This window comes from Orcinus orca, chromosome X (assembly GCF_937001465.1).
Source record: "Orcinus orca chromosome X, mOrcOrc1.1, whole genome shotgun sequence".
Lineage (NCBI taxonomy): Eukaryota > Metazoa > Chordata > Mammalia > Artiodactyla > Delphinidae > Orcinus > Orcinus orca.
The window spans coordinates 131,082,544-131,187,490 of NC_064580.1; the positions used below are offsets into that span (position 1 = coordinate 131,082,544).

Consider the following 104,947-nt stretch of genomic DNA (forward strand, 5'->3'; position numbering starts at 1 on the left):
GCATGTAAATAAATAAATATATATATATAGATGTATAACTGAGTCACTTTGCCATACAGCAGAAATTAACACAACATTGTAAATCAACTATACTTCAATTTAATAAATAACTTATTTAATAAATAAATAATTGTAAATAAAGAAAGAAATACTTGACTGACTAAAAAGAGGAAAATAGATAAGAAATGGACTGATTCTTGCACATCATGCCCACATTTATGCGTGCACACCCACACATACACACACAGGGAATTTTCTTTCTTTACCCTTAGATGCTCACTACAAGAAAAGTATCTAGGAACAGAAAGGAATAGACTCGTCAGAGTGAAGAGAATGTGGTGAGGATGGGAGGTTATCCTCAGTTGACACATTTCAACAATTTTTTGGAAAGCAGATGGGAATTAGTTGAATAATAAAGTAAGAAGGAAAAATCCAGCCTAGAATATTTGACAAAGGAACTACAGAGGAGGTGGAGCCAGATATAACACCAGAGAGTAGGCTCAGAATCAGCAGGCACGTGGTGGAAGCAACAGAATTAAATGGGTCTGAACACATGGGGATTAATTGAAGGCCCCAATACAGAATGACTGCATCATTTGAGACTTCCTCTCCTCCACCAGACAGCTGAGCTAGCAGCTGGTGCAGGCCTGCAGGGAACATACCTGACAGTTCTCTAAAGAAATTAAATGAAATGTCTGTAGAGAACTAGGGCTTCCAGCAGGGATGCGGGCAACTCTGTTCCTCAGCTCCCTGTTTTACACAGAGGAGTCAGAGCAGGAGAATTGACCCATTGCCCTAAAGCCGATTAAATCTGCAAAAGCTATCCAGCCCTTCTAAACCACAAAGCATCATCAGAAATTTGAAGAAAGACTTCAACATGAAAAATAGTCAAGTATAAACTATAGGGGAAAAATGATCTTGGAAGAATCCCAGAAAATGCAGAGGAAAATATAGGAAATTTTAAAAATTTAATTAGCATATTCAGAGAACCAAGAAAAGACTGTATCCACAGAACAAGAACAGAATATTATGTAAAAGGAGTAGAGGACAAGAAATAATTCTTGGAAATTAAATGTGATTACTGAAGTTAAAATTCCAATAGAAATATTTTTTAAAATATTTAATTAATTAATTTATTTATTTAGGCTGCTCTGGCCAGGTCTCAGTTGCAGCATTCAGGATCTTCACTGCGGCATGTGGACTTCTTAGTTGTGGCATGCAGACTTAGCTGCAGCATGCATGTGGGATCTAGTTCCCCGACCAAGGACTGAACCTGGGCCCCCTGCATTGGGAGCTCTGAGTCTTACCCACTGGACCACCAGGGAAGTCCCTCCAATAGAAATATTGAAAGATAAAACTGAAGAAGTCTCCTAGAAAATAGAACAAAGCAACACAGACAAAAAATAGAGAAAATATAAGGACTTTGCAAGAGATCTAGGAAGTTCAGCAAGCAATTAACAATAGTTTTCACAAGATAAAACCAAGAAAAAGGAATAGGAATCGGACCTCATAATAACACTGGATGATAAAAGATAATAGGGCAACATGGACATATATACACTACCAAACGTAAGGTAGATAGCTAGTGGGAAGCAGCCGTATAGCGCAGGGAGATCAGCTCCGTGCTTTGTGACCGCCTGGACGGGTGGGATAGGGAGGGTGGGAGGGAAGGAGACGCAAGAGGGAAGAGATATGGGAACACATGTATATGTATAACTGATTCACTTTGTTATGAAGCAGAAACTAACACACCACTGTAAAGCAATTATACTCCAATAAAGATGTAAAAAAAAGAAAAAAAAAGAAAAGATAATAGGGCAACAATTAAAAAGTGATAATAGGGAAATGCTTTCAAACTTCCAAGAGAAAATGATTTTCAGTTTAGAATTCTACACCAGCCAAGATATCCATCAAGTGTGAAATGAAATAAAAACATTTAAAAATATGCAATACCTAAGAAAATTTACCTCTCAAATATATTTTCTTAGGAAGCTACTTAAGGATGTTCTCCAGCAAAACAAGGGTGTAAGCCGAGAAAAAGGAAGATGTGGGATCCACAAGACAGTGGATCTAATCTAGGGGAGCAGTGACAGGAAATACCAGGGATGCCAACTGGGCAGAAGGCCTGACTGGCAATCTGTCCAGATTGGAATATGAGAATGGCAGGCTCTGGGAGAGAGGAAAAGTTATTTTATTTTTATTTTTTTTAAGTGTATGTATGTGAACTCAACATATTAGATAGTGTGATTGGGAGTTTGAAGAAAATTAAATATGATGACGGTAATTAGTTCAAGAAAATAAGGAAACCAATTAGAAACAGCAGGGAAAAAAGAACTGTATCAGGAAGTTATGATCAGAATAAGAAGGAAAGTAAAATATAAATCTACCAGTTGATCATGTTTAAGAAAAGAGAATCCACTGGCCCTTGTTGCTAAGAAACTTCTCTTTTCAAACGGGGGTCATCAAATTAGATTTGATGTAATCCTAGTTATACGTCTTCTTGATCTGGCATTTTAAAATATTTACAGAAACATCATAATGTGAATTTTTGCCTTCGGCTTTTCAACTTTTAGAGTCAACCTGTGCACGAAACATGGAGGCAGGTTTTGTTACAGGTGGGACACAGCCCTCTTCCCCTCGGGTGTAGTGAAGGGTTAACTCGGCAGGCCTGGGTGTTCCTGAGGGTGGTCTTGGGGACTCCTGACACACCATATTTGATATTCACACTGTTATCTTTAGTTCCTTGTAAGCTTGACTAATACACTCAGATCTCTTGTTCCCTTAACTTTCAATAGCCATGTATCTTTGACCACTTGGTATCAGCTACACTTTACTTGTATACTGTCAGAGTTAACATTTACATACCAGCCTGATAAAGATGAAAAGATAATCACTAAGGGGGAGGTAGGAGACTGGAGGAAGTTCGGGAAACAAAAGCATATTGGGGTTTGAAGGTGCCCAAGAAATGATACCCATTTTTTCCTACCTGAGTGTCATAGAACGTGACAATATGATTCTAAGGTTCATCAGAGTAAATGCACAAGATGGGTAAAGAAAATGTTGACTCGGGGGAAGACTTGCCTTACCAGCTACCCAAACACACGGGGAAATGACATTGAGGGAAATAGTGCAGCTTTCGTGCTGAAAGAGACAAACGATCAACGGGACTGAGCAGAGCCCTTTCTGCCTCGTTGGTAGAGCTCTGCTTAGATTCTGCATTGGCAGCCGGAGTCTTAACCACTGGACCCCTGGAGAAATCCCTCTGCTTAGATTCTGAATCCCACTCTTTTCTTGTGTAAATCAGGAAGAAATCCTGCTGCAAGGAACTGTGGTGGCCCGTAACCTAGTTCCGGCCAATGAGAAGTTCAGGCAAACCCTTCAGGGGCTTCTGGGAGGCCTCAGCCCCTCTGCTCCGCTTGGACTGGGTTGAGCCTGAAGGTGACAACTGAAATGGTGGCGGTAGCTCAGTCAGGCCTCAGAGGTCTCTTTACGAGAACTTTTTCTGTAGTTAAGGGTTCCCCTGCCATAACTACTTTTTCTGTTGCCTTGATCACAAGGTGCTTGTGGCCCTCGGGTGGATTATAGCCACTTCTGTGGGGTTTTGGGAGATTAAAGATTCCATCAGTATGTGTTGTTATTTCCTAGTTTGGGTTTTTTAACTTTGCTTTGTTTTTTGACCTTGCTTAGGTTGGCTACTGTTTTATCTTTTTGTCTTGTTTTTGCATTCTCAAAAAACCAGTTTTGGGATTGATTTATTAGTTCTCTGATTTCTCTGTGTTCCAACTCAGTACTTTCTGTTCTCATAATTCCTGTTTTTTAGATATTCTGCAATTTTTTTTTGGCTTTTTTTTTTTTTTAACCAAAGATGTTTTTTAAGGGTTCTAAATTCTATAGGTAGGTTTTTGTTCTCTTTTCTTTTCCGCTTTTGTTGTTAACGTTGTTAACGTTCTATGCCAAGAATGTGTTCTGGTTACTTTCTTTTCTATTTTGGAAATTTCTTCAGGATCCTTTCTGGCTTAATATTTGGTCACTGGTTTGTCTGTCATTCCCCTCTGCCGTAGTACCCAGCAGAGGCATGGATGTGAGGCCAAAAAGGCCTGGGGCAGGCCCATCAATGAATTCTCTACTTTATAAGACTAGGAAATTAACACACGCATCTTCCTTGCCACCTCCCTCCCTCCCTGCCCTCTGCTCCTCCAAACTTTCCGTTTATATTATTACTTTTAGATTTTCTCGTGGTTTCACTTATACCTTTAAATAATATAGTCAAACCTTTACTCCTTGATTGAACAACACTGAGCAATCGCTGTTATCAAAAAATAAGGAAGTCAGCCCACTGGAACTTTGTCCTACCTCTTCTCCCTGCAGCCCTGATTGCATTCTCTGAACTATTATTTCTGTAAACTCACGCTTCCAGACGTGTATGTTGTGTTTGGGGACAGCAGCTCCACAGTTCCCAATCTTCATGGATTTCATGCTCACCGTCATTCTTCAGAATGTTTCCTTTCAGATAATCACTCATTTCCAAAATGGGATGATTACCCCTGAACCAGTTACCAAAGATGCCCCCCAGCCTCCCTCCACCCTGTGGACCCAGCACTCCAAGCCAAGGTGCGCTGGTTTGTCCCTTAGATGTGCCTCCTTCGTAAATTAACGGGAAAAGCAATATTAGTGTCTGACAAAGGAGAATTCAAAGAATATGAAATGGTACCCCAAAAGTATCATTTTATGTCAATAAGGAGAGCACTTCACCATAAAGAAGCCACTGTAATGAATCTTTATGAGCAGCATTTCACGGAAGCACAGAAAGCATGATTTGCTGGAAATACGCGAAGAAGAAATGGGCAGAAATATAACAGTCTTATACTTGGGGCAAAACAAAGAGAAGGCTCTGAGTGGTGTTTCGTATTCTTTTAAAGGGTGATCCATCAGGTGCGACCGCAAGAGGAGACAGAAGAGAGTCTCAGGAAGACAAAGTGCCTTCCCTTCCCGGGTCCTAGAGACAGGATGCTTCCCCTGCAGAGCCACATGGGGAAGCCCCGGGATGGTCAGGAGTCAGAGAACAGGACTGAGGGGAAGCTTTAGGCTAAGGCCTTTATTGGGGTTTCCGAGGGAAAGGCCAGGTGGGACAGGGTGAACACTCTCGCGGGCTTTGGGCTATGGGGGTGTCTCTAGTCGCCTGGCACCTGGCCTTTGGACGATGAAGGTGGAGGAGTATTGCCTCCCAGGCTGTCAGGGAAGATGGAGGAGGCCTGGCACTGGATTGCTCTTCACATCCAAGACATACTCCCGGCTGGGCCCTTTGCTATCTCGAAGAATTGGCTAGCCCTGGGAAGGGCAGTCTCTCCGGAGCCAGAATGTCAAAACGTCATAATATACAGAGACATTTAAAATATTTACAGTACAGTACAGTTGGCCAAAACTATAATCCATGACATTGGTTTTCTATGTATCAAGCTGTGTATACTACAGGAATACATGTTTTCTGGTTCCAATGAGAAATTTACAAAAAGTGGTCACAGGATATGCTTCAAAGGAAATCGGAAGCAATTGCTCAAGTGTCCCGGCTCCGAGAAGCCCTCTGCACCACAACACGTGAAATCGCAGCTGCACACCTTGTTCTCCACCCGTCCTTGGCACTCAAATGTCAGTTGACCTAACAGAGACATTCTCAAGACACACCTGCATCTCTGTCGCCTTTATTATCAGTGTCAAGAGGAACTAGAATCTTTGTCAGATCATCACTGCAGGGTCCAGGCTCCCCAGAGACGGGAGGCTGCACAGAGTTTCCGGGTTGTGGTCTGGCCTCTGCTTCTCAGGGAGCTCCCTTCTGGAGATGCCAGCGGGCAAGGTCATGAGTGACCGCTGGGAGACAGGGCTCCCTGGTCGGGCGTGTGGCAGGGCCGGGACGGAGACCGGGGACCACCTGCGTCTGTCTTTTGCATAACGTTTTTTCCAATCCAGGCTGGCTCCTCCTGGATGGAACTCCTCCCCGTCTCTCTCCTCTGTTGGAGCTTGTTTCCCTGTGGCTCTTGCTTTCCTCTGTTGTGCTTACCTTCAGTTCCCTGAGAAAAGTGAGCAGGAGAGACACTTGTGGGAACCCAGTGATAATTTGGCTACTCACAGAATGCTGGGCTGGAAACGATTCTCCTCCAGCGTCTAGAAGAAATTGGTGCATTAGCTCTGGTTTCAGGGGTTGCCCTTCTGAATCCTGACTCTTTCTCCTAAATTCTGGCCCCTCTCTCTGGAAACTTGTTGACTCTTCCCTTCGTCCTCAGTGCTCTAAAGAAAGCATCAGGCTCTGTTTTCCTCCAAGCACTGGGCCTTCTCTCAATCTGGCAGCTCCCGTCCTGCAATCCTGGGCGAGTGACTGGAAGCTCAGTCCCACCTGGACTCCCCAGAGAAGACACTTGTAACACCCTGCCTGGAGGCCCCCATCTGGGTGCAGAGGGAAGGGCTCTCTGCCCTGTCCAGGTAGAATTTCACGGCCCATTGACTCCTTGTTTTGTCCTCTGACTTTCTGGTCGGCTAAGTCAGTTTCCACACACCTACCTGTTTTCTCAGCTCCCAAAACATTGTTGCTGTGGTCTCAGCCTCTGCCCTCCCCTTTCAGAGATTTCTGTTGTTTTTTCTCTCGAAAGTCTCTCGACTGTAGCTTTACTGAAGGGCAGAATTAGATACAGATGTTCAATCTTAAACTCTCTGCATCTTTATGTTCAGAGCGGCTTTATTTGTAATAGTTCCAACTGGAAACAACTCAAATGCCCTTCAGAGTATGAATGGGGACCAGTCTGTGGTCCACCCACGCAAGGGAATACTGCTCAACAACAAAAAAGAAGGAAATATCGAAACATGCAGCCACCTGGATGAACCTCGAAGTAATCGTGCTGAGAGAAAGAAGCTGACAGAACAAGTGTATATACTGTGAGTCCATTGATATAAGACTCTAGAAAATGCAAGCTAACATATGGTGATAGAAAGTAGATCGGAGTTGCCCAGGGATTGGTCTATGAGGAGAGCTGCGGGGAGAGGATTTACAGGGGGTGCAAGGAACTTTCTGGAGTGATGGCTATGCTCATCATTTTGATTGTGGTGGTTTTTCAGGTGTATATATGTGTCAAAACGTGCCACATTGTACACTTTAAACAATATACTTTGTCGTATGTAAGTTATACCTCAATAAATCTGTTTGAAATAAAGCGCATGAAATATACTGTACAGTTTAGAGAACAATTCCGAAGCGAACACCTGTGTCACCACTTCTCAGCCACGGTTCTCTTCCCACAGCCAGCTGGCACTCCTGTCTTCACTTTTGCAATAATCACGTCCTCATTTTTCTTTAGAGTGTTGCCCCCTAAAGGAGCTTCCCCAAACAGGAGTTTCCTTTGGCCTATTTTGGGACTTTATGTGAATGGAGTAACGCAGTATAGGTCAGTGGGTGCCTGTGTTCTTTCACTCACTATTATGAGATTTACGTGTGTTATTCAATACAGCTATACTTAACTGTCACTCCTGCATGATCTTCCGACGTGTGACGATAGCACAGTTTATTTCTCTGTTCTACTGCTGATGGGCATTTATGTGGTTACCGGTGTTTGCTCATGACAAAGAGTCAAACATTCCGCTATGAAAGTTCGTCTTGGAGCCCGTGCGTAGCATGCCTCTCTGCTGGGCACAGATACACACCTGGGAGTGACTGCTTGGGGCCAAGGGCATGTGCCTGGTCATGCTGAGCAGACTTTCTCCCAGCACGTGCGCCAGGTTGCGGTCCCAGCCGCAATGCCCGAGGGCTCCTGAGACTTCGTGTCCCTTGCCGACTTGGTGCTGTCAGAGTTGGGACTGTTAATTCTTGCCAATCTGGTGCATGTGTCATGGTGTTTTATTGTCGGCTTTCTGTCTTTCTTCCCCTCTGAAGAAGCAGAGGAATCCCAGGAACAGACCCACGTGGCAGGACGGCAGGAGAAGTTGTGGGAAAGTTCCAGGAAATGTGGGCGCTCCACTCCACCTGCCAATTCGCACCCAGGAGCTCCTGACCCTATCGACCCCGCACCCAACGAGGACCCCCAGTTGGGGCACAGTTGCAGTGGGGGGGACTCCTTGACAGTCTCCAGCATACCAGTGAGTTCAAGAAGATGCTTCTGCTGGGCGACAGCGAGGCCTTTTCCTCCGTATGCGTATCAGTGGGAGGAGTTTCCTTGGAAAGCTACTTTTGCCCACTTCCGGAAGAAATGAACAAGCAAAGATACTGAGGTTCTCAAAGCCCAGAGAACTCCTGTTCTCATTGGTCTCAAAGACTCCCAGGAGGAAAACCTTTGGAAGTGTTAAGCCCGCACCTCTGATGCTGTAAAAGTCCTGGTCCCTCAAGGTGAGGACACAGAAGAAACCACAGGCTGGCTTGGAACACCGGCAGGGTCTGGGCCACGCTCACACCCACAGCTCAGCTCAGCCCCAAGGGCTGGGCCTCTGAGCAAAAAACCTCAGAGGAAGCTCTGAGGTTGCTTTCCTGACAAGGACCAGCGAAACGGAAACAGACTCTTCTAAACCATCCACAGTAAGCCGTTTCCATCATGCAGGCTGGGAGGAAGACAGCTTTACTTACTGTGCTATTCCCTTAAAAGAAAATCCTGTTTCACAATCATTGTCCTGTAAAGATGTGATCAGAGCATACAGGCAAAACGAAGGGAGAAAAAGATGATACAGTCAGCTGAAGTTGAAATTATAATACAATAGTAGAACTTTGCTTTGCTTTGCTTTTCCTAAATAAATATACACTTTTGGAACTAAATGTGTATCTTTTTCTTAAAGAAGGATCCAGATTGTTTAAACTTCAGAACCCACACAATGTGGACCTGCCCTCCGGTCAGTATACCTATTCAGATATTTAAATAAATTAAAGAAATTGATCTTGTGGGGACAATATCACATCACGGGTTTCTTTCTGTGCACAAAGGTCATTTCTAAATGCTCAAAAAGGAAAAGAGAAAAATTAATCAATAAAATCATAGAACTTGAGGTTATTATACTCTAATAAGTTTTTAAAAATGTATAAATAACCATATAAAACCAACTAGGCTATTATAGTAAAAGTCTAAGCAGTAGCCCTCTTTCCTCAATACATTCTTTCACTCTCTAAAAAAAGTTTTTGGAGGAGAGAAAATGGAAAACTGGATTTTTTTTTCTGTAATTGTCGCAATATCCTGGTTGCTAAGTTACAGAATAAGGGAAAGGAAACATATATTGCTATCAGGCCAAACGTTAGCAGTTATAAAGAAGCTTCAGGAACCCCTTCCGTATTAAACACTCTCACCAATACGTCAAGGGCCTTAACAACATAAGAGAGATAAATGGGGCAGTGGCCTGCAAGCCCGACGGGAACGCGAAAGCCAAGAGGAAGGCCCTGAGCCTTGAAGTTTGTCTGCCCCACACACCTCCAGGACCGAGGCATGGGTGCCAACACTTGGGCGGCTTCTCAAGTCCCCACCAGTCACCGGATTCCAGGGCCACTTAAGCTGGAAACTGGGGGGCCTTGGGTTGCAAAGGCCCTGGTCACTGCATTCATCTCCAAATGACACAACCCTGCATTTTTTGTGATTAAAATTTTTGAACCCCACTCATCAAGTCGTGACCTTAGTTGTACTCCATTTGATGAAATAAAGCCAAGGTAGTAATCTAAAACTCCAAGTTCCTTCAATATTTCTATGCAAGGTAAACCCTTCAATAAATTATTTTGTTAATTTTCATTTAAAAGATAGCTCTGTCTTCTCCCCAGTTTTATCACAATATAAAATATCATGCAAACACTATATTTGGGTTTTTGCAAGATTTGAGATGTATTTATTATTAATTTTTTACAAGAAACTTTATTGAATGTAACTTCCTAAACTCATGATAGTTATAGATCAGATATGTTATCACTTCTTACATTAAATATCTATGGTTATGTAAATGTAAACACGTGAGTTGAACTAAATTGAGTTAAAATAATGCATTTTCTTAAATTAATTAATTAATTAATTTTTGGCTGCGTTGGGTCTTCGTTGCTGCACGTGGGCTTTCTCTAGTTGCGGCGAGCGGGGGCTACTCTTCGTTGCGGTGTGTGGGCTTCTCATTGCGGCGGCTTCTCTTGTTGTGGAGCACGGGCCCTAGGCACGCAGGCTTCAGTAGTTGTAGCACATGGGCTTCAGTAGTTGTGGTGCACAGGCTTAGTTGCTCCATGACATGTGGGATCTTCCTGACCAGGGCTCGAACCTGTGTCCCCTGCATTGGCAGGTGGGTTCTTAACCACTGCACCACCAGGGAAGTCCCATAATTAATGTTTTTGTTTTAAAAATTGATCCTTTTAAATTTCCAACAATAGCAGTAATTATGTAGCTCTACAAAGCTACTCCACTTTGTAAAGTGAGTAATTCTCATTCATCAACTGTGATTGTACTTTTCTTCTATCTCGACCCACTATAATTTCTAAGATTCCCTAATCCATTGACTTTGAGACCTTGGGTGAATAATAAATTGAGGTAATTAGCAAATAATCTTTACCTGGACAATCTCCAAAAGAATTAAAATTCATAGAGACAGAGAATACAGAAGTACATGATCACATTTTTTTTTGGCTGTGCAGGGTCTTAGCTGCGGCATGCGGGATCTTCGTTGCCGCGTGTGGGATCTTTTCTTTGTGCCATGTGGGATCTAGTTCCCTGATTAAGGATCGAACCTGGGCCCCCTGAATTGGGAGTGTAGAGTCTTAACCACTGGACCACCAGGGAAGTCCCCAGAAGTACATGATCAGTTTTTGCTGATACATTCTTGTCTGTGAAAAAACGAAATTGCTTCTCATAACACTCAAATTCAGAAAATTACTGTAGCATAAGCATTGCTTTGTGCTCTGCCTGGTGGTTTTGGTTGTGTTTGAAAACTTAAAATCTTAACGCTTTAAATAACATTGCCACCTGAACATCTTTCACTGTCACTGTATGTAAGTGTAAATTTGCATAATATACGTAAAGGTGTATTAAGTCAATAAATGTTTAAAAAACTTATGTATAATACAGTAGAGAGGCCTGGGCGCTCAGAAGAAAGGCGTCTTTAAGTAATCAGTATCTTTTCAGCACAGGTATTCTACCCAGAGGGCAGAGGTTTTTTTCTCACCCTAGTAGGAACTGACAGCTCAAAATTCCGTTAACACAGGTGCTTCCCTGCTGCCCCTTGGTACGGTTATTTCACAACTGAGGCCAATTGTAGGAAAATAAACAAGCAAACAAAACAAGTAGCAAAGGACCTTCCTTAACGGAGGAGCTAAAATTCTTACTGATTATTGTGTTACTTTCTCCTGTGGGTTGTTATCAAATATTGTGACTCTTGTTACACTGTCAAGGCCACAGGCATTTCTTGTTCTAGGGCATCTCTGCTCTTATCAAGCCGTTGACAACTCTCCTTTCACAATGCTCTTTGGTACTGGTCTTCTCCAAGGTCAGTCCTCAAATGAATAACAGTGCTGACGAGGGTCTTCTCCACGCCACCATCCTTGGTAGATGGCTGCCTAATAACAGCAAGGTTTGCCCCTTTGTCTGGCTTGGGTGACCCACTGTACAGTGCATGTGAACGAGGCGGGGTCAGGAATAACGAGGCATGATCAGAACGCACCATGTGTATGTTCCCATTGCCATTTTGTTAATTGTTTTGGATTTCTTTTTGTAGGTCTCTCTTCCCTCTTCTTTTGTTCTCTTGTCTTGTGATTTGATGACTATCTTTAGTGTTATGTTTGGATTCCTTTTTCTTTTTTGTGTGTATATCTATTATAGATTTTTTTTTGCTGCTACTGTGAGGTTTTTGTATAGCACTCTCTCTATATATGTGATTGTTTTAAGTTGCTGATCTCTTAATTTCAAATGTATTTGTACTCTCCTCCCCTCATGATGACTGTTTTTTTTAAAATTAATTAATTAATTAATTTATTTTCAGCTGCAGTGGGTCTCTGTTGCTGCACGCAGGCTTTCTCTAGTTGCCGTGAGCAGGGGTTACTCTTGGTTGTGGTGTGTGGGCTTCTCATTGCAGCGGCTTCTCTTGTTGCAGAGCATGGGCTCTAGGCACACAGGCTTCAGTGGTTGTGGCACATGGGCTCATTAGTTGTGGCTCATGGGCTCTAGAGTGTGGGCTCAGTAGTTGTGGCTCACGGGCTCTAGAGCGCAGGCTCAGTAGTTGTGGCGCACAGCCTTAGCTGCTCCGCGGCATGTGGGATCTTTCTGGACCAGGGCTTGAACCCGTGACCCCTGCATTGGCAGGAGGATTCTTAACCACTGCCCCACCAGGGAAGTCCCCATGATGATTGTTTTTGATATCACATTGCACATCTAGTTGTTTTGTGTATCGCTTAACTGCGTATTGGGGATACGCAATAGGTATCGATCCTTAATCAGGGAACTAGATCCCACATGGCACAAAGAAAAGATCCCACACGCGGCAACGAAGATCCCGCATGCCGCAGCTAAGACCCTGCACAGCCAAAAAAAGATCATTTTACTACTTTTGTCTTCTAATCTCCCGACTAGCTTTGTGTGTGGATGACTTCCTACCTTTTACTGTATGTTTGACTTTACCAGTGAGCTTTTCCATTTCATAATTTTCTTGTTTCTGGTTGTGGTCTTTTCTTTTTCACCTAGAGAAGTTCCTTTAACATCTGCCATAAAGCTGGTTTGGTGGTGCTGAATTCTTTTAGCTTTTGCTTGTCTGTAAAGCTTTTGATTTCTCCATCAAATCTGAACAAGAGCCTGGCAGGGTACAGTATTCTTGGTTGTAGGTTTTTCCCATTCTTCACTTTAACTATATCATGTCACTCCCTTCTGGCCTGCAGAGTTTCTGCTGAGAAATCAGCTGATAGCCTTTTAGGAGTTCCCTTGTACGTTATTGGTTTCTTTTCCCTTGCTGCTTTTTAAAAAAATATTTATTTATTTGGTTGCACCGGGTCTTGGTTGTGGCACGTGGGCTCCTTAGTTGCAGAACATGGGCTCCTTAGTTGTGGCATGTGAGCTCTTAGTTGTGGCATGCATGTGAGATCCAGTTCCTTGATCAGGGATCGAACTCAGGCCCTCTGCATTGGGAGCACAGAGTCTTAACCACTGCGCCACCAGGGAAGTCCCTCCCTTGCTGCTTTTTTTTTTTTTTTTTTCCTGTACGCCGGCCTCTCATCGTTGTGGCCCCTCCCATTGCGGAGCACAGGCTCCGGACACGCAGGCTCAGCGGCCATGGCTCACGGGCCCAGCCACTCCACGGCATGTGGGATCTTCCCAGACTGGGGCACGAACCCGTGTTCCCTGCATTGGCAGGTGGACTCTCAACCACTGCGCCACCAGGGAAGCCCCCCTTGCTGCTTTTAATATTCTCTCTTTATCTTTAATTTTCATCATTTTGATTACAATGTGTTTTGGTGTGTTCCTTTTTGGGTTAATCCTGTATAGGACTCTCTGCACTTCCTGAACTTGGGTGACTACTTCCTTTCCCAGTTTAGGGAATTTTTCAACTATAATGTCTTCAAATATTTTCTCAGGCCCTTTTCCTCTCTCTTCTTCTTCTGGGACCCCATAATGTGAATATTAGTGTACTTGATGTTCTGCCAGAGGTCTCTTAAACTGTCCTCATTTCTTTTCATTCTCTTTTCTGTTTGGCGGCAGTGATTTCCACTACATTACCTTAAATGTAAATGGACTAAATGCTCCAACCAAAACACATAGACTGGCTGAATGGATACAAAAACAGGACCCATATATATGCTGCCTACAAGAGACTCACTTCAAATCTAGAAACACATACAGACTGAAAGTGAGGGAATGGAAGAAGGTATTCTATGCAAATGGAAATCAAAAGAAAGCCAGAGTAGCAATACTTATATCAGACAAAATAGACTTTAAAATAAAGACGGTCACAAGAGACAAAGAAGGACACTACATAATGATTAAGGGATCAATCCAAGAAGAAGATATAACAACTGTAAATATATATGTACTGAACATAGGAGCACCTCAGTATATAAGTCAAATGTTAACAGACATAAAAGGAGAAATCATCAGTAACACAATAATAGTGGGGGATTTTCGGGCTTCCCTGGTGGCGCAGTGGTTGAGAGTCCGCCTGCCGATGCAGGGGACGCGGGTTCGTGCCCCGGTCCGGGAAGATCCCACATGCCGCGGAGCGGCTGGGCCCATGAGCCATGGCCGCTGAGCCTGCGCATCCAGAGCCTGTGCTCCGCAACGGGAGAGGCCACAGCAGTGAGAGGCCCGCGTACCGAAAAAAAAAAAGAAACAAAAAAACAGAGCTGCTTTTAATGTGACTGGGCCACTTAGTAGCTATGTGAACTTGGGCATTATTTCAAGAAGGAGAGAGTGCCTAACTTGTGTCAAATGCTGCTGAGAGGGATTCCCTGGTGGCGCAGTGGTTGAGGGTCCGCCTGCCAATGCAGGGGACACGGGTTCGTGCCCCGGTCCGGGAAGATACCACGTGCCGCAGAGCGGCTGGGCCTGTGAGCCATGGCCGCTGAGCCTGCACATCCGGAGCCTGTGCTCCGCAACGGGAGAGGCCACAACAGTGAGAGGCCCGCGTACCGCAAAAAATAAAAAAATTTAAAAAAATAAAATAGTGGGAGACTTTAACACCCCACTTTCATCAATGGACAGATCATCCAGACAGAAAATCAATAAGGAAACACAGGCCTTTGATGACACATTAGATCAGATGGACTTAATTGATATCTATAGGACATTCCATCTGAAAGCAGCAGAATACACATTCTTTTCAAGTGCACATGGAACGTTCTCCAGCATAGATCACATGCTGGGCCACAAAGCAAGCCTCTGTAAATTTAAGAAAACTGAAATCATATCAAGCATCTTTTCTGGCCACAACACTATGAAGCTAGAAATCAACTAAAAGAAAAAAACTGCAAAAAACACAAACACGTGGAGGCTAAATAATATGCTACTAAACAACCAATGGATCACTGAAGAAATCAAAGAGGAAATCACAAAATACCTAGAAACAAATGACAACAAAAACATGACAATCTAAAACCTGTGGGACACAGCAAAAGCAGTTCTAAGAGGAGTTTATAGTGATACCAGTTTACCTCAGGAAACAAGAGAAGTCTCAAATAAACGACCTAACCTTATGTGTAAAGCACCTAGAGAAAGAAGAGCAAACAAAACCCAAAGTTAGTAGTAGGAAATAAATCATACAGATCAGAGCAGAAAATAAATGAAATAGAGACTAAGAAAAACAGTAGAAAAGATCAATGAAACTAAAAGCTGGTTATTCTACTCAATATTCTGTAACAACCTGTATGGGTAAAGAATTTGAAAAAGAATGGATACATGTATATGTATAACTGAATCACTTTGCTGTGTACCTGAAACTAACACAACATTGCAAATAAACTGTACTCCAATAAAATTTTTAAAAAAACCCTAAAAACTGGTTCAACAAACATGGTTACCAAAGGCAATAGCGACGGGGGGGGGGATAAATTAGGAGTTTGGGATTAACAGATACACACTACTTTATATAAAATAGATAAACAACAGAGTCCTACTCTACAGCCCAGGGAACTATATTCAATGACTTATAATAACCAATAATGGAAAAGAATCTGAAAAGGAATATATGTATATGTATATATATATATAGGTGAATCACTTTGCTGTACACCTGAAGCGAACACAACGTTGTAAATTAACCACAGTTCAACAAAAAAGGGTTAGTTTGGACTTCCCTGGTGGCACAGTGGTTAAGAATCTGCCTGCCAATGCAGGGGACATGAGTTCGATCCCTGGTCCAAGAAGACCCCACATGCCTCAGAGCAACTAAGCCTGTGTGCCACAACTACTGAGCCTGTGCTCTAGAGTCTGTGAGCCACAACTACTGAAGCCTGTGTGCCACAACTACTGAAGCCCGCACACCTAGAGCCCGTGCTCTGCAACAAGAGAAGCCACCGCAATGAGAAGCCTGCTCGCCGCACCTAGAGAAAGCCCACGCACAGCAACGAAGACCCAACGGAACCATAAATAAATAAATAAATAAGTAAATTTATCTAAAAAAAGGGTTCATTTAAAAACGAATGCAACATAGTTATTAAAAATCACTCAGTGGGATTATAAAAGCTACCCTGTACATTTACTTAGATGTTATTAATTTAAATATGTTTTGATAAAATGGAATAAAGTACTGATCCATGTTATATTTTGGATGAATCTCAAAAACACGATGCTCCATGAAAGAAGCTAGACACAAAAGGCTACATATTGCATTACTCCAGTTATATGAAACGTCCAGAACAGGCAAATCCACAGGGACGGAAAGCAGATTGGGGGGTTGCCAAGGCTAGGGGAGCAGGGAATGGCGAGCGACTGCTAATGGGCGCAGGGTTTCTGTTTGGGATGATGAAAGTGTTCTGGAATTAGACAGCAGTGATAGTTGTACAACATTGTGACGGTACTAAATGCCACTGAATTGTACATTTTAAGATGGTTAATTTTATGTTATATGAATTTCACTTCAATAAAAACAGTTAAAATATGTTTTGGCACAATGACTTTTATACCTACTGCAAGATCATATTGCAAGGTTTAAAATCCCCTTGTTTATTAATAGCTTTAGGGACACACAAAATGGACAGATTGTCAGGCCCAAGGTGGCTGGAAACACATGGCCCCGCAGGACAGTATCATGGTGGGCAGCCTGGCACCGATACTTAGGAAGGGGCAGTGCTGCTGTCGCCTACCCACATGTTCCCCTATCAGAGACCTCAGTGCCAACTTTTTTTTTTTTTTTTTTTTTTTTGGTACGCGGGCCTCTCACTGCTGTGGCCTCTCCCGTTGCGGAGCACAGGCTCCGGACGCGCAGGCTCAGCGGCCATGGCTCACGGGCCCAGCCGCTCCGCGGCATGTGGAATCCTCCCGGACCGTGCACGAACCCGTGTCCCCTGCATTGGCAGGCGGACTCTCAACCACTGCGCTACCGGGGAAGCCTCAGTGCCAACTTTTAACAACGTCTTCCTGTCTCTTGGGTTTTCTCTCAGATGTGGGGGCTGGCAGCACTTCTCACCGATGGGCGGACTGTTTCCACAGATGGCCACTGCAGTGGCTCCCATTCTGCACGTCCTTCTGCAATATGCCTGGGCCACCCCTCCTCCCAACAAGAGGTGGAGTCTCTTTCCCCTTCTCTTGACCAGGTCTGGCCCTGCAACTTGCTTTGGCTAATCAACTGTGGCAGAAGTGACACTGGGTGACTTCCAGGTCTAAGCAGAAGGGGCTTTGCAGTTTCTGTGCTTGCCCTCTTGGAATCCGGTCCCATGGAAACAAAGTTTGAGCTGTTTTGCTTGAGAGGCCCTGCAGGGAGAAAGACCCTGGAGGATGAGATGCCATGTGGGAGAGAATAATAGAACCTCGCCAACAGCCAGCACCAACTGCGAGACACGGGATTGAGGCCGTCTAGAACGCTCCAGCCTCCTCAGCTATGCGCCCAGTTGAATGAAGTCACAAGAGGGACCGCAACCAATACCAGGTGGAGCGAAGACCCCCCCAGAGCTTAGCCAACACATCAACTCATAAGAAGTAACAAACCACTGTGCTTTTAGGGTGGCTGGCTAAAAGCAGCACTGGATAACAGATGCAGAGATCCAGACCAAATCGCAGAATGTATGTAACTCCTGAGAACAGCCTGATCTACCTGAAGAACCCACGTCAACCTGTACCGGACGAAGGCTCAAGATTCCTAGGATCAACCCTGACCAGAAGCAGGTGACTTCCTGGGGTGGGCTGCTGGCCAAAGACCAGTGAGCAAGGCATAATTACCAGAAACGTTCAGGGAACAAGTGAAATGGTTGAGGGAGAGCCAGCTATCATGATCTGTCCTGGCATTTTGCGGGCATTGTCCTTCGTGTCCCATTTTCTAATAGTCACACAATGAAACCTTTTCTTCAGGGGCTTCCCTGGTGGCGCAGTGGTTAAGAATCCACCTGCCAATGCAGGGGACACGGGTTCGATCCCTGGTCCGGGAAGATCCCACATGCCGCGGAATGGCTAGGCCCATGCAGCACAACTACTGAAGCCCACATGCCACAACTACTGAAGCCTGTGCGCCTAGAGCCCATGCTCCGCAACAAGAGAAGCCACTGCAATGAGAAGCCCGCGCACTGCAACAAAGAGTAGCCCTCGCTCGTCGCAACTAGAGAAAGCCCACGCGCAGCAACAAAGGCCCAATGCAACCAAAAGTAAATAAATTAATTTAAAAAAAGAAACCTTTTCTTCTTGCTCTTTCGCTAGCTCTCCATTTAACAGGTCACACCTGTGCAGACTGTACTACGCAGCCCACCGACACCAGGGTCACGTTAGATTTTCCTGATGCCACCATGCAAATGGGAAGCACTGCAATGCAGAAAATGCTCCAGAAAACCCGAGGACGATGAGTACAGAGCGAGATGCAGATCCGCTGTATCGCAAATGGATTCGAAAGCCCACAGCTGTCTTTTGATGGAGGAATTTGGGTTGCCAGGACATTAACCTTGACTTTTATTCATTCACATTTGTCTTAGCCTTCTGCCCCTGGACCCCCCCCCCCCCCCCGCAACAAAGTGACGTCCTTCTCACATGCAAAATACATTCATTCCATCCCAACAGCCCTCAAAGTCTTAAGCTGTCCCAGCATTGACTCAAAAGTCTAGAGTCCAAAGTCTCATCTAAATATCATCTCAATCAGATACGGGTCAGACTTGACGTCCAATCCATCCTGAGGCAAAGTCCTCTCCAGCTGTAAACCTGTAAATCAAACAAGTGCTGTGCTTCCAATATACAACAGCGGGACAGGCAGAGGGTGAATGCTCCCATTTCAAAAGGGAGAAATCAGAAAGAAAGTCCCAAGCAAGTGCGAAACATCAAACACAAAGGCTTGAGTATCAGCTTCTTTAGCCCGATGCTCTGCCCACCAGACCCAGGGGAACAGGAGTCCTGCCTTCCAGACAACTGGGGCGTCCCTGTCCCCAGGGCTTTGCTGGGCACCGCCCACGCAGCAGGTCTCACGGACTGGAGTTGGGCGCCCGCAGCCCACCCAGGCTCCAGTCACATGCCCGTGGTTTGACCAGTCTTGGGCTCCGGGGGCAGTGCCAGCCCCACGGCTCCGCTGGGTGTTGCCCAAGCCGAGGCTGTCTGCCTGGGTCTCACGCCTGCAGCACCAGGTGCCCTCCATCCTTCAAAACCCAGGTGGAGGGATGAAACCCAGACCTCTTTTTGAAAAAGAGAAGGCGGCGCTGATGATCTCTGAAGAGCCTCCCTTCACTCCTTCCTGTCTCCGTCCCCTTCGGTTCCAGTTGGCAGCTTTCCGCTGAGGTGGCTGATGAAATCCTCAGCTCACAGCCACGCTAGTCTGCTCATCAAAGGCTCCTCGGCCACACCCTTAGTGTTCTCTTCCGAACACGCTTTCTCATTTTTTGCAAGACGGACAGGCTGAGAATTTTCCAAACTTTTAAGCTCTGCTTCCCTTCTGATTAATCGTTCCATCTTTAAGTCATTTCTCTGTTCTTGAATTTTACTGTGAACATTCAAGAGAAGCCAAGCCACACCTTGACCACTTTACTTAGGTATTTCCTCAACCAAATAGCCAATTTCAGTGCTCACAAATTCTACCTTCTACAAAACACTAGAAGAACATGAACACAATTTAGACAAGTTCTTTGCCATTTTACAGCAAAGATGGCCTTTCTTCCTCATTTCCATCTGCAACCTCATCAGAATGGCCTTTACCGTCCACACTTCTACCAACATTCTGCTCGCGACCACTTAGGCTTTCTCTGAGAAGACTGAGGCTCTCCTCTTTACCTTCTGGGTCCACATCAAACTTGCTTCTAAACTCTTTCAGCCTCTACTCATGACGGGCTTCCAAAGCTGCTTCCACATTTTTCCGTACTCGTTACAGCAACACTCCCGCTATTCGGTACCAAGTTCCTGTCTTGGTCGGTTCGGGCCACTGTGACAAAATACCAGAGACTGGAGCAGCTTGTAAACCACAAACAGTGATTTTGCACAGGGCTGGGAGCTGGAAGTTGGAGATGAGAGTGTGAGCATGGTCAGATGGGGGCCCTCTTCGGGGTCTCAGACTTCTCGTTGTATCCTCACATGGCAGAAGCGGAGGGAGTCTCTCTCAGGCCTCTTTTACGAGGACACACATTCACAAGGGTTCCGCCCTTGTGATTTTATCACCGTTCAGAGGCCTCACCTCCTAATACCAGCACATTGGCCATTTGGATTTCCATATATAAATTTGGGGAGGACACAGACATTCAGGTCATAGCAAGATCATAGTACATTGATAAGTAACCTCAGGTGAAGTTTATAACAAGTCAATGGAGACCTTGACCGAAGGCAGTTGGCGCATCCCTGAGCACTGTGCGGCCACGCTGGGCTTCAGAGCAAAGCAGTCATTTGCATCGGTCCACCCGCGTCGGGCTTGTGGGTAAATTGAATTTCTAATCACAACCTCACCAGAAATGTCACTTATAAAGGTAAAGCGCATCTTATCGGATTCAGACACCCAGCCTTAGAGAAGAAAGCCCGAGTCGACCTTGCAGAAAACGGCCTGGGGAGTCCCCTAAAGACGTGGAGGGTCACAGCTTTACAGAGAAGCAAGCAGGTCACTCCCCTAGAGAAAGAGGGGCGCCCTGCAATTGGACCCGGTGCGGATGAGCCTCTGTCCTTGGCTCCCTGAATCAAGACAGTAAAAAAACCTTTCTCGAACAATGGAAACAAAGCAGCATATCTCTTGTTGAACTGTGTATAAAAGGCAGGACAGACAAAAGGAACACACACAGTAACAGATAATGTGAATACACACAATAAAAACACGGAGCCCTGAGCTACAGCAAATACTACTGTTAAAACACGGATTCTCCCTAGGCTTCTGTTTGGAATTTCTTCCCTAACCATGGTGGACAATTAAAGGGAGTCATAGGGCTTCCCTGGTGGCACAGTGGTTGAGAGTCCGCCTGCCGATGCAAGGGACATGGGTTCGTGCCCTGGTTCGGGAAGATCCCACATGCCACGGAGTGGCTGGGCCCATGAGCCATGGCCGCTGAGCCTGCGCGTCCGGAGCCTGTGCTCCGCAACGGGGGAGGCCACGGCAGTGAGAGGCCCGCGTACCGCAAAAAAAAAAAAAAAAAAAAAAGGGAGTCATAGTGTATATGCACATCTTGTTGGTAATTTAATTGCGTATACATTGGGTAAGTTTTGTCTGATTTCCACTGTTTGTGATAGTGAAAATTTAAAAAATAATAATTAACTGGACCACAAACTGAATTAATGATCTTAATACAAGACTTTCCCGGTGGCACAGTGGTTAAGAATCCGACTGCCAATGCAGGGCACACGGGTTCGAGCCCTGGTCCGGGAAGATCCCACATGCCGCGGAGCAACAGCCCTTGCGCCACAACTACTGAGCCTGTCTGCTGCAACTACTGAAGCCCGTGCGCCTAGAGCCGGTGCTCTGCAACAAGAGAAGCCACCGCAATGAGAAGCTCCTGCTCTCCACAACTAGAGAAAGCCCACGCGCAGCGACGAAGACCCAACGCAGCCAAAAATAAAATTTTAAAAATTTTTAAATGATCTTAATACAAAAATGACAATGAAGACAGTGCTAATGTACTAATGCCACTGAATTGTACACTTAGAAACGGTTACGATGGTTAATTTTGTTATGGGTGTTTTACCACAATTTAAAACCTAATTTTTTAAAAAGGATAATGAAGAGATTTCTGGGTTCAGGTAGGAGTAGGGAGCAGCAAAAAATCCGAACTCCCCCACTTCTAAAAGCACAGAAACATAAAAACGCATGAAACTCCCTCCACCCCCAATTCACGTGTTTCGGGGAACCAGAAAGCACAGACAACTGGCAACCAGAAGAATCTGTACGACCAGAAGCCACTAGGGTGTGGCGGGGCAGCAGGGCGGCAGGAAGGGTCCCAGGCGTCCCCAGGACGCACCGGCTGGGATCCAGCCCATCGGGACACGGCCCACTGCCGCGCGGGGACAGCGGTGGGCAGATCTGAGGGGGCTCACGACCGAGGCGGTGCGGGTGGAGGGATGGAGGAGGCTCAGAGAGCGGCACGGCCGCGCGGCGAGGTCTAGCTGGGCGCGCGGCACGACGAAGCCAGGAGAGGGCGCCCGAGAGCCGGCGGGCGGGCCCAGCGGAGTCCCTTCCGTCCCCCGCCCGCTCAGGGTCCCCGCGCCGAGAGCTGCCGGTTAGGAAAACCCGAGTCGTTTCACTCGCAGCGAAACATTTTGCGCGCCAGCATGGACTCAGAGGCTTGCACACACTCCACTGCTCTCAGAAATTCTGTTCGATGCTCAATGTGTCGCGAGTATGGCCGGGGGCAGCCCCTCAAGCTGGCTCCCGCGTCCTTTAGCCGGTCCCCTCCCAGCGGAGCCTAGCCCGGCTCAGCGCCCCATCGCCCACGTGCTGCAGTGTGGATCCCCCTCCCACGGGAGGTTCCTACAGACCAGATGGTGCCTCAGGTGTGCAGGGGCAGCTCCCAGAAACCCCAGGCGCTTAAGAAGTGACTGGCCCTGGCCCAATGCAGCGTCAAGCTCAAAGCCAAACGCGTGGTTGGCCTGTTTGGAGTGGACACCAATACCTGCAAAGGGACAACACCGCTGTCGTAGACCCACACGTTCCCCTATCAGAGACTTCAGTGCCAACCGTTTAACAACTTCGTGTATTTTTAGTCGCAGGGGCCGATGGGGTACACTGTTGCCAAAGGTGACTTTTGCCATTTTAATTTTGTCCTGCAGGAACATACATTCACCATGGATGTGATGTCGCTGACAGTGTCATGGGAAATATAAATATATTTTTTAATTGTATTTGCATCACACACTTCAACTCAATCATTTCTAGATGTACAGTTCAGTAGTGTTACACTCTGTGCAGCCAGGCTCCAGAAAGTTTTCATGAGGCAAAACCGAAACTCGGTCTCCATGAAACACTGACTCTACATCTCCCTTCCCCCGGCCCCTGGCCCCTACCCCGCTACTTTCTCTGTCCTTTCGTAACTGGCTTTGGAGAATATCTCTCTTTGAAGGCTCTTTCTATTCCAAAACAGATAGTTTAATTACAGTGGAAATTCTGTGCAAGTAAAAAGAAGAAAAATAAAATTTAAAATGCAAGGAAGGAGAAACAAAGAAAGAAAAAGCAACAAAAGCCCAACAGGTTTTTCTAGAGTAAAATTTCATAATATTGCAAACGAACAAAACTGTGTTTCTTCTCAGTGGTGATCATATGGGGGGGTGGAGGCGTGACAACTTTTAGTTCATTCAAATTTCGGATATTTGCAGCAAACGTTTTAAGCTATCACTTGTTAATTCTGATGTTGGGGCAGGACATAAAGACTTCTGGGGATGAGCTGCAAAGATGTGGGAATTACTGATGAAGATGATACAAAAAAGTCACAGTCTGGCCCAAAATTATCTGAAGCTTTGTGGGGAGGAGAAACAGAACAGAGGCAGTCCTTGTGGGCAGCTTTGAAGCTAGGGCTTCAATGTCTTCATAGATACAGAGCCCTTCAGATTTTCTATTTCTTCTCGGGCTCATTTGGTTACTTTGTGTCTCTCTAGGAGCTTGTCCATTTCATCCAAATGTTCACATTGATTTGAATCAAGTGATCAGCACATCCTCTTTGGAATAACTTGGGTTGAGGTGCCGGCCCCTTCTCATTCCTCACACTGGACATCTATGCTTGGATTCCTGACAGTCACACCTTCCCTCCACCAGCCGCACCCCCATTGCCCTGACTTCTGGGCTGCAGACAACTCCATCCCTCTAGTTGCTCAGCTCCCAAGCTATCCCCCAATCCACACCATTGCCAGGCCTGGGGCCCCTCCCTGCTGGGAGCCTTTACCCTCTTTCACCTGGATGCCCAAAGGGCCTGCCACCCGATACAATACCGCTGCTTCCTGCCTGGCCCCCACCACTCTCAGAACAGCAACCAGAGGGACTTTGTTAGCATCTAAATCACACCGTGTCACTTTGCACTCCAAATCGTAAAATGTTCTCCATTTCATTCACAGTGAAAGGTAATGCTGAAAACAGGCTCCGGACACACAGTCTCTGGCCCTCATCCCCTCTCTGACCTTCCCTTTCTTAGTCTCCACTGGCTCACTCTGCTTCGGCTTCCCTGGTCTCCTTACTGCTCCCCTAACACGCCAGGCACGCTCCTGCCCCAGGGCCTTTGCACTTGCTGGGCCCTCTCCTGGGATGCCCTCCTCAGTTCTCCGCATGGCTCCCTCCCTCCTTTGAGTCTTTGCTCGCATGTCCCTGTCTCGGAGAGGCCCAACAGGCTGCCCTATGAAAACGGGCATCCATTCCCTCCCCGACCTCCACAACCCGTTCTCTTTCTCTCATTCTCCATCCTACTTATCACAGCTTATTTATTATGTCTAGTGTTCGTGTTGTATTCTCCCCGCCCCCAACTAGAATGGCAGCTGCAAGAAGGCAGGGATCTCCATCTGTTTGTTCACCTGGAGCCTAGAACATGGCCTGGCCACCATAGGTGCTTGCTGGGTCGCTGTGGAATGAATCGCTAGAACTTTTCAAGGATGACCTCATTCAAGCTTTCCAGCAAGTAAATGTTATCCCCATCTTCCCGACGAGGACACACACCCCCGAGATGGTGGCTGATGTGCTCAAGGTCACAGAGCGCGGCAGGGGCAGCACTTCGGGAGGCCCGCAGCAGATGGACGGGGTGAAAGTGTGGGCCTGAGGTGAGTGTCTGCAGACTAGACTGAGGAGGACCTCTCGGCCAGTTTGGGGGATCAGCCACCTGGACGGGTGAGGGAAATCTGATGCATGTCGGTTCTGAGGTGAGCGATCGGGGACTTGGTGGGACCACCACAGAAACGGGGAAACAGCCCACCCCTTGTCTTTGGACTTCATATCTGTGGTGCCTGTTTGCAGATCTCTGAGGAGCTTAAGCTGGGAGAACTTTCCCAACAGAAACCAAAAGGGAAATGGAGTCATATTTGACCACATAAAAATGAAAATTCAGTGTATATAAATCTTTTCCAAACACAAAGGCAATGGATGATCCTTGAAACTACTGTGCTAAGTGAGATAAGCCAGACACAAAGGACGGATACTGTATGACTCCACTGTATGAGCTGCTAGAGCCGTCAGATTCCTAGGGACAGAAAGTAGGATGGGGGCGGGGCACGGGCTGGGGGAGGGGGAGGGGGGCTAGTGTCTAATGGGGACAGGGTTTCCCTTGGGGAAGATGAACGGTTCTAGAGATGGATGGTGGGGATGGCTGCACACCAACCTGAATGTACTTAATGCCGCCCAGCTGGGCGCCGAAAAATGGTTAACGTGGTAAACTTGATGTTATGTATATTTTGTTACATTAAAAAAAGAAGGTCAGGGCTTCCCTGGTGGCACAGTGGTTGAGAGTCCGCCTGCCGATGCAGGGGACACGGGTTCGTGCCCCGGTCCGGGAAGATCCCACATGCCGTGGAGCGGCTGCGCCTGTGAGCCGTGGCCGCTGAGCCTGCGCATCCGGAGCCTGTGCTCCGCAACGGGAGAGGCCACAAGCTCCGCATCAAAAAAAAAAAAAGGTCAAAGGCAAATGGCCAAAGGATTCCTTGCCCTGTAGCTGTAGCAGCCACCGGCTATTAAAGACAAAGCCCCTGGTCTGCTGGCCACAGCCAAGAGTTGAAGGAAGGTGACAGCCAGCTCCCAGGGCCCCTAATCAGCACCTCCATGTCGAGTAACTTCGCAGTAGTTGGATTAGAGACAAGGCTGACATCTCATCTTCCAGCCTGGGCGGGGCGCCCCAGCTGGAGCGAGGGCGGGTGACCCAGGGCCGAGTGGAGGGCCTGGCCTCTGCCCAGGGGGCCGCTGCCTGAAGCACGCTAGCCTCCGGGCTGCGCCCTTTCTCCCCCGCCCCCCTCCTATCTCTCCTCACTCACATTTTGGCCCCACTCACTTTTCTTCATCTCCCTCTCGAGAGCCCCTCCCTTTTTCTCCACGCTTTGCCGGAGTGCAGGACCCAGTGAGCTTTCGCTGGGCCTCGGGAAGCACACGTGTGCGCCCAGGTGCCAGGGGACTTTCCAGGGCAGTAATCTGCTTTTGGCTAAAACTGGACCTGATCTTCTGTTAGCCCTAATCATCAATTAGCACCCGACTCTGCAGACGGTCCAGGGGAGGGTCCAGGACTCACTGCCATCGCCACCTCCTCCCTTTGCCCTGTCCCGTCGTTCCCCAGGGTCTTGGGGCAGCCCTGCCGCTGAGCTCAGTCATTGGTGCCATGCTGGACAGGGGCAGGCTGGGCAAGCGGTGGGCCAGCTCCGGCTGGAGGCTTCACAGAGGGCTTCCACAGGGCCCGCGGCAGCCCCGTGAGGGAGGGGGGTAGGCAGGGGCAGGCAGGATGGGTCCTCTCCTTTTAGACAGAAGGTGAACCTGGCCTGAGAGGGAGGGGTCACCCCACTCAAGGCCACCTGGCCAGTCCATGGCAGTGCTGGGAAGCCAGTGCTCAGAAGGGACCAGGTTGAGCAGGTGATCTCAGAGGGGGCCCACCTCCGGCTCTCACATTCTCAGATGCGCTGATTCTTTGCCTCTGGTGGTGGGGGGACAGGCAGAGCCCCCGGGGATCCAGGAAGAGGGAAAAGCATGGCCTTGGAAGTCAGAAGAACCTGGGGTTGAGCTCTAGGCATCTGACCTTGTACCATCAAACATGCCATGTTCGCATCGTAAGCCCCTCAAAACCCCTTTCAGTTCTTTTGGTTACGTACCCAGAAGGAGAATTGCTGAATCACGTGGTAATTCTATTTTTCAATCTTTGGAATTGCCAAACTGTTTTCCACAGTGGCTGCACCATCACCATCTAATTTTAGAATAGTTTCATCACCACCAAAGGCATCCCCATCCCCGTTAGCAGTCACTTTCCATCACCCCCAGCCCAGCCCCTGGCACCACCAGGCTGCTTTCTGTCTCTGTGGATTTATCTATTCTGGACATTTCATATACACAGAATCATACAGTGTGAGGTCTTCTGTGTCTGGCTCCTTGCACCTAGCATCATGTTTCCAAGGTTCACTCATGTTGGAACATGTGTCAGAATTCCACTCCTTGTTATGGCTGAATAATATTCCATTGCATGGATAGAGGGCACTTTGTTTATCCATTCAGCTGTCGACTCCCTTTTGACCTTTTGTGAATAATGCTGCTCTGAGCATTCCTATTCGCCGCCTTGTGTGGAAACACGCAAGGCTGCGGAGTTGGGCAATTAGCAGGTAAGTGATGCCAGCAGCCAGGCTGCAGTGGGACCGTGAAGGCAGCCTGCCTGCAACGCTCTGTTGAGAGCTTTGCTTTTGAAGGCAAGTCTAGAGCGAGGCTGTAGTCACGGGCAGGCCAAGGAAAGGTTGTCAACTCAGGGGAGGGAGAGTTGAGGTGGGGTCTGAGGGCTTCTGGGCACCCTCAGCTGCTTCGGGAGGGCTGTTGGGAGGGCCTGGCTGAGCTCCCTGGTGACGGAACGAGCTGCAGCCCACGGGGAGCAAGGCGGTGGGGTGAGGGAGAAGCAAGATGCGCGGCGGAGTCTCTCCCACCCCAGGCCTGTCCATCCCTTCCCAGGGAAGGGGCCCCACTGGCACGACTTGCATCCATCTGGGCCCCCGAGATGGTCTGACCCACAGGGAGGTTCCAGTTCCAGGCCTCAGCCCCGCGACGTCACTCGGGGGGCAGCCGCTGGGAAAGGTGGGTCTGGGCTTCGGGCTGAAAAGCCCGACACTCGTGCCTGCCCGGCCTAGGAGCAGACGCTGGACGGTAGAAGGGAAGAGAGGACAGGGAAACAGCAGCGAGGGCCCCCGGCAGCCTCCACAGCCACCCTGGCTCTGAGCCCGGCTCCCAGCAAATCCCTCTGAGCCGCCCTCGTGGGCTCGCCTGAGGAGCCAGGAGGCCCAAGGGTGGGGAAGCAGGAGGTCTAAGTCCCAGGCCCAATTAAGAGATCAGATGGCGAAAGGCTTGGGAGCGTTTAAGGTGAGGAGAGCTGGGCTGGTATAAAGCACCGTGACCGCCGGGCAGCGCCAGGTCCGCAGGCATCGGGGACGGGCTTCTCCAGAGCCATGGCCCAGCAGTGGGGCCCTCAGAGGTTTGCAGGTGGGCAGCCGCAGACCAGCTTCGAGGACAGCACCCAGGGGAGCGTCTTCACCTACACCAACAGCAACTCCACCAGAGGTGAGCGAGTAGGGGCCAAGGCTGGGTCACGCTGGCTACAGCGGCCCTCCTGGGACACAGGCCCGAGCGGCCGTCTCTCTTAGCCTTCATGATAACATGAATGGGGGGGTCCTCTCTGAATGTGAAAGGACACCGTAATATCGAATACACATTTTCAAACCACATGGGCTTCCCAGACCCTCTGAGAATTCCTGTCCCAGGAAAGTTCATGGACTCTTCCCGTGTGGCCCCAGGCTGCTAGTGAGCGCTCAATACACTCATCCCTGAGCTTCCAGGGAGGGAACTGGGCCTGACTCGTCTTTGCATCTCCCAAAGCCAAATGGAGGCCACCAGCAGGAGTGACAGGCTGGGTTGGCCCGCAGGAGGGTGAGTGACTTCGAGAGCCTAAGGGGAGAAGAGACCGTGGTGGTGGTGGCCATCTTGTCCCAGTTCACGCCCAGAGCCCTCGGCCTCTGGCGGTACATGCTAGGGAAGAGGCTAGCTCGGCTCCCAGGGCAGCTGTTCTGCTCCGAGCTGTCCCAGTAGAGAGGGCTTTGGCCCAAAAGAAAGCCGAAAACTCCATCGAGGCAGCCCGAGTTCTGCCCTGGGCATGCCAGCCCATCAGAGACCTGAGGACTGTAATGACCCAATGACCCTCAGCCCCTGGCCCCCCTCCCCGGGTCCCTTCTTCAAACCAAAGACCTTCCGTTCCTTTAAGAATGTCTCACGTGCTGCAGTTTCCAGAAGCCACACCAGCTCCTTGACAGCCGTGAAGTTCACCTTGACCTGACTGCACCCCAGAATGTCCTCGATGTAGACACAGCAATGCTCTCCCCGGAGGCCCATGGGGCTTCATCGATGCACAAGATTCCTTATTGTAAAATGTTTTCAAAAGTTCAAGTGTCTACCAAAGTAGAGGGGAGAGTATAGTGGCCCCCGGGTATCCATCACTTGTCTTATTTCATCTCTAACCCCCTCCGCTAACCACTCCTGCCGATTTCTGCAAGCACATCCAAGACATCACATCATTTCCTCTGTAAATCTTCGGGTACCTGTAAGAAGAGAGGACTCTTTAAAAACACTACCACAAGGTCATACTTTTAGAGGTTCCCCCTCAACCTCCTTGCAATTTATTTGTTGAAGAAAGCGAGTCTGTTGTCCCCAGACTCACCCACTTCAGACTTTGCTGAAGGCTCCCCACACCCTTCTGCCACGCCTGTTTCCGTCAGCGAGCTGTCGAGCTGAAGGTCTGCCGGGCAGCCAGGCGGATGTGTCCGATGTTGGGGCGAGCCTGCTCCATTAGGAGGGGGTCCCTTTTTCCACAGTGCTGGCAGCTGCTCACACTCAATGCCAGGACCCATTAAACCACTGGGGATTTCGAAATGGTGACATTGGGATTCTTGTGACCCTGTCTTCATTTATTAGCTTCACTACTTTGATAAAGAGAAACAGGCTCTCACGTGCCATCGGGTTGCCCAGGGATACGGTGTGCGTGGGAAAGGCAGAAGAGATGCTTGAGTCTCCTTCTATTTCGCCCAGTTCCAAATAGTGACTTGGTTCCCCAATGGAGCCAGTTGGGTTTGACCTCTGCGTCTCCTTTCTCTCCCACTAAGAATCGTGTTCTTAAGGGCTGTGGGTAGAGTTGGAATCAGAATATCATTTCGTCACTCATTTGCTTTATCTCAAACACACTCAAAACGGTCTCAGAATGATGACGCCAACACTATCGCCAACAACATCACTACCCAAAGCTTAACCTTTGGACGGGTCTTTTCATCCTTTGGGAACGTGCCACCAGGCTCGAATAGGCAGACTAGCGTCTTTTGGAGTCCCTCCGAGTAGCCCCTCTCTATGTGGCCACGCCACCGAGAGCAACCAGCCAACCACACTCCAGGAGGCCGACGTGGCATATGGCGGGGCGCAGATCAGACGGGGGCGCGGCACCCGGCAGCGATGATGAAGGGTGCTGCCTTGTTAAGTTCAAGGATGCCCGTGCAGGCATCTAGCAGGCCGTGGCCTCGAGCCTGAGAGACGGGATGGAGGGAAGGTTGTCTGCAGGTGGGCAAAGCTAGAGGGGAAGACCAGTCGCAAAGGTGAGTGTGGCGGGCGGAAGGCAGGAGGGCTGAGGGGAGATTCTGATGGGGTGAGGGGGGCGGCACAGATGTAGCTGTGCCCTCTGTGTCTCCTGCCTCCAGACCCCTTCGACGGCCCCAATTACCACATCGCCCCCAGATGGGTGTACCACCTGACCAGCGTCTGGATGGTCTTCGTGCTCATCGCCTCCATCTTCACGAACGGGCCCGTGCTGGCAGCCACCATGAAGTTCAAGAAGCTGCGCCACCCTCTGAACTGGATGCTGGTGAACTTGGCCGTCGCTGACCTGGCGGAGACGGTCATTGCCAGCACCATCAGCGTTGTGAACCAGATGTACGGCTACTTTGTGCTGGGCCACCCCTTGTGCATTGTGGAGGGCTTCACAGTCTCCTTGTGTGGTAAGCCAGCCGGGGCCTGGGCACAGCCTCCCGTGCGTAAAGGAAACACTCATGCGGCAAAATCCGCAGGTGTGCCTCTGGGGCGTGTTCGAGGCACACCTCTGAACGGGGACAGACAGATCCACATAATCTCAGAACAGTGTGGGAGGGGAGGCCTCCGAGATATTGAAACTAGATCCTGCCAGCCCCATTGCTAATATCTCCGGGGGTTGTGACCCTGTTCCCGTCAACTTTGGCCATAAGCACCTGCGCTCCCGGCTCCGTGCAGGGACAGAACCAAGGGCTGTGGGGTTGCAGCTTGGCGTCCACCTGAGATGACAGGGAGCCCAAGGGCCACAGCACTCACCACGTGCAGCCTGTCTCCAGGCCCCCGGCCATCAAAGCAGTGAAGGCTTGCAGCTGCCTTCCCATTTTTCAAGTTTCCCAGGGCCACCTGGTCACAATGCCTGGGTCCTTAGCTTCCACATCTAACTTGGGTTTGTCTTGTTACCGCCTGAAGTGATCTCCAATTCAGATTCTGAGGAGACGAATGACAGAAAGACACTAGGACTAGAGGGACAGGGGAGCGGGGACCTGGTCAATGACTTGAATTACTAGTGGTGTCAGCTCCACCAAGTTACTTTACCAGGGAAGGTTAGGCAGAGAAAGTCCATCCCAAGTTCCAACACTCCATGCACCTCGGTAGCTGGTGCCTGGCGCCCCTGGGTGGCTCCTCGCTTACGCCTGTCTTGCCTTTGTAACTGCTCGAGGTCTGCTCTCGGGTCGCCAGTTTTGGGGCCCTCTGGGGAAGCCCGTGGACCCCTTCTTAGAAGAACGTTGGCAAATGTGCACAGTGAGATCCATAGCATTACAAAGGAAGCCAATGATACTGAAATACAGCTATCAAAGTGTTAAACACTAGTGACAGACTCCTTCATTAGAAGCATTAGCATTGGGCTTCCCTGGTGGCGCAGTGGTTGAGAGTCCGCCTGCCGATGCGGGGGACGCGGGTTCGTGCCCCGGTCCGGGAAGATCCCACATGCCGCGGAGCGGCTGGGCCCGTGAGCCATGGCCGCTGAGCCTGCGCGTCTGGAGCCTGTGCTCCACAACGGGAGAGACCACAGCAGTGAGAGGCCCGCATACCACACACACACAAAAAGTATTAGTATTAACAGTATTTTTAGAAGTATTCGTGACGCCATTCTTTATTAAGGTATCAAATAACTGTATCTGGCCAGACAGTCACTGAAATGTCAAAGTAGTAATGAATGTAGTCATATTGGGAAACGTCTGCCACCCCTGTAAAGTGACCAAGTCACGGGCACTGCTAATGCTACCACACTCGCAATGGAAGTAAAGAAGGCCAAGCGTCCAGTAGAGCTTAGTGGAAACAAAGACATCATTTTCCCCACCCCAGCTCATGGAGCCCCGGATTCCATCCACAGGCCGCTGCATGGTGGGCGGTGCTGAGAGGCCCGGGCTGAGGGGAGGCCTGCCCTCCGGCAGGGGGGCACGGCTTTCTGCACACGTCCTGTTTCCTTGCTCTGGGCTGGGACTGCAGTACCTCAGTGTGGCCTCACGTGTGTACATGGCCGTCAGGAGTTGCACTGACAGCATCACAAGAAAGGCTGGTGGCTGAGTAAAAGAGAGATGGGAAGCGAGGTGGGCCATGAGGCCAAATCAGAGAAGGCAAGGGGAGGCGGGTGCAGGCCCAGTGGGGAAGGAGCCGGGAAAGCAGGGGTTAGAGAAAGAAACTGACCAAGAGACCCGCTGCTCCCCGGACCGGAAAACACTTTTTGGAGAATTAGCTTTTGCAGGTAGCTGGGGGGTGTCCTCTTGATCTTGAAAAGCGTTGCCTCAAAGCCCTCCTCTGTCTGCTTCTACCCCTGCAGGGATCACCGGTCTCTGGTCCTTGGCCATCATTTCCTGGGAGAGGTGGATGGTGGTCTGCAAGCCCTTCGGCAACGTGAGATTTGATGCCAAGCTGGCCATTGCGGGCATTGCCTTCTCCTGGATCTGGGCTGCTGTGTGGACAGCTCCACCCATCTTTGGCTGGAGCAGGTAAGGGTGCCAGGGTGCCAGGAAGGCGATTCGTTTAGAGCAGAGCAGGGAGGGTCAAACTCGTGATTCCCTTTGTGACCTTGGGGCAAATCATTTCCAGTCCCTGGGCCTGAGGATGGACCTGACTCGCGCTGAGGCCCCTTGGAGCGCGCACTGTCTGTGAGCGCGTGACTCTGCCTGGCTGCAATGTGGAAATGGGCCCTGTGGTCCCCAAGCCTCTGGAAAAGTCTGTTTCTCCCAAACAGGAGCAGCTCATGAGAACACATAGAGAAACGCTGCCGGCTGAGGCCACAGGCACGTTTGGATTCCAGAGCCCTCTTGCCTACTCTGCCCCAGGCCTCTTTCTTGCACCTGCTGAGGGGCCCCCTTTCCGAGGCTCCTTGGGTCGTAGGTACACCTGGGCTGTCGGTTACAGTGTCCCCTCCAGGTGGCTCCTTTGGGGGAAGTCCCGCATTTCCAAGGAAACGGCTCAGGTGTTTGAGGGGCTGGACGGGACGAGGCCGTTGCATTTGTATCTTGCACTGCAGGCTGGTGAACAAGTTCTTGTGGTGTCTGGAGAGGGTGTGGTCTTTCTTTGGGAAGCTGCCATCAGTGCGAGGAACCAGGCCCTGTCAGTCCCCTCCTCATGCTCCCGTGCCCACAGTGGCTGTGACTGTTGGACACGTCCTCATTGAATCCTCAGGGGTTCACAGGTGTTAAGACGAGGGTGCCTCGCCTTCCCTTCGTAAAGAGGGCATGTGATTGGGGCTATGAAGATGTTGTGGAACCAGATAGCGGTGACGGATGCACAACACTGTGAATGTACCAAACCTCATCATTATGTTATGTGTATCTTACCTCAGTAAAAAAAGAAGGGAACGTGAGACCAGAGACGGACAAGGATTTCCTAAGGTCCTTCTGAAGGGCTTCCTTTGGGGGTGATGAAAACGTTCCGGAGCTACAGACGGAGGTGGCGGTTGCACAACATTGCGAACGCACTAAATGCCTCCGAACTGTTCACTTCAAAAATGGTTAATTCGTGTAACGTGAATTTCACCTCACTAAAAAGCCCAGCAACCCTACCCGAGTCAGTGGTGCGCTGGGGCGGGCAGGGGCTCGGGTCCCTGCCCACCTCAGGACGGGCTGCCGGCCCTTCTCCCCAGGTACTGGCCCCACGGCCTGAAGACGTCGTGCGGCCCGGATGTGTTCAGCGGCAGCTCTTACCCCGGGGTGCAGTCTTACATGATCACGCTCATGATCACCTGCTGCTTCATCCCGCTCAGCGTTATCGTGCTCTGCTACCTGCAAGTGTGGCTGGCCATCCGAGCGGTGAGCCCCACACACCCCCCCAGCTTCACCCCTGCAGGCAGGCTCATGAACGCCAGGGAGGTCTAGGCTGGCACAGAGGACCGCCCAGTCCGCTCTCCAGCCCCAAAGCCAGATACCTGGAATTGCCAGGATCTGCCAATGCCTTCGAGGTGGCAGGTGCAGCCCTGGCTCCCTCGGCCTCGCCCCTACAGGGTGGGAAGGGACTGCCCGCCTCCTCGTGGAGGGACCCAATAAGGGACCACAGCTGCGTTTCCTCCTGATCCCGGGGGTGGTAAGCCAGCCTCTGCCACGGAGTGGAGCACAGCCGGCCAGATCCAGAGGCTACACTTGCCAGTCAAGGGGTGTTTTGCAAAGGCTGCTGCCGGAGCGCTCGCGTCCCGTTCACGTGCCATCTGCCCCCCAGACCTGTACTCCCCCCTCCCCCTGGGAAGGGGATCCCCTGGTGTGGTAAATCAGAGCGAAGCAGGAGAATGAGATCGGGGTCCTGAGCACCGTGGGTACGTTGTTCCTTTGTCAATCAGCTTACCTACAACCCGCCATCTGTCCCTGTTGGGCTCCTGCCTGGCACAGGGAATAAGAGGCCTCTGGGGCGGCACCTTTCCTCTACGAAGCGGCTTGTGCCCACAATCGGATCAGCATGTGCTTATGAGCTCTTTGTGGAGCGGAGGCCACGGGCTGGAGCTAAGCTCCCCCGACCTCACTGCCTTCAGTGTGTGACCTGTTCCCTCCTCGCTCCCCTCACCGCGCTGGCGGTCAGGGATCGGAAGCTGCTTAGCCGACTCCCACAGGTATCCGCACACAGCTGGGTCCGAGTGAGCTCTGGGCTGCGCAGCCCAGGCTCCAGAACGCGCTCCAGCCCTCAGTCACCCCTCGTCCCCATTCAGCTGTCTGCCGCCAGTCCCTGCCCGCAGCAGGTGGCGGCCGCCCCTGTGTCTTCTCCTGCCCGGCCCCTCAGACCTGACCATGGGAGGGGACACTGGTAAGGGACCAGGTGAGGCTAGGCACAGCCTCCTTACCTCCTTCACAGACTCCTAACGGCAAGCCAGCTAAGCCAAGAACTCAGCGAGCGCAGCTCGGGGCTGTCTTAGCCGAGCCCGGCTGTACCACCTCCAAGCCTGGAAGAGCTCCCGCAAGGCTGGCCCCACTCGGGTGGCCCGGGTACTGCACAGCTGGGCCCGTCTGCTTCTCCCCGCTACCCTCCCTGACCAGCTACCCAAGCAGCAGCAACATGGAGTCCCCTGGGGTACGGAGCCCTGAGGGGTCCTCCCACTCAATGTCCCCAGGGCCACTCTCTGTCCCCCCCAGGTGGCGAAGCAGCAGAAAGAATCCGAATCCACCCGGAAGGCGGAGAAGGAGGTAACCCGCATGGTGATGGTGATGATCTTTGCGTACTGCCTCTGCTGGGGGCCCTACACATTCTTTGCATGCTTCGCCGCTGCCCACCCTGGCTACGCCTTCCACCCTCTGGTGGCCGCCCTGCCATCCTACTTCGCCAAAAGTGCCACCATCTACAACCCCATTATCTATGTCTTTATGAACCGGCAGGTGAGTCACGCGGTGCACACAGCAAACCGGAAATGGACCCCGGAAGAGCCCAGGGATGGCCCCCACCTGGAAGCGTGTCTGTGGGAGGACTGACAATGACCCCCAGGACAATAACCGGGGAAGGCCGAGCATGCGACCCAGCCCCAGCCAGCCCTCCCTCTGGATCCCTTTATGATCTGGGGCTGAGGGTGGGCATTTCCTCCAGTGCACTGTGTGCTGCGTGCCCCTCCCCTCTGCTGGCCTTTGGGCGAGCCCGGAGCTCAGACAGCCTAGGATTGCCAGATCGTGTCTATATGTCCCCTAGGCATGCCCTTCTTGATTTCATAGACACAACTCTTCTCTTGAACTTAATCTTTCCATCTTCAAACGCTAACAGTGACCAGGACACAAAGAGGCCCTTCTTGCCTGGGCTGATCTTTGGCTGCTGTGACTTTATGGGTTAGTTCAGGCAGGACATGCTGTGGTCTTGCTAGATGGCAGCCCACAAGTCCTAGGCCTCTTAGTAGGTTACGGGTGATCCAGGCTCATCATCTTCCAAGTGCAATTTGCCTTATTCGTCCTTGAATCCATCGTATCCACTTCACTAAGGTGCAGCTGTGATGGGACTTGATGATGACCAGCAAGGTCTGTGGGTCAGAAATACCACCCCCTCAGGGGCGTCCCATCTCACCATGGTAACGTCTAAGTATCAAGTAGGACCGGCACCACAAAGGAGTCCCCGGGACTCCACTGTTGGCACCTCAACACCCAGAGCACAGCTCTGCACCTGACCACTGTTTCCTGTCTTTCACATGGGTCTCTTTTTAGGTCTGGCTTTTGGTTGTGGAATCCTAGGCCATCTTGCCAAGTATTGTCTTTACTTGAGCCTTTCCATTCTCTCCTTCTGGAACTCCCCCTCCTCTACAATCATCTGCACTTCCAGACTCTCCAGACTTTCGAACTTTGCTTTCACCCTTTCCACACTGTTATCCCTTCCTATTGCATTCAAGAGAGAATGTTCTGGAATTGAGCTCCACAAAGACGTGGAATTTTGCTCTTTTTGGTTTGCTGCTGATGCCCCGAGGACACAGTCTAGTACAGAGTGGGTGCCCGGTATGTAGATTATATCTCCTATCATCACTGAGTTAAGAACAATGCTTTGAGAATTCAAAGCAGAGGCATTTGCTGTATATTTCGGGCCTCTTCTCGACTACGTCCAGCTACTCCAACATCAAAACTCTTACAAAAACCCATAATTGCTGAAATCAATAACAAGAATGGGGCTGGACAGCAGAACTGACTCAGCTGAAGAGCTGAACTCCTCAGCCTCATCTGCCAGCTCTTCAGCTGAGTCAGTTCTGCTGTCCAGCCCAATGTTATGGATTTCAGCAATTATGGGGTTTTTTTTTTAAAGAGTTTTGATGTTGGAGTAGCTGGATGTAGTCGAGAAGAGGCCCAAAATATACAGCAATGCTTTGTATCCTCAAAGCATTGTTCTTAACTCAGTGACGACAGGAGATACCATCTGAGAAGTGAATAGAGCCCACATGCCTTTAGGGGTGGAGCAGCAAAGAGCAGAGCGCTCCTGACGCCAGAAGACTCTCTTTGCTGAAGAGATGATCGTTCTGGTGGCAAGAGATCTGAGATCAAGGTGTGGGCAGTGTTGGCGGTTTCTTAGAAAGAGTCTGTTCCAGGCCCCTCTCCTAGGTCCTGACAGGTACCCATAACCTCTGGTGTTCCCTGGCTTGTAGACGAGTCTCCCCAGTCTCTGCCTTTACCTTCCCTCTGGGTCTGATTCCAAATTCCCTTGTTTTCATGAGGACACCAGTCATTGGATTAGCGCCCACCCTACTCCAGCATGACCTCATGATAATATGCATCTTAATCACATCTGCAGAGACTATTTCCAAATAAGGTCACAGTCACAGGCTCCAGGGGTCAGGACTTGAACATATCTCTGGGGGGCACAATTGGGCCCACAGTAGTCACCGTCAACTGCTAAACTAGATGACTTAGATAATCGAATACTCAGGAATAGACCATCGCCATGTGCAAGGAGTAACTGGAGGCTGCCCCCATTCTCCCTGTAAATTGTGAGTGTGTAAGCCATCAAGGTGACACTGAGTGAACGCTCTCCTCGGAGTGCCCCAGCATTACATTTAGCCTAGCATGTTGGCCCTGCCTGCTCTGCTCAGTAACACTTTCTGTCCTGCAGTTTCGAAACTGCATCTTGCAGCTTTTTGGGAAGAAGGTGGATGACAGCTCTGAACTCTCCAGCGTTTCCAAAACAGAGGCCTCATCTGTCTCTTCGGTGTCACCTGCCTGAGTCGCCTGTCTCCCACTGGAAAACGTAACCGGTCCCACCCTCCGGGGCTTTGGCCACCCCGCCCCTGCCCCTTTTCTCCATCCCTGTGAAATAAATGTAGTTTCTCTTTGCCAAAAGCAACCGAGTCATAGAGGCTGCCACTGCAGTTTTGGGGCACTCGAGCCTCTGAGCGCTGGGTCACTGGGTCGTGAGAGAGCACGTGGGGGAGAGAGGGGCACAGCACCGTACTCTGGAGTTGCTCATCTTTTCTAAGCCTCGTGTCTACAGACGGGATAGAAAGATCGCAAGAAAGGCGAGCGCGAGGCGGGCGGGCGTCCACGTACCTCTCATTGGGCTGCTGGTGATGGAACAAGAAAGGGAGAGCCGAGAAGCAGCTGTCTGGGGAGGCGGGAGGAGCTAGCGAAGCCAGGCCCTTTAAGGCCCCTCTGGAAGAGGCTTGGAATCCCCGGAACACAGTCTCCATCTGGAGGGGACCCGGGCCTGCCAGTCTGCGGCGGGGACGGCACGCTGCTTCTCCGCCAGGCCAGGGCACCCAGCCCGACGAGCAGGAGCGCGGTGCCCGTGCGCAGGCGCGAGCTCAGCAGCGGCACTGGGCAGGCGCACGCGCTGGAGACCAGGACCCGGAGGACGGTGGCCAGCGTGAGCAGCGGCGCGCCCAGCGGCACAGGCAGCCCCGGGGCCGGCTACGCACGCTCTCCGTCACCTCCAGTTGGGTCACCTGCTGCAGAGCCTCCAACTTGGCTACACGGCTCTTGAACGTGTCCATAACCTCCTGCAGGAGGAAGAGAGTGACGCTGTCACGCCGACCTCCCGCCCGCCGGGGGCACCGGAGCCTCAGCGTGCGAGTTCCCAGATCGGCTAAGCCGGAGCCGGGGAAAGGGCGGCATGAGCGGGAACACGGGATGCTGTGGGGCACAGCTTGAGGACCTGCCTCTTCCCTCGGTTCAGGGGTGTCAGAGCGGATTCACTCATCTGCTTCTCTCGTCCCCACGGCCTTCTCACTGGCCGCTTCTCACAAGGTCCCCCTGTGAGGTTCTCACCCGTATGTCCTTGGCTCTCTCGTAGGACAGATAGGCCATTCTCTCCTCGGTGCAGGCCAGACTCTGTTTGAGGTGGTAAATGTTGTCCAGGTGCCCCTGTAGGTGCTCATTCACCTGTCCTTCCAGCTGCACTTGTCTTGGGAGCAAAAGAGAAAGTAACACTCCCTGAGCGCCCGGCCCCAAGCTTGTTCTGGGGCTGAGCGGTCCTCCCTCAGGACTAGACTTGGGTTCAGAATCCACCTTCCTCCTCCTCCTCCAGGGCTGCCTCAGAACACCCCAGGTGCACGTCAGCCACACACACACCCACACCGATATTCATGTATCTTTTATATATAGTCACTCTTTTGTAACGGCTTTACAAAAATAGCAATAAACTAGAAGTTGCACAAATCGAGATCTAAACTGTCCGTGAGTGCTGTTAAATTCCATACAGAGTCCCGCACCAGTGTTTGGTTTGCAGTAGTTCTTCCATAAAAGTCTGTGGATTATAGTGATGGAGCAGTCACAAAAGACCACATGTTGTATGATTCCTTTTAGAAGAAATGTCCCGAATAGGCCAGTCCACAAAGACAGAAATAAAGCTGTGATCTCCGGGGGCTGGACGGGGTAGGAGGTGGGGACTGACTGCTAGTGGGGATGGAATTTCTTTTGGAAGCGACGACAATGTTCTGGACTGAGACTGCTCTGTGAATATTTTGCTAAAAACCCTGAACTTTACACTTAAGTGGCTGAATTGTATGGGATGTGAATTGTAGCTCAATAAAGCTGTTTAAAACAAAAACCAAAATCGGACTGTGGTAACGACTGCACGACTCAGTAAATTTACTAAAGATCATTGAAACAGTTAAAATGGTGCGTTTTATGGCAAGTAAATTATATCTCAGTAGACCTGTTAAAAAAAACACAAATAAAACATCACGACCTGTCGTTTATGGCCACGTATGTAAGTAGCAAAAGTCTAAAAACATGCCTGGAAAAGCGCCTAGTGAGGATAGCGAGGTGGGCAGAAAGGGGGACGGGGAATGTGAGAGTTTCAGGCGAATCATCTTTTAAACTTTTATTTCTTAAAAAAAAATTTGAAGCAAATATATTAAGACTTGAGAAAGCTGGGGGCGGTCATATAACCTTCATCATGTTCTTCTCTGTTTTTCCCTGGGTTTGGAATATTTCCAAACAGCAGCTCCTAGGTCTTTAGGGAAGAGCCACGGAAGGCCTGACCTGAGCCAGGGGTGGTGAGGCTGGAGAACGGCTGGGGCCCGGGGCCCTGCAGAGAAGCACAGGCACCGACAGGGAATGGGAGGTGAGCGGGTCAACTAGGTCCTACTTCAGGGACTTGAATGGCACCACGTGGAGATGGCCCCCAGGCAGCTGAGAAGCTGAACACGCATTTGCTGAAGCCAATTAATTAAGAGCCAGTTCGTGATGGTATTTCAAGGACTATTCCATCAGTCTCTGCCTTGTTCCCTGTTGAGAAGAGATTGGTCTGACAATGTGGCTGAGGCTACCACCCACAAAGACAGGGAGATGGTGGGGTGTCCACCCCGAAAGCAGATTCCCCATTTACATGAAGGATGGAGCTGCAAGGACATTTAAGATACTAACCACGTCCAAGTGTAAATTCATGAATATGTTCTTCACAAGTACGAAGTCAACACGTAGATTCTTCATTAATATATATTTATAAGAATGTTTGACTATACTCTTTTTAAAAATTTTATGATTTTTTAAAAATTTATTTATTATTTATTTCGCTGTGTCGGGGCTTAGTTGTGGCACGCGGGATCTTTGTTGTGGCACGCGGGCTACTCTCTAGTTGTGGCACGTGGGCTCCAGGGCTCCAGAGCACATGGGCTCTGTAGTTTGCAGCACACAGTCTCTCTAGTTGAGGCGCACAAGCTCAGTAGTTGCAGCCCACGGGCTTAGTTGCTACGCGTCGTGTGGGATCTGTTTCCCGACCAGAGCTCGAACCCACATCCCCTGCATTGAAAGGCAGATTCTCAACCACTGGACCACCAGGGAAGTCCCATGACTATACTCTTTTTTTTTTTTTTTTTTGCAGTATGCAGGCCTCTCACTGTTGTGGCCTCTCCCGTTGCGGAGCGCACGCTCCGGACACGCAGGCTCAGCGGTCATGGCTCACAGGCCCACCCGCTCCGTGGCATGTGGGATCTTCCCGGACCGGGGCACAAACACTTGTCCCCTGCATTGGCAGGCGGACTCTCAACCACTGCGCCACCAGGGAAGCCCCCATGACTATACTCTTAAACACATTCTTGAAGGGATTCCTAAATAAGAAGATGTTAATTTATAAGGCTATTCCCTCCATCTCCCCTTCTCTCCAGCGCCCAGCCTCCTCGCCCTCTGCAAGGCAGCAGCACCGTCCTGGCTTGTGACACGGCTGACTCTCCTCTCTTGTCCCTCCCTTGGTCAAGGACTCCTCTCTGTCCATCTCCTACAGCCGTGGAGGCAAATGCACCACTGTGGAAAATGCTCTTACAAAGACAAAATCATGGTCAGTCAACCAAAATGGCCCCCAAATCTTCCAAAGCTGTTAAGGCCACCCTCTCCAATACAAGTGGTCTCAGACATTATTGTTGTTGCAGAAGAGTATATTCTTGTTCACATCTGAGCATGGGCTTTGACAAACTGAGCTAGAACCTAACAGCCTGAAACTTGGAGGAGAAGTCTGAGGTGGAGAAAGAGGTACGAGGGGTGAGGCAGCACGGGTCAGATGGGGTAACATGGCAGGGACAGAGCAGCTCCTCCTGAGCACGTGTGCTATCACACGCATCCTCAGAAGACGGAACAGGCACGTGAAGACCGAGCAGAGGGAGAGGGGAAGATGCTGCCCTTGAAGACTGGCGTGACAAGGCCACAGGCTAAGGAAGCCAGCAGCCCCTAGAAGCTGCAAGAGGCCAGGAACAGATTGTCCCCTAGAGCTTCCACAGGGATACAGCCCTGCTGACACGCTTTGCCCAAGGAAAACTGATTTCAGACTGCTCAACTCCAGAACCATGAGAGAATAAATTTCTGTTGTTTACAGCCACCAAGTTTGGCATACCTTGTTAGGACAGTCAGACGAAATCCCTCCGGGGTGCTACTGGCATCTAGTGTGTAGAGACCAGGGACACTGCTAAATATCCTGCAATGCACAGGACGGCCTCCTACAACAGAGAATCATCTGGTCAAAAATGTCAGTGGTGTTCAGGTTGAGAAAATCTGGGCTATGCTGACACAATCTGGAGCTTAGGGTCACCAAGTGACACCTGAATTTAAGGGGCTAAAGTTGCAAAGACTGACCATACCAAGTGTTGGCAAGAACGTGGAGCAACCAGAACTCTCACACACTCCTGGTGGGAACATAAAATGGTACAACAATGTTGGAAAACAGCTTCTTTAAAAGTTGACCAGGGCTTCCCTGGTGGCACAGTGGTTGAAAGTTCGCCTGCTGATGCAGGGCACATGGGTTCGTGCCCCAGTCCGGGAGGATCCCACGTGCTGAGGAGCAACTAAGCCCGCGCGCCACAACTACTGAGCCTGCGCTCTAGAGCCTGCGAGCCACAACTACTGAGTCTGTGTGCCGGAACTACTGAAGCCCGTGTGCCTAGATCCTGTGCTCTGCAATAAGAGAAGCCACCACAGTGAGAAGCCCATGCACCACAATGAAGAGTAGCCCCTGCTTGCCACAACTAGAGAAAGCCCACGTGTAGCAAATGAAGACCCAACACAGCCAAAAATAAATAAATAAAATTTTAAAAATTTAAAAAAAAGTTGACTATACGTCTACCCTATTATCCAACAATTCCACATATGAAAGCATATGTTCACAAAAAGATGTGTAGAACAATGTTCATAGCAGCTCTATTCATAACAGCCCCAACTGGCAGCAGATGAATGGGTAACGCACTGCATTCACAGCACAGAGCACTGCTGAGCAAGAAGGAATGAATTGTTTCTGTGTGCAACGTGGATGAATCTCAAAATCGTTACACTGGGTTGAAGAAGTAAGACACAAAGGCCTATATAACATATGCTTCCATTTACATGAAATGTCCCAGTATAGACAAATCCAGAGAGACAGAAAACAGATTGCTGGTTACCAGGGGCTGAGGGAAGGCGAATGGGGAGTGGCGGGGTCTCCTTCTAGAGTGATGAAAATGTTCTAGAACTAGATAGGGTGGTGGTTGCACAGCACTGTGAATGCACTAAATTCCACTGTAGACTTTAAAATGAATAATTTTATGTTTTGTGAATTTTGTCTCAATTGAAAAATTCAAAAGCCCTCTTGAAAGCAAACAGATATAACGTGTAAGAAGTGTCACAGAACTTTTCATTTTGAAACGTCAAATGTGACGCACCAGAGAAGACATGACAATTGCAGGGGCCTGGGTAGTGACCACACATTTGTGGACACTGGGTGACACTTCATTGAGCTGAAACTCTGTTTCCCTGTTTGTAAAGTGGGCGTTGAACGCTACAGGTGATCAATGCTACACGCTCCCTGTTGTCACTGTTACTACATTAAGTCTTCTTCAGCCCATTCTCCATTTCTCCTGGTAAATCCGAATCGTACAGACCTGCTCTTTTGTTTCTAATGTATATTAATCAGGGTAGGCTAACTGCTGTAGCCAATGACCAGAAAATGTCTGTGGCTAAAGACGATGAAAGCTTATTTCACACTCCCACCACAGTCCAATGCTGCTGGTGGTGGTGATGTGTGAGGAGGGTGGTGGCTTAGAAGTGCACGCTTGCAGAATTCATGCAGAGTCTTGCAGGGAGGTAGGTCTCTCTGCTCCCCTGCATGGCTGGCAGCTTCTGATTTGCTACGGGTTAAAAACTTACTAGAGCACAACAGTCCCATTGGCCTAGGCAGTATAGAAACGTATGAGGATATTCGTAACAGCCATCGAGCTCTGGTCTTGCTTTATATAAATCCGACCTTGGAAATCTTATTTGGACAAAGGGGCTTTTAGGAATCCCAAGATTTCCAATTTGGTTGTAGTGTCCTATGAAAATCACCTCCACAGATCCTGAAGAGATTGGAAAGGAAGGGCAGGGGCTGCAGAAGAGGCCACACATGAGGAGGAATTTCACAGTGAATGGACTGCTCCAGCTCCCGAGGTTACTGCTCCTCAATCTGAGGCCACAGACGCTGATAAAAGGTGCTCAGGAGCCCCCAGTGCCCATCCTGACACTCCCTGCTGAGAACCAACTGGGCCTCAGGCCTCTGCTGGAGTCAGGGCTGCAGCTCCCACTGCTCAGGGCTCTGAATGAATTCACATGTTGACCAGAGGGCAGACAGCAGAAGCAAGAACTACTACAGTCCTGCAGCTTGTGGGACAAAAACCACATTCACAGAAAGACAGACAAGATGAAAAGGCAGAGGGCTATGTACCAGATGAAGGAACAAGATAAAACCCCAGAAAAACAACTAAATGAAGTGGAGATAGGCAACCTTCCAGAAAAAGAATTCAGAATAATGACAGTGAAGATGATCCAGGACCTCGGGAAAAGAATGGAGGCAAAGATCGAGAAGATGCAAGAAATGTTTAACAAAGACCTAGAAGAATTAAAGAACAAACAGAGATGAACAATACAATAACTGAGATGAAAACCACACTAGAAGGAATCAATAGCAGAATAACTGAGGCAGAAGAACAGATAAGTGACCTGGAAGACAGAATGGTGGAATTCACTGCTGTGGAACAGAATAAAGAAAAAAGAATGAAAAGAAATGAAGACAGCCTAAGAGACCTCTGGGACAACATTAAACGCAACAACATTCGCATTATAGGGGTCCCAGAAGGAGAAGAGAGAGAGAAAGGCCCCGAGAAAACACTTGAAGAGATTATAGTCGAGAACTTCCCTAACATGGGAAGGGAAACAGCCACACAAGTCCAGGAAGTGCAGAGAGTCCCATGCAGGATAAACCCAAGGAGAAACACGCCGACACACACAGTAATCAAATTGGCAAAAATTAAAGACAAAGAAAGTTTATTACTGAAAGCAGCAAGGGAAAAACGAAAAATAACATACAAGAGAACTCCCATATGGTTAACAGCTGATTTCTCAGCAGAAACACTACAAGCCAGAAGGGAGTGGCATAACATATTTAAAGTGATGAAAGGGAAGAACCTACAACCAAGATTACTCTACCCGGCAAGGATCTCATTCAGATTCGAAGGAGAAATCAAAAGCTTTTCAGACAAGCAAAAGCTAAGACAATTCAGCACCACCAAACCAGCTCTACAACGAATGCTAAAGGAACTTCTCTAAGTGGGAAACACAAGAGAAGAAAAGGACCTACAAAAACAAACCCAAAACAATTAAGAAAATGGTAATAGGAACGTACATATCGATAATTACCTTAAACGTGAATGGATTAAATGCTCCAACCAAAAGACACAGGCTCGCTGAATGGATACAAAAACAAGACCCATATATATGCTGTCCACAAGAGACCCACTTCACACCTAGGGACACATACAGACTGAAAGTGACGGGATGGAAAAAGATATTCCATGCAAATGGAAACCAAAGAAAGCTGGACTAGCAATAGTGGGGGATTTTAATACCTCACTTACACCAATGGACAGATCATCTAAACAGGAAATTAATACGGAAACACAAGCTTTAAATGACACAATAGACCAGATAGATTTAATTGATACTTATAGGACATTCAATCCAAAAACCGCAGATTACACTTTCTTCTCAAGTGCGCACGGAACATTCTCCAGGATAGATCACAGCTTGGGTCACAAATCAAGCCTCAGTAAATTTAAGAAAATTGAAATCATATCAAGCATCTTTTCTGACCACAACACTATGAGATTAGAAATCAATTACAGAGAAAAAAAAGTAAAAAACACAAACACATGGAGGCTAAACAATATGTTACTAAATAACCAAGAGATCACTGAAGAAGTCAAAGAGGAAATCAAAAGATACCTAGAGAAAAATGACAACAAAAACATGACAATCCAAAACCTATGGGACACAGCAAAAGCAGTTCTAAGAGGGAAATTTACAGCAATATAATCTTACCTCAGGAAACAAGAAAAATCTCAAATAAACAACCTAACCTTACACCTAAAGCAACTAGAGAAAAAAAAACCCAAAGTTTGTAGAAGGAAAGAAATCAGAAAGATCAGAGCAGAAATAAATGAAATAGAGACTAAAATAAAATAAAAAGATCAATGAAACTAAAAGCTGGTTCTTTGAAAAGATAAAATTGATAAACCTTTAGCCAGACTCATCAAGAAAAAGAGGGAGAGGACTCAAATCAATAAAATTAGAAATGAAAAAGGAGAAGTTACAAGAGACACTGCAGAAATGCAAAGCATCCTAAGAGACTACTACAAGCAACTCTATGCCAATAAAATGGACAACCTGGAAGAAATGGACAAATTCTTAGAAAGGTATAACCTTCCAAGACTGAACCAGGAAGAAATAGAAAGTATGAACAGACCAATCACAAGTAATGAAATTGAAACTGTGATTAAAAATCTTCCAACAAGCAAAAGTCCAGGACCAGATGGCTTCACAGGTGAATTCTATCAAACATTTAGAGAAGAGCTAACACCCATCCTTCTCAAACTCTTCCAAAAAAATTGCAGAGAAAGGAACACTCCCAAACTCATTCTATGAGGCCACCATCACCCTGATACCAAAACCAGACAAAGATACTACAAAAAAAGAAAAGTACAGACCAATATCACTCATGAATATAGTTGTAAAAATCCTCAACAAAATACTAGCAAACAGAATCCAACAACATATTAAAAGCGTCATACACCATGATCAAGTGGGATTTATCCCAGGGATGCAAGGATTCTTCAATATATGCAAAACAATCGATGTGATACACCATATTAACAAATTGAAGAAAAACAACATATGACCATCTCAATAGAGGCAGGAAAAGCTTTTGACAAAATTCAACACCCATTTATGATAAAAAAAAATCTCCAGAAAGTGGGCATAGAGGGAACCTACCTCAACATAATAAAGGCCATATACGACAAACCCACAGCAAACATCATTCTAAATGGAGAAAAACTGAAGGCATTTCCTCGAAGATCAGGAGCAAGACAAGGAAGTCCACTCTCACCACTGTTATTCAACATAGTTTTGGAAGTCCTAGCCACGGCAATCAGAGAAGAAAAAGAAATAAAAGGAATCCAAATTGGAAAAGAAGAAGTAAAACTGTCACTGTTTGTAGCTGACATGATACTATACATAGAGAATCCTAAAGATGCCACCAGAAAACTACTAGAGCTAATCAATTAACTTGGTAAAGTAGCAGGATACAAAATTAATGCACAGAAATCTCTGGCATTCCTATACACTAATGATGAAAAATCTGAAAGAGAAATGAAGGAAACACTCCCATTTACCATTGCAACAAAAAGAATAAAAAGTCTAGGAATAAACCTACCTAGGGAGACAAAAGACCTGTATGCAGAAAAGTATAAGACACTGATGAAAGAAATTAAAGATGATACAAACAGATGGAGAGATATGCCATGTTCCTGGATTGGAAGAATCAATTTTGTAAAAATGACTATACTACCCAAAGCAATCTACAGATTCAAAGCAATCCCTATCAAATTACCAATGGCATTTTTTACAGAACTAGAACAAAAAATCTTAAAATTTGTACAGAGAAACAGAAAACCCTGAATAGCCAAAGCAGTCTTGAGGGAAAAAAATGGAGCTGGAGGAATCAGACTCCCTGACTTCACACTATACTGCAAAGCTACAGTTATCAAGACAATACGGTACTGGCAAAAAAACAGAAATATAGATCAATGGAACAGGATAGAAAGCCCAGAGCTAAACCCATGACCTATGGTCAACTAATCTATGACAAAGGAGGCAAGGATATACAATGGAGAAAAGACAGCCTCTTCAATAAGTGGTGCTGGGAAAACTGGACAGCTACATGTAAAAGAATGAAATTAGAACACTCCCTAACACCATACACAAAAATAAACTCAAAATGGATTAAAAACCTAAAAGTAAGACCAGACACTATAAAACTCTCAGAGGAAAACATAGGAAGAACACACTTTGACATAAATCACAGCAGATCTTTTTGATCCACCTCTTAGAGTAATGGAAATAAAAACAAAAATAAACAAATGGGACCTAAGGTAATTTAAAAGCATTTGCAAAGCAAAGGAAACTACAAACAAGACAAAAAGACAACCCTCAGAATGGGAGAAAATATTTGCAAATGAATCAACGGACATATGATTTATCTCCAAAATATATAAACAGCCCATGCAGCTCAATATTAAAAAAAAAAAACACCCCAATCCAAAAATAGGCAGAAGACCTAAATAGACATTTCTCCAAAGAAGATATACAGATTGCCAGCAAACACTTGAAAGAATGCTCAACGTCATTAATCATTAGAGAATTGCAAAACAAAACTGGAATGAGGTATCACCTCACACCAGTCAGAACGGCCATCATCAAAAAATCTAGAAACAATAAATGCTGGAGAGGGTGTGGAGAAAAGGGAACCCTCTTGCACTGTTGGTGGGAATGTAAATTGATACAACCACTATGGAGAACAGTATGAGGTTTCCTTAAAAAACTAAAAATAGAGCTAGCACACAACCCAGCAATCCCACGACTGGGCATATACCCTGAAAAGACCATAATTCAAAAAGACACACATACCCCAGTGTTCATTGCAGCACTATTTACAAGGGCCAGGACATGGAAAAAACCTAAGTGTCCATTGACAGACAAATGGATAAAGAAGACGTGGTACATATATACAATGAAATATAACTCAGCCATAAAAAGGACTGAAATTGGATCATTTGTAGAGACGTGGGTGGATCTAGAAACCGTCACACAGAGTGAGGGAAGTCAGAAAGAGAGAAACAAATATCGTATATTAATGCATATATGTGGAACTTAGAAAAATGGAACAGATGAACTGGTTTGCAGGGCAGAATTAGAGACACAGATGTAGAGCACAAACATATGGGCACCAAGGTGAGAAAATGGTGGGGGCAGGGGTGTGGTGGTGTGATGAATTGGGAGATTGGGATTGACAAATGTACACTAATATGTATAAAATGGGTAACTCATAAGAACCTGCTGTATAAAAAAATACATAAAATAAAATTCAAAAATTAAAACAAACCAAAGAAATAAGAATAGGTTTATGACATTATCAATCACAGTAGAAAACCACCTGTAAAGACAAATGGACGTACTTGCCACAACGGGCTCTGCATCGCCAAGTTTGCTCCCCAAACTCCGCAGCCTCGCAGGAGGCCTTCCTATTGGTGGAAGGCCAATGGGCGTGTCTTTTGCTTCCGGAGGCGCCAAGCCTTGGGACCTCAGGCCCTCAGTGCGCATGGCTACTGCTGCTTCCGTAGCAGAGCGCCTCCTCACGTGCTCTTCTGATCCAACCAGTTTCTCGGTAAAGAGACGTCTAGAACTTTCTCCCTCATCTTCCTGGGGCTTCCGGGAGCACCCGGAAGCCCACGTGGCGTTCGCACAGAGTGCCTGGGACAGTCGGCGGCACCGTTCCTGGCTGCTCTGCTGAGACGAGCTCTTCAGCCCGTCGTGAGCGGGACTCCGGAGCCAGCCACAGAGTCAGAGCGAGTCAGGAGACAGGCGGGGGCTTTGCCGGGGGCTGGACTCCGCAGGTACCGGGGGCCCCGGGAAGAAGTGGAGGTCGGGGGAGGGCTACGGGCTGCTCGGTTGGGAGTGGGGGAGCGGCGGCGGAGGGTAGCGGGCTGAAGGGGGGCTGAGGGAAGGGTCCCCCAGTGAGCGGGTCAGAGGGGAGGACCGCTGGCTTCCGGGGTGGCTGGTGGGGGGCGTTCTGGAGTCGGGGTGCAGAGGGTGGGGCTAATGGCTAAGCGTGGGGGGGGCCTGAGCGGAGGGCTTCCTGCTGGTCGGGTGGGGCCGGCTTTGGGGGCCAGAGGAGAGGACGACTGGCTGCGGGGGTGGGGAGGACGGGACGGGCGGGGAGGGCTAACGGCTGCTGCGTGTGGCGGGAGGAAGGCTGAGGCGGGGGTCGATGGGGAGGACTCCCGGGCGCGGGTGCGGTAGGCGTTAGGGGAGCTCCCGCCGGGGCGGGGCGTGGGGTGGGGGGGGGAGGACGCTCGTGGCAGTTAGGGGGCTCCGGCTCCCGGGTGGGCGGGGGCAAGACGGGTGGGCTCTGCGTCTGGGGTACGAGAAGCGAGAGCCCCTGGCGCTGAGTGTGCTCGGGGGAGGACTCCCCGGTGTGGGGAGGTGAGAGAGGCAGTCTGACCTCTACGCATGGCGGGGCGCCCGGCTTCCAGGGCCCAGAGCGGAGCGCCACCAGCTGGTGGGTGGGGGAGGGTGTATGGAGGGGATGTAGTGCGAGGGGTCGGGGAGGAGCCGCCTGGCCACGGGGGGGGGGGGGGGGGGCGTAAGTGAAGCTGAGAGGGGGAGGCGCTGGGGCTGCTGTGATCTGGTGGAGGCTGTTGGCCATGGCAGATGGATTTGTGGGGGTCCAGGGAGGGGCTCTGGCCCACTGCATGAGGCATCGAGAGCTTCAGGTCGCCTCTGTCCGGGTGGCACAGGAATTGCAGAGGTGGGTGGGCAGGGCAAGGCCCTGGCCTCCACACACAGTACACAGATTCTTTACGAGGGTGCTTTGCACATTCACCCGGACACGCCATACCAGAGTTGTAAAACAGTCTCCATAAATTTAGCAGTATTGCAAGTTTACATGATAAGTTTTCTCATCACGGGGGAATTTTATTTGATGGTACTAATGATAATATATCTTCAAATATTGGGAAACCCATGGATCAAAGAGAAAAATCACAGAGGGACTTAGAAAATATTTCCAAGTGAATACTAAAAAAGCACAACTTACCAAAATTAGTGGGAGGCAGCAAAAAGCAACAGGAGGAAACTGTATTCCTCTAAATGCTTCTGTTAGAAAAGAGTCAGGACATAAAATCAGTGAGCTAACAGTCCATTGAGAGATGCTAGAAGAAGAAGAGCAAAGGAAACATAAAATGAAGTAATAAGAGAGCTAAGAGAGGAAATCAGTGATAGAAAGCAAATTATGGACACGGTGGGCAAAGCCACGCGCTTCTTTCAAAAGAGCAAGGAAACCGAGCAAGTCCTAGAACGATGAATCACGGAAACATAGAAAGAACGCTGATCCCCAATATGAGGAATGAAAGAGGGCCAACGTTACGGATCAGATGTACATTAACAAAGAGGATATAGGGGAATATTATGGGACATTATGGAAATGTTTATGCTAACAAATTGGAAGACTTGAAAAATTCCTTGGAAAAAAGGCAGCTTCCTAAAACTGAGGCCAGAAATGTAGAAAAGGTGACGGCCTTCTATCTGTCTTTTTTTAAAAATTATTTTATTTTATTTTATTATTGTTTCTTGAGTCGTACGCAACAAGTGCTCTTTTGTTATTATTTTCAAATTTTATTTTTACTTTTGGCTGCGTTGGGTCTTTGTTGCTGCGCGCGGGCTTTCTCTAGGTGCAGCGAGCGGGGGCTACTCTTCGTTGCGGTGCGCAGGCCTCTCATTACGGTGGCTTCTCTTGTTGCAGAGCACGGGCTCCAGGCATGTGGGCTTCAGTAGTTGTGGCTCGTGGGCTCTAGAGCGCTGGGTCAGTGGTTGCGGCGCGTGGGGTTAGTTGCTCCGCGGCTTGTGGGATCTTCCCGGACCAGGGATCGAACCTGTGTCCCCTGCACTGGCCGGTGGATTCTTAACCACTGCGCCACCAGGGAAGTCCCTAGCCTTCTATCTTGTAAATAACTGTAATTTATAAAAAAAGTGTCCTAAAGTCAAACAAACCAAACAGGGCAGGGAGGTGCTCCAGGCTGCTGCTGTGAGGGGCACTAGGGTGGGCTGTGTGGCACAAACATGATTCTCTCCTCTTTGCACCCACAGGCCGGTTCCCACACTTCCAACAGCCTGTGCACTCCTGCTTGATCGCTTCCCGCCACCCTCAGGTCCTCGGAGATGGCGATGGCTCTGGCGGTATTGCGGGACTGGTGCAGGTCGATGGGCGTGAACGCTCAGCGATCTCTGCTCATCCTGGGAATCCCAGATGACTGCAAAGACCAGGAATTCCAGGAGGCTGTGCAGGCTGCCCTGCGTTCCCTGGGCAGATACCGAGTGCTGGGCAAGGTCTACAGAAAGGAGCTGGGGTCGAGTGTTGCCCTGGTCGAGTTTGCTGAGTGTTTAAATCGAAGCTTGCTCCCCCGCCAAATACCAGGCAAGGGAGGGCCCTGGACTGTGGTCTGCCTGCCCCAGGCCCCTGATGCTGATTCACAGGATAGACCCAATTTCCCTGCGCAGCCCCAGGGACAAGCAGTGGTTGGCAGGGCGGGTGAGGCAGGAACTGCAGGGGAGGAGGAAGCTGCAGGGGAGGAGGAAGCTGCAGGGGAGGCGGGAGTCGCAGGTATGGAGGGAGACACAGGTGAGGAGGAAGCCTTAGGTGAGGAGGGAGCTGAAGGTGAGAAGGGAGCTGCAGGTGAGGAGGGAGCTGAAGGTGAGAAGGGAGGTGCAGGTGAGGAGGGAGCTGAAGGTGAGGAAGGAGCTGCAGGTCCGGAAGGAGCTGAGGGTCAAGCAGGAGCTGAAGGTGAGGAGGGAGGTGCAGGTGAGGAGGGAGCTGAAGGTGAGGAGGGAGCTGCAGGTGAGGAGGGAGCTGAAGGTGAGGAGGGAGCTGAAGGTGAGGAGGGAGCTGAAGGTGAGGCGGGAGCTTCAGGTGAGGAGGGAGCTGAAGGTGAGGAGGGAGGTGCAGGTGAGAAGGGAGCTGCAGGTGAGGAGGGAGCTGCAGGTGAGGAGGGAGCTGCAGGTGAGGCAGGAACTGCAGGTCACTCAGGAACTGCAGGGGAGGAGGAAGCTGCAGGGGAGGCGGGAGTCGCAGGTATGGAGGGAGACACAGGTGAGGAGGAAGCCTTAGGTGAGGAGGGAGCTGCAGGTGAGGAGGGAGCTGAAGGTGAGGAAGGAGCTGCAGGTCCGGAAGGAGCTGAGGGTCAAGCAGGAGCTGAGTCAGATGAGGAAGGAGCTGCAGGTGCGGAAGGAGCTGCAGGTGAAGCAGGAGCTGAAGGTGAAGCAGGAGCTGAGTCAGATGAGGAAGGAGCTGCAGGTTACAGAAATGTTGCAGGCGTGGCAGGACTTCTGAGTGTGGCAGGACCCACGGGCGGGGCAATGGCTGCGCCTGAGGAAGCAGTTGTGACAGCGGCAGGCGCCATGGGTGAGGCAGGGCCCGGGACCCAGCAGTGGAGGCAGGCCTTGCAGCCCGTGCTGGACAGCATGGGCTACCAGGAGCTGGGAACCTTCTCTGGGATGGAAGAGCCGGGCCACGGGGAAGGGTCCTCTGAGAGCTGGCTGGAGCAGGCCAGCCACACGCTGCACCTGTGGCGCCACGTGTCTGAGAGGGAGAGGAGGAGGAGGCTGGTGGAGAGCTTGCGCGGCCCCGCGCTGGACCTCCTGCGCGGCCTCCTGGCGGAAGATCCCGAGCTGGCTGCCCAGGACTGCCTGGCCGCGCTGGTGCAGGTGTTTGGGAACAAGGACCCCCGGGGGAGTGCTCGGCTGAAGTTCGTGACCTGTGCCCAGCGGCCCCAGGAGACTCTCTCTGCGTACGTGATGCGCCTGGAAGGCCTGCTGCAGTCGGCCCTGGAGAAGGGGGCCATCCACCCGGCCATGGCGGACCAGGCGCGCGCCCGGCAGGTGCTGACGCGGGCCCGGCTGAACGACACGCTCCGGGACACACTGAGGAGGAGGCGGCTGATGAGGAGGCCTCCCGGCTTTGCGGGGATGCTGCGGCTCATCCAGAAGACCGAGGCCTGGGACGCCGACCCGGCTAGCAGGGAGCACTTCCCAGGGCAGGAAGAGGCCCGTGTGGACGTTGCAGTCCTGGCAGCAGCCGCCCAGGCCGCCCCGGCCCATGAGGCCATCACCGCAGGCACCACTGCACATGGTGAAGATACCACCGCCCAGGCCGCCCGTTCCAAGGAAGGGAGCGCCGAGGACCACCCGGCACGTGAGGAGGCCAGTGCGGCAGTTGCCGGCACTGCCAAGGCTGGCGAGGCGGCCCCTGAAGACCATGGTGCCGCCGGGGCAGCCCCTGAAGACCATGGTGCCGCCAGGGCAGCCCCTGGCCCTGGGGAGACCAGCAAGGCGTCCGCGGCCACTCAGGAAGATGGAAGTGCTGCCGCCCCTGCGGGCCTAGGTCAGGCAGGACCCTCAGATGCCCCCGGGGTCCCCATGCCTGGCCGGATGGGCAGTGCTTCCCCGGTGGCCCCAGGAGGTCCTGGCTGGGAGCCAGAGGGCCTCGCCCAGGCAGGAGGCCAGGAGGCCGAGGAGACCCCCGAGGAGGGGCTCAAGCCCATCCCAGAAGAGCCGGGAAATGAGGACGGGGCTGCAGAGATGAGCCCCCCGGGGTCCACCTCGGGCCACTAGGCTCAGCAGGCCGTGGGGCTGCCAGGCTTGGAGGCAGGGGGAGGCCAGGCCTGGCAGCCTACTGGCCCCATATTAGGGGCCACTCCAGGTGCCTGGGCCTCCCTCCTGAGAGGGGACCCCTATTCATCATCCCCTGGGGCAGGTTGCTCCCTGTACTGGCAAGCCCAAATGTGTCCCTGTAGGCCCCAGAAGGACCCAGGTGTCAAGGAAACCCCCAGCCCCCGCTCCCCTCCCCCCAAAACACACACCCTAGCCATCGTCCCCTCGCAGAGCCCTGAGGTGCGCCGCGAGCCAGCCAAGGTTCTGGTCTCTGTGGGCCAGTGTCGTGAGCTCAACGTGTGCTTTCTGGGCATAGATTCAGGCCCAGCGCTGCTTCTTGTTGTGGAAATGTGCATGTGTTCTCCTCTGAGCAGTTCCCCCAACCCCTGCGCGGCGTGGAGACCCCGAGCCCAGTCCCAGGAGCCGGCGGGAAGGACGGGATGGACGAGGTCACAGCCAGCGCCCACCCCAGGACCTGGGATCCCACCTGGGACCTTGGGAAGGAAGACCTTGACCGGGGCTGCAGGAGGTCTGCGGGAGGCCCCCCAGGGCTTGTGTTCTGCTGGGCCACCCCGTTGTTCCTCGGGACTCCACGTCCCCGGCTCGGTGGCATGCGCCCTGCTGTGGGACTGTCCTGTGCCCGCCATAGGGCAGGGCCAGGCCCCGGGCATGTGGGCCAGAAATGGAGGGTCTGCCCTGGGGGGAGCGGGCATGGCCGACGCCCATCTTCCTGGCGAGAGGCCACCCGCGGGGCCCTCAGGAAAGGAGACTGGGGGGGGATGGAGGGCCGCCGGGTGGGGTGTAGCGGAGGCACCTTTTTGAGGACCCTGGGTGGGGCCGGGACCCGTGAGCTCCGGTGGCCGTTAGAAGTTCCTCTGTGTGTTGTTATGCCCTGTGTTCAATGGTTTCAGTCAATGTTTCTGTTTAATAAATTTCCCTGAACGTTTCATCTAAGTCTGGCCTCTGCTGTGGGCAATGGAGGGAAAGGGCTGCTGCGGGTGAGGGCGGGGGTCCAGAGTCCGATTCCTGCTCAGCACCCATGGGACACCTCTCCAGGGAGAGGGTAAGGTAGGCACTTTGCAGACCCAGGCATCGTGAGGGTTTTTCTTCCAGTTCATGGGTGAATTGTAAAGTTTTAGCGCCCTTGACCGTGGGCCGCGTCTCGGGCGATGCTCGTGCTTGAAATCATGGGTGCTGTGCACGGCCCGGAAGGCCAGGGGACACACAGGAGGACTTCTGACCTCGTGGGTCACACGTGGGTCCGTGCACGTCTGCCTGGCCCGGGGGCTCCGGGACCAGAAGGCCGTGGCCGGTTTGCACGAGCGCGCGGCCTGTGGCTCTGCACCCGTGCACGAGTGTCTTCGTGCCCCCTGTGATGACGGGCGTGAAGCAGGAGGCTGACATGCTGACGGGCCTGCCCTTTATGATGTCACTTCCTGGCTGGGCTGTGCTGTCACCCCCGAGCAACCGGAGCACTTCTGTGAGGGGCTGAGCGGGAGTGTGAGCCCAGGGTGCTGCCGGCCGCGCTGCACTGTCCCGTTTACGTGGCGGAGGGGCACGCCGCGCTCCGCATGGCTGCGGACGAGAAGGGCCCCGCCGCGGGCAGGGCGCCCGGCTTCGGCGAGGCGCCTCTTCCTCCCGACACAGCGGCTCCGGCCCTCGGCTCAGGGAGCTGCACCCCCCAGTCCCTCGCCCTGGACCAGCCCGTGCCCGCGGGGCACCCCGACCTCAGGCTGCTGCCTGGAGAAGCCGCTTTCCAGGATTTGACGGAAGAGCCTTTGTTGAAAAGGCCTCGCACCGCCTGCGAGGCCGTGTGGGAAGGCAGCCTGCTCTTCCACCCCTTTCCCAGGAAGCTGTGGACGATCGTCCACAGCAGTCGCTTTGCATCCATTGGGTGGAATGAAGACGGGACTTGCATAGGCGTCAACAGGCCGCTGTTTCAAAAGGAGGTTTTGGACAGGGACGGCCTAGACAAGGTGTTCAAGACAGAACGTGTGGAGAGCTTCATCGGCCAGCTTAACCGCTATGGATTCGGCAAAGTGTGCCAGGACATGCACACGTCCCTCTGCGTGACCAACCTGTCCACGAAGGAGCGGCCCGCCCACGTCCTGAGCGAGGTAAGGAGGGCGGGGGATGGCGGGGGAGGAGCCCTCTCCAGGGGCTGAGCCGCTGGGCCCGGGGGTGGGGGGCGGGTGCCAACCCCGGGGCCGCCTGGGACGGCGGCAGGCGTGTCGGGAGAGCTTCCTTTAAAGGTGGTACTTGGGCACCAGCGTGACGGCCGGAGCTGGCAGTGCCGCGCGCTGTGTTGGGACGTTGTTATGGGGGGACCCGAAGCGTTCTCAGCACAAGGACGTCACTTCTCTCCCTCCTCCTTTTCCCTTTGCTGTGTCTGTGTGAGGTGATGCGTGTGAACTGGACCCCCTGTGGTGATCATTTCACAGCACACGCGGGCAAGGCGTCATCCTGTACTCCTGACACGTGGGCAGTGCCGCTCGTGCCTGACACGCAGTCACAGCGGGGGACAAGAGGACACTGCTGCAACGCTGGCCCTTCCCGTCCTCCTGCTCGGGGACAGTGGCCCGCCGGGGGGAGGGGGGAGGTCTGTGTGCCCCCTTGACTCCCATAGCTCCAGAGCATCACTTGAGTGGGGGCGCAGGTCCTTTCCTGGGAAGCAGTCAGCGTCCCCGGTCTGGCCCCTGGAGGTGCTGGCCAGGGGGCTATTCGGACACTTCCTTAGAAAGCTACCGAACCTTGTTGCAGTCTCGTACCTGCAAACGCCAAGTCCCCTTTCGTGGGCCTTGTACTCATACTAAGGGGCCATTTTCAGTCATTTTCCAAGGGCGAAAGGTGATGGTGAGTGAGCGAGTCTCGGGGATGTCAAAGCTGGGGCACAGCGTCCTGCTGGGACCGGGTCCCACTTTCTCCAAAGAGGCCTTGGGTCGGCTGGGGGAGGGCGCCCAGGGGCCCAGCCAGGCGGCTGCTGCTTGCGAGCAACTCTTTTGTGACTTGGGGTTTCCTTTTCTCTCTCAACTGCGACCTCAGTTACACTTCTACCACAGTCCCCTGTTTCAGAGAGAATGCCCGCACCTCCTGGTGAGGATGAAGCCGAGAGTGCACACTAAACCAGCATCCGGGCAGGTGGACGGCGAGCCGGCAGCCCCGGGGCACCTCCCGGCGCCCAGCGCCGCGGAGCCGCAGGACGGCCTCCCACCGTATCCTGAGCACATCCAGGGGACCCCGAGCTACCCGCAACTCGACCATGCCTCCGCCCTGGCCAGGACTGACTCTGTCGCTCCGGCCCCTCCTCAGACAGCAGCCGAGCCCCCAGCGCCGGATCCCAACGTGCAGGTTCTGGTCCCTCTAGTCCCTGTCCTGGCAGGGGTGGCCCAGCCAGCCGAGGTCCCCTGGCTCTGCTGCGCCTGGCCTCCCGCCCAGATGAGTCCTCCCTGGCCCGTGCCGGGCCTGGCCGCCGCACCCCCCCAAGCCCTCAGCCTTCCCCCCCCCCCGCGCAGCTCCCGGGGGCCGCGCTGCTGCCTCTTGGGCACCCTGGATGCCTGAGGTGGCCGCCAGGCCTGCCGCCTCCCTGACCTTGATCCATCGGCCGCTGAGCCACTTCTGCCATCGCTGCGTGGGCTCCCGCTCTTTCCTGGAATACCCGGCCCCTCCAGGCAGGCCCACAGAGGACCCTGACCAGGCAGACCCTGCAGACACACGGAGGTGGTAACGCGGCCAGAACCTTGCAGGGCAGTAAAGAGCACGGGGACATGAGAGCGATGTTCCACCCAACACGTGTTTGGCGCCTCCGTCCTGGGCGTGGCTGAGCAGTTGAGTCCCCTCAGCAGGAAACGATGACAGGTGACAGCCCACCCCCGGCACAGTGCGAGCACCTAGCAGACACCTGGAGAAGCCCCTCAGACGCCCTGTGTCCACCCACTAGAAAGACCCTTGAAGGGCTGGACAAGCACAAGGAAGGCCCTGGCACCCGCGGCTTCACAGTTGCGGGGGCATCGTGTCCAGCAGGGTCTCGATTTGACAGATGAGAAGAGCTCAGGCCTCCCCTGGTCAGAGGCCTGAAAAGAGCCCTTACTGTCCTGAGACGCACAGGTGTGGAGGTGACGGTCCCTGGCAGGGGCCTGCGGGTGTTCAGTTTGGGGGTGCTCTCTGGTGTCTGGACAGCAGGATTGAGGTTTGCTTTTCACTGCGGGTCCTGCGTCTGGAGACATTTTCCTGGTTCTCTTTTCCTTGCCTTTCGAGCTAAACACTTCAAGGGCGCCATGCTCCACCACCCTCTGGGGGCTGGGGTGTCGCGCTTATACCGCGAGTCCTTGTGGTCAGCGCCCAGTGATGTGTACAGAGCACTGAAGGCCAGGGCGCACCCCCAGCTCACAGTTGCTGCCTCCACGTGTGGGGGATGGGCTGGGGGACCTGGCCAGGACTCTGTGGCTGTCACAGCGATAGGGCGACATCCCCTCCCAAACACTGCTAAGGAGGGGACGGGGAGCGGGAATTGCCTGGAGTTCCAGGGGTTAGGACTCTATGCTTTCACTGCGGTGGCCCGGGTTCAATCCCTGGTCGGGGATCTAAGATCCCCCAAGACTTGTGGGGTGGCCAGAAACACAGAAAAGAAAAAATAGGTGGGTTGGGGGAGGAGGGGAAGTAGACCCAAGGTACCAGGAATGATCCAAGCACCAGCAGCCAGAGGAGCCCCGGGTCTGCCCGGGTGAGGGGTGGTCCCATCTGCCGCTCCCGTCTGTCACAATGCAACAGCTAGTGCACGTCAGGGGGGTCTCTTGAGCAGCCCAACAACAGCGCCCTAAATGAACGATGCAAAAATGGACAGAAGGGACGGAAGAAACCGGTCTACAGTAGAAGTGGGAGACTTCGGTCCCCCCTGTGATGGATTCAAATGGATCCCCCAGCTCCCACCCCAACCATTAAGTCCACCTGTTGCAGTGCTAATCCCAAGGTGCATGTATTTGGAGATAGCACCCTTGGGGAAGTCAGTAAGGTTAAATGAGGTCACAAGGGTGGGACCCTAGTCCGACAAGAGCGGTGTCCTTTGGCAAAGAGGAAGAGACACCGAAGATCTCCCTCCCTCCCTCAGCCTCTCTTCCACCCTCCCAACTTCCCTCCCTCTCTCTCCCTCCATTTCTCTCCCCCCCCACTCTCTCTCCCTGCCTCCCTTCTCCCCCACAACCTGTTCAGAGAAGCAGCCAAGTGAGGGACCAAGAGAAAACCAGCTGTCTGCGAGCCAGGAAGAGACGCCTTCCCTCACCTGAAACTGCACTTTCCAGCAAGTTGAGGTTGGACTTCTAGCCACCAGGACTGGGACCCAGTACATTTCTGTAGTTTTAGCCACCTCCTCTGTGGGACTTTGCTATGGCAGCTCTAAGCAGACTAACATAGCCTGCTTTCATTATGGGTACAGCGACCAGACAGCACCGCAGTAAGGGAATCACAGATTTGAACAGCACTGTACAAAGACTAGGTCTCATGACATGTGTAGACTATTAGCCCCAAGAACAGAGTAGACACGTGCTCGTCAAGCGTACCTAGAACGTTCTCCAGGGTACTCCACGCGTCAGGCCACACAGCATCCCTCAGTAAACTTAAGGGGATACAAACAAAAGGGCTGAAATCATACAAAGTATGTCCTCTGGCCAAAATAGAGTGAAATTAGACCTCAATAACAGAAGGAAATGTGGGAAATCTGCAAAGAGAGGGAAATTGAGCCGTGCGTCCCCAAATAATCACATTAGTCTGGGACGATGCCAAATCCCACAGCACAGGATGAGGGGCTGAAACAGCAGACACAGATTCTCACGGTGGTTCCGACCAGGAGGCCGAGAGGGAGGGTCCAGCAGGGGTGGCTTGTACTGCGGCCAGTCTCCTTGGTTGCAGGTGGCCGTGCTCTTACCGCCCCTCACGTGGTCACCCTCTGTGCACGCACCCCCAGCCCCTGCCTTCTCTCCTTGCGTGTGCTGATCCGCTCTTCCCTCAAGGGCACCAGCCATCTTGGATTAGACCTCATCCTAATGGCCTCATTTCAACCTAAGAACCACTAACTCCAGCCACAGTGACATTCTGAGGTTCTAGGGCATTGGGGCTTCAACATGCAAATTTTGGGGGGACGCAGTTCAGTCCATAACAATAGCCCAGGGAACGTACAAGACATCACAAGGGAAACTAGAAAATACTTTGAAATGAAGAAAACACATACCAAAGGCCCCAGGACTTACGGCACGCGGCCAAAGAGGCACTTGGGACCTAAAGCTGCAAACACCCGTGTTCCAATGGAGGTGACACCTCAGATCAACCGCCTCATCTTGAACGGGGACAAGCGAGAAGATGAGGAAGGCGAGCCCAAGCATTCTGACAACAAATGTTCACGAGAAAAGAAAAACTGCGCTAATCCACGTACGCGGGGATCCCAAGACGTGCACTGGTCGGGAATCCTCACAACATGGGGGAGGGCGCATCTTTCTTACACACTCAGTAACAAGAGCTACAGCCACCGACCACTTCATTTGCACAGGCTTTTTACAAGCAGGTCACATCATGGGGAAACCCACACCAATGCTTTTGCCTGGTACTATTAGGAGGCCCATTTCACAGATGGAGAAATCGAGGCATAGGGAGTCTCCATGATTTGATCAGCTTGTCACTAGAAGGACTCTTATTCAAGCTAAGCATCATATGCGTGCAAAGACCCATCCCCGCACTGGCCTGACCTGTCTCCCCAACAGTCAAGGGGGATTCAGCTGTCCTCCACGGGGTCCTACTACCTGACGCCTCAGGCCACATAATGGAGAAAACACAGGGAAGCCAGGCATTAGTGCCCATGAGAGCCTGACACTGGATTCTGCCCACGTGGCCTCCCCAGCCCCATCAGGTCACCATCTCTCGTGAAATGGACACGAGGGCCAGGGAGGAGGGTGAGGGTCTAGGACTGAGGGCGTGAGGATGGAGAAGGGTCCCGGACGTGGGGGTCCGAGGCACGGCCCTCTGAAGGCGGCTCCTATGCTCAGGCTTGGGCCCTGCTCTCTCCTTCCACTGCCCACTCTGCTCCCTTCTGTCCCAGCGGCGTGGTGGCCCCACGTTCTCCTGCAGGCTCACTTCCCCGGGCACACTGGCTGTCAGGCAGGCGGCAAGCCTGCATTCAAAGCACGGGGACCGCCGGGCTGGAGGGCTCTCCGCATTCCCACGGGGCGTGAGTGTCTGTGCCCTTCAGGGCCCTGCGGATGCCCCTCCTCCTGGATGCTTGCTCACACGTGGCTTTACACCCTGCTGCTGTCTTGTGAATGTCACTTGGCTTCACACCCTGCATCCCGCCACCAACCCAGCCCTATCCCTGTGCCCAGCCCCAGCTCAGGGACCACGGACAGGCACAGGCCCGGGCCCCGCACTTGCTCACAAAGGCCCCTAAAGCAGCAGCCGGCGATATTTGCCACAGAGGAGGGTAGGCGAGAGCCAGGCGGGAGGTCAGCCCTTTGCCAAGGAGGCTGGAGCTCAGAGCAGACGTTAGCTGGGGCTGGGGAATGGGGGCTTCTCGGGAAACAGGGCCACGGCTGAGACAACTCACACCAGCCCCTCAGGGGGCAGGCTCAGCGCACGCAGAGAACGTCAGAGCTTCCCGCTGATGGGCAGCAGCTCCCGTGTGCCCTGCGCCGCCCTGCTCAGGACTGGCTGTGTGCCGGGGTGGTGTGTGCTCGTCCAGAGTCTACTGGGGAGGGCGCTGCTGCCCCCCTGAAAAGTGCCTCCCTGAATGTCCCTGGGGCGCTCTTGGCGTGTCCCGGCCGCTGCTGCGCTGCCTGCCACGGCCGTCCCTGGGCTAGCACTGCCCCCCATCAGTCAGTTCACTGCACGAACGGGCACTAGGAATCCCTGCTTTCCCCCGGGAGGTCCCCACGGGGCTCTGCTCCTGGAGCACCCGTTGTCCCAAGAGCACCCATTTCCTGCTGGGGTCCAGGGCTGCAGCTCACCGGCAGCCGCATCTGCTCCCACCTGCCTCCCCCGGCCAGCCCAGGGCAGGTCAGATGGGATCTGGTGGGTGCTGTTCCTTCCACCTCTCTGGGGCGGCTGACCCTCTTCACAGCCTGCATCACCGGGACCCCAAAGCCCTCTCCTGCCTGGCTCCTTTCCAAACCCTCATGCGGGTCTGCGGGTGGCTGGGGCCTGGGGGAGCGTCCTGGGGACCACCCCTGCCATCTGCTACAGCCTGTCCCTCTGCTCAAACACCCTGATCGGGGACACCAGAGTCCTAGCCGGCTCTGCGGGTGGCTGACAGGACACGCCTGTGCCTCTCGCACTCAGGCTCAAAAACCAAAACCTCACGGTCACATTCAGAAGGCCATCAGCGTACTCAAACATTTGGGCATTACGTAGGGAATGATTTCAAAGTAAGTCGGAAGCACAGAGATTCGCCCCACATCCACGCGGCAATGATTATCACTTACCAACCACGAGGAGACTCGCCGAGTGCCTACATCACGTCCTGCCAGCTCCACCCGAACCATGATATTGGTCGGGGGGGGATGCTTCTCTGGGACTTTCAGATAAACATACATGCACGAGGTCATCAGGACCGGGGCCTAAGCGGCTCCTAGTCGGGGGACAGGCAGGGCAAACGCCAGGCTGTGCAGACCGAGGCCAGGTTCTGGAGAGAGTGGGCGCTGTGGGCAGCAGGGTCACCCCTGAGGGGGACTCGGGGCTGGGCCCCACGGGGACGCCCCCGACCCCAACGGGGCCGTTCGGCAGCTGGCGGCTGCCCTCCTGACAGAGACTCAGCACAGCCCCGCGGGGACGGATGGGTGCAGCTCAGGGACCTAAGGGTGCGGGTTGCTTGAGGGAAATGCCCTCCGCCAGCTCCCTGTGGGGCAGCCTCTCTCTGGAACACCTCCAACCCTGCCCAGGGCCTTAAAGGCACAGAGTCTGGCATCTCACATCTAAGGGTCAAAGGTGCAGGACTTAAGACCCTGGGGGAGGAAACACAGTGGTCTGTGTCTGTGTTGTCATGGCTTGAGGACTAACCCCCGACCCCGGTGTGCCTTCGATACAGATGGCCGTGACAAAAATGCTTCTGCTCAGGATTCAGTGGCAAAGGGTCATCACATGACCCCTCCTAAGTGAAGAGGACTCTGGCAGTGCTGTGTCCCCTCTTGTGCGGGGAGGAGAGGAAGACAAGATAGGGACGAGCACCTGACGGCTCTCCAATGCCACACTGCCTAGTAGAGGCTCAACAAAAGCAGCGCTTACCATTTGTGATGACAAAATCCCCTTCTTTTCCGGCAGGAGTGTCTGAGCAGGTTACATTGGCCCTGAAATTCTCCACCTTTTCCAAGTGCCCACCTGCTATATGGCAGGTGCTTCAAATCCAGAATCCCACGTAATGTTCACGTTGTCGTATGGCGCTCAGCAGGGAGGGCTGCCTCTTTAGCCTCCGGCGCCGTCTGCACCTCCCACTGCAGTGACCTCCCAATCCCATTAGGCCCAGGAGTTGCCCCTTCCTTTCGATGCCAGGTCACAGCCCAAACCTGTGGGTCTCTGATGCCGCCATATTTCTGCACCTGCCTGAACGCGGGAACACTGGCGGACGTTGCTTCTTAGTGGCTAGGACTTATTTCTAGTATTATTCTGATCCCAGACTCTGTCCTTCTCCCCTCTGGAAATTGCTTTCTTTTCATGACATCTCAGAGAATTTGCAGCTCCATAGGAAACGGAATAGAAAACCAGTCAAAATTGCTGTTCTGTGTGTTTTACTCCTGGAGGATTTATTATTCAATTTGGATGTGTGTGTGTGTGTGTGTGTGTGTGTGTGTGTGTCTGTCGGCATGGAGGGAAGGGTGGTGATTTCCCCAGCTGGGTGCAGCTCACGCAAAGCTCCCAGGATTCCAGTCACACGGCGACTCCTTTCCACTTCGGCAGCCTCTCTTCTTTCAAACCCCCTATTTTCATTCATTTCATCCCACTGAAATCTAGACCTTGCTCACAAGTGGCCAAAGTAAACTCCAGGTGACTAAAATGGTCGTTTCCGTACAGTTGGTAATTGGCTCTCCCAGGGCAGGGAGAGGAGGGCCAGCCCCGGGAATACCGAGCAGGGCTTCAAAGAGCAAGACCCTCATTTCTCTGGAAATCCTTGCAGATGGCGGCTATGAAACACCTACCTCTTCAGTGTGGCCCACTGCAATGCAACAAGAGCCAGCACCCCTTCCTTCCTGCCCCAGGGCGAGATTTCTCTCGGCTTTATCCACGACCCAGAAGGACATCTCACAGCAATGTCCCATTTCAGACTTTCCCCTGCAACCCAAGACACACCCTCTGCATGTCTGGCTGCTGCCACCACCCAGCTTCATCACCATCACCTCCCACAGAAGGAACCCCCACTTCCCAAAGACCCAAAGTGCCCTGGCTCGGGGCACTTAACACTCCAGGGCTCGCTCCTGGAGCCCCACCGCCTCGTCCCATGTTGTCTTATTCTGTGGGACTTAGGGGACGTCTCACCACCTTCCTCATGTGACAGTGGCTCCTAGACCATCACTCTAGGTGTGGGTGTGTCCTGCTTTTCCTAGCGTTCCCGCTACTAACACAGGCCCTTCCGGAGAGCAGAGGCTCCGTGGAGGTCTGCGGAATAAACAAACCAGTGGGCAGGGGGCTTATTGACGCAGATGAACCTTCTCCTACTTTCTTAAAATACCCGTGCAAATCCAACTCAACAGAGATAGTTCGTTTTATTTACAGAATGACAGACAAGACAGGGAAGCAAGAATTGGAACAACAATGGCTTTTATTTTTCTATTTCTTCCCCCATCTAGATCACTGCTAAGTACTTCCACATTTCCAGAGCAGTTCTGATTCCAATTCCCTGTTATCTTGTACACGGTCACAAAACGAACTGGGAGATTTCCCAACCTCTCTTACAAAACAGCAAAACTCTTGTTCTTGAACTGAATTAGTGCAAATACCTGTGGGATTAACGTCATACACAAAGTTAGACACTGAAGCTTGTTTAGTCTTCTATTCAAAGAACCAACATTTGAAAAATTCCTAAAGAAAACAGACATGGAAGTCCATGTCAACATACACAACAGGAACCCAAAATGCTGCACACGGGCTTCCCCCAACTCGCCCGGCTCTCACTGCTTAGAAAGCTGACCGCTCCCTCTTCAAACTCAGAGTGAAGGAGCAGCCCCCCTTCCTGCCCCACGGGAGAAGCTGCTGAACGTGGGACTGGCTGCTGCACTGGCTCAGGCTCCCTCTTCCTCATCGCTCACACTCCCTGCAGACACGGATGGGAAGAACCTGGGATCCATGCTATTGATCCTGAGCAGATACTGCAGGACCTGCCACTTGCTGGCCTCCGCGTAGGCCCGGGGACCCCACAGGAACTCGTAGCGGGCAGGGTCGCTGTGGGGCACCTGCCGGTACTTCAGGTAGCCCGTCTGCACCCACACTTCGGTGAGCAACTCCCTCCCGCCACAAAACCCCAGGGTGTCTAGCTTTCCCCACACCTCCTCCTCAGGGACGCGGTCACCGAACAGGGTGACCATGGTCAGGACCAGCAGAGGGAGGCTGGCCTCGGGCGTGCACTGCCAGTCGCTCAGCACTGCATCCCAGGTGAGGCCCAGGGTGGGGACCAGGACGTAGGTGCGCTGGCGGGGGTCCACCACCTTCACGTCCACGCCAAACAGCAGCTGCAGGCACTCGCAAACGAGGCGGAGGACCACGGGGAAGTGGTCCCGATGCTCCCGGAGGACCGTACTCAGCATCTCCGCCTCGGAGGTTGGCTCCCCGGTACGAAACTTGAGGAGCAGGAACCCCACCAGGTCAGCCATCAGCGCAACAAGTGCCTCACGGGACAAGGGCTCGGCATAGGCGGAGAAGGAGGGGGCGCCAGGGGAGGCGGAGGACGAGGGGGATGCGGCCTCCTCCCCCGCAGCCCCCAGCAGCGGCGCCTCCACCGGACCCTGGGCCGGGACTGGGGCCTCAAGGTCGGCCTCAGGCTGGCGGAGCTCACTCATCTCGACCGGGGGCCTGATCACTGGGGTCGGGCCGCCCACGGGAGTGTGGGCAGGGGACCTCGTACCTGGGGTAGAGAGGGGGTGTGAGCGGCCTCGGCGGAGAAAGGCACCCTGGGCAGCCCTGACAAAGGCCACTTACAGGTCTCGTCTTAAGGGCTGCCCTCGGGCCTCACAGGGGCGCTCCTCCCGGGTGGCCTGTCCCCTGCCAACCTGAAGAAGGAAGTGAGGGGGCTCCTCAGGGTGCAGCCAGCACGGCCCCAGGTTCTGGGGCTGACAGGGCGGTGGGGTGACTTGGGTGTTGTGGGGTCCCCTCTGTTCTGGGAGGGGGAGCCCCTGGGTACACACTCAGGGCACGCACCTCCCCTTGGCTCCTGGCGCTGCCTGGGCCTCCTCTGCTCTGTGCCCTGAGGACACGGTCCTCAGACCTGGGCCTTCGCCTCCCGGGTCCTGGAGCCCCTGTAAGAGGAATGGAGGGCGCACCTCTTGTGTACACTGTGGCACAGCTCTGGGCCTCGGTGCTGGTAGGAGGATTGGGCCGGACTCTGTGAGGTCCCCCCAGTTCTGAGTTCTGGGGTGGGTGGTCCCCTCGGGGCTCGCTCGTCGTGCTCACTGTTCCCCTTAAGGGCCTGGACCCTCCCCTTTGCAGGCCGGAGGGGAAACTCAGAACAGGACCCCGAATCTGAACAGAAAGCAGTGAGGGGGCCCCACAGGTGGCCGCACCTGCCCAGGGCCTCCCGAGGGTCCTAGGATGGGGAGATGCTGGGTCCTCACCTCCTCCTCACATCCTGCCTGGCCTCCCAGCGCTGACCACAGGGGCAGGTTTCTGTTGAGGCCCCTGTTCCAGGGCTGGGGGTCTGCTCAGTCCTCCCTCGGGGTCCTGGGAGTCCACCTTCTGTGGACCTGAAGGCTCACCCCTCACACCAAACACCTGACCTCCTGAGGACCCCGACCCAGAGGTCAGGAAACATCTCATCTGCTGACCATGCTCTGGCGCCTCCAAGGCCCCCGCGGAAGGGCAAAGGATCCCTCCCTGTGTCGGGGTCTAACGTCCTCAGTCCTTCCTTCCTCGCGTGCAGGCTGGACTCTGGGCAGGACCTGGGATTGTCCCGTCTGCCAGTGTGAGTCCCTGCTCCTTATACCAGGTCTCCAGTCTCTCCGAGACCCTGACGTCAGGACGTCAGGACAGGCCTACCGTGCTCATCCCACCCCGGGGCCTGCCACGGCCACCTGCAAGGGCGGTGATCTGGTGGGTCCCTTTTGTCCTCCCTCAGGGTCCCCTCAGTCCTGCCTAAGGGCCCTAACCTTAGTCCACCAGGGACCTGACATTTTACCCTCTGCCCTCATGAGACCCCGCCCCTTATCCCAGGTCCCCAGCTTCTCTGACACCCGGATGTCAGGAAGTGCTGCACGTGACGGCCTCCCAGGGCCAACTGAGTTCTGGGTTGCAGGCTGCCCTCAGTGCTCCCTCAGGGCCCTCACCTTGACTCCACACAGGACCTGGGATTCTCCGCAGTGCCCAGCAGACACCCCGCCCCTTATACCCCCTCTGCAGCCTCTCTGATACCCCGCCCCGTGCTCCCCCTCTCCAGGGTGTCTGAGACCCGGATGTCAGGAAGTGCTGCACGTGCTCATCCCGCCCTATGGCCTCCCAGGGCCAACTCTGTTCTGGGGTCCAGGCTCCCCTCAGTCTTCCCTCAGGGCCCTCACCTTGACTCCACGCAGGACCTGGGATTCTCTCCCGTGCCCACCAGACACCCCGACCCTTATACCCCCTCCCTAGCCTCTCTGAGACCCCGCCCCGTACTCCCCTCCCCAGCGTCTCTGAGACCCGGATGTCAGGAAGTGCTGCACGTGCTCATCCCGCCCTATGGCCTCCCAGGGCCAACTCTGTTCTGGGGTCCAGGCTCCCCTCAGTCCTCCCTCAGGGCACTCACCTTGACTGAACGAAGGACCTGGGATTCTCCCCGTGCCCACGAGACACCCCGAACCTTATACTGCCTCCCTAGCCTCTCTGATACCCCGCCCCGTGCTCCCCCTCCGCAGCGTCTCTGAGACCCGGATGTCAGGAAGTGCTGCACGTGCTCATCCCGCCCTATGGCCTCCCAGGGCCAACTCTGTTCTGGGGTCCAGGCTCCCCTCAGTCTTCCCTCAGGGCCCTCACCTTGACTCCACGCAGGACCTGGGATTCTCTCCCGTGCCCACCAGACACCCCGACCCTTATACCCCCTCCCCAGCCTCTCTGAGACCCCGCCCCGTACTCCCCTCCCCAGCGTCTCTGAGACCCGGATGTCAGGAACTGCTCTACGTGCTCATCCCGCCCTATGGCCTCCCAGGACCAACTCTGTTCTGCGGTCCAGGCTCTGTTAAGTCTTTCCTCAGGGCCCTCACCTTGACTCCACGGAGGACCTGGGATTCTCTCCCGTGCCCACCAGACACCCCGACCCTTATACCCCCTCCCTAGCCTCTCTGAGACCCCGCCCCGTACTCCCCTCCCCAGCGTCTCTGAGACCCGGATGTCAGGAAGTGCTGCACGTGCTCATCCCGCCCTTTGGCTTCCCAGGTCCAACTGTGTTCTGGGGTCCAGGCTCCCCTCAGTCCTCCCGCAGGCCCTGGGAAGTGATTAGCGCATGAGGGGGGAGCCCTCATGAATGAGATTACCTCCCTTATAGAAGAGGCCCCAGACGGCTGCCTCATCCTCTTGTGCCATGTGAGAAGATGGCTAGTTGATACAACTAGACAAGAAACCAGTCCATATAAAGAAGAGCTTTATTACTATTATTTATTACTCAGCCGTACAAAGGAACGAAATTGGGTCATTTGTAGAGATGTGGATGGATCTAGAGACTGTCATACAGAGTGAAGGAAGTCAGAAAGAGAGAAACAAATATCGTGTATTAATGCACATATGTGGAACCTAGATAAATGGTACAGATGAACCAGTTTGCAGGGCAGAAATAGAGACACAGATGTAGAGCACAAACATATGGGCACCAAGGTGAGAAAATGGTGGGGGCAGGGGTGTGGTGGTGTGATGAATTGGGAGATTGGGATTGACAAATGTACACTAATATGTATAAAATGGGTAACTCATAAGAACCTGCTGTATAAAAAAATACATAAAATAAAATTCAAAAATTAAAACAAACCAAAGAAATAAGAATAGGTTTATGACATTATCAATCACAGTAGAAAACCACCTGTAAAGACAAATGGACGTACTTGCCACAACGGGCTCTGCATCGCCAAGTTTGCTCCCCAAACTCCGCAGCCTCGCAGGAGGCCTTCCTATTGGTGGAAGGCCAATGGGCGTGTCTTTTGCTTCCGGAGGCGCCAAGCCTTGGGACCTCAGGCCCTCAGTGCGCATGGCTACTGCTGCTTCCGTAGCAGAGCGCCTCCTCACGTGCTCTTCTGATCCAACCAGTTTCTCGGTAAAGAGACGTCTAGAACTTTCTCCCTCATCTTCCTGGGGCTTCCGGGAGCACCCGGAAGCCCACGTGGCGTTCGCACAGAGTGCCTGGGACAGTCGGCGGCACCGTTCCTGGCTGCTCTGCTGAGACGAGCTCTTCAGCCCGTCGTGAGCGGGACTCCGGAGCCAGCCACAGAGTCAGAGCGAGTCAGGAGACAGGCGGGGGCTTTGCCGGGGGCTGGACTCCGCAGGTACCGGGGGCCCCGGGAAGGAGTGGAGGTCGGGGGAGGGCTACGGGCTGCTCGGTTGGGAGTGGGGGAGCGGCGGCGGAGGGTAGCGGGCTGAAGGGGGGCTGAGGGAAGGGTCCCCCAGTGAGCGGGTCAGAGGGGAGGACCGCTGGCTTCCGGGGTGGCTGGTGGGGGGCGTTCTGGAGTCGGGGTGCAGAGGGTGGGGCTAATGGCTAAGCGTGGGGGGGGCCTGAGCGGAGGGCTTCCTGCTGGTCGGGTGGGGCCGGCTTTGGGGGCCAGAGGAGAGGACGACTGGCTGCGGGGGTGGGGAGGACGGGACGGGCGGGGAGGGCTAACGGCTGCTGCGTGTGGCGGGAGGAAGGGGGAGCTACTCCTGGCTGAGGCGGGGGTCGATGGGGAGGACTCCCGGGCGCGGGTGCGGTAGGCGTTAGGGGAGCTCCCGCCGGGGCGGGGCGTGGGGTGGGGGGGGGAGGACGCTCGTGGCAGTTAGGGGGCTCCGGCTCCCGGGTGGGCGGGGGCAAGACGGGTGGGCTCTGCGTCTGGGGTACGAGAAGCGAGAGCCCCTGGCGCTGAGTGTGCTCGGGGGAGGACTCCCCGGTGTGGGGAGGTGAGAGAGGCAGTCTGACCTCTACGCATGGCGGGGCGCCCGGCTTCCAGGGCCCAGAGCGGAGCGCCACCAGCTGGTGGGTGGGGGAGGGTGTATGGAGGGGATGTAGTGCGAGGGGTCGGGGAGGAGCCGCCTGGCCACGGGGGAGCGTAAGTGAAGCTGAGAGGGGGAGGCGCTGGGGCTGCTGTGATCTGGTGGAGGCTGTTGGCCATGGCAGATGGATTTGTGGGGGTCCAGGGAGGGGCTCTGGCCCACTGCATGAGGCATCGAGAGCTTCAGGTCGCCTCTGTCCGGGTGGCACAGGAATTGCAGAGGTGGGTGGGCAGGGCAAGGCCCTGGCCTCCACACACAGTACACAGATTCTTTACGAGGGTGCTTTGCACATTCACCCGGACACGCCATACCAGAGTTGTAAAACAGTCTCCATAAATTTAGCAGTATTGCAAGTTTACATGATAAGTTTTCTCATCACGGGGGAATTTTATTTGATGGTACTAATGATAATATATCTTCAAATATTGGGAAACCCATGGATCAAAGAGAAAAATCACAGAGGGACTTAGAAAATATTTCCAAGTGAATACTAAAAAAGCACAACTTACCAAAATTAGTGGGAGGCAGCAAAAAGCAACAGGAGGAAACTGTATTCCTCTAAATGCTTCTGTTAGAAAAGAGTCAGGACATAAAATCAGTGAGCTAACAGTCCATTGAGAGATGCTAGAAGAAGAAGAGCAAAGGAAACATAAAATGAAGTAATAAGAGAGCTAAGAGAGGAAATCAGTGATAGAAAGCAAATTATGGACACGGTGGGCAAAGCCACGCGCTTCTTTCAAAAGAGCAAGGAAACCGAGCAAGTCCTAGAACGATGAATCACGGAAACATAGAAAGAACGCTGATCCCCAATATGAGGAATGAAAGAGGGCCAACGTTACGGATCAGATGTACATTAACAAAGAGGATATAGGGGAATATTATGGGACATTATGGAAATGTTTATGCTAACAAATTGGAAGACTTGAAAAATTCCTTGGAAAAAAGGCAGCTTCCTAAAACTGAGGCCAGAAATGTAGAAAAGGTGACGGCCTTCTATCTGTCTTTTTTTAAAAATTATTTTATTTTATTTTATTATTGTTTCTTGAGTCGTACGCAACAAGTGCTCTTTTGTTATTATTTTCAAATTTTATTTTTACTTTTGGCTGCGTTGGGTCTTTGTTGCTGCGCGCGGGCTTTCTCTAGGTGCAGCGAGCGGGGGCTACTCTTCGTTGCGGTGCGCAGGCCTCTCATTACGGTGGCTTCTCTTGTTGCAGAGCACGGGCTCCAGGCATGTGGGCTTCAGTAGTTGTGGCTCGTGGGCTCTAGAGCGCTGGGTCAGTGGTTGCGGCGCGTGGGGTTAGTTGCTCCGCGGCTTGTGGGATCTTCCCGGACCAGGGATCGAACCTGTGTCCCCTGCACTGGCCGGTGGATTCTTAACCACTGCGCCACCAGGGAAGTCCCTAGCCTTCTATCTTGTAAATAACTGTAATTTATAAAAAAAGTGTCCTAAAGTCAAACAAACCAAACAGGGCAGGGAGGTGCTCCAGGCTGCTGCTGTGAGGGGCACTAGGGTGGGCTGTGTGGCACAAACATGATTCTCTCCTCTTTGCACCCACAGGCCGGTTCCCACACTTCCAACAGCCTGTGCACTCCTGCTTGATCGCTTCCCGCCACCCTCAGGTCCTCGGAGATGGCGATGGCTCTGGCGGTATTGCGGGACTGGTGCAGGTCGATGGGCGTGAACGCTCAGCGATCTCTGCTCATCCTGGGAATCCCAGATGACTGCAAAGACCAGGAATTCCAGGAGGCTGTGCAGGCTGCCCTGCGTTCCCTGGGCAGATACCGAGTGCTGGGCAAGGTCTACAGAAAGGAGCTGGGGTCGAGTGTTGCCCTGGTCGAGTTTGCTGAGTGTTTAAATCGAAGCTTGCTCCCCCGCCAAATACCAGGCAAGGGAGGGCCCTGGACTGTGGTCTGCCTGCCCCAGGCCCCTGATGCTGATTCACAGGATAGACCCAATTTCCCTGCGCAGCCCCAGGGACAAGCAGTGGTTGGCAGGGCGGGTGAGGCAGGAACTGCAGGGGAGGAGGAAGCTGCAGGGGAGGAGGAAGCTGCAGGGGAGGCGGGAGTCGCAGGTATGGAGGGAGACACAGGTGAGGAGGAAGCCTTAGGTGAGGAGGGAGCTGAAGGTGAGAAGGGAGCTGCAGGTGAGGAGGGAGCTGAAGGTGAGAAGGGAGGTGCAGGTGAGGAGGGAGCTGAAGGTGAGGAAGGAGCTGCAGGTCCGGAAGGAGCTGAGGGTCAAGCAGGAGCTGAAGGTGAGGAGGGAGGTGCAGGTGAGGAGGGAGCTGAAGGTGAGGAGGGAGCTGCAGGTGAGGAGGGAGCTGAAGGTGAGGAGGGAGCTGAAGGTGAGGAGGGAGCTGAAGGTGAGGCGGGAGCTTCAGGTGAGGAGGGAGCTGAAGGTGAGGAGGGAGGTGCAGGTGAGAAGGGAGCTGCAGGTGAGGAGGGAGCTGCAGGTGAGGAGGGAGCTGCAGGTGAGGCAGGAACTGCAGGTCACTCAGGAACTGCAGGGGAGGAGGAAGCTGCAGGGGAGGCGGGAGTCGCAGGTATGGAGGGAGACACAGGTGAGGAGGAAGCCTTAGGTGAGGAGGGAGCTGCAGGTGAGGAGGGAGCTGAAGGTGAGGAAGGAGCTGCAGGTCCGGAAGGAGCTGAGGGTCAAGCAGGAGCTGAGTCAGATGAGGAAGGAGCTGCAGGTGCGGAAGGAGCTGCAGGTGAAGCAGGAGCTGAAGGTGAAGCAGGAGCTGAGTCAGATGAGGAAGGAGCTGCAGGTTACAGAAATGTTGCAGGCGTGGCAGGACTTCTGAGTGTGGCAGGACCCACGGGCGGGGCAATGGCTGCGCCTGAGGAAGCAGTTGTGACAGCGGCAGGCGCCATGGGTGAGGCAGGGCCCGGGACCCAGCAGTGGAGGCAGGCCTTGCAGCCCGTGCTGGACAGCATGGGCTACCAGGAGCTGGGAACCTTCTCTGGGATGGAAGAGCCGGGCCACGGGGAAGGGTCCTCTGAGAGCTGGCTGGAGCAGGCCAGCCACACGCTGCACCTGTGGCGCCACGTGTCTGAGAGGGAGAGGAGGAGGAGGCTGGTGGAGAGCTTGCGCGGCCCCGCGCTGGACCTCCTGCGCGGCCTCCTGGCGGAAGATCCCGAGCTGGCTGCCCAGGACTGCCTGGCCGCGCTGGTGCAGGTGTTTGGGAACAAGGACCCCCGGGGGAGTGCTCGGCTGAAGTTCGTGACCTGTGCCCAGCGGCCCCAGGAGACTCTCTCTGCGTACGTGATGCGCCTGGAAGGCCTGCTGCAGTCGGCCCTGGAGAAGGGGGCCATCCACCCGGCCATGGCGGACCAGGCGCGCGCCCGGCAGGTGCTGACGCGGGCCCGGCTGAACGACACGCTCCGGGACACACTGAGGAGGAGGCGGCTGATGAGGAGGCCTCCCGGCTTTGCGGGGATGCTGCGGCTCATCCAGAAGACCGAGGCCTGGGACGCCGACCCGGCTAGCAGGGAGCACTTCCCAGGGCAGGAAGAGGCCCGTGTGGACGTTGCAGTCCTGGCAGCAGCCGCCCAGGCCGCCCCGGCCCATGAGGCCATCACCGCAGGCACCACTGCACATGGTGAAGATACCACCGCCCAGGCCGCCCGTTCCAAGGAAGGGAGCGCCGAGGACCACCCGGCACGTGAGGAGGCCAGTGCGGCAGTTGCCGGCACTGCCAAGGCTGGCGAGGCGGCCCCTGAAGACCATGGTGCCGCCGGGGCAGCCCCTGAAGACCATGGTGCCGCCAGGGCAGCCCCTGGCCCTGGGGAGACCAGCAAGGCGTCCGCGGCCACTCAGGAAGATGGAAGTGCTGCCGCCCCTGCGGGCCTAGGTCAGGCAGGACCCTCAGATGCCCCCGGGGTCCCCATGCCTGGCCGGATGGGCAGTGCTTCCCCGGTGGCCCCAGGAGGTCCTGGCTGGGAGCCAGAGGGCCTCGCCCAGGCAGGAGGCCAGGAGGCCGAGGAGACCCCCGAGGAGGGGCTCAAGCCCATCCCAGAAGAGCCGGGAAATGAGGACGGGGCTGCAGAGATGAGCCCCCCGGGGTCCACCTCGGGCCACTAGGCTCAGCAGGCCGTGGGGCTGCCAGGCTTGGAGGCAGGGGGAGGCCAGGCCTGGCAGCCTACTGGCCCCATATTAGGGGCCACTCCAGGTGCCTGGGCCTCCCTCCTGAGAGGGGACCCCTATTCATCATCCCCTGGGGCAGGTTGCTCCCTGTACTGGCAAGCCCAAATGTGTCCCTGTAGGCCCCAGAAGGACCCAGGTGTCAAGGAAACCCCCAGCCCCCGCTCCCCTCCCCCCAAAACACACACCCTAGCCATCGTCCCCTCGCAGAGCCCTGAGGTGCGCCGCGAGCCAGCCAAGGTTCTGGTCTCTGTGGGCCAGTGTCGTGAGCTCAACGTGTGCTTTCTGGGCATAGATTCAGGCCCAGCGCTGCTTCTTGTTGTGGAAATGTGCATGTGTTCTCCTCTGAGCAGTTCCCCCAACCCCTGCGCGGCGTGGAGACCCCGAGCCCAGTCCCAGGAGCCGGCGGGAAGGACGGGATGGACGAGGTCACAGCCAGCGCCCACCCCAGGACCTGGGATCCCACCTGGGACCTTGGGAAGGAAGACCTTGACCGGGGCTGCAGGAGGTCTGCGGGAGGCCCCCCAGGGCTTGTGTTCTGCTGGGCCACCCCGTTGTTCCTCGGGACTCCACGTCCCCGGCTCGGTGGCATGCGCCCTGCTGTGGGACTGTCCTGTGCCCGCCATAGGGCAGGGCCAGGCCCCGGGCATGTGGGCCAGAAATGGAGGGTCTGCCCTGGGGGGAGCGGGCATGGCCGACGCCCATCTTCCTGGCGAGAGGCCACCCGCGGGGCCCTCAGGAAAGGAGACTGGGGGGGGATGGAGGGCCGCCGGGTGGGGTGTAGCGGAGGCACCTTTTTGAGGACCCTGGGTGGGGCCGGGACCCGTGAGCTCCGGTGGCCGTTAGAAGTTCCTCTGTGTGTTGTTATGCCCTGTGTTCAATGGTTTCAGTCAATGTTTCTGTTTAATAAATTTCCCTGAACGTTTCATCTAAGTCTGGCCTCTGCTGTGGGCAATGGAGGGAAAGGGCTGCTGCGGGTGAGGGCGGGGGTCCAGAGTCCGATTCCTGCTCAGCACCCATGGGACACCTCTCCAGGGAGAGGGTAAGGTAGGCACTTTGCAGACCCAGGCATCGTGAGGGTTTTTCTTCCAGTTCATGGGTGAATTGTAAAGTTTTAGCGCCCTTGACCGTGGGCCGCGTCTCGGGCGATGCTCGTGCTTGAAATCATGGGTGCTGTGCACGGCCCGGAAGGCCAGGGGACACACAGGAGGACTTCTGACCTCGTGGGTCACACGTGGGTCCGTGCACGTCTGCCTGGCCCGGGGGCTCCGGGACCAGAAGGCCGTGGCCGGTTTGCACGAGCGCGCGGCCTGTGGCTCTGCACCCGTGCACGAGTGTCTTCGTGCCCCCTGTGATGACGGGCGTGAAGCAGGAGGCTGACATGCTGACGGGCCTGCCCTTTATGATGTCACTTCCTGGCTGGGCTGTGCTGTCACCCCCGAGCAACCGGAGCACTTCTGTGAGGGGCTGAGCGGGAGTGTGAGCCCAGGGTGCTGCCGGCCGCGCTGCACTGTCCCGTTTACGTGGCGGAGGGGCACGCCGCGCTCCGCATGGCTGCGGACGAGAAGGGCCCCGCCGCGGGCAGGGCGCCCGGCTTCGGCGAGGCGCCTCTTCCTCCCGACACAGCGGCTCCGGCCCTCGGCTCAGGGAGCTGCACCCCCCAGTCCCTCGCCCTGGACCAGCCCGTGCCCGCGGGGCACCCCGACCTCAGGCTGCTGCCTGGAGAAGCCGCTTTCCAGGATTTGACGGAAGAGCCTTTGTTGAAAAGGCCTCGCACCGCCTGCGAGGCCGTGTGGGAAGGCAGCCTGCTCTTCCACCCCTTTCCCAGGAAGCTGTGGACGATCGTCCACAGCAGTCGCTTTGCATCCATTGGGTGGAATGAAGACGGGACTTGCATAGGCGTCAACAGGCCGCTGTTTCAAAAGGAGGTTTTGGACAGGGACGGCCTAGACAAGGTGTTCAAGACAGAACGTGTGGAGAGCTTCATCGGCCAGCTTAACCGCTATGGATTCGGCAAAGTGTGCCAGGACATGCACACGTCCCTCTGCGTGACCAACCTGTCCACGAAGGAGCGGCCCGCCCACGTCCTGAGCGAGGTAAGGAGGGCGGGGGATGGCGGGGGAGGAGCCCTCTCCAGGGGCTGAGCCGCTGGGCCCGGGGGTGGGGGGCGGGTGCCAACCCCGGGGCCGCCTGGGACGGCGGCAGGCGTGTCGGGAGAGCTTCCTTTAAAGGTGGTACTTGGGCACCAGCGTGACGGCCGGAGCTGGCAGTGCCGCGCGCTGTGTTGGGACGTTGTTATGGGGGGACCCGAAGCGTTCTCAGCACAAGGACGTCACTTCTCTCCCTCCTCCTTTTCCCTTTGCTGTGTCTGTGTGAGGTGATGCGTGTGAACTGGACCCCCTGTGGTGATCATTTCACAGCACACGCGGGCAAGGCGTCATCCTGTACTCCTGACACGTGGGCAGTGCCGCTCGTGCCTGACACGCAGTCACAGCGGGGGACAAGAGGACACTGCTGCAACGCTGGCCCTTCCCGTCCTCCTGCTCGGGGACAGTGGCCCGCCGGGGGGAGGGGGGAGGTCTGTGTGCCCCCTTGACTCCCATAGCTCCAGAGCATCACTTGAGTGGGGGCGCAGGTCCTTTCCTGGGAAGCAGTCAGCGTCCCCGGTCTGGCCCCTGGAGGTGCTGGCCAGGGGGCTATTCGGACACTTCCTTAGAAAGCTACCGAACCTTGTTGCAGTCTCGTACCTGCAAACGCCAAGTCCCCTTTCGTGGGCCTTGTACTCATACTAAGGGGCCATTTTCAGTCATTTTCCAAGGGCGAAAGGTGATGGTGAGTGAGCGAGTCTCGGGGATGTCAAAGCTGGGGCACAGCGTCCTGCTGGGACCGGGTCCCACTTTCTCCAAAGAGGCCTTGGGTCGGCTGGGGGAGGGCGCCCAGGGGCCCAGCCAGGCGGCTGCTGCTTGCGAGCAACTCTTTTGTGACTTGGGGTTTCCTTTTCTCTCTCAACTGCGACCTCAGTTACACTTCTACCACAGTCCCCTGTTTCAGAGAGAATGCCCGCACCTCCTGGTGAGGATGAAGCCGAGAGTGCACACTAAACCAGCATCCGGGCAGGTGGACGGCGAGCCGGCAGCCCCGGGGCACCTCCCGGCGCCCAGCGCCGCGGAGCCGCAGGACGGCCTCCCACCGTATCCTGAGCACATCCAGGGGACCCCGAGCTACCCGCAACTCGACCATGCCTCCGCCCTGGCCAGGACTGACTCTGTCGCTCCGGCCCCTCCTCAGACAGCAGCCGAGCCCCCAGCGCCGGATCCCAACGTGCAGGTTCTGGTCCCTCTAGTCCCTGTCCTGGCAGGGGTGGCCCAGCCAGCCGAGGTCCCCTGGCTCTGCTGCGCCTGGCCTCCCGCCCAGATGAGTCCTCCCTGGCCCGTGCCGGGCCTGGCCGCCGCACCCCCCCAAGCCCTCAGCCTTCCCCCCCCCCCGCGCAGCTCCCGGGGGCCGCGCTGCTGCCTCTTGGGCACCCTGGATGCCTGAGGTGGCCGCCAGGCCTGCCGCCTCCCTGACCTTGATCCATCGGCCGCTGAGCCACTTCTGCCATCGCTGCGTGGGCTCCCGCTCTTTCCTGGAATACCCGGCCCCTCCAGGCAGGCCCACAGAGGACCCTGACCAGGCAGACCCTGCAGACACACGGAGGTGGTAACGCGGCCAGAACCTTGCAGGGCAGTAAAGAGCACGGGGACATGAGAGCGATGTTCCACCCAACACGTGTTTGGCGCCTCCGTCCTGGGCGTGGCTGAGCAGTTGAGTCCCCTCAGCAGGAAACGATGACAGGTGACAGCCCACCCCCGGCACAGTGCGAGCACCTAGCAGACACCTGGAGAAGCCCCTCAGACGCCCTGTGTCCACCCACTAGAAAGACCCTTGAAGGGCTGGACAAGCACAAGGAAGGCCCTGGCACCCGCGGCTTCACAGTTGCGGGGGCATCGTGTCCAGCAGGGTCTCGATTTGACAGATGAGAAGAGCTCAGGCCTCCCCTGGTCAGAGGCCTGAAAAGAGCCCTTACTGTCCTGAGACGCACAGGTGTGGAGGTGACGGTCCCTGGCAGGGGCCTGCGGGTGTTCAGTTTGGGGGTGCTCTCTGGTGTCTGGACAGCAGGATTGAGGTTTGCTTTTCACTGCGGGTCCTGCGTCTGGAGACATTTTCCTGGTTCTCTTTTCCTTGCCTTTCGAGCTAAACACTTCAAGGGCGCCATGCTCCACCACCCTCTGGGGGCTGGGGTGTCGCGCTTATACCGCGAGTCCTTGTGGTCAGCGCCCAGTGATGTGTACAGAGCACTGAAGGCCAGGGCGCACCCCCAGCTCACAGTTGCTGCCTCCACGTGTGGGGGATGGGCTGGGGGACCTGGCCAGGACTCTGTGGCTGTCACAGCGATAGGGCGACATCCCCTCCCAAACACTGCTAAGGAGGGGACGGGGAGCGGGAATTGCCTGGAGTTCCAGGGGTTAGGACTCTATGCTTTCACTGCGGTGGCCCGGGTTCAATCCCTGGTCGGGGATCTAAGATCCCCCAAGACTTGTGGGGTGGCCAGAAACACAGAAAAGAAAAAATAGGTGGGTTGGGGGAGGAGGGGAAGTAGACCCAAGGTACCAGGAATGATCCAAGCACCAGCAGCCAGAGGAGCCCCGGGTCTGCCCGGGTGAGGGGTGGTCCCATCTGCCGCTCCCGTCTGTCACAATGCAACAGCTAGTGCACGTCAGGGGGGTCTCTTGAGCAGCCCAACAACAGCGCCCTAAATGAACGATGCAAAAATGGACAGAAGGGACGGAAGAAACCGGTCTACAGTAGAAGTGGGAGACTTCGGTCCCCCCTGTGATGGATTCAAATGGATCCCCCAGCTCCCACCCCAACCATTAAGTCCACCTGTTGCAGTGCTAATCCCAAGGTGCATGTATTTGGAGATAGCACCCTTGGGGAAGTCAGTAAGGTTAAATGAGGTCACAAGGGTGGGACCCTAGTCCGACAAGAGCGGTGTCCTTTGGCAAAGAGGAAGAGACACCGAAGATCTCCCTCCCTCCCTCAGCCTCTCTTCCACCCTCCCAACTTCCCTCCCTCTCTCTCCCTCCATTTCTCTCCCCCCCCACTCTCTCTCCCTGCCTCCCTTCTCCCCCACAACCTGTTCAGAGAAGCAGCCAAGTGAGGGACCAAGAGAAAACCAGCTGTCTGCGAGCCAGGAAGAGACGCCTTCCCTCACCTGAAACTGCACTTTCCAGCAAGTTGAGGTTGGACTTCTAGCCACCAGGACTGGGACCCAGTACATTTCTGTAGTTTTAGCCACCTCCTCTGTGGGACTTTGCTATGGCAGCTCTAAGCAGACTAACATAGCCTGCTTTCATTATGGGTACAGCGACCAGACAGCACCGCAGTAAGGGAATCACAGATTTGAACAGCACTGTACAAAGACTAGGTCTCATGACATGTGTAGACTATTAGCCCCAAGAACAGAGTAGACACGTGCTCGTCAAGCGTACCTAGAACGTTCTCCAGGGTACTCCACGCGTCAGGCCACACAGCATCCCTCAGTAAACTTAAGGGGATACAAACAAAAGGGCTGAAATCATACAAAGTATGTCCTCTGGCCAAAATAGAGTGAAATTAGACCTCAATAACAGAAGGAAATGTGGGAAATCTGCAAAGAGAGGGAAATTGAGCCGTGCGTCCCCAAATAATCACATTAGTCTGGGACGATGCCAAATCCCACAGCACAGGATGAGGGGCTGAAACAGCAGACACAGATTCTCACGGTGGTTCCGACCAGGAGGCCGAGAGGGAGGGTCCAGCAGGGGTGGCTTGTACTGCGGCCAGTCTCCTTGGTTGCAGGTGGCCGTGCTCTTACCGCCCCTCACGTGGTCACCCTCTGTGCACGCACCCCCAGCCCCTGCCTTCTCTCCTTGCGTGTGCTGATCCGCTCTTCCCTCAAGGGCACCAGCCATCTTGGATTAGACCTCATCCTAATGGCCTCATTTCAACCTAAGAACCACTAACTCCAGCCACAGTGACATTCTGAGGTTCTAGGGCATTGGGGCTTCAACATGCAAATTTTGGGGGGACGCAGTTCAGTCCATAACAATAGCCCAGGGAACGTACAAGACATCACAAGGGAAACTAGAAAATACTTTGAAATGAAGAAAACACATACCAAAGGCCCCAGGACTTACGGCACGCGGCCAAAGAGGCACTTGGGACCTAAAGCTGCAAACACCCGTGTTCCAATGGAGGTGACACCTCAGATCAACCGCCTCATCTTGAACGGGGACAAGCGAGAAGATGAGGAAGGCGAGCCCAAGCATTCTGACAACAAATGTTCACGAGAAAAGAAAAACTGCGCTAATCCACGTACGCGGGGATCCCAAGACGTGCACTGGTCGGGAATCCTCACAACATGGGGGAGGGCGCATCTTTCTTACACACTCAGTAACAAGAGCTACAGCCACCGACCACTTCATTTGCACAGGCTTTTTACAAGCAGGTCACATCATGGGGAAACCCACACCAATGCTTTTGCCTGGTACTATTAGGAGGCCCATTTCACAGATGGAGAAATCGAGGCATAGGGAGTCTCCATGATTTGATCAGCTTGTCACTAGAAGGACTCTTATTCAAGCTAAGCATCATATGCGTGCAAAGACCCATCCCCGCACTGGCCTGACCTGTCTCCCCAACAGTCAAGGGGGATTCAGCTGTCCTCCACGGGGTCCTACTACCTGACGCCTCAGGCCACATAATGGAGAAAACACAGGGAAGCCAGGCATTAGTGCCCATGAGAGCCTGACACTGGATTCTGCCCACGTGGCCTCCCCAGCCCCATCAGGTCACCATCTCTCGTGAAATGGACACGAGGGCCAGGGAGGAGGGTGAGGGTCTAGGACTGAGGGCGTGAGGATGGAGAAGGGTCCCGGACGTGGGGGTCCGAGGCACGGCCCTCTGAAGGCGGCTCCTATGCTCAGGCTTGGGCCCTGCTCTCTCCTTCCACTGCCCACTCTGCTCCCTTCTGTCCCAGCGGCGTGGTGGCCCCACGTTCTCCTGCAGGCTCACTTCCCCGGGCACACTGGCTGTCAGGCAGGCGGCAAGCCTGCATTCAAAGCACGGGGACCGCCGGGCTGGAGGGCTCTCCGCATTCCCACGGGGCGTGAGTGTCTGTGCCCTTCAGGGCCCTGCGGATGCCCCTCCTCCTGGATGCTTGCTCACACGTGGCTTTACACCCTGCTGCTGTCTTGTGAATGTCACTTGGCTTCACACCCTGCATCCCGCCACCAACCCAGCCCTATCCCTGTGCCCAGCCCCAGCTCAGGGACCACGGACAGGCACAGGCCCGGGCCCCGCACTTGCTCACAAAGGCCCCTAAAGCAGCAGCCGGCGATATTTGCCACAGAGGAGGGTAGGCGAGAGCCAGGCGGGAGGTCAGCCCTTTGCCAAGGAGGCTGGAGCTCAGAGCAGACGTTAGCTGGGGCTGGGGAATGGGGGCTTCTCGGGAAACAGGGCCACGGCTGAGACAACTCACACCAGCCCCTCAGGGGGCAGGCTCAGCGCACGCAGAGAACGTCAGAGCTTCCCGCTGATGGGCAGCAGCTCCCGTGTGCCCTGCGCCGCCCTGCTCAGGACTGGCTGTGTGCCGGGGTGGTGTGTGCTCGTCCAGAGTCTACTGGGGAGGGCGCTGCTGCCCCCCTGAAAAGTGCCTCCCTGAATGTCCCTGGGGCGCTCTTGGCGTGTCCCGGCCGCTGCTGCGCTGCCTGCCACGGCCGTCCCTGGGCTAGCACTGCCCCCCATCAGTCAGTTCACTGCACGAACGGGCACTAGGAATCCCTGCTTTCCCCCGGGAGGTCCCCACGGGGCTCTGCTCCTGGAGCACCCGTTGTCCCAAGAGCACCCATTTCCTGCTGGGGTCCAGGGCTGCAGCTCACCGGCAGCCGCATCTGCTCCCACCTGCCTCCCCCGGCCAGCCCAGGGCAGGTCAGATGGGATCTGGTGGGTGCTGTTCCTTCCACCTCTCTGGGGCGGCTGACCCTCTTCACAGCCTGCATCACCGGGACCCCAAAGCCCTCTCCTGCCTGGCTCCTTTCCAAACCCTCATGCGGGTCTGCGGGTGGCTGGGGCCTGGGGGAGCGTCCTGGGGACCACCCCTGCCATCTGCTACAGCCTGTCCCTCTGCTCAAACACCCTGATCGGGGACACCAGAGTCCTAGCCGGCTCTGCGGGTGGCTGACAGGACACGCCTGTGCCTCTCGCACTCAGGCTCAAAAACCAAAACCTCACGGTCACATTCAGAAGGCCATCAGCGTACTCAAACATTTGGGCATTACGTAGGGAATGATTTCAAAGTAAGTCGGAAGCACAGAGATTCGCCCCACATCCACGCGGCAATGATTATCACTTACCAACCACGAGGAGACTCGCCGAGTGCCTACATCACGTCCTGCCAGCTCCACCCGAACCATGATATTGGTCGGGGGGGGATGCTTCTCTGGGACTTTCAGATAAACATACATGCACGAGGTCATCAGGACCGGGGCCTAAGCGGCTCCTAGTCGGGGGACAGGCAGGGCAAACGCCAGGCTGTGCAGACCGAGGCCAGGTTCTGGAGAGAGTGGGCGCTGTGGGCAGCAGGGTCACCCCTGAGGGGGACTCGGGGCTGGGCCCCACGGGGACGCCCCCGACCCCAACGGGGCCGTTCGGCAGCTGGCGGCTGCCCTCCTGACAGAGACTCAGCACAGCCCCGCGGGGACGGATGGGTGCAGCTCAGGGACCTAAGGGTGCGGGTTGCTTGAGGGAAATGCCCTCCGCCAGCTCCCTGTGGGGCAGCCTCTCTCTGGAACACCTCCAACCCTGCCCAGGGCCTTAAAGGCACAGAGTCTGGCATCTCACATCTAAGGGTCAAAGGTGCAGGACTTAAGACCCTGGGGGAGGAAACACAGTGGTCTGTGTCTGTGTTGTCATGGCTTGAGGACTAACCCCCGACCCCGGTGTGCCTTCGATACAGATGGCCGTGACAAAAATGCTTCTGCTCAGGATTCAGTGGCAAAGGGTCATCACATGACCCCTCCTAAGTGAAGAGGACTCTGGCAGTGCTGTGTCCCCTCTTGTGCGGGGAGGAGAGGAAGACAAGATAGGGACGAGCACCTGACGGCTCTCCAATGCCACACTGCCTAGTAGAGGCTCAACAAAAGCAGCGCTTACCATTTGTGATGACAAAATCCCCTTCTTTTCCGGCAGGAGTGTCTGAGCAGGTTACATTGGCCCTGAAATTCTCCACCTTTTCCAAGTGCCCACCTGCTATATGGCAGGTGCTTCAAATCCAGAATCCCACGTAATGTTCACGTTGTCGTATGGCGCTCAGCAGGGAGGGCTGCCTCTTTAGCCTCCGGCGCCGTCTGCACCTCCCACTGCAGTGACCTCCCAATCCCATTAGGCCCAGGAGTTGCCCCTTCCTTTCGATGCCAGGTCACAGCCCAAACCTGTGGGTCTCTGATGCCGCCATATTTCTGCACCTGCCTGAACGCGGGAACACTGGCGGACGTTGCTTCTTAGTGGCTAGGACTTATTTCTAGTATTATTCTGATCCCAGACTCTGTCCTTCTCCCCTCTGGAAATTGCTTTCTTTTCATGACATCTCAGAGAATTTGCAGCTCCATAGGAAACGGAATAGAAAACCAGTCAAAATTGCTGTTCTGTGTGTTTTACTCCTGGAGGATTTATTATTCAATTTGGATGTGTGTGTGTGTGTGTGTGTGTGTGTGTGTCTGTCGGCATGGAGGGAAGGGTGGTGATTTCCCCAGCTGGGTGCAGCTCACGCAAAGCTCCCAGGATTCCAGTCACACGGCGACTCCTTTCCACTTCGGCAGCCTCTCTTCTTTCAAACCCCCTATTTTCATTCATTTCATCCCACTGAAATCTAGACCTTGCTCACAAGTGGCCAAAGTAAACTCCAGGTGACTAAAATGGTCGTTTCCATACAGTTGGTAATTGGCTCTCCCAGGGCAGGGAGAGGAGGGCCAGCCCCGGGAATACCGAGCAGGGCTTCAAAGAGCAAGACCCTCATTTCTCTGGAAATCCTTGCAGATGGCGGCTATGAAACACCTACCTCTTCAGTGTGGCCCACTGCAATGCAACAAGAGCCAGCACCCCTTCCTTCCTGCCCCAGGGCGAGATTTCTCTCGGCTTTATCCACGACCCAGAAGGACATCTCACAGCAATGTCCCATTTCAGACTTTCCCCTGCAACCCAAGACACACCCTCTGCATGTCTGGCTGCTGCCACCACCCAGCTTCATCACCATCACCTCCCACAGAAGGAACCCCCACTTCCCAAAGACCCAAAGTGCCCTGGCTCGGGGCACTTAACACTCCAGGGCTCGCTCCTGGAGCCCCACCGCCTCGTCCCATGTTGTCTTATTCTGTGGGACTTAGGGGACGTCTCACCACCTTCCTCATGTGACAGTGGCTCCTAGACCATCACTCTAGGTGTGGGTGTGTCCTGCTTTTCCTAGCGTTCCCGCTACTAACACAGGCCCTTCCGGAGAGCAGAGGCTCCGTGGAGGTCTGCGGAATAAACAAACCAGTGGGCAGGGGGCTTATTGACGCAGATGAACCTTCTCCTACTTTCTTAAAATACCCGTGCAAATCCAACTCAACAGAGATAGTTCGTTTTATTTACAGAATGACAGACAAGACAGGGAAGCAAGAATTGGAACAACAATGGCTTTTATTTTTCTATTTCTTCCCCCATCTAGATCACTGCTAAGTACTTCCACATTTCCAGAGCAGTTCTGATTCCAATTCCCTGTTATCTTGTACACGGTCACAAAACGAACTGGGAGATTTCCCAACCTCTCTTACAAAACAGCAAAACTCTTGTTCTTGAACTGAATTAGTGCAAATACCTGTGGGATTAACGTCATACACAAAGTTAGACACTGAAGCTTGTTTAGTCTTCTATTCAAAGAACCAACATTTGAAAAATTCCTAAAGAAAACAGACATGGAAGTCCATGTCAACATACACAACAGGAACCCAAAATGCTGCACACGGGCTTCCCCCAACTCGCCCGGCTCTCACTGCTTAGAAGGCTGACCGCTCCCTCTTCAAACTCAGAGTGAAGGAGCAGCCCCCCTTCCTGCCCCACGGGAGAAGCTGCTGAACGTGGGACTGGCTGCTGCACTGGCTCAGGCTCCCTCTTCCTCATCGCTCACACTCCCTGCAGACACGGATGGGAAGAACCTGGGATCCATGCTATTGCTCCTGAGCAGATACTGCAGGACCTGCCACTTGCTGGCCTCCGCGTAGGCCCGGGGACCCCACAGGAACTCGTAGCGGGCAGGGTCGCTGTGGGGCACCTGCCGGTACTTCAGGTAGCCCGTCTGCACCCACACTTCGGTGAGCAACTCCCTCCCGCCACAAAACCCCAGGGTGTCTAGCTTTCCCCACACCTCCTCCTCAGGGACGCGGTCACCGAACAGGGTGACCATGGTCAGGACCAGCAGAGGGAGGCTGGCCTCGGGCGTGCACTGCCAGTCGCTCAGCACTGCATCCCAGGTGAGGCCCAGGGTGGGGACCAGGACGTAGGTGCGCTGGCGGGGGTCCACCACCTTCACGTCCACGCCAAACAGCAGCTGCAGGCACTCGCAAACGAGGCGGAGGACCACGGGGAAGTGGTCCCGATGCTCCCGGAGGACCGTACTCAGCATCTCCGCCTCGGAGGTTGGCTCCCCGGTACGAAACTTGAGGAGCAGGAACCCCACCAGGTCAGCCATCAGCGCAACAAGTGCCTCACGGGACAAGGGCTCGGCATAGGCGGAGAAGGAGGGGGCGCCAGGGGAGGCGGAGGACGAGGGGGATGCGGCCTCCTCCCCCGCAGCCCCCAGCAGCGGCGCCTCCACCGGACCCTGGGCCGGGACTGGGGCCTCAAGGTCGGCCTCAGGCTGGCGGAGCTCACTCATCTCGACCGGGGGCCTGATCACTGGGGTCGGGCCGCCCACGGGAGTGTGGGCAGGGGACCTCGTACCTGGGGTAGAGAGGGGGTGTGAGCGGCCTCGGCGGAGAAAGGCACCCTGGGCAGCCCTGACAAAGGCCACTTACAGGTCTCGTCTTAAGGGCTGCCCTCGGGCCTCACAGGGGCGCTCCTCCCGGGTGGCCTGTCCCCTGCCAACCTGAAGAAGGAAGTGAGGGGGCTCCTCAGGGTGCAGCCAGCACGGCCCCAGGTTCTGGGGCTGACAGGGCGGTGGGGTGACTTGGGTGTTGTGGGGTCCCCTCTGTTCTGGGAGGGGGAGCCCCTGGGTACACACTCAGGGCACGCACCTCCCCTTGGCTCCTGGCGCTGCCTGGGCCTCCTCTGCTCTGTGCCCTGAGGACACGGTCCTCAGACCTGGGCCTTCGCCTCCCGGGTCCTGGAGCCCCTGTAAGAGGAATGGAGGGCGCACCTCTTGTGTACACTGTGGCACAGCTCTGGGCCTCGGTGCTGGTAGGAGGATTGGGCCGGACTCTGTGAGGTCCCCCCAGTTCTGAGTTCTGGGGTGGGTGGTCCCCTCGGGGCTCGCTCGTCGTGCTCACTGTTCCCCTTAAGGGCCTGGACCCTCCCCTTTGCAGGCCGGAGGGGAAACTCAGAACAGGACCCCGAATCTGAACAGAAAGCAGTGAGGGGGCCCCACAGGTGGCCGCACCTGCCCAGGGCCTCCCGAGGGTCCTAGGATGGGGAGATGCTGGGTCCTCACCTCCTCCTCACATCCTGCCTGGCCTCCCAGCGCTGACCACAGGGGCAGGTTTCTGTTGAGGCCCCTGTTCCAGGGCTGGGGGTCTGCTCAGTCCTCCCTCGGGGTCCTGGGAGTCCACCTTCTGTGGACCTGAAGGCTCACCCCTCACACCAAACACCTGACCTCCTGAGGACCCCGACCCAGAGGTCAGGAAACATCTCATCTGCTGACCATGCTCTGGCGCCTCCAAGGCCCCCGCGGAAGGGCAAAGGATCCCTCCCTGTGTCGGGGTCTAACGTCCTCAGTCCTTCCTTCCTCGCGTGCAGGCTGGACTCTGGGCAGGACCTGGGATTGTCCCGTCTGCCAGTGTGAGTCCCTGCTCCTTATACCAGGTCTCCAGTCTCTCCGAGACCCTGACGTCAGGACGTCAGGACAGGCCTACCGTGCTCATCCCACCCCGGGGCCTGCCACGGCCACCTGCAAGGGCGGTGATCTGGTGGGTCCCTTTTGTCCTCCCTCAGGGTCCCCTCAGTCCTGCCTAAGGGCCCTAACCTTAGTCCACCAGGGACCTGACATTTTACCCTCTGCCCTCATGAGACCCCGCCCCTTATCCCAGGTCCCCAGCTTCTCTGACACCCGGATGTCAGGAAGTGCTGCACGTGACGGCCTCCCAGGGCCAACTGAGTTCTGGGTTGCAGGCTGCCCTCAGTGCTCCCTCAGGGCCCTCACCTTGACTCCACACAGGACCTGGGATTCTCCGCAGTGCCCAGCAGACACCCCGCCCCTTATACCCCCTCTGCAGCCTCTCTGATACCCCGCCCCGTGCTCCCCCTCTCCAGGGTGTCTGAGACCCGGATGTCAGGAAGTGCTGCACGTGCTCATCCCGCCCTATGGCCTCCCAGGGCCAACTCTGTTCTGGGGTCCAGGCTCCCCTCAGTCTTCCCTCAGGGCCCTCACCTTGACTCCACGCAGGACCTGGGATTCTCTCCCGTGCCCACCAGACACCCCGACCCTTATACCCCCTCCCTAGCCTCTCTGAGACCCCGCCCCGTACTCCCCTCCCCAGCGTCTCTGAGACCCGGATGTCAGGAAGTGCTGCACGTGCTCATCCCGCCCTATGGCCTCCCAGGGCCAACTCTGTTCTGGGGTCCAGGCTCCCCTCAGTCCTCCCTCAGGGCACTCACCTTGACTGAACGAAGGACCTGGGATTCTCCCCGTGCCCACGAGACACCCCGAACCTTATACTGCCTCCCTAGCCTCTCTGAGACCCCGCCCCGTGCTCCCCCTCCGCAGCGTCTCTGAGACCCGGATGTCAGGAAGTGCTGCACGTGCTCATCCCGCCCTATGGCCTCCCAGGGCCAACTCTGTTCTGGGGTCCAGGCTCCCCTCAGTCTTCCCTCAGGGCCCTCACCTTGACTCCACGCAGGACCTGGGATTCTCTCCCGTGCCCACCAGACACCCCGACCCTTATACCCCCTCCCCAGCCTCTCTGAGACCCCGCCCCGTACTCCCCTCCCCAGCGTCTCTGAGACCCGGATGTCAGGAACTGCTCTACGTGCTCATCCCGCCCTATGGCCTCCCAGGACCAACTCTGTTCTGCGGTCCAGGCTCTGTTAAGTCTTTCCTCAGGGCCCTCACCTTGACTCCACGGAGGACCTGGGATTCTCTCCCGTGCCCACCAGACACCCCGACCCTTATACCCCCTCCCTAGCCTCTCTGAGACCCCGCCCCGTACTCCCCTCCCCAGCGTCTCTGAGACCCGGATGTCAGGAAGTGCTGCACGTGCTCATCCCGCCCTTTGGCTTCCCAGGTCCAACTGTGTTCTGGGGTCCAGGCTCCCCTCAGTCCTCCCGCAGGCCCTGGGAAGTGATTAGCGCATGAGGGGGGAGCCCTCATGAATGAGATTACCTCCCTTATAGAAGAGGCCCCAGACGGCTGCCTCATCCTCTTGTGCCATGTGAGAAGATGGCTAGTTGATACAACTAGACAAGAAACCAGTCCATATAAAGAAGAGCTTTATTACTATTATTTATTACTCAGCCGTACAAAGGAACGAAATTGGGTCATTTGTAGAGATGTGGATGGATCTAGAGACTGTCATACAGAGTGAAGGAAGTCAGAAAGAGAGAAACAAATATCGTGTATTAATGCACATATGTGGAACCTAGATAAATGGTACAGATGAACCAGTTTGCAGGGCAGAAATAGAGACACAGATGTAGAGCACAAACATATGGGCACCAAGGTGAGAAAATGGTGGGGGCAGGGGTGTGGTGGTGTGATGAATTGGGAGATTGGGATTGACAAATGTACACTAATATGTATAAAATGGGTAACTCATAAGAACCTGCTGTATAAAAAAATACATAAAATAAAATTCAAAAATTAAAACAAACCAAAGAAATAAGAATAGGTTTATGACATTATCAATCACAGTAGAAAACCACCTGTAAAGACAAATGGACGTACTTGCCACAACGGGCTCTGCATCGCCAAGTTTGCTCCCCAAACTCCGCAGCCTCGCAGGAGGCCTTCCTATTGGTGGAAGGCCAATGGGCGTGTCTTTTGCTTCCGGAGGCGCCAAGCCTTGGGACCTCAGGCCCTCAGTGCGCATGGCTACTGCTGCTTCCGTAGCAGAGCGCCTCCTCACGTGCTCTTCTGATCCAACCAGTTTCTCGGTAAAGAGACGTCTAGAACTTTCTCCCTCATCTTCCTGGGGCTTCCGGGAGCACCCGGAAGCCCACGTGGCGTTCGCACAGAGTGCCTGGGACAGTCGGCGGCACCGTTCCTGGCTGCTCTGCTGAGACGAGCTCTTCAGCCCGTCGTGAGCGGGACTCCGGAGCCAGCCACAGAGTCAGAGCGAGTCAGGAGACAGGCGGGGGCTTTGCCGGGGGCTGGACTCCGCAGGTACCGGGGGCCCCGGGAAGGAGTGGAGGTCGGGGGAGGGCTACGGGCTGCTCGGTTGGGAGTGGGGGAGCGGCGGCGGAGGGTAGCGGGCTGAAGGGGGGCTGAGGGAAGGGTCCCCCAGTGAGCGGGTCAGAGGGGAGGACCGCTGGCTTCCGGGGTGGCTGGTGGGGGGCGTTCTGGAGTCGGGGTGCAGAGGGTGGGGCTAATGGCTAAGCGTGGGGGGGGCCTGAGCGGAGGGCTTCCTGCTGGTCGGGTGGGGCCGGCTTTGGGGGCCAGAGGAGAGGACGACTGGCTGCGGGGGTGGGGAGGACGGGACGGGCGGGGAGGGCTAACGGCTGCTGCGTGTGGCGGGAGGAAGGGGGAGCTACTCCTGGCTGAGGCGGGGGTCGATGGGGAGGACTCCCGGGCGCGGGTGCGGTAGGCGTTAGGGGAGCTCCCGCCGGGGCGGGGCGTGGGGTGGGGGGGGGAGGACGCTCGTGGCAGTTAGGGGGCTCCGGCTCCCGGGTGGGCGGGGGCAAGACGGGTGGGCTCTGCGTCTGGGGTACGAGAAGCGAGAGCCCCTGGCGCTGAGTGTGCTCGGGGGAGGACTCCCCGGTGTGGGGAGGTGAGAGAGGCAGTCTGACCTCTACGCATGGCGGGGCGCCCGGCTTCCAGGGCCCAGAGCGGAGCGCCACCAGCTGGTGGGTGGGGGAGGGTGTATGGAGGGGATGTAGTGCGAGGGGTCGGGGAGGAGCCGCCTGGCCACGGGGGAGCGTAAGTGAAGCTGAGAGGGGGAGGCGCTGGGGCTGCTGTGATCTGGTGGAGGCTGTTGGCCATGGCAGATGGATTTGTGGGGGTCCAGGGAGGGGCTCTGGCCCACTGCATGAGGCATCGAGAGCTTCAGGTCGCCTCTGTCCGGGTGGCACAGGAATTGCAGAGGTGGGTGGGCAGGGCAAGGCCCTGGCCTCCACACACAGTACACAGATTCTTTACGAGGGTGCTTTGCACATTCACCCGGACACGCCATACCAGAGTTGTAAAACAGTCTCCATAAATTTAGCAGTATTGCAAGTTTACATGATAAGTTTTCTCATCACGGGGGAATTTTATTTGATGGTACTAATGATAATATATCTTCAAATATTGGGAAACCCATGGATCAAAGAGAAAAATCACAGAGGGACTTAGAAAATATTTCCAAGTGAATACTAAAAAAGCACAACTTACCAAAATTAGTGGGAGGCAGCAAAAAGCAACAGGAGGAAACTGTATTCCTCTAAATGCTTCTGTTAGAAAAGAGTCAGGACATAAAATCAGTGAGCTAACAGTCCATTGAGAGATGCTAGAAGAAGAAGAGCAAAGGAAACATAAAATGAAGTAATAAGAGAGCTAAGAGAGGAAATCAGTGATAGAAAGCAAATTATGGACACGGTGAGCAAAGCCACGCGCTTCTTTCAAAAGAGCAAGGAAACCGAGCAAGTCCTAGAACGATGAATCACGGAAACATAGAAAGAACGCTGATCCCCAATATGAGGAATGAAAGAGGGCCAACGTTACGGATCAGATGTACATTAACAAAGAGGATATAGGGGAATATTATGGGACATTATGGAAATGTTTATGCTAACAAATTGGAAGACTTGAAAAATTCCTTGGAAAAAAGGCAGCTTCCTAAAACTGAGGCCAGAAATGTAGAAAAGGTGACGGCCTTCTATCTGTCTTTTTTTAAAAATTATTTTATTTTATTTTATTATTGTTTCTTGAGTCGTACGCAACAAGTGCTCTTTTGTTATTATTTTCAAATTTTATTTTTACTTTTGGCTGCGTTGGGTCTTTGTTGCTGCGCGCGGGCTTTCTCTAGGTGCAGCGAGCGGGGGCTACTCTTCGTTGCGGTGCGCAGGCCTCTCATTACGGTGGCTTCTCTTGTTGCAGAGCACGGGCTCCAGGCATGTGGGCTTCAGTAGTTGTGGCTCGTGGGCTCTAGAGCGCTGGGTCAGTGGTTGCGGCGCGTGGGGTTAGTTGCTCCGCGGCTTGTGGGATCTTCCCGGACCAGGGATCGAACCTGTGTCCCCTGCACTGGCCGGTGGATTCTTAACCACTGCGCCACCAGGGAAGTCCCTAGCCTTCTATCTTGTAAATAACTGTAATTTATAAAAAAAGTGTCCTAAAGTCAAACAAACCAAACAGGGCAGGGAGGTGCTCCAGGCTGCTGCTGTGAGGGGCACTAGGGTGGGCTGTGTGGCACAAACATGATTCTCTCCTCTTTGCACCCACAGGCCGGTTCCCACACTTCCAACAGCCTGTGCACTCCTGCTTGATCGCTTCCCGCCACCCTCAGGTCCTCGGAGATGGCGATGGCTCTGGCGGTATTGCGGGACTGGTGCAGGTCGATGGGCGTGAACGCTCAGCGATCTCTGCTCATCCTGGGAATCCCAGATGACTGCAAAGACCAGGAATTCCAGGAGGCTGTGCAGGCTGCCCTGCGTTCCCTGGGCAGATACCGAGTGCTGGGCAAGGTCTACAGAAAGGAGCTGGGGTCGAGTGTTGCCCTGGTCGAGTTTGCTGAGTGTTTAAATCGAAGCTTGCTCCCCCGCCAAATACCAGGCAAGGGAGGGCCCTGGACTGTGGTCTGCCTGCCCCAGGCCCCTGATGCTGATTCACAGGATAGACCCAATTTCCCTGCGCAGCCCCAGGGACAAGCAGTGGTTGGCAGGGCGGGTGAGGCAGGAACTGCAGGGGAGGAGGAAGCTGCAGGGGAGGAGGAAGCTGCAGGGGAGGCGGGAGTCGCAGGTATGGAGGGAGACACAGGTGAGGAGGAAGCCTTAGGTGAGGAGGGAGCTGAAGGTGAGAAGGGAGCTGCAGGTGAGGAGGGAGCTGAAGGTGAGAAGGGAGGTGCAGGTGAGGAGGGAGCTGAAGGTGAGGAAGGAGCTGCAGGTCCGGAAGGAGCTGAGGGTCAAGCAGGAGCTGAAGGTGAGGAGGGAGGTGCAGGTGAGGAGGGAGCTGAAGGTGAGGAGGGAGCTGCAGGTGAGGAGGGAGCTGAAGGTGAGGAGGGAGCTGAAGGTGAGGAGGGAGCTGAAGGTGAGGAGGGAGGTGCAGGTGAGAAGGGAGCTGCAGGTGAGGAGGGAGCTGCAGGTGAGGAGGGGGCTGAAGGTGAGGCAGGAACTGCAGGTCACTCAGGAACTGCAGGGGAGGAGGAAGCTGCAGGGGAGGCGGGAGTCGCAGGTATGGAGGGAGACACAGGTGAGGAGGAAGCCTTAGGTGAGGAGGGAGCTGAAGGTGAGGAAGGAGCTGCAGGTCCGGAAGGAGCTGAGGGTCAAGCAGGAGCTGAGTCAGATGAGGAAGGAGCTGCAGGTGCGGAAGGAGCTGCAGGTGAAGCAGGAGCTGAAGGTGAAGCAGGAGCTGAGTCAGATGAGGAAGGAGCTGCAGGTTACAGAAATGTTGCAGGCGTGGCAGGACTTCTGAGTGTGGCAGGACCCACGGGCGGGGCAATGGCTGCGCCTGAGGAAGCAGTTGTGACAGCGGCAGGCGCCATGGGTGAGGCAGGGCCCGGGACCCAGCAGTGGAGGCAGGCCTTGCAGCCCGTGCTGGACAGCATGGGCTACCAGGAGCTGGGAACCTTCTCTGGGATGGAAGAGCCGGGCCACGGGGAAGGGTCCTCTGAGAGCTGGCTGGAGCAGGCCAGCCACACGCTGCACCTGTGGCGCCACGTGTCTGAGAGGGAGAGGAGGAGGAGGCTGGTGGAGAGCTTGCGCGGCCCCGCGCTGGACCTCCTGCGCGGCCTCCTGGCGGAAGATCCCGAGCTGGCTGCCCAGGACTGCCTGGCCGCGCTGGTGCAGGTGTTTGGGAACAAGGACCCCCGGGGGAGTGCTCGGCTGAAGTTCGTGACCTGTGCCCAGCGGCCCCAGGAGACTCTCTCTGCGTACGTGATGCGCCTGGAAGGCCTGCTGCAGTCGGCCCTGGAGAAGGGGGCCATCCACCCGGCCATGGCGGACCAGGCGCGCGCCCGGCAGGTGCTGACGCGGGCCCGGCTGAACGACACGCTCCGGGACACACTGAGGAGGAGGCGGCTGATGAGGAGGCCTCCCGGCTTTGCGGGGATGCTGCGGCTCATCCAGAAGACCGAGGCCTGGGACGCCGACCCGGCTAGCAGGGAGCACTTCCCAGGGCAGGAAGAGGCCCGTGTGGACGTTGCAGTCCTGGCAGCAGCCGCCCAGGCCGCCCCGGCCCATGAGGCCATCACCGCAGGCACCACTGCACATGGTGAAGATACCACCGCCCAGGCCGCCCGTTCCAAGGAAGGGAGCGCCGAGGACCACCCGGCACGTGAGGAGGCCAGTGCGGCAGTTGCCGGCACTGCCAAGGCTGGCGAGGCGGCCCCTGAAGACCATGGTGCCGCCGGGGCAGCCCCTGAAGACCATGGTGCCGCCAGGGCAGCCCCTGGCCCTGGGGAGACCAGCAAGGCGTCCGCGGCCACTCAGGAAGATGGAAGTGCTGCCGCCCCTGCGGGCCTAGGTCAGGCAGGACCCTCAGATGCCCCCGGGGTCCCCATGCCTGGCCGGATGGGCAGTGCTTCCCCGGTGGCCCCAGGAGGTCCTGGCTGGGAGCCAGAGGGCCTCGCCCAGGCAGGAGGCCAGGAGGCCGAGGAGACCCCCGAGGAGGGGCTCAAGCCCATCCCAGAAGAGCCGGGAAATGAGGACGGGGCTGCAGAGATGAGCCCCCCGGGGTCCACCTCGGGCCACTAGGCTCAGCAGGCCGTGGGGCTGCCAGGCTTGGAGGCAGGGGGAGGCCAGGCCTGGCAGCCTACTGGCCCCATATTAGGGGCCACTCCAGGTGCCTGGGCCTCCCTCCTGAGAGGGGACCCCTATTCATCATCCCCTGGGGCAGGTTGCTCCCTGTACTGGCAAGCCCAAATGTGTCCCTGTAGGCCCCAGAAGGACCCAGGTGTCAAGGAAACCCCCAGCCCCCGCTCCCCTCCCCCCAACACACACACCCTAGCCATCGTCCCCTCGCAGAGCCCTGAGGTGCGCCACGAGCCAGCCAAGGCTCTGGTCTCTGTGGGCCAGTGTCGTGAGCTCAACGTGTGCTTTCTGGGCATAGATTCAGGCCCAGCGCTGCTTCTTGTTGTGGAAATGTGCATGTGTTCTCCTCTGAGCAGTTCCCCCAACCCCTGCGCGGCGTGGAGACCCCGAGCCCAGTCCCAGGAGCCGGCGGGAAGGACGGGATGGACGAGGTCACAGCCAGCGCCCACCCCAGGACCTGGGATCCCACCTGGGACCTTGGGAAGGAAGACCTTGACCGGGGCTGCAGGAGGTCTGCGGGAGGCCCCCCAGGGCTTGTGTTCTGCTGGGCCACCCCGTTGTTCCTCGGGACTCCACGTCCCCGGCTCGGTGGCGTGCGCCCTGCTGTGGGGCTGTCCTGTGCCCGCCATAGGGCAGGGCCAGGCCCCGGGCATGTGGGCCAGAAATGGAGGGTCTGCCCTGGGGGGAGCGGGCATGGCCGACGCCCATCTTCCTGGCGAGAGGCCACCCGCGGGGCCCTCAGGAAGGGAGACTGGGGGGAGATGGAGGGCCGCCGGGTGGGGTGTAGCGGAGGCACCTTTTTGAGGACCCTGGGTGGGGCCGGGACCCGTGAGCTCCGGTGGCCGTTAGAAGTTCCTCTGTGTGTTGTTATGCCCTGTGTTCAATGGTTTCAGTCAATGTTTCTGTTTAATAAATTTCCCTGAACGTTTCATCTGAGTCTGGCCTCTGCTGTGGGCAATGGAGGGAAAGGGCTGCTGCGGGTGAGGGCGGGGGTCCAGAGTCCGATTCCTGCTCAGCACCCATGGGACACCTCTCCGGGGAGAGGGTAAGGTAGGCACTTTGCAGACCCAGACATCGTGAGGGTTTTTCTTCCAGTTCATAGGTGAATTGTAAAGTTTCAGCGAAAACTGATAATTGCCTAAAAAGGCAGTAGAGAAGTTAAAATGTAAATGAAAACCTTGATTATCTCAGCAGGAAAAAGGGAACATAGGAGCAACAATAGATGGACAGACACTGCTATGGACTGAATATTTGTAAACCTCTCCCCCTCATTCACCTGTTAAATTCTAACCCCCAAAGGGATGGCATTTGGAGGTGGGGCCCTGGGAAGTGATTAGCCCATGAGGGGGGAGCCCTCATGAATGAGATTACCTCCTTTATAGAAGAGGCCCCAGACGGCTGCCTCATCCTCTTGTGCCATGTGAGAAGATGGCTAGTTGATACAACTAGACAAGAAATCAGTCCATGTGAAGAAGAGCTTTATTACTATTATTTATTACTCAGCCGTACAAAGGAACGAAATTGGGTCATTTGTAGATGCGTGAATGGATCTAGAGACTGTCATACAGAGTGAAGGAAGTCAGAAAGAGAGAAACAAATATCGTGTATTAATGCACATATGTGGAACCTAGATAAATGGTACAGATGAACCGGTTTGCAGGGCAGAAATAGAGACACAGACGTAGAGCACAAACATATGGGCACCAAGGTAAGAAAATGGGGGGTGCGGGGGGTGGTGGTGTGATGAATTGGGAGATTGGGATTGAATATGTACACTAATATGCGTAAATGGATAACTCATAATAACCTGTTGTATAAAAAATAAAATAAAATTCAAAATTTCAAAAAGAAAATCACCTCCAAAAGAAATCTGAATTCTCACTGGCTACCTTATTTGACCATGGGTTGAACCTTCGTACTCCTTAACTGCTCTTGAGGGATTTGTCAAGTGGCGTCAATGTGGGTAGGATTTCTCTGTGAAAACAAGACGATTGATTCCCATCACCACTTCCCCACAAACACACAGATGCTAAAGGGATTGCAGAGTTCTTCCGTGAAAGTGCTGGGAATGTGGGCTCATCTCAGCGAATCCCTCCCTGCCTGGTGAAGCTGCTGTAAGGATTATTTAATGCAGAGGAGGGTGTACGGCACCTCTGAGGGCGGCTGGGACCCCAGGAAGTGTCCAGATAGAAATGGAGGGCTTCCCTGGTGGCGCAGTGGTTGAGAGTCCGCCTGCCGATGCAGGGGACACGGGGTCGTGCCCGGTCCGGGAAGATCCCACATGCTCCACATGCCGCGGAGCGGCTGGGCCCGTGAGCCATGGCTGCTGAGCCTGCGCGTCCGGAGCCTGTGCTCCACAACGGGAGAGGCCACGACAGTGAGAGGCCCGCGTACCGCAAAAAAAAAAAAGAAAGAAATGGGGGGGTCCTTTGAGAGACTGAGTTCACCTTTTTTCCTGTTGGTGGGCCCTAGTCTGACCTTAGATGAAAATAATATCAACCCCCCACACAGGGGCAGGGGGGCGGGGGGAAGCACTCTGCAGAAGGCAGTCATTGTTGGAACAAATAACCCACACAGGACCTTGTGCCCCAACTTAGCCATGAGCCCAGGTGAAGGAACCAGGGCTGGCAAGGCGATTCCAGTCATGCATCATACACCTCTCAGGCACATGGGGACCAGCGGACACCTGCCTGGCTGACGATAGGCATCTGCTGGCCCCCCCGCCACCGCAGGCCGGTGTGAGCCCAGTCAGAGCCCCATTGGCCGGGAGAGGGCCAGGCAGGCGTGCACGGTGGGCAGGGGATGAGAGGAACACAGACACCCTCCACCCACCCCAGAGCTCAGGCGGCCAAGGGGTCTGCCTCACCTGCACTTCTCCTCCCAGAGGGACTCCAGCGATGCCTGCAGGTTGGTCACATACCGCTCCTTGAGGCTCTGATAGGACACCTGCAAGCTGAGGTGGAAGGTCTTGACTTTGATCCGCTCTTCCTTCACCTTCTCCCACAGCAGGGCTCACAGCTGGGCCCCATGCTTGGTCTCCGAGGACCTCCCCTGCTGCAAGGCTGCGGAGTGACTCTCTGGAGAGAGGTGTCTAATTACATCAAACAGGTCGGTGGATGGGCAGTGTTCCGCACCTGGCTTGGGGGACTCTGAAACAGAGCCTTCTCGCTGGGCTGCTCACGGTTGTACCCCAGGCTGCTTTCTGCCCTCAGCACTAAGCCCTTGGGCCTGCAGCCCTCCTCCAGCTCCTGCAGCTGCTGGTGACACCGGTGGAGCCTTCACTCAATCTGGGCAACGGTGGCAGAGGCACGCTGGTTCACCTTCTCTAAGGCCTGCCAGACGTGGGGGGCCTGCTGCCGGCCAGCTGTGGACACCAGCTTGAGGAAGCCCACAGTGTTCCTGTCCAGGCTGGCCTTTTCCACTCTCAGCTGCTCTGAGAGGTACAGGATGCGGTGCTTGACACTGTCCTGCAAGTTCCGGGCCAGCTCCCCATCTGAGAGGCTGGAGGGGCCACTGGGGCCAGCCTTACTGGATGACAGGGATCTGCAGGACAGAACATTGGAGGGGAAGTTTGCAGTTGGGCTCTTAGTGTATTCCGCCTGCATTGGGAAACGAGAATCACAAAACAGGTACTTCTGTGAGATGCAAATGGTGGGAGAATTAGACACAAATTTCTCCACTCTATAACAGTACTTATGCATATGCGCAAGTACTTCATTTGCAAGATTTGTGCATCTGAGGTGGGCCCAACACAGACTGGACATTCTCCCTTCCTCTTCAGCACCTGGCTCCTTGCTCTATGGGTGTACCTCACTATGACCTCCAGGTGGCTAGCAACCCCCTCCACACCTGCCCTGTCTGTTCTTGGACTTCTCTTCCAAGAATTACCAACAGTGGGTCTCGTTTTATAGAGAACTGTTCTTGTAGAGCATGGAATAAACTCATTTCCATTAATCCATACAGCTTGCTGTATTGCTACTGCCAGATGGATAGAAGAGATAGGCAGGGAGATTTGCATCCTAACAGGTTCATTCCTTCATCTAATCATTCATTCAACACATATTTCCTGAGCGCCTACCATGTGGTACAGAAGCCAGACATATTCCTTGGTCTCACAGAGCTGACAGCCTAGGGTGGACAGTTCTGCTGTAACACAAACAAATGAGTCTGTTGCATGGTGAAGGATAATAGTAAGAGCCTTGGAGATAGAGCCCAGTTCAAATCCCGACTCTACCACTCTTGAGACCTTGAGTAAGTTAATAAACCGCTCAGGGCTTCCCTGGTGGCGTAGTGGTTGAGAGCCCGCCTGACGATGCAGGGGACACGGGTTCGTGCCCCGGTCCGAGAGGATCCCACATGCTCCACATGCTGCGGAGCGGCTGGGCCCGTGAGCCATGGCCGCTGAGCCTGCGCGTCTGGAGCCTGTGTTCCGCAACAGGAGAGGCCACAACAGTGAGAGGCCCGCGTACCGCAAAAAAATAAAAAATAAAAATAAAAAAATAAACCGCTCAGAGGGTCGGTTTTCTCATCTCTAAAATAAAGATGGACATAGCAGCCTAACTGGAACACAGAAGACCATGGTACAGTGGACAAGGATGAGGTAGGAGAGGTAGGTGAGGCCAAGACAGGTGGAGCCTCTGTTCTGTTTCTACTTTTTAACTAAAAGCACCTTCATGACTGTTTTTTTTAATTAATTAATTTACTTGTTTATTTTTGGCTGCGTTGGGTCTTCGTTGCTGTGCGCGGGCTTTCTCTAGTTGCGGCGAACGGGGGCTACTCTTCATTGCGGTGCGCGGGCTTCTCATTGTCATGGCTTCTCTCGTGGAGCACGGGCTCTTGGTGCGCGGGCTTCAGTAGTTGTGGCACGTGGGCTCAGTAGTTGTGGCTCACGGGCTCTATAGTGCAGGCTCAGTAGTTGTGGTACACAGGCCTAGGTGCTCCGCGGCACATGGGTTCTTCCCGGACCAGGGCTCGCACCCGTGTCCCTTGCATTGGCAGGCGGATTCTTAACCACTGCACCACCAGGGAAGCCCTTCATTACTGTTTTCAATCTGAAAATGCTCTCCCAGTGGGAAGCAAGGAGTGATTATAGTGTAATAGATATTTTGGTTCTGTGTATTTTATTCTATGCAAATTATTCCTTGATATTTAAAAAAACATGTGATACCACTATGCACCTAGCAGATTGGCAAAACTTAAACTATAATAAATCTCAGAAAGGACATGGAGCAACAGGAACCCTCAATCACTCCTGGTGGGAGAGTAATTGGTACAAATATTTTGGGAAAGCATTTGGTAATATCATAAAGTTGAAGACATCCATACTGAATGGCCCAGCAGTTGCATTCCTAGATATATCCTTGAAAGGCAGGTACAATAATACTCCCAATAACCAGCTGCTAGAAACAACCCACCTGGCCTATCATCATAGAATGTGTAAGTGAACTGTAATATATTCAACAGTTTACTGCTATACAACAATAAAAATAAACTACAGCCTTGAAAACATCAATGAACAAGCATAATGTTGAACAAAAGAAGCCAAACACAGAAGAATCCATACTATATATGGTTCTGCTGATATAAAGTTCAAAAGCAGGCAAAATGAAATGATGTTGTTTAGGGATGCATACACAGGAAGGAAGTAAAGCTGTAAAGAAAAGCATGGGGACTTCCCTGGTGGCACAGTGGTTAAGAATCTGCCTGCCCGTGCTCTGCAACAAGAGAAGCCACCACAATGAGAAGCCTGTGCACTGCAACGAAAAGCAGCCCCCGCTTGCCGCAACTAGAGAAAGCCCACAAGCAGCGATGAAGACCCAATGCAGCCAAAAATAAATAAATTAATTAATTTTTAAAAAGAAAGAAAAGCATGGGCTTCAGTAGCATAAACATCGATAGTGGTTCCCACTAGAGTGGGAGAAGGGGATGGTGATTGGAGAGACATGAGGAGGCTAGTGTACTTGATCCGAATAGCAATTAAATGTGTGTTTACATTAACATTACTTCCTAAACTAAATGTTGATGTTTTCTGCACCTTTATATGCATATGCCGGATTTCACAATTTTTTTAACATCTTTATTGGAGTATAATTGCTTTACAATGGTGTGTTAGTTTCTGCTTTATAACAAAGTGAATCATTTATACATATACATATGTTCCCGTATCTCTTCCCTCTTGCGTCTCCCTCCCTACCACCCTCCCTATCCCACCCCTCTAGGTGGTCACAAAGCACCGAGCTGATCTCCCTGTGCTATGCGGCTGCTTCCCACTAGCTATCTATTTTACATTTGGTAGTGTATATATGTCCATGCCACTCTCTCACTTCGTCCCGGCTTACCCTTCCCCCTCCCCATATCCTCAAATCCATTCTCTAGTAGATCTGTGTCTTTATTCCCACCTTGCCCCTAGGTTCTTCATGACCTTTTCTTTCTTATATTCCATATATATGTCTTAGCATACGGTATTTGTTTTTCTCTTTCTGACTTACTTCACTCTGTATGACAGACTCTAGGTCCATCCACCTCACTACAAATAACTCAATTTCCTTTCTTTTTATGGCTGAGTAATATTCCATTGTATATATGTGCCACATCTTCTTTATCCATTCATCTGTTGATGGACACTTAGGTTGCTTCTATGTCCCGGGTATGGTAAATAGAGCTGCAATGAACATTTTGGTACATGACTCTTTCTGAATTATGGTTTTCTCAGGGTATATGCCCAGTAGTGGGATTGCTGGGTCGTATGGTAGTTCTATTTTTAGTTTTTTAGGGAACCTCCATACTGTTCTCCACAGTGGCTGTATCAATTTACATTCCCACCAACAGTGCAAGAGGGTTCCCTTTTCTCAACACCCTCTCCAGCATTTACTGTTTGTAGATTTTTTAATGATGGCCATTCTGACCGGTGTGAGATGATATCTCATAGTTTTGATTTGCATTTCTCTAAAGATTAATGATGATGAGCATTCTTTCATGTGTTTGTTGGCAATCTGTGTATCTTCTTTGGAGAAATGTCTATTTAGGTCTTCTGCCCATTTTTGGATTGGGTTGTTTGTTTTTTGGATATTGAGCTGCATGAGCTGCTTGTAAATTTTTGAGATTAGTCCTTTGTCAGTTGCTTCATTTGCAAATATTTTCTCCCATTCTGAGGGTTGTCTTTTGGTCTTGTTTATGGTTTCCTTTGCTGTGCAAAAGCTTTGAAGTTTCATTAGGTCCCATTTGTTTATTTTTGTTTTTATTTCCATTTCTCTAGGAGGTGGGTCAAAAAGGATCTTGCTGTGATGTATGTCAGAGAGTGTTCTGCCTATGTTTTCCTCTAAGAGTTTGATAGTGTCTGGCCTTACATTTAGGTCTTTAATCCATTTTGAGTTTATTTTTGTGTATGGTGTTAGGGAGCGTTCTAATTTCATACTATTACATGTACCTGTCCAGTTTTCCCAGCACCACTTATTGAAGAGGCTATCTTTTCTCCACTGTATATTCTTGCCTCCTTTATCAAAGATAAGGTGACCATATGTACGTGGGTTTATCTCTGGGCTTTCTATCCTGCTCCACTGACCTATATTCCTGTTTTTGTGCCAGTACCATACTGTCTTGATTACTGTAGCTTTGTAATATAGTCTGAAGTCAGGGAGCCTGATTCCTCCAGCTCCATTTTTCGTTCTCAAGATTGCTTTGGCTATTCGGGGTCTTTTGTGTTTCCATACAAATTGTGAAATTTTTTGTTCTAGTTCTGTGAAAAATGCCAGTGGTAGTTTGATAGGGATTGCATTGAATCTGTAGATTGCTTTGGGTAGTAGAGTCATTTTCACAATGTTGATTCTTCCAATCCAAGAACACGGTATATCTCTCCATCTCTTTGTATCATCCTTAATTTCTTTCATCAGTGTCTTATAATTTTCTGCATACAGGTCTTTTGTCTCCTTAGGCAGGTTTATTCCTAGATATTTTATTCTTTTTGTTGCAGTGGTAAATGGGAGGGTTTTCTTAATTTCACTTTCAGATTTTTCATCATTAGTGTATAGGAATGCCAGAGATTTCTGTGCATTAATTTTGTATCCTGCTGCTTTACCAAATTCATTGATTAGCTCTAGTAGTTTTCTGGTAGCATCTTTAGGATTCTCTATGTATAGTATCATGTCATCTGCAAACAGTGACAGCTTTACTTCTTCTTTTCCAATTTGGATTCCTTTTATTTCTTTTTCTTCTCTGATTGCTGTGGCTAAAATTTCCAAAACTATGTTGAATAAGAGTGGTGAGAGTGGGCAACTTGTCTTGTTCCTGATCTTAGTGGAAATGGTTTCAGTTTTTCACCATTGAGGACGATGTTGGCTGTGGGTTTGTCATATATGGCCTTTATTATGTTGAGGAAAGTTCCTCTATGCCTACTTTCTGCAGGGTTTTTATCATAAATGGGTGTTGAATTTTGTTGAAAGCTTTCTCTGCATGGATTTCACAAATTTTTAAAGTTTTTAAATGTTCAAGAGATGGTTTTAATCACAGATAAGAAATGGCTGGAGAATTAGTAAATTGTAAAACAGAACTAAAGAAAGCATCCAGAATGCAGCACAGAGGCACAAAGAAATATAAAATTTGAATAAAATTGAAAAATAGGAGACACAGAAGATAGAATGAGAAAATCTAACAAAAAATCTAACTGCCATGCCTCAGGAAGACAGACTAAGGTAACAGCAAGGTTTTAAGAGATAGTCACTAAGAATTTTCCAGGACTGATGACAGACATAAATCCACAAATTCAAGAAGCCCAAGGGACTCCCCTGGTGGTGCAGTGGTTAAGAATCCTCCTGCCAATGCAGGGAACGTGGGTTCAATCCCTGGTCCGGGAAGATCCCAGACGCTGCGGAGCAAATAAGCCCGTGTGCCACAACTACTGAGACTGTGCGCTAGAGCCCGTGAGCCACAACTACTGAGGCCTGCATGCCTAGAGCCCGTGCTCCACAACAAGGGAAACCACCGCAATGAGAAGCCCGCATACTGCAACAAAGAGTAGTCCCTGCTTGCCGCAACTAGAGAAAGCCCATGCACAGTAACGAAGTCCCAACACAGCCAAAAATAAATAAATTAATTAATTTTTTAAAAAAAGAAGCTCAAGAGATCCCAAACAGGATAAAACGGAAATAGATCCACACTTAGACACAGATCTTAGAAGCAGCCAGATTGTAAAAGTTGATTACCTTTAAAACCATGACTTTTAGACTGAAAGCTGCCTTCTCTAAGGCATCAATGAAATCTTGAAGAGTTGAATAATATCTTCAACATGCCGAGAGAATAACTGTCAGAGAGAAAAAAAAAAGGTCACATTCAAAGAATCAGAAGACAGAATGTCTTCAGCCTTTTCAGTGAAGCACTAAGAATTAGAAAACAATGAAGTAATGCCTTCCAAATTTGGGGGAAAAACGATTTTCTCACCTAGAATTCTATAACCAAACTGTCAATTTTTAGGTTAAAGGCGTTTTCTAACATAAAAGAACTCAAATAGTTTACTTCCTCTGCATTCTTTTTCTGGAAGCTACTAGAGAAGACGTGCCACCAAAACCAGACA

General features: G+C 53.5%; 3 protein-coding genes across 8 annotated transcripts; 2 read left to right on the forward strand and 1 right to left on the reverse strand.

Moving 5' to 3' along the window:
* Nucleotides 1-28,136: 28,136 nt before the first annotated feature.
* Nucleotides 28,137-38,033, forward strand: LOC101281479 (opsin 1, long wave sensitive). Of its 2 annotated transcripts, XM_004286442.3 has the most exons (6): nucleotides 28,137-28,248; nucleotides 30,423-30,719; nucleotides 32,591-32,759; nucleotides 33,902-34,067; nucleotides 35,373-35,612; nucleotides 37,807-38,033. In XM_004286442.3, exons 1-6 carry the CDS (start codon nucleotides 28,137-28,139, stop codon nucleotides 37,915-37,917), a joined length of 1,095 nt encoding a protein of 364 aa, XP_004286490.1. In that variant the 3' UTR covers nucleotides 37,918-38,033. The 2 variants fall into 2 exon arrangements, 1 of the variants encoding a protein (XP_004286490.1); XR_007474736.1 differs by lacking the exons at nucleotides 28,137-28,248; nucleotides 30,423-30,719; nucleotides 32,591-32,759; nucleotides 33,902-34,067 and having other exon boundaries at nucleotides 35,289-35,423.
* On the reverse strand, nucleotides 37,725-104,591 carry TEX28 (testis expressed 28). Its single transcript, XM_049704556.1, is given in 7 exon segments — nucleotides 37,725-38,427; nucleotides 38,430-38,572; nucleotides 38,575-38,689; nucleotides 38,958-39,093; nucleotides 98,249-98,537; nucleotides 98,540-98,981; nucleotides 104,580-104,591. Coding segments are annotated over 7 exon segments (1,233 nt in total). The 3' UTR covers nucleotides 37,725-38,331.
* LOC125962965 (paraneoplastic antigen Ma6F-like) lies at nucleotides 53,035-96,311 on the forward strand. 5 transcript variants are annotated; one of them, XM_049704551.1, is made up of 3 exons: nucleotides 53,035-53,091; nucleotides 73,523-74,440; nucleotides 94,850-96,311. In XM_049704551.1, the coding sequence occupies exons 2-3, from the start codon at nucleotides 73,642-73,644 to the stop codon at nucleotides 95,323-95,325; spliced, it is 1,275 nt and encodes a 424-aa protein (XP_049560508.1). In that variant the 5' UTR covers nucleotides 53,035-53,091; nucleotides 73,523-73,641; the 3' UTR covers nucleotides 95,326-96,311. The 5 variants fall into 5 exon arrangements, with proteins under 5 accessions (XP_049560508.1, XP_049560511.1, XP_049560512.1 ...); XM_049704554.1 differs by having other exon boundaries at nucleotides 73,523-73,579; nucleotides 93,953-96,311; XM_049704555.1 differs by lacking the exon at nucleotides 73,523-74,440 and having other exon boundaries at nucleotides 93,953-96,311.
* Nucleotides 104,592-104,947: the final 356 nt, after the last annotated feature.

Coding starts and splice junctions, on each gene's coding strand:
- LOC101281479 (XM_004286442.3), top strand. CDS start 28,137: ATGGCCCAGCAGTGGGGCCCTCAGAGGTTTGCAGGTGGGCAGCCGCAG. Junction 28,249..30,422: donor CAACAGCAACTCCACCAGAG/GTGAGCGAGTAG, acceptor TCCTGCCTCCAG/ACCCCTTCGACGGCCCCAAT. Junction 34,068..35,372: donor TGTGGCTGGCCATCCGAGCG/GTGAGCCCCACA, acceptor TGTCCCCCCCAG/GTGGCGAAGCAGCAGAAAGA.
- LOC125962965 (XM_049704551.1), top strand. CDS start 73,642: ATGGCTGCGCCTGAGGAAGCAGTTGTGACAGCGGCAGGCGCCATGGGT. Junction 74,441..94,849: donor TACCACCGCCCAGGCCGCCC/GTTCCAAGGAAG, acceptor CACATGGTGAAG/ATACCACCGCCCAGGCCGCC.